This window comes from Erythrolamprus reginae, chromosome 2 (genome assembly GCF_031021105.1).
Source record: "Erythrolamprus reginae isolate rEryReg1 chromosome 2, rEryReg1.hap1, whole genome shotgun sequence".
In the NCBI taxonomy this organism is placed as follows: Eukaryota; Metazoa; Chordata; class Lepidosauria; order Squamata; family Dipsadidae; genus Erythrolamprus; species Erythrolamprus reginae.
This window is the reverse complement of record NC_091951.1, coordinates 203,474,482-203,618,660: the sequence shown is the minus strand read 5'-3', so window position 1 is coordinate 203,618,660 and position 144,179 is coordinate 203,474,482. Positions and strand designations below refer to the sequence as shown.

At 42.0% G+C, this 144,179-nt stretch overlaps 2 protein-coding genes across 3 annotated transcripts in view; one reads left to right on the top strand and one right to left on the bottom strand.

The window, feature by feature from the left end:
* Positions 1–25,354: 25,354 nt before the first annotated feature.
* ATP2B3 (ATPase plasma membrane Ca2+ transporting 3) lies at positions 25,355–128,733 on the top strand. Of its 2 annotated transcripts, XM_070741362.1 has the most exons (21): positions 25,355–25,559; positions 43,532–43,729; positions 47,159–47,416; positions 48,189–48,314; positions 53,263–53,388; positions 63,208–63,249; positions 66,818–66,982; positions 68,753–68,967; positions 70,960–71,202; positions 71,874–72,115; positions 74,999–75,233; positions 77,734–77,913; positions 79,754–79,841; positions 80,059–80,165; positions 88,155–88,346; positions 93,954–94,167; positions 96,993–97,204; positions 101,579–101,686; positions 102,278–102,460; positions 115,164–115,277; positions 125,362–128,733. In XM_070741362.1, exons 1-21 carry the CDS (start codon positions 25,355–25,357, stop codon positions 125,686–125,688), a joined length of 3,780 nt encoding a protein of 1,259 aa, XP_070597463.1. In that variant the 3' UTR covers positions 125,689–128,733. The 2 variants fall into 2 exon arrangements, with proteins under 2 accessions (XP_070597463.1, XP_070597464.1); XM_070741363.1 differs by lacking the exons at positions 63,208–63,249; positions 115,164–115,277.
* Positions 128,734–138,751: 10,018 nt separating this feature from the next.
* The window catches only part of CCNQ (cyclin Q), a 14,414-nt gene continuing 8,986 nt past the window's right edge, over positions 138,752–144,179 (bottom strand). Inside the window, exon 6 of the mRNA XM_070741364.1 lies at positions 138,752–141,175. Coding sequence (XP_070597465.1) covers positions 141,089–141,175 — 87 coding nt within the window. The 3' untranslated portion in view covers positions 138,752–141,088. The remainder of the gene's footprint in view (positions 141,176–144,179) is intronic.

Below are 144,179 nucleotides of genomic sequence, written 5' to 3'. Positions count from 1 at the left end.
TTTGGGGAAGGAGGTCAGTACAGTAAATACTTATTGTAACTTTTGAACCCATTTCCAGTGACTAGATTCAAGGGAGCTTAGAAACATAGAAGACTGACGGCAGAAAAAGACCTCATGGTCCATCTAGTTTGCCCTTATACTATTTTTTGTATTTTACCTACCTGTATTTTAGCTTCCATGTTCATTTCATACAGAGATTTAATAAAGGTGAGTCAAAGGGGTAACGAATGAGGAAGCTCTTCTCTGCCTTGAATCCCCCAAGAGGAGGCAATTAGTGGCCCATCAGATGCTGCCAAAATACCGTTCCTACAGTTCCTACACCAGCCTCGGTGGTGCAGTGGTTAGAGTGCAATGGTGCAAGCTACTTCTGCTGATCACCAGCTGCCAGCAGTTTGGCAGATCGAATCTCAATAGGCTCAAGGTTGACTCATCCTTCCACCCTTCCAAGGTCGGTAAAATGAGGACCCAGATTGATGGGGAGCAATATCCTTACTCTCTGTAAACCGCTTAGAGTGGGCTGTAAAGCACTGTGAAGCAGTATATAAGTCTAAATGCTATTGCTAATTGGTAGAAAGCGTTGCTAATGGTGAAGGCAGCCTCAAGTTGTAACTCAGCAATTGCTAGAATGCCAGAGATCAGCCTGAACCTGAGAAAAGGATGCTATTATCCCTTAGGCCCTGAATTCCAGTAGGCTGCCAGGTAGAGAGCTTTTAGTGGGCGGCATCTCTTCATTTTGTCACTGTCACTGCTGCCACTGCTTTGCCCTTTCTTTTCAACCCAACCCACACAACTTCCAAAAGAAAAAAAGGGTGGGAGAGAGAGAGAGGGAGAGGGAGGGAGGAGGAGAGGGAGAGAGGGAGTACCACTGGTGTGTGTGTATTCCTTACAGCAGTGTTTCCCAAGCTTGGCCACTTATTTATTTTATGTATTTATTTATTGGATTTGTATGCCGCCTCTCTCCGCAGACTCGGGGCGGCTAACAACAGTGATAAAAAAACAGCATGTAACAATCCAATACTAAACAACTAAAAACCCCTTATTATAAAAGCAAACATACATACAAACATACCAGGCATAAATTGTAAGGCCTAGGGGGAAAGAATATCTCAGTTCCCCCATGCCTGATGGCAGAGGTGGGTTTTAAGCTTACGAAAGGCAAGGAGGGTGGGGATAACTCTGATATCTGGGGGGAGTTGGTTCCAAAGGGTTGGGGCCGCCACAGAGAAGGCTCTTCCCCTGGGTCCCGCCAAACGACATTGTTTAGTTGATGGGACCCGGAGAAGGCCCACTCTGTGGGACCTAATTGGTCGCTGGTATTCGTGCAGCAGAAGGCGGTCCCAGAGATATTCTGGTCCGATGCCATGAAGGGCTTTATAGGTCATAACCAACACTTTGAATTGTGACCGGAAACTGATCGGCAACCAATGCATTTGCTGGCTGGGGAATTCTGGGAGTTGAAGTCCAGATTTCTTCAAGTGGCCAAGGTTGGGAAACACTGCCTTACAGACATATCGACCTTAGCTGGTGCCTATTTACTTATTGCACTGCCCCAAGAAAAATATGCATTTGTACTGCTATGGGAGCTCATTTTGTACCAATCTGAATTATATCCATTTTTACTGAGCAGTTGCATGAAAGAGAAGGTTGGATCCGCAGTGCACAGTGTGTCCCTAAATCTCTAGGCAACAGAAGCCCTGGATTGGCTGAGATGTCATATGCTTGTCTAGGGTGGAATCAAATCCTTATTCAGTTCAGAAGCTGCTGGCCATGGGCCAAGCGTTCTCCTTCTACCCTAATCTGAATCACAGGGGTGTTGTGAAGTGGGTGAGAACCCTGCAGGTTGCGTTAGAAGAAAGGCTGGAAGACAAATGAGATGGAGAAAGAGAGAGATTAATAGCTTGATCCTTCAACTAACCTTGCCTTGTTTTAGGCTTCCTTTTCTTCTCAGCTTCCTAGCACAACATTATGCTACCAGACTCTGAGCAGAACTGACCCTCTAGCCCAGTGTTTCCCAACCTTGGCAACTTTTGGACTCAATTGTGTCAACCCCTAACCCCCAACATTTCTCCCTTAGACTCTCCACGATTGACCTCTCCAGGTTCCTAAGAGGCCAGTAAGGGGCATACATAAGTGCACTGGTGTGCCTTTCATCCCCTGTCCAATTGTCTCTCCTTTCTCTCACTTATCATATATATTTTCTTTCTCTCATATATCCTCTCCTCTAAGTTCACGTTTACCCTTATATATATTACTACAGGTCTATTTTTCTTCCTATGTATTTGTGTATTGGACAAATGAATAAATAAAATAAAAAAAATAAAAAATAACTTGAAAATATTTGGACTTCAACACCCAGAATTCCCCAGCCAGCGAATGCTGGCTGGGGAATTCTGGGAGTTGAAGTCCAAATATCTTCAAGTTGCCAAGGTTGGGAAACACTGTTCTAGCCAGCCACACCAGTCGGAACATTTTTAACTCCAAAAGGCAATTTTGAGAGCCCGTCTATAGCCTCTGCTTCACATGGAGCATGCCCTTGGGGTGAATTTGGAGAGTCCTCTGGTCTCAGCTTGAGCCCAAGGTTTTTCTTCTTTGCATAATTCTTTTTTTTTTTTTACAAGCTTCTGAGAAGCAGAGTGCAAAGGAAATTGAGCTCAGCAATAAAACAGAAGAGCGGAATTTCCTGCTGACTGCTGCTAAATCTGGCCAGGACTTCCAGTGTCCACAGTGGGGTGGAGCAGGAGGGACAGCAGGTGAATGATCGGTTGGGGGGGGAGGACTTGCCAGGCTATTTCTGGAGTCCATTTCACCTAGCAGCATCTCATGTATGAGGAACTATGGCTCCTATTGTGCCCGGACATCTTGCACAACTCCTATCACCCACAGCTGACCAGGCGTGATTGGAGTTGTCAAGGACATCTGTGGAATTCAGTCATGGCTGTTATGGACATTTGTATAGCTTTTATATAGCTTTAGCACTTAAGTGATGAGGAAGTGATTGCTGATTGGTTTAGGATTGTTGTTTTTTTTAATGTTTAAAAGTAGCACTCTAGAGCCAAGCAGCTATACCAAACAAAACCACAACAAAAGAATAGAACAATTAAATGTGAAGACAGAGAGGGTTGTAATTGTATGAAATTATGTACAAATCATCAGGGTAAATTAAAATAGTCAAGGGTTTGAAAAACGCATCTTGAAAACTTGCAAAGAAATAGAAAAGCACTATAAAAATAGAAAAGAGGTACGTTTTAGGTGAGGTTTTCCTAAGGGACAGTTCCACAAAGCCCTGAAAAGGGCCTTCTCTTGGGTAGCACCCTGCCCCAAGGTTCCTTCCACCAAGAACATAATGTAATCATGGGCAAAGGCAGAACCTGAGTGTTGTAGGCAAGGCGGCTGATGTTTATAGACCCTTTGCCCAGAGGTGGGCTGCTAGGGTGGAGTCCAGTGCAATTTTGCTGCTGCATCTGGACAGGTAGTGAAATCACGTGCACCCGTGATGCACCTGCATGTCCGCGCACGATTTCGTTACCTGCCCAGGTGCAGTAGCAGAATTGCGCTGGACTCCGCTAGCACTCAGAGCCACAGGGGCGAGCACACGTCACCGTTCCACCTTAGCAGCCCACTTCTGCCTGTGCCACCAGTCACAGCCTGAATCTTTGCTGCAGAAAATAGGGGAAGAGGAGAACGAAAGGGAGAGGGAAGGAGGGATGGAGGGACAGAGGGATGGACAGACAGCAGAGAGCAAAATGCGGAGGAAGAAGGGCAATTTTGACTTTAACAAAAGAGATAAAATATTGTGTTTCGCAGCTTAGAACAGTGTTTCCCAACCTTGGCAACTTGAAGATATCTGGACTTCAACTCCCAGAATTCCCCAGCCAGCATTTGCTGGCTGGGGAATTCTGGGAGTTGAAGTCCAGATATCTTCAAGTTGCCAAGGTTGGGAAACACTGGCTTAGAAGACCAAAGGTAGCCATCATTTTTGCAGATTGAAAGCCCTTTCAAACCAGACAGATTTTCTGTTGTTTTTATCTTTTCCCTCTTTGTGTAGAATAGAACAAGTAAGGGAAAAATGATACAAATATCCTTCTACAAGCTGGACAGGTTGGAATGTTCTGCTGGTTGAGAATTATGGCAATTGTAGTCCTAATATATCTGAGAAGGCAGTTGCTTGGAGAAGCCTATGATTAGGTTTCCATACTCCTCCTCCCCTCCCCTCAGAATTCCCTTTCAATAGGAACACTTAAATATAACCCTATTATTTAGAAAAGGGGCTTTGTAAAGATAGGGTGCCTGAAAGTAATTCTTGACTTCAGTTATTTATGAATTCCAGATCCTGGTGAGTTCCCACCTCCACATATTCTACATATGTCATGTAATCACGTTTTGCATTTTTAGGATTGAACATTTTCGTGCTTTTTAATTTAAATCACTGTACCTTCTCCATGAGGACTGTCTTGTTCAAATTTATGCTAAAAAGTGTTTGCTTTATGTTAAGTCAATTTGGGTAGCATTACGGGGACGATAGCCTGGCTGAAAAGGGTTGAAAGGTATTTATTGATTCCTGTAATCAATGAACGTATCAATTTCCCCTTGATAAAAAGAAATTTACTTGTCATTATAGCTATTCCATCTTATAATGAGAGCTTCTGTTTTAATTCAAATGATCTTAAATACAGATCTGATATATATAATATATAACTTTCTACTTCCCAGGCTCTCCAGTAGAAAGAATAAAAGTTCAGTACAGTATAGTCCTCAAATTATGACCACAACTGAACTCAAAAATGTTGTGTTTAAGTGAGACATTTGTTAAGTGAGTTTTGCTTCATTTTATGACTTTTTGTGCCTCCGTTGTTAAGTGAATCACTACTGTTGATAAGTTAGTAATGTGTTTGTAAAGTGAATCTGGTCTCTCTTGTCAGAAGGTCATAAGTGGATCGCATGACCTTGACACACAGCAATGGTCATAAATATGAACCAGTTGCCAAGCACGTCAATTTTGATCACTTTGCAAAGGTCATAACTCTGAAAAATGCCCATAAGTAACCTTTTTCAATGCTGTTGTAACTTTGAATGGCCACTAAATGAACTGTTGTAAATTGAGGACTACCTCTATACCTTTTCTTAATTAAAGTTTTTGCTATTGAATTTTGCCTGCGTCATGTTCAGCTCATTCAAACTCCCCTCCAGGATCACTAAGCAGACTCATCTACAGGCATGGGCAATTGATGGAGCTTCAGCCTTCCAGGTGTTGCTGAATTATAACTCTTAGTAGCCTGAGCTAATGCTAAGGGATGCTGGGAGTTGTAGTTCAACAGCAAATGGAACATCTCATTCTTCAGACACCAATCCTATTTCATCAGCCTCACTGCATATTATTGAGATTTGACAAACCTGCTCCAGGGCTAAATACAACCCCACCAGCCTCTGTGCAGCATCATATGACAATGTTTCTCCAGCCGATTAACTGTGATCATCTTGGACTATCACACCAACAAAATCTGCATGAACATTTCAATCTTGCAGGACTGCCATGTTACGTTCCAGCAAAAGGCTGGGCATGAGGGGACTATTAGTAACATTTAAATTCATGAATATATTCAAGAATAAAACAGCAAAAATAAAAATTGGATTATTTTAATAAAGTGTGTTTTAGTAACGTTCTGTTCCTATCGAGCCTGCTGAAGCATTGACTTGTTTTATCAAGAATGTCCAGTTGGTCAAGGATAAAGCAGTTCAGATTAGCAGGAGAGCTGTCCAGTATGAAGAATAGTGTGAGAGACGCAATGGCTGGGTTCCAGCTGAGCAGTTGTGTAAGTGACTTTGCTGCCTTATGTCTTTCTTCTCTGCTTTTTCCTGGCTTGGTTGGTCTCAGAGAGGCTCTTTTGTTTTATCTTCATCCTAAGCAAATGGCCAAGGTAGAAACTCTTTTCAAATTCATTTATTGAGGTTTGACATGTTTTGGAAAAGAACAAGGCCTTTCTCAGGGCATTCAGCCAGCTGCAAAAGTAAAATGTATTTGTTTATTTCGTGCCTTTATTATTTTTATAAATAACTTAAAGCAGCAAACATGTACTCCAAGTCCTCGGAGAGGGGCGGCATATAAATCCAATAAAATAAAATAAATAAATGTACAATACTCCTTCCTCTTCCTATTTCCCCCCAATAATAACTGAGCTGAGCTGAGCTGAGTGAGAAAGTGACTGGTTCAAAATCCCCCATCTAGCTTTCATACCTAAAGCGGGATTAGAACTCACAGTCTCCTAGCTTCTAAATCTGTGCCTGAACCACTGGACCACGATGTCGTAAGTCTCATTTTGGGGCTAGATCAACGATATAGGATCTGGAACTCAAGTATGAACTGAAGAAATAGAAAAGTATATTGCAAATTCTCCCCGAGATAGATTCTCCTCTGGCAATGTTGATTGGGGAAAAAATATAAGCCAACAATAGATTTGTCTTTGTTGATCTGAGAACAAAGAAACTCACACAGATCTGGCAGCTTTTGCAATCTTCAAGATGTCATCAGAGATGCTGGCTTACCACAGGATGGTCACTCATCTCTCACCCTGGAAGCTCAATGTTGAACTTCCCTGACACCGAGGAGTCTCCTTCCAGTGTCTCCAATGCATTCTGGGGAAACATTCCACATGGATGGTGTCCCTTAACCTTGAATTATGTCACTCATCTTCCTCAGCCATACACTATGCTGATTGAGGCTGATGGGCATCAAAATTAAAATAGAGAGAAGAAGTTGTGTGGAGAGAAATGATATGGAAGGAACAGGTAAACAAAGGTCTCCAACCTGGCAACTTGAAGACTTGTGGACTTCAACACCCAGAATTCTCCAGCCAGCTAGGCTGACTGGAGAATTCTGGGAGTTGAAGTCCACAAGCCTTAATGTTGCCAAGTTTGAAGACCTCTGAGGTAAAGGGATGCAGAATCAACCAGCCTGCAGTTTAGATGGGGAGAGGTGATTGGATAAAAGGCTACTCTTTGAGGCTCATTTCAGGAGTGCTCTGAGAGAATCTGAAGCAGGGACAGAGGGTGCCTTGCAAGCTGAAAAATTGTTCGATTTCCTCTGCATTTCCTTTTTGCACGTATCTGTAAAACATACGCGCAACTCTGCCCAAAAGCAAATATTATAGAGGCAGCTCAAAGGGAAAGAAGGTAATCTAAATTGCTGCCCAGCTTGGGATAATTTGGAATGAGCACAATACATTTTATAAACTATACATATACTGTACATAAGAACGGATTATGTTAAAGATATACGGCCACTGTAAAAAGAAATTGGAGTGAAGGCCGATCCGAAAGGCAGTAGCTGCCATATTTATTATGACGTAAGCTTTCCTCAGAGGCAGGGAGTGTTGTTTGTTGCTGTGTCAGGGGTGTGTGTGTGTGTGTGAGTATATTTGCCAGTGTAATGAAGGCGAAGGATTGTCCGGCCTTGAAAGCTGAGAGGCCCTTATTACAATCCGTGTCCATCTTGCTAGAAAACCTTGGGGGAATTTCTGTTAAGGTGTGTGTGTGTGTTCGTAAGCTTCCAAGTTGTATTTTGCTGATCACGCAGAGAATGATCAACAATTCAGGCCAACCAATTCTTGTTCCTCAAAGGGCTCTTTCTCATCCTGATTTAGCACAGGCCACCACTGCCACTTATCTCTCCTTGCCTCATGCCTTAATGAGGAACACCAAGGCAGAGATCTGACGTTTCTGAAGAGCTCTGGGCTGTGGTGGAGCTGCCACTCACAAGGGGGAGGAATCTCCTTAAGAACAGGAGCTTTGCTCACGGTCACTCATGCCCTCATCACCTCAAGGTTCGACTACTGCAATGCTCTCTACATGGGGCTACCTCTGAAAAAGAGCATTTGGAAACTGCAAATTGTGCAGAACGCAACCGCGAGGGCAGTCATGGGCTTACCCATACATGTACATATCTCTCCAACACTCCATGAACTGCATTGGCTGCCAATTGGTTTCTGGACGCAAGTCAAAGTGTTGGTTATGACCTATAAAGCCCTACATGGCTTTGGGCCAGAATACCTACGGGACCACCTCCTGCTGCATGAATCCCAGTGACCGGTTAGGTCCCACAGGGTTGGCCTTCTCCAGGTCCCATCAACGAGGACAGAAGGAAAAGGGGGGGGGCATGATCGAAACATTTAAATATGTTAAAGGGTTAAATAAGGTTCAGGAGGGAAGTGTTTTTAATAGGAAAGTGAACACAAGACCAAGGGGACACAATCTGAACTTGGTTGAGGGAAAGATCAGAAGCAACGTGAGAAAATATTATTTCACTGAAAGAGGAGTAGATCCTTGGAACAAACTTCCAGCAGATGTGGTAGATAAATCCACAGCAACTGAATTTAAACATGCCTGGGATAAACATATATCCATCCTAAGATAAAATACAGGAAATAGTATAAGGGCAGACTAGATGGACCATGAGGTCTTTTTCTGCCTTCAGTCTTCTATGTTTCTGTGTTTCTATGTAACTAGACAATATCAGTTGGTGGGGACTAAAGAAAGAGCCTTCTCTGTGGTGGCCCTGGCCCTCTGGAATCAACTCCCCCGGTGATCTGTACTGCCCCTACCGTCTTTGCCTTCTGCTAGAGTCTCAAGACTCACTTATGTCGCCAGGCCTGGCCATTAGATTCTTGCCCCCGGGCCGATGAATGAATTGAGAGAAATTGATTGGAGGGGAATGACTGGTTTATTAGAGTTTTTAGTTTTAGACTATATATTTAATTAATTGGACCCGAAATGTTATGTATTGTTTTATTATAGGTTGTGAGCAGTGGTGGGCTCCTATGGGTACGGTCAGGTACACAGTACCGGTAGCAAAATTTTGATTATTTTTTCTCTTTTTCTCCCTTCTGGGCTCTGGGTATGTTTTTCCTATTACAGTAAATGAGGTTGAATGTGTATAATTTTAGAAGAGCTGTGTGTGTGTATGTGTGTACATACACTTTATATAATCAGGGGTCGGCTACTGCCCGGATGGGGGGGGGAACACAGTGGGCTAGCGAAAATGGAGCTCCACCCCAGAGCACCCAATTTGCACTGAAAGATGTTGAAAGAAAGTGCATAAGCCACACCCACAGTGTGGTAGTAAAACTTTTGGTAGCCCATCACTGTTTGTGAGCCACCCCGAGTCCTCGGAGAGGGGTGGCATACGAGTCCAATTAATAAATACTAAATAATAAACAGCACCTTTAATTAGAGCAGAGGTCTCCAACCTTGGCAACTTTAAGCCTGGCGGACTTCAACTCCCAGAATCCCCCAGCCAGCAAAGCTAGCTGGGGGATTCTGGGAGTTGAAGTCCGCCAGGCTTAAAGTTGCCAAGGTTGGAGACCTCTGAACGAGAGCATTTCTAGTTCTTCAATCATGTTTTATTAGCACACATTGGCTGCCAGATTAAAAGAATGGATGAAGCAATGGTCCAGGATGCAACTATTTGGACGGCTGGTTCATGCTGTCGATACAGACAGTGAGTAACCTTTTTCTCTGTGTCGCAGCTTCAGGCTGCTTGGTGGGACTGCTAATAAAAATAGCGCAAGAGCCTGAAGGCTACAATTCTTCCAGCTTGTTGTTCTCCTGCATGTAATAATATTTTCCCTTGTGAAAGAATGGGAGAGGACGTGGTCTATGTTTTCTGGATAGGAGAATGACAGGGCAGCACCTCGGTGCCCCTGCTCAGCTGAAGCTAGAGCAGACTTCCTTGATTCAGCTCAGGAGCGGGAGCCCCAAGAAGGCCACGCTGGTTGCTCCTTCCACATTCCCGCCGGGGGTTTTTCGTGGTTTTCACTCATGTTATCTCCGAGAGGGAAATGAACTTGAAATCCTAATGCAGTCTGCCAAAAGTAATAAGAACAACAACAACAAAAAAAAAAGGAATAAGCATCACATGATGCACTTCAGTGCAATTTGAAGTTCTCTAATTTAAGCTAATGCATTTTGAATAAAAATAGGAATTGATTGGGATAGGAGAGTCAAGGAGGAAGAAAACAAGGCTGTGGCAGCCAAACACATGCAGCAATAGCTTTTAAAGCCCCTCGGTTGGTTCTCAGAATTACACTAATGCATTGTAAAGCCATCAGCCCAAGATTGACCTCTTAGAAATACAGGCCCTGCACTATGGAGAAAGACCAGGTCTTTTCTGTATCCTGCTTCACTTAAAATTTGGAAGACCCCCTCCAATTTAATAACTAAAGAGTAGAGTAGAGTAGAGTAGAGTAGAGTAGAGTAGAGTAGACAATGGATTGGATTGGATTGGAATAGGATAGAATAGGATATGACCTATAAAGCCCTTCATGGCACTGGACCAGAATATCTCCGGAATCGCCTTCTGCTGCACGAATCCCAGCAACCAATTAGGTCCCACAGAGTTGGCCTTCTCCAGGTCCCGTCAACGAAACAGTGTCATCTGGCGGGACCCAGGGGAAGAGCTTTCTCTGTGGCAGCCCCGACCTTCTGGAATCAACTCTCCCTGAAGATTAGGACTGCCCCCACCTCCTTGCCTTTTGCAAACTCCTAAAAATCCACCTCTGCCGCCAGGCATGGGGAAATTGATTCCTCCTGGCTGTTCCGTTTTATGTATGGTATGTATGGTTTATTTGGGATGTATAACTGATTATAAATCATTGGATTTGTACTGTGCTTTGCTGTTGTGAGCCGCTCTGAGTCTTTGGAGAGGGGCGGCATACAAATTTAATTAATAATAATAATAATAATAATAATAATAATAATAATAATAATAGCATAGCATAGCATAGCATAGCATAGCATAGCATAGCATAGCATAGCATAGCATAGAAGAGAATAGAAGAGAAGAGAATATAATAGAATAGACAGAGCCTGGGAGCAGAGTCAAGAATGGAAGTAGCCTGAAGTCTGCCACAAGCAATCCAACTCTAATCCCCCATCTTTGAATTCCACGGACTCTTAACTAGTGCCAATTTAGTGCTGAACACTAGCTGGTTAGATTCATGTGTATAAGCACGAGCAAGACATTCTCTTAACTGGAACTTAATGTGTGCGATCCCGATTCTTAGCACCTGAGAAGAACAAACAGAACAGAACAGAATGCTCATGGGACACCAATCTTGAAAATCAGAAGCCGAGCAAATCCAGGAAAGGCTTTTAAAAATCCTGTCTGAGAACGGGAGTTTGGCTGCTCCATCTAGGCAATCTATTGTAATACAGAGGAATGCTCTGATTGTGTGGAGCTTTCTCTTATTTGTCCTATATTGGTGATATAGTGGCAATCAAAAGGATCCCTCAATCCATATACTTCGGGTCTTTTTCTTGGGCAAGAGGGGTGTTTTTAAAAGTGTAAATAAATGTTTAAAGTCTGTGCGCTCTAATACAAACATCAAAGTGTCACCCTTGAACTAGGCATTCCTTTTGTCTTCCCTCCCTCTCAGTTGCTCAGTCCAGCTTGAAGGCTGAGAGAAAGGCTTAAGGAATGAAAAATTATTGACTTCTTTGCCTTTGCCTTTCATGCAGGCTGAGACATTAGCATTAGCAGGCCTTAAGACAGGTCAACTTTCCCAAACTGGGTGCCACCCAGATTATATATTTAGGGAAATCAACTGCAGGAAACCTCTAAAAGTTGTTTTAAATTGGGCCACTTAGATAACTCTAGATCAGTGTTTCCCAACTGTGGGAACTTGAAGATATTTGGACTTCAACCCCCAGAATTCCCCAGCCAGCAGTCTTCAAGTTCCCAAGGTTGGGAAACACTGATCTAGAGTGAGCAGAAGTCTTTTAAATTGAAGGTGGTGGAAGGAGAGGCAGCACAAACACCTTTCCCATTCTTGTCTGAACCTGACACAACACTAATATTCTTAAAGGTCAAGGCAGGGTATCATATTTTCCCCTATTTTTAAAATTCCAAACTGCCTTGCATTTGCAAACAGCCCATTCTGTTCGGAAATCCAATAGTGATTTAATCAAATCACTGAATCAAATTAAATTTCTACATCGGATGACTGAATCGAATTCGTCATGTCGCTTTGTGCACAAACAAAAATACCTTTTCCCTGGCAGAATCCACTTTCCAAACAGAATGAAATCAGTTTAGGAGGGCTCACTTAAAAAAAAAATAATCCACACATGACCAATTTAGAAATCAAATCACCATGACTGTGAAATATGCATCCAAATAACTAAATTGAAATGGATCTGATCTCTTCCCCAAACCCTCTCCTGTGTATGGAGGAAAGGTTTGGAGAGAGAAAAATTAAGGAAGGGTATCACTGCTGAATGGAATCTATGCTGCACATTAAAGTGGGGAGGGGCTTTTATATCAGTCTATGTCTATTCTCTAGGGCAGTGTATCCCAAAGTGTGGTACATGTACCCCCAGGGGTACAGGAAGAGTTTGGTGGGGGTACGCAGTCAGAAAAAGTTCTGAAATACATCTTGCGCTTTCCAACTTCAGATTTATGTAAAGTTGCTTTTTCAGCATTTGTAGACATTAAGTCGAAAAAAAGGAACAGACTATTGGACGTGGAACCGCATCTCAGATTAAAATTAACAACCAGGGAACCAAATTATGACAATCTGTCATCTCAGCACAAACAATTTCAGCCTTCCCGTTGATCCAAATAAATGTTATTTATAATATAACTTTTATTTATATTTTATTGTGAATAATTTTATTTTTCGTTTATTATTATTTTGTGTATGTACCAAAAAAATAAAAAATAAAAATATTTTGATTGTTATTAAAATACATCCCTTTTTTTTAAGCATTACAAAAATTATAGAAGGGATACACATATGTCAAATGTTTGGGGAACACTGCTCTAGGTAAAGCTTCATAGACTGGATATGAGAGGCTAAAAATCAGCTTGCAGTAATGAGCTGGCCAAAAGGGACACTGGGAGATTCCCACAATCCCCTTCAATTTTCAGACCCTGTTGTCCTCTTTGGTCTGCTCCTCTTCATTTACAGCCAAGAATGCTGAGATGCCAGAGATAGAAGAGGACAAAACTGACTTTCGTCCCATAGTGTCAAAGCCAACTTTTGACTAAGATGCTTTTAATCTCGAACGGAGCTATTATTAGCAAAACACCTTGCCAGGGTGAAAGAAAATGAGCAGAGTCAGTCTCCCTTAGCCAAGGCACTGTCAGGTTAGAGATGCAACAAAATGATGAGAGGAGAAGCAGCAAGAGGGAAAATTACAGATGCAGTTTACAGAAGGAAATGGATGCTCCTCACCATTGCGATAAGGGTGGTGCATAAGTAGGATAAGCAGGGATGCCAGGTTTAAATTTAGAAAAGCTCAGGAAGAACAAAATCGATTCTGAGATGTGATTTAGTGACGAGACAGAATAGTCCAAAATCCAGAATCAGTTTCCTTGAATTTTGCCTAGTAACTTTATTTCTGAACTTAACCTACTGCAATAGCGTTCTTGTAAGTATATTCTTACGGTGGCAAGGGGACAGGATTTCTGAATGTTCAGTTGACCGAGTTTCATGTTTAATGAATAAATGAATTAATAATAATAATAATAATAATAATAATAATAATAATAATAATAATCTCCATCTGTCAATTGCAAAAGGCCGCTTTACTGGGATCGGCAAACATAATTCGCCGCTACATCACGCAGTCCTAGGTGCTTGGGAAGTGCCCGACTGGTGATGAAATACGAAATCCACCATAGTGATCTCATTTGCTGTGTTGTATTGACATAATAATAATAATAATAATAATAATAATAATAATAATAATAATAATCTCCATCTGTCAATTGCAAAAGGCCGCTTTACTGGGATCGGCAAACATAATTCGCCGCTACATCACGCAGTCCTAGGTGCTTGGGAAGTGCCCGACTGGTGATGAAATACGAAATCCACCATAGTGATCTCGTTTGCTGTGTTGTATTGACATAATAATAACAATTATTATTTATAATAATAATTAATAAATTATGGATCATCGACATCGCAATCCCAGGGGACAGCAGAATTGAGGAGAAGCAGCTAGAGAAATTAGTGAAATACGAAGATCTAAAAATCGAGCTGCAACGACTCTGGCATAAGCCAGTGAACGTGATCCCAGTGGTACTTGGCACGCTGGGCGCAGTGCCAAAGGATCTCAGCGGACATTTGAAAACCATCGGAATTGACAAAATCTCCATCTGTCAATTGCAAAAGGCCGCTTTACTGGGATCGGCAAACATAATTCACTGCTACATCACGCAGTCCTAGGTGCTTGGGAAGCACCCAACTGGTGATGCAATACGAATCCAGCATTGTGATCTCGTTTGCTGTGTTGTATTGACATAATAATAATAATAATAATAATAATAATAATAATAATAACAACAACAACAACAACATACTTTTCATGGCACTTTCAAGGATTATTAAAAGTCATTTTGATATATTTGCCTCCCTTCAAAATATATTTCCTGCAACCTTTTCTCAAATTAAATCTACGTTAAAACAAAACACCATACAATATTTACCAGGAGATCATATGACAGCCAGAGTGCTCCCTCCACATACACACACCCACTTCAATCAATGCTAGCAAATAATATACATTTGGGGGAAAGTATTTTAAGCCAGTCCTTTCAATGATCAATGTGCAGTGATGCTGGGTCAATAGTAGAATATTAACCAGTATTTCTCCTATAATTTTAAAGAAATACAGTCATGGGGCACCTGGGTTGCCCAATATATACCGGGAGGCTCTTTGTTTTGATCTACTGCAGCAGAACACGGGAGTCCAATGTCACTCTATAGACCAATAAATTTAATAGTGTTGCATAAATAGGTTATGTAATGGTGAATACGTTAACCCTAAAGGTGCCAGAAGATTCTGCTGTTTTTGCAAAGAGAAGATATAGAATGAGATGGCTGCTGTTCTCCCCAACAACCTCAAAGCCAAGGTCATGGCCATTAATTCTGATTGCATTTCTTTCTGCTCTCTTAGAGTTTATGATTGATTTTTCTATTCATTGTTTTATTTAACCGCTTTCAGCTGAATATTTTAATCGAACAAAATCATTTTTAAAGGATGCATGTCCTCCATCTTTGATTGCAATTTGTATATCTCTTGTGTCATCCCCAGATCAGATCTGATTCTTTCTTCCCTCTTATTAACATGTGGGGAGCACTGAGCACTCCTAGGAGCCTCTAAAGCAGCTTTGCTGGCTGAGGAATTCTGGGAGTTGAAGTCCACAAGTCTTAAAGTTGCCAAGATTGGAGACCCTTCTAAAGAATTAACTTGTTTCCTTCTAGTGGGGGGTTTCCAAAGATTGTTAACCCTGTTTCCAAGGAAACCAATATGACATTATTATTATTATTATTATTATTATTATTATTATTATTTATTGGATTTGTATGCCGCCCCTCTCCGCAGACATGCATTTATTTTGTTGGTCAGAATTCTACTTGTGCTTAAGTAGACATCAGTTTACCTATTTGTTATTCTGGACACAGCTATTATATGCAAACAGTTTTAAGAATAACTTTCCAACAAATCATATATCCACTTTATAGTTGAGCCTTTAACTTTCCTTGCAGTGGATTATTGTCATGCCTACTATCATCATCATCATCATCATCATTATTATTATTATTAATTAGATTTGTATGCCGCCCCTCTCCGAGGACTCGGAGTGGCTCACAACAAAATAAAATCATGATTACTATTCCAGTTATTATTGATGATACTATGATTATTTCTATATTGAATCGCCGTAGATTCAATAATAGACAAAGAGCATCAGAGGGTGAAAAAAAGGCAAAGGCTTTACTATATACCACAATGAAGCCAAAAGAACCAAAAGAAGCAGTTTATCCTAATTTATTCTAACTAATCCTAAAACATATACGTACGTTAACTTCTTAATCCTAACTGTACGCTAATGTATTTCACACAGCACTCTTTATAATAATCTGTTTTCTATGACCTAATGCAGCTAATACACATGCACAGTTCTAAATGATACTGTAATTCATGAGCCTGCCAACATCATAGATAAGGCTGCAGGTATCGCGATCAATGTTTACAGAAAGCTTGTGAGGAGCTAGATAAAAGAAGGTGCTTATTGGTGCCAGCCAGAACTCCCATCCTTTCTCATGATCTCATTCAAAGCTGTCCGTTTCTGAGAATATGAACTTTCCTAGAACCTTCCAGGCCTACCAGAAATCTGCAATTGCAAAGCCTGAATGAAATAAATGCTAATTTATACTAACAGCATAATGTGAACTTTAAATACTCCGCGCGCGGTTTCCGCCACATCTGGGCGTGCCCAACCATATGACTTCGACCTGCGCAAGGAATACTACATTGCTATATAGCCATTCAATATATATTATTACAATGTGGAAAAATGGAAATAACACACACTGTCCAATGGAATGTATGTCCATGGGATATTCCAGTAGCTGCAAAGATCAAGTACTTTAAATGGCTTTGTTTAATAAATAAAAGGTAGATTTCTTAATGCCTACCTTAATTTTCAGAGACAATATACCTCAAGGGATTATTTTCTGCCTCCAGAATAATATGTAAAAAAAAAACCCTCCCTATATCATCTGTATGGCCGTTCTCATGGCCAAAGAGTGATATAATCAGCCAATTAATTGAACTAAGCATTGAAATTCTGGTGGGTGTAAAAATAGACATTTCTTCATTTATCCATTGTAGGCAACAGGTTCCCCAAATGATTTACAGAGTTTAAAAACTTTGTCAATGTATCCTCTCTTCCTATGGACTCTGATTATCGAGTCTACTTGCAGCATGGTGGAGAGCCAACTTTAAACCATCTGACCACAATTTGGGCTCAGAAATTCTGGGTTTTGTAATTCCCAAGAGGAATGGGAAGGCTGGCTTTATATGTTGCTATAGAACTGCGACATGCCACATTCATATATCAATCTGTTTATCAAGGAGCTTAGTTCTTGATTTGACTATTCAGATAGCAGAATGGCTTTTGCCTTGTTTAAGATATAAAATAACCATATAAGTGCACTGATGTGCCTATCGTCCCCTGTCCAATTGTCTTCCCTTACCTTATCTATCTATCTATCTATCTATCTATCTATCTATCTATCTATCTATCTACATATATCTATCTACATATATATACATACATATATCATATATATTCTCTCCTTATTTCTTATATCATATATATCCTCTTTTTCCTTCTATCTTTATATATATTACTTAATGCCTACTCTCTTCCATATGTATTGTATATTGGACAAAGAATAAAATAAAATAAATAAATAAAATAAATAAACATTGTGCCAGGGGAAATAGTGGCATATGTTATCTCCTTGTCTCCCCTCCTTTCTATCACTCTGTTTACCAGAGGGAGTTCTTTCCTAATGGTAATACTCAGGCTCATCCCATGAAACGAAATTGATAGGTAAGAGATTTGGGATAGTGAGAAGAAGCTTGATTGCTGCTAAGCAAATAGATTTAAAGGGGACTTTAAATAGCTGATAAACCACGACCCCTAAATTAGAAATCTCAGATTTTATGACAGCATTTCTTTGCATGCTTATTCCTGGAAGACAAGCGGAAAAGGCCTATTATTTTCATCTCCTATCCATGGCCTTCTTTTTATTTATTTACACAATTTATTATTTATTTATTACTTTCATTTTAATTCTCATAATATAAAATACAAATGAAAACAAAGATACTAGGGAAATGGGGAAGGTTAAAAAAGAGGAAAGAGAAGTGTGGAGTAAGGGGAAGAGAAGAAGAAAGAAAACACATTAATTTCCAACTTTTTTTCAGTGTAGTAGAATAGAATAATAATAATATAGCCTTAACTGTTTGCTTTTTTATGCTTAGTATATACTAGAGATTTCAATAGCAATACATTCTTGAAGGTATCTCATCTTATAGCAGGTTTCTTATGTTCTCAGTGCTTTGGCCGAATAGACTTGGAAACCACTTCTGGACTTTGTGCTTGTGCTTGAGTTGGAAAAAAATGGAACTTCGATTTTTGCTTTTACCGATTAATAGGTTTGTTGTTATATGAACGGTTAGTTTAATTTACTATGTAAAAGTAAAAAGTTGAGGTTTGATGCTGTTATCTTATTCTACTACACCAAAAGGATTTTTAAAAAAAATTATATTATAATTTAATAAAAAGGTACTTGCAGAATGCCTTATTTCTCTTTGCTCCCACAGTTGCATTTCTCATCACAATAATGATCAACTATGCAAATTGTATATTGATATGGTTGATTTTCTAGACCAAAAGTGCAACTGTTGATGTGAATTCTTAGTAACGATAATATTTAGGAGTGCCCTTTTTAAATGGCAGCTTTGTTAAAGGGATGCAAAGGGATGAAGAATTTTACATTTATCCTTGTAAGAGATTGTAAGAGATTTCAGTTCCAGTGAAAAGGTACTAAAACTCCTTCTGATACTCATACTTGTGCGTGGAGTAGATATGTGTGAAAATATACTGTATGTTTGTATACATAAATGTGTTTGTGTATATGCACCTATGTAGATCTATAAAAATTAGCAGTCAACAAGAAAAAAAATCCTGCACATGTATTTTGTGACATATTATTTTAGGTAGGTTATTTTGTGCTTCCTAAATATTTAAAAATAAAATCCCCTCGCACATTAAGGGAATTGCCTCTTACAGGCATATATGGAACTATATTGTTGCCTGCTTTTAAATATTTATGTCTGGCTCTCAGCAAAAGTTCCAAGTTAACTGACAGGAAACCAATAGCTTTCCTTCTATTCTACTTAGAGTGGATTTGTTTCCATATTTGGGGGATAAAGACTTTCAGGGTATATGTAAAGCATGGATGAAATCCAGTGGCAGAAATTTTGAATAGTTTGGAGAACCGGTAGCGGAAATTTTGAGTAGTTCAGAGAACCGGCAAATACCACCTCTGGTTGGCCTCAGAGTGGGGTGGGAATGGAGATTTTGCAGTATCCTTCCCCTGCCATCCCCAATCAAGCCACAGCACACCCACCAAGCCACACCCAAAGAACTGGTAACAAAAACAAAGCATTTCATCACTGATATAAATTTCACCTCTAGTTGGGCTAAGGTAGGAATAAGAAATTGATTTGAATTATTTTAATCAATATATTTGTATCCCTGTTCCCATATTGCTTGAAGAAAGTTAGAGGGAGGATTTCTGCCAAATGATCATGACAATCATTTCTGGGATGAGCCTTCTCTGTGGTGGCCCCGACCCTCTGGAACCAGCTCCCCCCAGAGACCAGAGTTGCCCCCATCCTCCTTGCCTTTTGCAAGCTCCTTAAAACCCACCTCTGTCGTCAGGCATGGTGGAATTGAAATTTCTCTTCTCCCTAGGCTTATAGAATTTATACATGGTATGCTTGTATGTATGAGTGGTTCTTTAAATTGGGGTTTTTAAGATTGTTTTTAATATTAGATTTGTTTACATTGTCTTTTTATATTGTTGTTAGCCACCCCGAGTCTTCGGAGAGGGGCGGCATACAAATCTAATAAATAAAAAAATAAAAAAATAATCCAATCTTAACCTAGCCTCTCCTACATTTTACTGGGAAATCTGGGAATTGTAATCTGAGTATATCTGCGTCTCACTCTTTAGGCATAGCTTTGAAGTCAATTTATTGGGTCTCCTTGTACATTCGTCTAATTAAGTAGTGAGACCAATAATTCAGGTTCCACTGAGGTGGCTTCAGCTAAGTGACTGTGCTATGCAGATGCATAATGCATACACAGATTCACACTCCTCTTGCTTCCTTATAGCAATTTAAGTATATAAGTAAGGCAAAGGAGATTCTTCATGCATGCATTGGGATGGATCAAATATGTGTTGGATCTAATTTGATCATACTAATTAGGGCTTCCTGACAGCCTCTTGAGTTCTAAAGAAAGTTGTATGAAGCCTTGGTAGTTTCAAACTCTTTTTGGGGGGATTACTTAATTAGTTGCAAAGACCCTGCATGGTGATTTGGCATTCCATTTGTCTAATTCCAGTGGATAAGAAAATTAAGTTGGCAGGGAAGCATCTATTTTGGAAAGAACTTCCTGTCTCAATCGACACAAGTTTTTAGAAACATTTTTTAAAACTACAATTTTGCTGCCTTCGCAAAGCCCAGTGAACCACAAAGTAATCAACTATTTTACTGCTAAAAATCATCTTAATTATCAGTCCTTTCAGAACTATAAATGAATACACAGAGAACAATTTGATAGTTTGTGAAGTCAGAAATTCTCATTGTTGAAATGAAATAAGTCTATGATGACACTATGAGCCAGAGCTATAGAGCCAAAACAACAACAGTTTATACAATTGATAAAATCAAAAACATTACTGACTGCCCCACTTCTAAAAGCAAATAATAAGTTACACATTGGACTACAAAATCAATCTCTTTGGGTCACAAATAAGGGAATGGCTGATGTCTGGTTGTTTTACTGACAGGCTTACTGAACAGTACAATTCAATATGAGAGAGGAATCTATTTAAAAACCTGTATCCCCTAAACTTTTTCGAAAGAATCCTTCGTAAAATAAGAATAAACAGTGCAATTTAGAGATATGGTATTATTTGTTTATTTATTATTTGTATTTATATGCCGCTCTCTCCTAAAAGGACTCAAAGTGGCTAACAATAGTCATAAATACAAAAGCAATAAAACACAACAATAAAATTAACAGTGCAATAAAACGTATAATGTCCTAAAAACCATGCATACTTACAATCAATCCTAATTCCAAGCCTTCTGGAAAAGCTAGGTCTTAACGGCATTCTGGAAGACCGGTAGGGTGGAGATAGTACAGATCTCTGGGGGAAGATGATTCCAAAGGGTCAGAGCTGCCACAGAGAAGGCCCTTCCTCGAGGCCCTGCCAGCCGACATTGTTTGGGGGACGAGACCTGGAGAAGGCCAACACTGTGGGCCCTTGCTGGCCACAGTAAGGTATCAACACAAAATACCTTACAGTAGATTTCACAGCAATGTCAGGAATAACTAAGCAGTGAATTTTCTACTGGACTATGATATGATATTACACATATACCATATTTTTCAGAGTATAAGATGCACCTTACTTTTAGGGGAGTGGAAATAGGGGGAAAAATCTACCTACCAGGTATTCATCTGGCTAGCGTCTTTAGTCTGTTCAACTTCAGTACAGTATTTTATCCATTGGATAGGGCTGAAAAAACCTTTTCCAGGGGGAGCAGGAATGAAAACAAAGCTGCAAAGACTTAGGGTTGGGGGAAAAAGCTTCTTCAGAGGGAGTAGGAAGGTGAGAAGATCATTAGCACCTAGTTAGGTCTGGGGGGAAAAGCTTTTAAAATATTACATTCAGAGTATAAGACACACCCAAATTTCAGCTTCTTTTTGGGAGGAAAAGGGTGCATCTTATACTCTGAAAAATATGGTGAATTGTGGATGCAGAATAGATAATAAATCATGGGGGAAATGTGAGCATGGAAACTATATTAGCCAATTGTCTGAATATCTTGGAATCAATAGTAAACAGAAAATTGGTTGAAAAGTCTTTTTCAAAACCCTGGACAGCTCCTTTGCCTTGTCAATAGCTTGCTGTGCAGTACAATCTGTTTTCTGCCTGTGCTTGGAGGACCACTGGTGGTCCTTGAAGATATTGCAAGTGGTCCTGAGTTTCAATTCCACTACAATTTCCCAAGTGCTACCAAAATTCAAAAGATATTTTTGGTTACACCAGTGTTTTTGAAATGTTGTGAAATATTGGCATTTTGCAAGAGATTAGCATCCTCACTTGAAATTTCACAATATTTCAGAGAGCAGAGTAACTTTCTCCTGAAAGTTGGATATCTTGCAAAATATTGACCATTTTAATTTTTAAAATACATTTCATTTTGAAGTTCCATGGGCACCATCAAGAAGTCACATACATGTAAACATAAAGGAAATAGTTGGGAATCACTATCTCCCTGTTATTATACTGGGTACAGTGCTTATTCTCTTCTAGTAGAAGTTGGCTTGGGAGGAAGAAAAAATAATAATTTGTATAGGAGAAGGAAGGATGGACTTGAAAACTGGTGTTTCATTCCTTGACAACATCCACATTGGGCCAAAGACTTGTTTCTCTGTAATCCTATGAAGAAAATATTCACCCTCAAGGGAGAAAAAGGAGATAATGAGACACAGATATCTTATTTGCATTAGGGGTTTTGTGGTTATATGCTCTTTTGGAAGACAAGAAGACAGCACTGGAAGTCAAACAGTTGATTGCTCAGATATTCCACTCACTAATTCTGACCATAGTCTCAGAATGTTGCAGATTACATAATTGGAATGAATTACATAAAAGCAATTAATAAACAGAGCAGAATTGTGGTGAAACTTGGACATTCTTGAACTTGAGCTATTTAAAAGCCATAATTATAGGGTTACTTGTGGAATCTATATATGTTAGGATTAATTACATTTACTACTTATGAATCATTTAGTATGATCACCATACATCTTAAAACCCATGTACAGGATAGGATAGGATAGGATAGGATAGAATTCTTTATTGGCCAAGTGTGATTGGACACACAAGGAATTTGTCTTTGGTGCATATGCTCTCAGTGTACTTAAAAGAAAATATAGATTTGTCAAGAAACACTTAATGATTCTTATATTATACCTGCCAACTCACCCTGTATGGTATCCTTATATCCATATATGAAGATTTATTCACAGCATTGGCTGATTTGGTTGGGTCCTGGTCTAGATTTAAATCCACTACTCACTGAGAGATGTTGTGTATTTATGTTGGTTTTAGAGTACTTGGGAAACATACTCACACACACTTATATAATTAGGACTGAGGAACACTTCAAATTTGTTTCTAAAAGTCAAATGGAGGACAGACATGTAACCATTGGAAAAGACACAGCCCTTTTTAAGGAATTTGCAAAATGTAAACATCTCCATGTTCCAAAGCACTTTTTAAAATTAGAATATGAAGCACCATAGAGCCCTGAGATAAATTTACCAATTTCATGCTGGTTCCTTAAAAATTAGAACTCTCTTTTTTGGCTGAAACGCACAGATTTATATGAAAACTGTAGGCTTTGCTTGTCTTTCATGTTCAAACACGAGGCCCGTTTCTTTTGTTGGAGATTAATTGACATTACAGCCTGGACTCTGCAGATATCCCATTTTTTTTCTCCAAAAAAATGCACATTTGCCAGTCAGATCTAGAAAAAAGCACTTATTCCCCCTCTTATAATTGAATGGATGAAAATTCCTGTTATCGGTTTTTCAGTTTTGCTCTATAATAAAATCCTGATGAGGGATAGTTATTGGTTTGTGTTTGTGTGTGCGTGTTACATAGTGCATTCTTATATCCTTTAAATGGTATGTTACAAAGAATATTGAGGAATTTCTTTTTATTGCTTGATTCAAATGCTTGATTTATTAATCTCGTAAATTTGCATCCCACTTTTATCAATATATTTAAAAAGACAATGGAAGGTTTGGATGATATGCAAAGTAGTTTATATTTAATCCCTTGATTCTAAACCCTGCTTGTAGTCAAATAACGACCTTGCTTTTTGTAAAAAAATATGTCTTGCTGTCTTTTACAATATATCAACATGTATTCAGGCCCTTGGGATCTGCAGGCTCTTCCTGGGAAAATAAAATTGTAAAGAATATCAACAAATAAAATATGATTAACTAGGAAAGATTAAGGAAGCTGGAGAGACAGCAACATATTTTAAATTGCATATCATACTACACTGTGCTATGTTTTAACCGTAGGTTTGACTGGCAAACATTAATGTTCGAATTCATACAACCAGCTAACTTAAAATTAAATACAATGGTACCTCTACCTAAGGACGCCTCCACTTACAAACTTTTCTAGATAAGAACCGGGTGTTCAAGATTTTTTACCTCTTATCAAGAACCATTTTCCACTTACAAACCCGAGCCTCCTAAACTGTAACCAGAAAAGGTGGGGAGAAGCCTCCGTGGGGCCTCTGTAGGAATCTCCTAGGAGGAAACAGGCCTGGAAAAGGCAGGGAAAAGCCTCCATGGGGCCTCTCTAGGAATCTCTGGGAGGAAACAGGGAGGAATTTCTGGGAGGAAACAGGGCCTCCACCCTCCCTGTGGTTTCCCCAATCACACACATTATTGGCTTTTACATTGATTCCCATGGAAAAAATTGCTTCTTCTTACAAACGTTTCTACTTAAAAACCTGATCACAGAATGAATTAAGTTTGTAAGTAGAGGTACCACTGTATAGCGCATTGGGGCTTAGCAGAAGGGTGCAAAATCCATGGGCCACAAATGCCCTTTTTTGCAGATCTCTGGATTCCCCAAAAACACATTTAGGAAAAGAAAAAGAACATAAAATCTTCAAGATACCTGAAGGCAGCTATTACGCTGCTGCAAACTCCTCCCACACATAGAGGGAGACATGTCCTGGCCAAGCCAATTTGGGGGAATTAGCCCTTAAGACCAGGGGTGGGTTTTTAACTTACCTCACTTCTGGTTTGCTCCCCCCCCCCGCACCACATGGGAATGCTGTGTGGACACACCATGTGGGTGCACTGTATGGGTGCATGTGTTTCATGTGCATGCTCAGTAACAAAAAATCCAGGGAAAACGCCAAGCTGAAAAAAGATCATGACCACATGCACAGAGCTGAAACTTGGCAGGAAGGGGAAAGGGGGGTGGGAGAGAAGGCATAAGAAAAATATAAAAAATTAAATTTTAAAAGATGGACTGGCACCAACAAAACTGGGTTGGTCACATCATTATGACATCACAGCGGTTCACTACCGGTTCGGGCGAACCGGTCTGAACTGGGAGGAACCCACCTCTGGTTAAGACTAGTGTAGCCATCATGCTGGTGGAAGGAATATATTTCTGACTTATTTCTATGTGCCACTGCAGACATTGGTTGACCCGAGAGTTTCGGGCTTTGCTGACATGAATGAGTGTCAGGAGCTTGATTACAGCTGTTGCTTTTCTAACAGGTTTCCTTTGGGCAGCAGGAACACCCGTTGTGCCAAGCTCTAAGAAGGCCTTCGTCTCTGCTTCTTCCATGGCTTGGCCCCCTGGCTGGCTGGCCTCTAGAAAACCTTGCGGACCCACCCCTGAGGCTCTATAGAATGAATCCAGGAGACAGCCGGGACTGAGCAGGTAAGCGAGAAGAATTTGCCACCAGGGATCAATGGGGATGGACAGTCTTTGCAGAGATGGCATTTTCCTTCTAGCCAACGTATACTGTTCTCCGTTCCTCTCCACACAGGTTTCTCATTCTGTCTACCAGACTAACCTAGCTCAAGTCTACTCTTCATCCCCTACACCTTTGCCCGGTGTACCCAGCTGGGCTGCGGCTCAAGTCCAACATGGGAGACATGGCCAACAGCTCTGTGGATTTCTATCCCAAAAACCAGAAGCGAGAAATGAACCATGCAGGGGGGTTTGGCTGCACCCTTATGGAGCTGCGCTCCCTTATGGAGCTGCGCGGGGCTGAAGCTATCCAGAAAGTCCAGGAGACCTACACAGATGTCAACGGGCTCTGCAGGAGACTCAAGACTTCCCCCACTGAAGGTACCAGATAAATGACTTGGGCAGGCTCATAATCAGTGTGATCATCAGGTCAGGACTTGGGAGCAGGAACCAGAGGCACAGGCAGCAGAATAAATAGGTGCTTCCCTAGGGCCCATTGCAGATGGAAAGCAGGGGTGGGATCTGATTTTCTTTGCTGCGGGTTCATTTCCCGATGCGCCATGTGGACATGGGCACACACATGCGCAGTGTTAAAAAACCAGCTTCTGTGCATGCACAGAAGCACAAAGAAAGAAAGCCAGTTTAGGGGCATGGCAGGTGACCCGGTGACCCAGGCCATCAAGTTACTACCGGTTCCATAGAACCGTTCTGAACCAGTCCAAACCCACCTCTGGATGAAAGCAAGGAAAAGCATGCATAATCCTTATCATCTAAGGCAGTGTTTCCCAACCTTGGCCACTTGAAGATATTTGGACTTCAACTCCCAGAAATCCCCAGCCAGCATTTGCTGGCTGGGGAATTCTGGGAATTGAAGTCCAGATATCTTCAAGTGGCTAAGGTTGGGAAACACCGATCTAAGGGGACATCAGTGGCATGAAATAAAGGAAGTAAAATTATTTATTACATAGCAAGAATTGCCAGAGGGTTGCACATTTTAAGGAATGCAAAGCAATAACTTTTATCATCTTTTCAAAATGTTTAAATCCGATTTCTTTTTTATGTACATCACTTTCAATAATCTCAAATTGTTCTTGTTGTTATTTAAGGATGTGTTAACCTCTCCTTATACCCCTAGTCTCAATATCACAGTGGAAAATTCCTAAAATGTAGCCATTCCTTTCTTTTAAAATGCTTATATTAAAATTGTTCTATGAGTTATAACCCACCATCTCAAAATCAACTACACATATCTTAAGAGTGCTACATATTATAACCCGTTAACCCTCTAAGAACTCGCATTAATAATCTAGCCTGCTCCTAAATAGTCTACTATTATTCCAGGAATTAAAACATTATTTTCTTAATAAATTAATCCAACCTATGGATTTTAGTGGCAATATTTATTTAGGAGCATATATATCTTCAGTGATGTTGAGGCACTACGGAAACCGCCTTCAAAATGAAGTCAAAGGGTAAACTGTATTCCCCTTCAAAACAGCACATTGGATTGGCTGCCCAAACAGGAAGTCAAAATGATTGGGGGTGGGCACATATGCTATGCATTCATGCCTCTTCCCTTGATAGCACCTGGTCTCATCAAGTTAGATCACCTCATCAACTTTAACTTTGAGGCATCAATGTGGAATTGCTTGATTTTCCAAAGGAAGGCACCATCTCCAATTAGAATGCTAGGGACGTCTAGAGCGATGTGACACATGAGTTTGAGAAAAGCCATTTCGTGCAGACATAAGAATTAGAATTTTAAAAAAGCGGCGTTCCCTTTCCCTCCCATCTCAAAAATGGGATGTCTTCTCTTTTTCTCATTTCTTTTTCAATTCCCCCCTTTTCTTTTTTCTTTCCCCAAACTTTCTTTTCTACTATAACTTTCCTATCTTCTCACTTTCTTTCTTCTCCCTGTTCTTCTACTTCTGTCGTAATACAACATATATGATTGATATGACATGTGTTATATTTATATTTATCTCTGTTTCATTTTTAACGCATATATTTAATAAAGATATTATTTAAAATAAAAAATACTATATCAATACCTATCTTTCTGTCTGTCTGTCTGTCTGTCTATCTGTCTGTCTATCCTATCTATCCTATCTATCTATCTATCTATCTATCTATCTATCTATCTATCTATCTAATCTATCAATCTATCTATCTATCTATCTATCTAATCTATCTATCTATCTATCTAATCTATCTATCTATCTATCTAATCTATCTATCTATCTATCTAATCTATCTAATCTATCAATCTATCTATCTATCTAATCTATCTATCTATCTATCTAATCTATCTATCTAATCTATCTATCTATCTATCTATCTAATCTATCTAATCTATCTATCTATCTATCTATCTAACCTATCTATCTATCTATCTATCTATCTATCTATCTAACCTATCTATCTAATCTATCTAATCTATCTATCTATCTATCTTATCTATCTATCTATCTATCTATCTATCTATCTATCTATCTAATCTATCTATCTATCTATCTATCTATCTTATCTATCTAATCTATCTAATCTATCTATCTATCTATCTATCTATCTATCTAACCTATCTAACCTATCTAACCTATCTATCTATCTATCTATCTAATCTATCTAATCTATCTAATCTATCTATCTATCTATCTATCTATCTATCTATCTATCTATCTATCTATCTATCTATCTATGTGATTAATTGACTAAGAATTAATAATATTTTCAGTAATTGGAAGCTTGGTCTCCTTAAAATATCTGGTCCTGGCACCTGACAGAGACATATAATTAAATCACTTATTCCCAAGTGGCCAAGGGTGAACTTTGCCCAGATAGTTTGCGTCTGCCTGGATCATTTAGTTGTCATCATTTCTAGCAACAGCCTCCAGAGACTTGGGTGGGAGGGTGAACATGATTAAAAGGAAGCAGTTTGAAGCTTCTGAAAATGTGTGAAGGGTGTGATTACGTATTGCCTAAAACTGCCAAGTGTTTTGTGCAGTCCTGTTCTGGAATAAAATAACCAGAGTGCTAGATATGTGAGGGAGCTGGATATCTGTGTTATGAGCCTTTGTAAGAGAAAGGAACAAAGCCATGTAATTTTCCTTCTTTCCAAAACTACAGTGATAGACCAAGGGAGAAAGTCCAATAAACTGTCTATCCTGTATACTTTCCCAATAGTTTTCATTTAGATCAAGGGTGGGCAATCTGCAACCCTCTGGGTCCTTTTTTCCCCAGCCTCCAAAGCCCACCTCCGCACTTGAGATTACCCTACCAAAGTCTGACAGCAATCACAGATAACAGCAGCAGCACAATTTTGTACAGAATGCCATTTTCTTACTTCTTTTTAAAAGCCCTCCAAGTGACAGCTGAAAAATCTAGTGCCAATCTCCCTAGTGATGACATTGCATCGCTCCCCCAAAGTCCTCAATCATCCATTAAACACCAGAGTGCAGCTCCAAGGCTTAGATGGTTGGCCACAACTCATTTGGACCACGTCCTCCTTGAGTTTTATTTTCTTGCTGTACTCAGATTACTTGGGAAAAACTCCAAATTGCTTTAACAAGTAGCACTCTTGGCAAAGCAAGCCATCTCGCCACTTGAGTGATAATAGCAACAACCACAAAGGGGACTATAGCGGTACAAGACTTTTCCAAGGAAGCTCTTTGGTAAGAGGTAAGAGGTAAACTAAAGCAGGGATCTCCAACCTTGGCAACTTTAAGACTTCTGGACTTCAATTCCCAGAATTCCTCAGCCAGCTTTGCTTTTGCTTTGCTTTGCCTTTGCTTTGCTTTCTGAGGAACTCTGGGAGTTGCAGTCCACACATCTTAAAGTGGCCAAGGTTGGAGACCCCTGAACTAAAGGATGTCCTTCAACACCCAGAACTTGGTTGTGCTGTGGAATCCACCCACCAGAAAAGCTGTAGAGTTTGTCTCCAGATTGGATAGCTTTAAAAGTCATATTGGAAGAATATCAAGCTATAAGTAAACTATCCTTCATTATTGCTATATGTGAGTTCCAGCACGAAAGACAAGGTGTTGTGAGACCCAAGAAGATGGGTTCCAATGTCTTTATGCTCGGTTTAAAGATTGACTGGAAGCATTTGGTTGACCACTGTGGTCCAACATATGGTTACTATATCTGGACTGCTTTTTTGGGAGCAAAGAACTAGCTCCCAACCTCTTTGCTAACCTCATAATGATATTCTGTATTTTTGGACCTCAAATGTGATAGTCCAAACTTGGTCGTATGGATGTAAAAATATGACTTAGTACAGGAAGTTTCTTATATTCCTGACAGGAAAAAATATTCTCTTCTGATGAGAGCTATTGTTAAAGAAAAAGAAAAGGTCAGAATCCGTGACTAACTGTGTCATTCTATACATATTTGCTCATAAGAACAATCTTCTATAGTCAATTTTACTTAATATGTTTACTAACTAAAGGAACTGATGGAAAGATTTACCAAGATAGTCCAATTTCACACCACTGTGAGTAGAGCAGTGGAGACAGATCAATCTATATTAACCTAAATCTCCCAGTTTTGATTCCCTTGACATGGCAAGAATTATGCTGCTTGACTGGAGTTCATACAGACTAAAGCTTGCAAAATTCAGAAAGGCTTGATTTAGTGACCCATGGCAGATAGGCGGCTTAACTCTTCTGGAGGTGGTTTGACCCAGTGCTTTATGTTCTTCCCTGATGGTTGAACAAAACAACTCCCTTTCCTTCCTTCATCCCCAGGGGAAAGTAACAACCCAACACGGGGGATTTGGCTTTGGGCTGCCCTACTGGATCCCCAGGGCCTTTTAAATAGACCATTTCACAGGGCTCTGATACATTCACCCGTTTCAAGGCCCATCCAGTTATAACACTTCCTCAGGTGACTAGAGCAAGAAAATAAAATTATATTTCCAAGCAGTGGTGAATAACCATGACAGCTCTTGAAGTTCCAAGAACCTGCGACATCATTTTCTCAGCAAGGGCAAAAAAAAATGTGTCTAAGGTTTCTCTGAAACCTAACATCACATTAGACATCAGTAAATCCACAGTAACTGAATTTAAACATGCCCGGGATAAACATATATCCATCCTAAGATAAAATACAGGAAATAATATAAGGGCAGACTAGATGGACCATGAGGTCTTTTTCTGCCATCAATCTTCTATGTTTCTATGTTTCTGTTTCTAGACGCCCAGGGAAAATGAATTCCAATTTCCCCCATGAAACAAAAATCTTAGCCTGCTCATTTTTGTAGGATCTCCAATCACATAGGAACCTAAACAAGGTGGCAATCAAGCTGTAGAAGCGAACCTGGTCAATTATATGGTTGATCTGTATTGTAACTCAATTGCCTAAAAACTGTCCATTGGTTTTCTAAAGCTGATTATCACAGGGGCAGAGATTGTAGGACAGTGGTGAGATTCAAATTTTTTTTGCTACCAGTTCTGTGGGCATGGCTTGGTGGGTACGTCCAAATCCCCATTCCCTCCCCACTCCCCATTTCCTCTTGATCAACTGGGACTCAGGAGGCAGAGAATAGATAGGGGTGGGCAGTAATGGGCAGCCAAAATTTTTACTGCCACACTGTGGGGTGTGGCTTATTTGGTGGGTGTGGCTTAATAGTCATGTGACTGGGTAGGAATGGCTTGCTGACCATGTGACCAGGTGGGAGTGGCTTGAACGATCATCAACATTTAAGTGAACTGTTAAGTCCTTGACTTACAACCTTACCAGTGTCGCTCACTGGGGTGACAATTTGCTTTGTGTTTCCCGCGCTCTCCTTCCTGGGTCACCCCCCCACCTCAGGCTGGGTAGCTGCCAGAAGCATAAATGCTGCCAGTGCCGCTTCCACCCACGTCTTCTGCTTGCACCTAAGGCGGGAGGTGGCCGCGGGAGGCTGGAGGGGAGCCGGGCAGGAGAGAGGGAAGCTCGTCCGAGGCCAGGAAGGAGGAAAGAGGAAAAAAGCAAGGAACGCAGATGCAGCAGCAGGGGAAAAAAGAAGAGCTGAGCTGAGACCAGTAATCCAGGAAATGAAGCTGCCGATCAACTGGAGCTGTGCACACATCTTCATTTCCACTGGTGGAACTGTGTTCCACCCCGTCCTGCCTGCTGCCCACCCCTGGGGGTAGGGCCAAGGGGTGGGCTACTGCCCAGATTGGGGGGGGGGGCGAACGCAGTGGAGTAGTGAAAATGGAGCTGCTCCCCAGAGCACCCAATTTGTACTGAAATATGTTGAAAGAAAATGTAGGGTCTCCTGCATACCGGCCACGCCCACAGTGTGGTAGTAAAAATTTTGGTAGCCCTTCACTGGGGCCAGTCAGAGGTGGTATTTACAGGTTCTCCAAACTACTCAAAATTTTTGCTACTGGTTCTCCAGAACTGATCAGAACTTGCTGAAACCCACCTCTGTTGTAGGAGTTCTAAGCTATAAATTTAAGGCGTTCTTGATGCAATTCACAGCAACCTGTCTAAGAGCCAACCCTTTCTCCTTGACGCTATTCCTTTAGTTGTTTTCCAAAAGGGATTGAACTTTTCTTCTCTTGGTAATGGCAGTGATATGCGCAAATTTCTTGCTCAAATGGTGGAAGGGAAAAAAATTCGTACTAGCAAAGAAATTACAAGTGTGGTTTTATATAATGCAACCACATACTGTATTTCCTGGTGTTTGGTGCACGTTTTAAGATATCAGTGCTCTTGTTTGATCTAGAACCAATACTTTCCAAAAGAAAAGAACATCCAATTCAAGTTGAGTTCAACTCTTGATGAATTCATGGGCACATTTTGTAATTGTCTGGACAACAATATAGAAGGGTCTTGCCACTGCCTTCTTCTGGGATGCTTTTCAACTTGCCATTATACTGTTGTCTAGCTTAGCCCAAGAATGGCATACAACAATCTGGCCAAAGTTCAGTTCTTCATTGTCTTAGACATGATAGAAAGAATCTTGCCAGACTAAACTTTTACTACTCTAACCCTACTGGATATCCCTTGGGACGTTCCAGGGAGTGGCCATCCATACTCTCTTCCCTTGATTCTTGTACTTCCCATGGAACTCGGCGACCCAGGCGCCCACCCACATGTATCCGAGCAAGATTTTGCTTCTGTGCATGCGCAAAATCTTGTAAGGAGACGTGCACGCGAGTGAGATTCTGTGATTTTTGTTTGCTACCGTGCATGCACAGAAGCAAAGAAAATCACTGAAATTTCACTCTCACACGAGTTTCCTAATGAGATTTTGCTTCCTGTGCTTGTATAGATGCAAAATATTGCTTGGGTTTGCATGTGTGCGCCAGGAGCGCAGAGCTATGCACGCAGCTCCATTCTCCCTACTGGGGCTGGCTCCCATACTGGTAGGAACCGAATACTGGTATGGTACCATGCCTTCCCCCTGACAATAAGTTACTGCATAGGAGTTGCAACATTTACCAATTGTTTTCACGAGAAATGAGAGGCCGGGCGAAATAACGCCTGGTCGAAAATTGCCAATGGCGGGAACCAACTCGGCTCCCCCATCAGCTGGGGGGCGTTCCCCGCGATAGCGCGGGAACGCCCCAGAGCAATCAGTGGCCGCTCGGGCATTCTGGGAAAGCCGAGGGGTGGGGCGGGTGCCCTTTATCAGGGCTTGCTTGCCCCCCCCCCTGGCTTCTCTTGCCCCCAAGCTCGCCACAAAACGGACACCCACCCACCCTCCGCTCAATCCAGGATGTTTTATAGGTCGCCTGGTTTGGGGCCGAGTAGGAATTTTTGCAGTCATATGGCATTTGCTACGGATTGTTTTTTGCCTACTCCATCCTGGACGAGGGTAAGGATTTGTGGTTACGGGGTGCATCTGTATGTAAATAGGTTCTGATTCAACAATTGGATGTTTATATTCTTGGTCACTATATGGCAGAAACGGGGCGGAAAGGGTATCAGTAGCAACTGTGTGTTCTCCTTTGGGCATCTTTTGTAAGATGATTGGCACCCCCATTGCACAACTCAAGCTTCCTCCACGGACAGAGAGGTGTGAAGGGGGTGCCCTTGAGGCTCACCTACGTCATTTCCGGTTCCGGGTCATGCAAGGCAAGCCCTCCCACATGCTGGGCGTGGCTTTCGGGTCGGGAGTAGGCGGGGCACGCCTCACCCTGACCAAGCATGGAGTAACGCCCATTTGAGTTGCCCAAGTATGTTGTGTTCAGGAAACTCCGCCCCATTTAGCGACTCCTGCAGGTCTTTCTGTTAATATTTAATAAAGTGACCCATTTTACCCAGCTTGGTGTCCGAGTGTTCATTTCCCGTCCAAGGCAATTGTTTCCTCCACATTTTTTTCAGGCTATGTGTGCAGGAGGGCAGGAGGTTGTTGAGTGAGGAATGATGCAGATTCAGAAGGCCTGAGTACGGTGTCGTTTTCACTTTACCTTCCCTACCGGTGTGTAAATGTGAGCGCATGCATGTTTCACAGGCTCCTGGGCATGCTTTTTGATTGCATGTGCAGCTTCCGTCCATGCACCCAGCGACGTGGCTAAATAGGATGGCATTATGTTCAGACAGGCAGGCAGGCCCACCAGCAGTCAGTGCTATCGGTTCGTCTGAACTGGACCGAACCAGGAACATACCAACTCCGGGACTGAGGTTTAGGCAGACTGAAGTCGCGTCCTTCCTAACCATTGTCTGCACCTTGAGATGTGGCTGTTTTCAGTTCCTTCTAAAAGGACAGGCAAACCAAGGGCTTCTTTTCCCTGCTTTGCTCTTCTGCATAAAACAATCTGGGTTTCCGTCTGACTGTAGGAAAGCAACAGAGCTCCGGGAAAGCAACAGAGATTTTGAAGCAGACCCATTCTGTCTGCTTGCCTACCTCCACCTCTCTCCCTTTGCTGCTTTCTCCTTGAATTGTCCTTGAGGTTGCTGCAGCCAAGGCTGGTTTCATTCTCTGCTGCAGGGAGCTGCAGGCTTTTCCCCATTGTACTGAGAAGGGAAGGGAGGAGGGGAACCAAGCAAGGAAGAACAGGGCAGCAGACAAGTGCTACAAGGGAGGGAGAGAGGGAAGGAGGGAGGGAGAAAGGAAGGAGAGGGGAGGGGAGGAGAGAGGAGAGGGGAGGGGAGAGGGGAGGGGAGGGGAGAGGAGAGGGGAGGGGAGAGGGGAGGGGAGAGGGAAGAGGAGAGGGGAGAGGAGAGGGAAGGGGAGAGGTGAGGAGAGGAGAGGAGAGAGGAGGGGGGAGGGGAGGGGAGAGGAGAGGAGCGGAGAGGAGAGGAGAGGAGGTTCATACTGTTTACCTATTTGTTTGGGGGGGATTTGGGACGATGCAGTTGTTGCTCTTGTTTTAAATTTCATGATAAATTTCCTGGACTCTCATTGTTTCATTTTTCTATCTGTTAAATGGCTGGACAAGGGACAATAAACTGGAACTAAATTTTGATCTGGTCTGACCAAGGCCTTTGTAGTTATCTGGTTACCATGAGGTTCAATAAGCTTGGCTGTCTAGTTCCTCAACTATGGCATACATTGGTCGCAGTGGATCATCCTTGAGTCCCTCGTGTTGGATTCCTGTAAGATCTGTTATTGGAAGAAGGATCCTGGAGAAGGATTCTGATTTTGACAGATTACATTGCCTCCCTACTCCCTATTGAGCCCAGATCAATATGCTAGATCAGGCTTCCCCAAACCTTGGGCTGTGCGAATGGTCGGCTGGCTTGCATGAGCAGTGGGGCAGCAGGTGTGCACACATACACACAACTCAACTTGGGCAAGTCAAGTTGTACACACATGCATGTGTGCACCAGCCCACCGCTCACATAAGTTGAGTAGAATGTATGCATGTGTGCATGCTCGGGTGGCCCGATTCCCCTTCCACCTCCCTGGGCTGCCAAGCCATAAAGGTTGGGGACCGCTGTGCTAGTTGCCTGAGGCCATGTCCTCCCTTTTATCTAACACGCCCTGATGACTAGTGTTGGGCAAACCGAACATGCAAATCCCCATCGTGGGATTCCCCACCTCCTTTTGCTTGCGACGCTGCAAGCAAAAGGAGGTGGGAAATCCCACAAGGGGATTCCGGGGGTGGGGCTTTGACATCATGGAGACTACTAGTCTCCGTGATGTCAAAGCCCCGCCCCCGGAATCCCCTTGTGGGGTTTCCCACTCTCCTCCCGGGCAGCGGCGTTTCACGGTGTTCAGCCGAACGCCAAACCCGAACCCAAACTTTACCCGAACTTTACCCGAACCTTTTAAAAAAGTTTTAAAAAGCGCTGCTGCTGTTCGGATTCAGGTTTGGGTAAAGTTCGGGTTCGGGTTTGGCAAACTCACGGCAAAGTTTGGGTGAGTTCGCCAAAGTTCGCCAAGTTCGGGTGAGTTCGCCAAACCTGAACTTCCTGAAGTTCGCCCAACACTACTGATGACATCTTTCTTTTTGTCAGGTCTTTCTGCCACGGCCTTCATTTTATTCCCACTTCATGAGCAAGACAATCAAGTTATTCTTAGCTACACTAATGTTAAAGTGATGTTTTCCCTTATTCTGACCCCATCCAAGGGCGCCCTTGAGTCTTATAAAAATTCGTAGGCTTTGATTTTCTGATTGTACATCATCAGGTAGGGGTCGACTCTTAGAAACCATATAGATAAATCTTCTCCAGAGCGATCTAGCTCCAACGTGCCTCAGATCCTAACAACACAGCCATTACCACTGTAATTTAGTCCATCAACTTTGCTGGTGGTGGTGGGTTTTTCCTCCTTTCTCCCATTTTTCCCAGCATTACAGATTTCTTGGTAGAACTTCGTCTTCGTCCCCATCAATTATCTTGGGAAAGACAGATTGCTAAAGTTATTTGAAACAGTCAATGGAGTAGAATAGAGATTGGCAAGGAAGTCAGCCAACTTCATGCTTCTGTAGATTTCTGCTGACTCAGGGGTGGGCGGAGAACACTAGGACTTGGTGGTGGAAAGGCCTTGAAACTATACCAACCTGCCAAAAAATGAATTCATCATCGTCCCTCCCACCGCTTTTTTCCAATCCTCTTGGAATAAGATGTTAGTCTAAAAGGTAGGGGAGGACCAGAAAAATGACTGAATTTAAGGCAGGAAAGATTCACCTTTTCAAGGAAGAGGAAAATTCGGAAGACTGTTGGAGATCCTTTTGAACCATAACTATACTGCTCAAAAAATAAAGGGAACACTCAAATAGCACATCCTAGACCTGAATGAATGAAATATTCCCATTGAATACTTTGTTCTGTACAAAGTTGAATGTGCACAACAGCATATGAAATTGATTGTCAATCAGTGTTGATGGACAGTTTGATTTCACAAAAGTTTGATTTACTTGAAGTTATATTGTGTTCTTTAAGTGTTCCCTTTATTTTTTTGAGCAATTTATTTAACTACTGCTGTTCTGATCCATGGAAGAAGCTGAGCGTATTCTATAGTGGAAATTAATCAAGGAGAGAAGCAACTTAGAACTAAAGAGAAATTTCTTGAGAGTTAAAACAATTAATCAGTGCAACAACCTGTCTCCAGAAGTTGTAAATGCTCCAATACTGGAAGTTTTAAAGAAGAGATTAGATAACCATTTGTCTGAAGTGGTGTAGGGTTTCCTGCCTAGGCAGGGGGTTGGACTACAAGACCTTCAAGGGTCCTTCCAACTCTTCTCTTCCTATTGGCTCACCCTATAGGAACAGAGTTTTGCAAATGTGTAGACCATATGCTTTGAATCCAATGTAATGTACTGTATACAAAAAGGGTGTTAGAGTAATTATTGCTTTTCATGAATCAATGATATTGCTTGGGTTTTTGTTTCAGAAGAAAATCACATAGTAGAATATTTAACATAAGGGTTTTAAACCTGCATGAAATGTACACGTGGAAGTGGATGTACAGTGTGTGTACCTTTTGGAAAAAATAAAATAAAATGGCCTCATTCCCTTGGAATTGTTACATTTGGTGGACTGTCCAAAAGGTTGCCCATCTCAACTCTGCACAAAGACTTTTTCACTTGTATGGCTTGTCCATTCCCAGGACCTACTCTAATAACTGCTCAAAATGGATTCTTGGTCTCCAGACTAAGCAGCAGTTTTTCTGATTACTGATTTCTTTTCCACTCATTGGAAATTTATGATATTTCTTCTTATATCCATTTCTGAGTTGACAATTGATCAACCACTCTTGATTATAACATCTCCAAGTTCTATGAGCTTTTTAGAGTAAAAGAATAGGAGATCAGTCCATGAAAATGAGTATATGGCCTATAACTGTGATGGCAAAGCTATGGCACACATGCCACAGGTAGCACATGGAGCCATAACTGCTGGCACATGAGATGTTACCCTAGTTCAACTCCAGCGTGCATGTGGGCACCCACCAGCTTATTATTTGGCTCGCACAGAGGCTCTGAGATATTTGGCCTCTGGAGGGTCTCCAGAGGGGGTAGGAAAGGGCATTTTTGCCCTTCCCCAAGCTCCAAAAAAGCCTCTGGAGGGTGAACAATAGGCCTACCGGGCCCACCGGAAGTCAGGAAATAGTTTCATCAAACAAAAGGGGAGAGCAATGTAATGTGAGAAAATGCTGGATTTTGAAAAGTGATATTGGTGAAACCCATAAGCCTGAAGACAATCTTCTTGTACTCGGCCCTCTGATTTAACTCATAATAATAACTTCACAATCTGAAGTTAGTTGGGGGAAAGATCAAAAACAACATGAGAAAATATTATTTTACTGAAAGAGTAGTAGGTGCTTGGAACAAACTTCCAGCAGACGTGGTAGATAAATCCACAGTAACTGAATTTAAACATGCCTGGGATAAACATATATCCATCCTAAGATAAAATACAGAAATAGTATAAGGGCAGACTAGATGGACCATGAGGTCTTTTTCTGCCGTCAGACTTCTATGTTTCTATGTTTCTAATAATGCTAGTTCTCAAAAACATTTCTGCTGGGAAGCACCGACCTTATATGTCCCTTTTATTGCCTGTCCTGTCTCCAGGCTCCAAGAGTAGCAATAGGGGGGTTGAAGTCTTTGGAAGAGTGCCAGAGTTGGAGGAGAAATTTTGCCTGGGCTATATCTATGTTTGCATCTTGTTTCAAAATGCAGTAGGCCATGTGGCGCATGAGTCTGTGTGATGTGGTTGGTTTTTCATCTGCCTTTGGTGTGTGCAGCATGAATGTTTTGTCTGTTTGTATTTGCTAGAGATGATTCATTTCTAACATGTTGGGCCTCTGGGGGCATTACTAGTCCCCGGGCTTCTGAAGTTCAGACCCAGCTTCTGTTTTATATTCTGCCAGGCTTTCTGTATCTCTCTGTGTATCCTCCATTGTCCTTCTGTGGAATGTGTGTTAGAACAGAAAATAACAATCAAAAGAATGGATCTGGACTTTGGCATTTTTATAACCATTGGGGCTCCCTTTGGACAAATACTTTTCTCTCTGTGTTTGGGGAAGTAAATGATTTGTGGCTGGTAAAAAACACACTTACAAATGGATCTACCCATCAAAACATTGGGTAACATTCCACCATATTCTGTATATTTTTTTTCCTGATGATTAACATCTGATCCAAAAAGACTGAATTACTTTAATTCCTTTGAGGATCCTGGCATCCATGGTGCTATTTTTTGTTTGATTGTTTTAATTCTGTGTCTTCTTTAGCAGCTTCTTTACAGAAAGTCACTGTAGTGAACAAAATTATTTATTTTCTTGCCCAATGGACTTTTTGTTGTCTTTTCTCTTGTAAGCTGTCAGGAGTAGAAGCAATTCAGTGTAATTCTCTTTTAATAAAGTATGTTATCATCACCACCACAATGGGAAAAGTGTCTGCTTCATCTTGCTTCACCTGAACAAGATATTATAACCACAGAGGAATAAGGCAGATTTTTTTCTTCTAATCAACTGGTAAACCTAAAAGGCAAAAAGAAATTGCACCTACACATTATAATATCTTATGAAACCTTACTAGTTAATGAGAGATAGCTCCTTTGTGTCTGTGTGCATGCACCACACTGAACCTGGTTAAAAAATTAACCCTCTTTCAGGGTTTGCACAATTCACCTGGCATTAAGCTGATTGATTGATTGAATGAATGAGCCTCACAAGACATTCTCAACCACACACACACATACATAAACTTTTATCAAGGTTAACATTCTCTTAGAGTGACAAGTACAAACAAAATTGATAAATCTCTAACTAATCTAATTGTTTAAATACAGTCTTTAAGTGATAAACGGTGACAAGCGTAATACAAATTATATGTACTATATTCTTATCAGATAGCTTTTCTTTTCTTGTAATAAAAATGTGTATCCTCCTATTTCTATTACTATTAGAGTTCATTTGGGAAGTATTGTCTGCCACCCGGTGTCCAAAATCAAATGATTTTGAACCTATATATCAGATTTAGGAAAGAATTGATCTACACTTAACAATTTATATTTAATATAATTGCTTAACTAGGGTGTTAACAGATGAAAATACTCTATTATTACTCTTATATATTCAAAAATATAACTTCATACCTTCCAGCTCTTAGCTAGGATTGGCTTCCCAAGTACCTAGAAAGTTGTAATATATCGATATAATATACCTGTAGATTCAAGCATTGTGTCCTTTGTAATTGACAAATGGAATTTTTGACAATGCATGATTTCTAAGTGTCATCCAAGATTTTTTTGACTCTGACACCCAATATGCTGATAGCCATTGTGACCAGCAGTTCCAGTTTATGCCATAATCTTTCAACTTTATAAAAATCTTCATACTTCAGGATCTTCTTCAGCTTTTTGCTTTCAATTCTACAATGCTCTGGTATTGCCATATCAGTTATCCCCATATTCTTCCACAGTTAAACCTGGTGTGTTATGAGCAAAGATTTTATCAATTTGTTACTCAGAAATCTCACAACATTTTAATTTGCCTATTTTCAACTACTTTTTCAAGTGTGTATGCCCACCAATTTTTCATTATTGGCACATGATACCCTGTTTTCCCCAAAATAAGACATCCCCTTATAATAAGCCCAATCAGGCTTTTGAGTACATGGCAATAAGGCCAAGCATTTATTTCAGGGTTCAAAAAAATATATAAGACAGGCTCTTATTTTTGGGAAAACACAGGTAATTTTACAGATGTTCCAGTAAATCATTTTGACAACACTGATATGTTATTGTTTATGAGCAGTTTGTGCAATCTACCTGCACTATTTCTACTGCTCTTTTGCACCATCTGCATTTTGAATCTTTTGATGATTTTTACCCCCAATTCTGACATTGGCTGCATTAATTTGAACAGCTTCCACTTGTGTAGCTGACATCAAGCCTTCACTTTCTTTTTTTAATGTTCCAGTTGTAAGCCATTGCCAGTTGTCAAGCCTTCAGTTTCTTTTTTTTAAACATCCAGTTGTAAGCTATTCCCAGGTTGTATTTTTATCCACTTCATTATTATTATTCCTTTCAGATACTAGAGCAGTGATGGCAAACCTTTTTTTTCCTCGAGTGCCGAAAGAGTATGGGTGTGCACTATCACACATGCGTGAGTGCCCACACCCATAATTCAATGCCTGGGGAGGATGAAAACAGCTTCTCCCATCCCTTGTCCCTCTGGAGTCTGGAAACTACCTGTTTCCCAACTTCTGGTGGGCCCAGTAGGCTCCTGTTTCATCCTCCCCAGGCTCCAAAGGTTTCCCTGGAGCCTGGGGCGGGTAAAAATGCCCTCCCCCATAACCTCGGAGGCTCTCTGGAAGCCAAAAATGCCCTCCCAGAGCCTCTGTGCGAGCCAAAAATCAGCTGGCTGACACACACATGCACATTGGAGCTGAGCTAGGGCAACCGCTTGCGTGCCAACAGATATGGCTCCGTGTGCCATTGGTTTGCCATCACTGTACTAGAGGGTTTATTGGGCTGAGCAAACACACAGAGGCTCACCCAAATCAATTTTCCAGGCTAACTAAAACAACACCTTAGTTTCTTCTATTAATCAATATATATATTTCTTAATATCCAGAGTACCCAGCCCCTGTAATTTGAACTGTTGCTCTCTTGCCTCCTTGTGTTGAAAAGCAGAGGTACTACTCTGGCATCCCAGGGCCAGCTTTGGAGGGCATTTGAGAGCAAACTCTGGGTTGTCGTTCCTGCTGCTTGCCTGGCTCTCTGGCATTTTTAATATTTAACGAGGACCTAACAAAGCTAAGGAAAGGCGAGCAAAGGAAGAGAAGACAACTGCAGTGCTACTCAGTTGGCCCTTTCATCACCCAGGAGATGAAATTCCACCTGGAGTGAAGTCCTCCTCCTTCACCGCAGGTCCAAAGTCTTTGAAGTACCATCCTATAGCCATTGGCTTCTGCCTTGACATTCACAGCTTCCAGAAGAGGCTGGGGGTGAGCTAGTGCCCTAACACTGCAGAGAGGGACTCTAAGGGGACAGCAGCCCAATCTGGGACAAGTCTGCCCTGCCTTAGTATGGCGCTCCTGCTTTTTTGATTGGCAGTCTCTGAAATCCCACGTTTACTTGACCAGGCATGATCAGGATGACTGTGCTGTGACTGAGAAGTTTTTCAGTTCCCTTCTGGACGTCTCCTCACAAAGTGAGGAAGGGTCCTTTCTATAGATTTGATTTGGTGAAAAGAGTACACTCAACCAAGCAGCACGCCTGGCGAGAAAGGAGCTGGAAAACAAAGAAGGAATATTTAGGTGGGAATACTGGGGACTACTTCAGCTTCAACCACAACAACACAAGAGCACACAACAGATTTAAACTTAATATTAACCGCTCCAAAGTTGACTGTAAAAAATATGACTTCAGTAACCGAGTTGTCGAAGCTTGGAACTCATTATCGGACTCCATAGTGTCATCCCCAAACCCCCAACACTTTACCCTTAGATTATCCACGGTTGACCTATCCAGATTCCTAAGAGGTCAGTAAGGGGCGAGTACAAGTGCACTAGAGTGCCTTCCGTCCCCTGTCCTATTGCTCTCCTATATCTCCTATTCCTTTCTTCTATTCCTCTATCTCTTCTTCTATTCTTTCATTGATATGTTCTATTACTATATCTTCTTTGCTATTCTTTCTTAGATATATTTTACGATGAGTATCTCCTCTATAACTGTCATCATGTATTTTACTATGTGTATACCTACTAAAACCCTCATTGTGTATTGGACAAAATCAATCAATCAATCAATAGAAATAAATAAATAGTAAGCATGTATTAGTCAAATGCTAAAGCAGGGATGATGAACCTTTTTTGGTTTGTGTGCCAAAAGGATGTATGTGGATATGCTAGCACCCACAAACATCCCCACCCCCATTCCTTCCCTCCATGTATGAAAGCATACCCCACCCACACTGCCACTGCACATGTGCACAATCACACACACACCCATCTCTGCACGTGTGCACAGGCCTCACTGAAGCCTGGGACGGTGAAAATATGGGCAAACAGGCAAACCGGAAGTTTGGGGGTCGGGACCCCTTTGGGGTGTCTCAAATGACTGTTTCACAGGGGTCGCCTATGGGAAAAGGCAAATTTCCCATGGTGTTAGGAACTAAAGCTTCTATTCTGGCGCCTTGGAAGATATTTTTACAATCCGACCAATCAGGTGTTTACAGTGAAGTTGTCCTTCTGACCTTCCTGCCAATCAGCTTAAAGCTCTGTTGGGAGAATTGGCGCTAGACTTATGATTGGGAGTCATCACAACATAAGGAGCTGTATTAAGGGGTCGCGGCATTAGAAAGGTTGAGGACTACCTGAGTTGGTGAGCGCATACCGTAAAACTTTCCCTTCATCTGCAGAACTCCACTTAAAACATTAAAAGCGTAAACCTGGGTCATTGTAGAACATCTGGAGAATGATAGAATATCAGGGACAGAACAGCCTTCTCTTCCTGGTAACTCATGGCTGGGGACAATGGATATTGTAGTAGAGCTCCTGAAGTAACCAGTTGGGAAAGCTGATTAACACATTCTTCTCCTGGTGCCTTTAGATTCTCTCTCTCTCTTTTTTAAATTAATTTTTCATAAAAAGACAAACAAAACAAACAAACATTGAACATATACAGGGGGTACAGTTGCCCCGCTCAAAATAGAAGTCTTTCTAATACAGAAAAGAAAACACTAAAATTTGTAAGATCAATACAGAAAATATTTTTAAAAAGGGAGAATTTTTTTAAATTTTTTTTTCATATATTAAAACTTTTGTAAGAGAATCAATTCATATTTCTTTCTATTCCATTCATTTAGTATTCTTTTTATTCAACCATATATAAATCCTTTCCCAAATTTTAAAAAAATCTGATTTTCTTGATTATTTAACCTTTACATTCTCTAGCTTCTCACAAGAGGCCAAGCAGGTTTGCTGCTTCGTTCTTACCACGCTCTTTTTTGACCCCAGGTCTCTCTGATAACCCAGCTGATCTGGAAAAGAGAAGACAGATCTACGGACAGAACTTTATCCCTCCAAAGAAGCCCAAGACTTTCCTGCAGTTAGTGTGGGAGGCACTTCAGGATGTGACCCTGATCATTCTGGAAATTGCTGCCATCATCTCCTTGGGACTGTCTTTTTATGCTCCGCCGGGTGAAGAAAGTGAAGGTAAGGTTGGACCCCTGTCATCTCGGCCATGACATCCTCACATGGATGGAGCTCCCCATTTCAAGAAATTGCAGAACACTCCTCTGGAGCATGATGGGAAAATATAACTGAGTGCCACCCGAGGTGGGTTCTTCCCAGTCCGCACCGGTTCTATAGAACCAGCAGTAAACCGGTGGTGATGTCACGGAGCCAATTTTGTCAGTCCATGGACGCCATGGAATTTTTAAAAAATGCTGGTTTTTGCTTCTGCGCATGCACAGAGGGTGAGTTTACGTCACTGCGCATGCGCCGCCTTCTTGGTTTTGGCTCTCTTGTTTTGCTTTGTTTTTTGGCACATGTGAAATGCACACATGCTCACATGGCCCAGCCACATGGCATGGGAGGAAGCGAACCGGCAGCAAGGTAGGTTAGAACCCACTCCTAAGTGCCACCATTGAAACCTCCCACAATGCCCCATGGCCACCCAGGGCCAGAAATTGTTTGATTGATTAGGGCAGGGGTAGGCAAAGTTGGCTCTTCTAGGACCTGTGGACTTCAACTCCCAGAATTCCTGAGCCAATGATGCTAGCTCAGGAATTCTGGGAGTTGAAGTCCACAGGTCCTAGAAGAGCCAACTTTGCCTACCCCTGGATTAGGGTATTTATACACCATTCTTGTCACACAACCAAGGGCAATTCACAAGACAGATCCCTAAAATAAATCATGCAAGCTCCTATTCAAAGCCATATAAAGGTCATAACAACAACAGTAGAATTTGACACATCATCTAAAGCAGTGATGGCGAACCTTTTTTTTGCTTGGGTGCCGAAAGAGTGTCCACACGAGTGCCCACACCCATAATTCAATGCTTGGGGAGGGCGAAAAAAGCTTTCCCTGCCCCCTGGAGGCCAGAAATGGTCTGTTTCCCAACTTCTGGTGGGCCCAGTAGGCTCCTGTTTCAACCTCCCCAGACTCCAAAGCCTTTCCTGGAGCCAGGGGAGGGTAAAAATGCCTTCCCCCATCACTCTGGAGACTCTCTGGAAGCCAAAAACCCCATCCCAGAGGCTCTGTGTGAGCCAAAAATCAGGTGGTCAGCACACACATGCACGTTGGAGCTGAGCTAGGGCAGCAGCTGGCATGCCAGCAGACATGGCTACGCATGCCACCTGTGACACCCATGCCATAGGTTCGCCATCACTGATCTACAGGTAAGACAATAATAGAACAGGTAGTACTTGGATTCTGAATGCCCAAAGGAACAACATTCTTTTGACCATTCTCTAAAAACAATCCAAAATGGAGGCTGTCCCAACCTCAGCAGTGGGGAAGAAACTGTTCCAAAGGGACATGGCAGACAATGGGAAGGCTTGGTCTCTTATTCTTCTCAACTCTTAAAGCAGGAAACCTGAAGGAAGCTGGCAAACTCTCTTCAGAGGAGATACTCTCTAATATAAGATCCTCAGTGGTGCAGTGATTAGAGTGCAGCTACTTCTGCTGATCACCAGCTGCCAGTAGTTTGGCAGATCGAATCTCAGTAGGCTCAAGGCTGACTCAGCCTCCCATTCTTCCGAGGTGGGTAAAATGAGGACCCAGATTGTTGGGGGCGATAGGCTGACTCTGTAAACTGCTTAGAGAGGGCTGTAAAGCACTGTGAAGAGGTATATAAGTCTACATGCTATTGCTAATGCTGTTGCTAATACAATTTATAGATGAACCATTGAACCATGGAAGGTCCTTGATGGAGCTAGATAGGTCAATTCCCTGAAACTGACTAGCACCTCCATGGAGATGGCAGCCCAGGGATACAAAACTTTCCTTGCTGCCACCTAGTGATCCATGGGTCAACCAGGCAGTCCATAGTTTCAAAGACTTTTAGTCTTTAAGCCCACAGTATTAATCAACAGTATAATAGGATGGAGGGGGAAGCACTGTAATCTATGGGATAAATCAGGACATTATATGTACTAATTGGAGGATGTACAGTAGATATATGACATTGGGCAGGGCTGCAATTTACATCAAGGAAACCACTGCCATTAGAATACAGTTTGTAAGGGCAGCAAGAGTTAGACTAGCATGGTTTCTCACTAGCTTCACTATGGAAGGGGAACAATTGTAATTATATGGGTATGACATCAAAGCTCTGTCCTAAGATGGTGGAGCCATCTGCCTTTGCAGATCAATTGGGTGAGCCAAGAGACTTTCATTCTGCATATTGGCCTGCCCAACTTTATCAGATTTCTTCATGCTGACTCGTCCCTATGTCTGCTATGTATTATGCTACTTGTTTTATGCAAAAGGAATAATCATGTGCACAACCACGCTCCGAAATTGAGACTTATTTTAGCAGTTTTACCCAGGCAAGATCAGGGTGTTCCGGTTAGTTTAATTCTGTCACCATCCATTTACTAATCTATTAAGGTAAATCTTAAACTCCAACTTCTCCCACAATCCATTTGGAATAGATAGGAGAAATATCCAATTCTATGCAATTTTGCAATGGTATATATGCATCAACAGACCAAACAAGGAGTTTAATAACATGTATATTGTTATATAGAGAGCTGAGGTGGCGCAGTGGTTAAAGTGCAGCACTGCGGGCTACTTCAACTAACTGCTAGCTTATTTATTTATTTATTTGTTTGTTCGTTTGTTTGTTTATTCAATTTTTATGCCATCTTTCTCCTTAGACTCTGGATGGCTGACAACATGTTAGCAATAGCACTTTTGAACAGAGCCAGCCTATTGCCCCCACAATCCGGGTCCTCATTTTACCCACCTCGGAAGGATGGAAGGCTGAGTCAACCTTGAGCCGGTGATGAGATTTGAACCGCTGACCTTCAGATCTATAGACAGCTTCAATGGCCTGCAGTACTGCACTCTACCTGCTGCGCCACCCCGGCTCCTAGTTAGCTTAGTTCAGCAGTTCAAATCTCACCACCGGCTCAAGGTTGACTCAGCCACCCATCCTCCCGAGGTGGATAAAATGAGGACCCAGATTGTTGGAAACAATATGCTGATTCTGTAAACCACTTAGAGAGGGCTGTAAAAGCACTATGAAGCAGATATAGGACTAAATGCTGTTGCTATTGCTATATTTATGGGACCTCATCTTGACATTTGTATGAGGCTTAGGACTATTCATATTGGAAAACTGAGTGGTAAAGTCAGCAACCTTTATAGCTGTTGCCTCACTCCTAGGAAATCTCAGGTCTGTCGCTATTTGAGAAGGAGAGTGGAGTGTAAGAAGGTGGTAGGGACCCTGTCGCTCACTACACCAAGATGTGTGGATTCAACTCCCAGAATTCCCCAGCTGACATGATGCCTAGGGAATCCTGAGATTGATGTCCATACACCTTAAAGTTCCTGATTGAAGAAGAAGTGATGTGTGATCAGAGGAACCTTCCTGTAACCAACACTTTTCTTATCTCTCTCTCTCTCTCCTTCCAGCCTGTGGGAATGTGTCGGGGGCTGTAGAGGATGAGGGTGAGTCAGAAGCTGGCTGGATTGAAGGTGCTGCTATCCTACTGTCCGTGATCTGCGTAGTGCTGGTCACAGCATTCAATGACTGGAGCAAGGAGAAGCAGTTCCGAGGTCTGCAAAGCCGCATAGAACAGGAACAGAAATTCACCGTCATCCGCAATGGCCAACAGGTCCAAATTCCCGTGGCTGAGCTGGTGGTGGGAGACATCGCCCAGATCAAATATGGTAAGAGGGAAGGCAGGAGCTGGACGGTCACTCAGCTTAGACCAGTCCTGCAAAGGCAAATTCAGCTGCATGGAGATACCCCAGGGACTGGGTTTAAAGCAACTCAGCTATCTAGTTTCTGTCTCTGGGAACAACAAACAGTACTTTGGTAAACAAAGAACTCCATGGTGCCCCAGAGGAGGCTGGTGGTTCAACTTTATCGAGCTTCTTTTACAGTTGTAATGCAGAGATGCTTAATCTCAAAGCTTACAATGGGGCATCAGGGATGAAAACTTTGGATTATCTAAAGACTATGTCTAGACAAAAGCTTTTTTTCTCATTATGCCACTGCTCTTTCATTTCTTGTTTCTCCAGGAATGCAGTGAATTGACCACAGAACTCTGTTCATTCGAACAAGCTACACAACAGACACTTACACTCTTTTGTCCATCCATCCAGGATTTAGATAAACTGTTCCTTCCCCCATTCCCTTCCCAATGAAAAGGGCAGTGGCAAATATATGCACAGCTGTCTTCACATCTATTTTGTTCTACTTCTTTAATTTAAGAAATGTAATTATTGCAAATAGGCATATCCTTTTTTTTTTTAAATTCCCACTGAAATTCTGGAAGCACTAAAAAGCAGGATTATCACTGTTTATTGAATATCAAACATGCTTAGTAATTAAGGAAGCAAAATCAGTATCTCTGTGTGGCAAAATGGGTGTAAGATTGTAGGTCACCAATATTTGTTGACAGGGTTAATTGCTTAACCCGTTTCTCTTTCCTCCTAGGTGACCTGCTTCCTGCAGATGGAGTTCTTATTCAGGGGAATGATCTCAAGATAGACGAGAGCTCTTTAACAGGGGAGTCAGATCATGTGCGCAAATCAGTGGACAAAGATCCCATGTTGCTATCAGGTGAGGGACATCTGACAGTGCTCCCAGACAAGAAACATGACAGGATGAACTAATTCTACACTGTTGTAAAGCTACATTAACATTGACAGAATCTTACAAGTCTAAGGGCACATACTTTTAATTAAGGCAGGTCTTTCTCTAACGTTATGCAACTGCAGGCTCCTACCTCTCTTATCCGATTGTTTCCTAAGCAGCATCTCTTCCCCTCTTTTCCCCAAGGTCATTCATATATTCCATTGCAACTCTGGCTTCAGGGGTGGGCTGCTGGGGGTTCCCAGGGGTTCGGGAGAACCTCTAGCTAAGATTCTCATGCAGTTCAAAGAACCCCCAAATCTCACTCCTGGCTGGCCCAATCCACCCCATCCCTCCCTGGAGTCCCCCGTGACCAGCTCTCTGACGACCGACAGGCACGACCAGTGAAGGGATACCAATTTTTTTACTACCACACTGTGGCCGTGGCTTATGCAGGATGCCCTGCATTTTCTTTCAACATCTTTCAATGCAAATTGGGTGTTCTGGGGTGGAGCTCCATTTTCACTACCCCACTGTGTCCCCCCCCCCCTGGGTCCAGGCAGTAGTCCACCCCTTCCATCTCTGCTTCAGAGGCTTCTGGGCCTCTTCTAAGAGTTAAATATATCTTTAATACCTGCATTTGGGTTCTTTGGACAGATGTAACAGCAGAAAAGTCACAATGTATTCGCCTTACATTCTTCAACTCCAAGTCTACTTTTCCCCAGAAAAATCCAAAGGTTGGGGTTTTTCTAAGTCACAAAAGGTCCCACATGCCACAGGCGTGGAATAGCCAAAAGCCCATTCATCTTTTTGTTTTCTGCTCACCACCAGACCACATAATGATTTGGACGAATCACTGGCATGAATCATACAAGATACTGACACTGAAATATGGAGCTTTTAAAAGCAAGATGCCAAAAGAAAAGTTTAAGCCAAGATGTACATCTTCCTATTGAATATCTTAAGCCTGGAGGAAGTATTGCTTGCTAAGGAACAGACTGAGTCAGCTTCATAAGAGTAGGGGGCCACGGGAGATAGATGAGCTGTATGGTGATGAGACTCAGTGCATTTCAGGTGATGCCCACAAGCTACATTCCTTTGTCGTCAAAAAGGACTACCTCTTTCTGGTGCTAAGGCTTTCCCTGTATTTTTGGAAGTGCTTTAAATTTTACCACTATTTTATAGCTTTGGGGGCTGAGCCTTAATTAGTAATATCTACACTGAATGGCACTGTACTTCATTATATGGCCAAGATGATCTCAGTGAATGATCTAATGGGGCAAATCTGTTTCAGATACACTAAATATTAAATCCCAGCCTAAGAATGTGTAATTGCTGTGGCTTAAATGTGATGGTCTGTTTCAAATGATATGACTGAGCAGTTGCTAAGATCTTTCAAGATACTGAAACACAAACCTCCTAACACAATTTTAGCCCCTCTAGTGATTTGTCTCAGGTTTCATTGCCATTCCTCTCGAACTAAAACCATGTACTTAACAGCAATAGCACTTTGACTTACAGTATGTAGCACTTAGTCCACAGTGCTTTACGGCACTCTCTAAGCAGTTTACAGAGTTAGGATATTGCCCCCAACAACCTGGGTCATCGTTTTACTGACCTTGGAAGGGATAGAAGGTTGAGTCAACCTTTAGCTGGTCAAGATCAAGTTCCTGGCAGTGGGCAGAGTTAGCTGCAACATTGCATATGAACCAAAGTGGTGCAGTGGTTAGAGTGCAGGCTACTTCCACTGACTGCTGGCTGCCTGCAATTTGAGAGTTCAAATTTCGCCAGGCTCAAAGTTAACTCAGCCTTCCATCCTGATTCTGTAAACCGCTTAGAGAGGGCTGTAAAAGCATTGTAAAGCGGTATATACATCTAAGTACTATTGCTATTCTAAACAATGCACCACCAAGACTGCTAAATAACTTTAAAACTCATCCAATAGTTCTCTGTGGCGGCATAGAAAGTTGCAATGTTTTGTTGTGGCCCATTCGCGTTCTGCACAACTAGCAATGAATCCAGAGGACCCAGAGGCAGGGGTGACATGGTACAAGCGGCCTGTGTTCCTGATACCTGAGAACAAAGAGCATGTGGTGTTAGGGGCTGAAGAGAAACCAGAGCTTTCTGCACTTCCTGAGATGACTGACTCAGGAGAAGAGGAGGAGCCTCTTCTTGATGCTAGGACTCGCAGAGCCTATAGGAGGCAAGAGTAGTTACTCAGGAGGAGACTTCCTCATGAGTAGCACTGCTGGCTACTGGGCCACACCCTCAGGTTATTGAAGGCTGCATCACGCAACGCTTCGGTGCAGAGGACAACGCCATTTCATTACAGACTCTTGCTGCATCTCTTGTCTTCGGCTTGTGATTTTAAAAGAACCACATTCTTGTCTGCATTCATTAGCTCCGGGCTTTCAGCCAACCTCTGTAAGTCTGTGATAAGGAACTCTGCTACAGTCTAGTAATTACTGTTGTGTTTGCCTATTCCTGGGACTCAGGCCAGCTGTTAAAACATTATTACCAGTTATTACCATTACCAGTTACCATTATTACCATTACCTAAGACCTTATTAGATTCTACTTTATTTTAGTTTATTCAAAACTGCTAAGACTTTTATTTGTAGTAAACTTTTAGTACTAAATCCAGTGGTGTGCATCTTATTTTGGGGGGTCAACGCTGGGACAGAACAGTTTTTTGAGAGGAATTAGTCTTACATTATGGTTAACTCTTCAGGTTCAGCTTCTGATCTCTTTAAGGCAGGGGGTCAAACTTGCGGTCTGTGGGCCAGATGCATCACACACTAACCACACCCACACCCAGTTTAGCAAAGAGGGGGAAAACACAATACATTATGTGATGACAACATGATGCCGTGACTTTGACCCCCTTGCATTAAGGCCTGGACTGACAACCAGTCAGCAGATTTCAAATTTGCAAAAATCAACACTAATGTAATTACTGTCACTTGCTAGAGGATTGAGATCTATCAACTGCAGCATATTGGTTTTGGTGAGCCTCTGAACACAGGCATAGCACCCATCAATAATTCCTTCATCCAAATGCTTCTTTTCCCATGATGTTGCTGCAGCCAAGCAATTCAGTTTGGTCTAGGGGTTAAAGCACCAGGCTAGAAACTAGGAGACTGTGAGTTCTAGTCCTCCTTTAGGCATGATTTTGGACCAGTCACTCTGTTTCTATCTATCTATCTATCTATCTATCTATCTATCTATCTATCTATCTATCTATCTATCTATCTATCTATCTATCTATCTATTCGATTTTTATGCCGCCCTTCTCCTTAGACTCAGGGTGGTTTACAACATGTTAGCAATGACACTTTTTAACAGAGCTAGGCTATTGCCCCCGGGCAATCCGGGTCCTCATTTTACCCACCTCGGAAGGATGGAAGGCTGAGTCAACCTTGAGCCGGTGATGAGATTTGAACTGCTGACCTTCAGATCTACAGTCAGCTTCAGTGGCCTGCAGTACAGCACTCTACCTGCTGCGCCACCCCGGCTCATTTTCTTGTATTTTATCTTAGGATGGATATATGTTTATCCCAGGCATGTTTAAATTCAGTTACTATGGATTTACCGACCACGTCTGCTGGAAGTTTGTTCCAAGCATCTACTACTCTTTCAGTAAAATAATATTTTCTCACATTACTTCTAATCTTTCCCCCAACTAACCTCAGGTTGTGCCCCCTTGTTCTTGTGTTCATAATACCTTACAGCCCTACTGAGTCAGCCTATTGTCGCCAACAATCTGGGTCGTCATTTTATCCACTTCAGAAGGATAAAAGGCTGAGCCAACCTTGAGCCTGGTGGGATTTGAACTGCCAAATTGCAGGCAGCCAATAGTCAGCAGAAGTGGCCTGCAGTACAGCACTCTAACCACTGGGCCACCAAGGCTCATTTGTAAAAATAATAAACTAAACAAATAATGGATAGAAACTGTTCTGTCGGGCTCTCTGGTAGACTCCTCCCAAAAATTCACAGGTACAAATTTCAGACACACACACGTTTGAAAATTCAAAACAATGTTCTTTATAATGAAAATTCACTTAAACCAAGCCCTCTTTTGGTATAGCAAAGAGCACTCGTCTCCAACCAAACTGGTAATTTGTACAAGTCCCTTATCAGTTCTGTGATACTTAGCTTGCAGCTGTGAGGCAATTCACAGTCCTTCTTCTTTCACAAAGTGAAACACACTTTGCTCTGCTTTAATTTCAAAGCAGGGAAAAATCAGCACACAAAAAGTCAAAGTCAGTAAAGCAGTCACGAAACACAACAATCAGATAATCCTCCACAATGGCCAAACCCACAGGCTGCTATTTATAGCAGCCTCACTAATTACCACAGCCCCACCCAACCACAGGTGGCCTCATTTTCTTTGATAATAATCTCTCAGTTGTTGCTGCCTATGCATCGCTCTCCGCATGCGTGGCTGTATCATTAACTCTTGTTCTGAATCCAAGGAGGAGCTAGATAATTGATCTCCTTCTGAGCTGTCTGCCACACTCTCCTCCTCCCTGTCACTCATGTCTTCTTGGTCAGAGGAGCCTTCATCTTCAGATTCCACCAGGGGCAAAACAGGCCTGCAGCATGTGGATGTCTCCCCCACATCCACTGTCCTTGGGGCAGGAGCTGGGCCAGAGCTAACCACAACAGAAACAAGGAAACAGTCGAAACAAGATTTCTGGAAGAAATCACATGTGCTTTTAAGAGTTACAACAGGGGCTCCAAAATCTATCTTTCCCTTCAGGTCCCAAGTACCCTATGAGAACCTTTTGCTAAAGTTTTCCTAATCATGCCCTCAGTAGATGTCAAATGAAGCTATATCTTTTCCGGAATAGCTCAGCTTGCAACGAATCCAGATCTATTTCTTGAGCTCCTAACATTTCCATTTAGTATTCTTTTGACTTTTCTCTCGATTTAGGCACCCACGTCATGGAAGGCTCTGGGCGGATGGTTATCTCTGCTGTTGGCGTCAACTCGCAGACTGGGATCATCTTTACTTTGCTGGGTGCTGGCGGGGAAGAGGAGGAAAAGAAAGAGAAAAAAGGTAAGGTCTCGCTCTGGTCCAGGTAAGCACTTCCCTGGTGTCCCTCTGGATCCATTGTACTGCATGCCGGTCTTCATGCTCACATCAGCTCTCTTGTTGGCTGAACCCAGGGCATCAAGATGCATTTCAGAGCTGCTCCACATAAATGTCTTCAAAAACATCCAGCATTTGCAGAAGGCATCTATAGTTTCTGCATAACTGGCACAAAGATGACCTCAGGTTGATGGAACCTTACTGTAATTTGTTCCTTTTCTGATCACGACATTTATTTATACTCCCTCCTCTTGAGCATTGCTTGCTCCCCCTTGTTATCTACCAAGGCTACTGATATGCCCAGGACGCAACTGTGCATGCGCAAACCGGTAGTAAAAGGCTTTATAACTCACTACTGCTTTAGATCCCTTCTGAACCTTGTGGTTATTTTACTCCCCAGCCTAACCATCATTCCCGAATAGCACTGTCTGGGTGGGTTGGCTGGTTGGTTGGTGTTCTGCCGGCGTGTCCCAACCGCCCGTAATTACAGGGTAATTAGTCCCAAAAGACACACACCACACGATAGAAGGAAAACCAAAAGTCTTTATCAACAGAAAAACAGGAAAAAAATCCATTTTAAATGTCAAATGGATTTTCTGGTACAGGTTCAAGGCACAGGTTAAATGCAATCCAATTTCTTACCCAGTAACTGGGAAATTGAGTCCAATTCCAAAGTCCAGAAAATCCACACACAGTCTTGAACAGGGAAACAGCAAAACCACGATCTTGACGAAACCATGAATCAGATAAACTTCCACAAGGCTAAACCAGCACACTGCTCTTTTTATCTGTAGCACTAATTACAGCAGCCCTACCCAACCACAGGTGGCCTCACTTATCTCCTGTAATAATCCTTCAGTTGTTCTCTCCTATGCATCACTCTACGCATGCGTGGGTCTATCATAAGTTCTTGTTCAGAATCCAGGGATGATAAGGAAGAGATGTTTATGGGGGATGTTTTCACAGAGTAGGTTGGTCATATTCTGGAGCAGTATTTCTTAATCTTAGCATTGTTAAGGTGTTTGGACTTCATTTCCCCCAGTTTCCTAGCCAACATGTTCACGCACATTGACGCTGTCAAGGTTGAAAAACAACCATTCTGGACAGGTGGGGGTTGCCGCTCCCAGCACTGTTGTGCAGCTTCAAGTCGTGCATGCACAGCTTCGTGTCTCCAGTGTGCATGCATGCACACCCGAGTGAGATTTTGCTTCTGCGCATGTGCAGGAAGAAAAATCTCGCAAGGGGATGTGTGTGAGAGAGATTTTGCTGATTTTTTTTGCACCCGCATATGCGCAGAAGCAAAAAACCTCCAAAACCTCACGCATGCGTCCCTTTGCAAGATTTTGCTTCCTATGCATGCACAGAAGCAAAATCTCGCTCGGATGTGCGTGTACGCACGCCGGAGACACGAAGCTATGCGCGCAGCTCATTTTTCACTACCGGTGTGGCATCCTTATCTGTACCAGTAGCAATCCATTACTGATTCTAGGCTATCTAAGAATTGAGGTAGGAAAAATATTCTGGAACTATTGCTCAATGATGACTCAGTAGAACTGTTCCATATAAGTACAGTGATAATTCGTCTTACAAACCCCTCGTCATACAAACTTTTCGAGATACAAACCCGGGGTTTAAGATTTTTTTGCCTCTTCTTCCAAACTATTTTCACCTTACAAACCCAAGCCGCTGCCACTGGGATGCCCCACCTCCGGACTTCTGTTGCCAGCAAAGTGCCCGTTTTTGCACTGCTGGGATTCCCCTGAGGCTCCCCTCCATGGGAAACACCACCTCCGGACTTCCATGTTTTTGCGATGCTGCAGGGGAATCCCAGCAGTGCAAAAACGGGCACTTCACTGGCAACAGAAGTCCAGAGGTGGGGTTTCCCAGCAAGGGGAGCCTCAGCGAAATCGCAGCATCACAAAAACATGGTGGTCTGGAGGTGGGGTTTCGAGGCCGTGTTTTTGCGATGCTGCAATTTCGCTGAGGCTCCCCTCACAGGGAAACCCCACCTCCGGATTTCCGTTGCCAGCGAAGCACCCATTTTTGTGCTGCTGGGATTCCCCTGCAGCATCACAAAAACACAGAAGTCCGAAGGTGGGGTTTCCCATGGAGGGGAGCCTCAGGGGAATCCCAGCAGTGCAAAAATGGGCGCTTCAGCTGGCAAAAGGGGTGAGTTTTGGGCTTGCATGCATTAATCACTTTTCCATTGATTCCTATGGGAAACATTGTTTTGTCTTACAAACTTTTCACCTTACAAACCTTGTCCCGGAACCAATTAAGTTCGTAAGATGAGGTATCACTGTATTTTCCTAGTATAATGCTCCCTTAATTTGTTCCGCAACCAGGTTCTTAAGTAGAAAAGTTTGTAAGTAGAAGGAATTTTTCCCATAGGAATCAATGGAAAAGCAAATAATGTGCACAAACCCATTAGGAAAGAAATAAAAGCTCGGAATTTGGGTGGGAGGAGGAGGAGGTTTATTTCCTCTCCAAGTGCCCAGAGAAAGGAAAACGCTCCGTTCACTCTGGGCTACCAAAACCTTCTTAAGCGCCACCGAAAGGCTCCTCTGGCAGCCCAAAAAAGCCCGAGATGGCCGGGATTAAAGGAGGAATGGCAGGAAATAGGCCGGGCCTTCGTGCCGCTCTCAAATTTCCTGGGAATTTTTTCTGGGCTCAGGTTCTTAAGTAGAACATCCGGTTCTTATCTAGGAAACTTCTTTAAGTAGAGGCATTCTTAGGTAGAGGTAAATTCTCAAAAGAATCCTGGCTGGACACTTTTGGAGCTATGGCTTCAAAGGCACTAGGTTGGGAAAGACTGTTTTGGTAAAGCTGTTTTCTCACCTCACTCTACTTTACCTTCTTTTAATTGGATCCCATTCTTTCCCAAAGATGTCTCATTCGGTGTTAGGAACCCAGTCATCTTTTCTGCTCTTCCTTCCTTGGCTTCAGAAGCCTTCCTTCCTACCTTGCCAGCGAAGTCCCTTGGCCGTCCTTCGCTGCTTTTTCCTCTTCATCTCCCTGTGCGACTGGGAGAACGTATAAAGAATCCAACCCAACCAATCACAGGCATTGCTCAGGCAAGCCATTCACCCATGTGATCAGTTTATTTGGAATATTCTCCCAGCAATAGAGAGAAAAGTGTCTCCCACACAGTTGGGAGAACACTGAAAGGGCACCACTTGTGCAATAACACTTGAGTCAGTACATTTGGATGAATAGCGCTGAGTTCTGACTCAGCATGCTTGAATTATGGTTCATCATTTTTGGAATCTGCCTAAGCAAGGAACTGGGCACAACTCAAAGGTTTGGCATTTGCTTCATTGTTGTTGCATCTTCCATTATAGCAAGACTAATTAACCCTGATTACTCTGTAAGAAATTAGAAAAATTGCTGCAGCCTCTTTCCCTATCCGTATAAAACAAATAGCCATGTTCAAAAAAAAAAAACAGTGCAAGAGAAAAGTGTTCCATTCTGCCTAAATTCCTTTTCTTTATTCCATCTGGATAATAAGCAACCTATTTCTGTGTTAGCTTTTTAATTATGCTCAGAATTGTATTGATTTAGTCATTGGCCCTTAAACATATACTACAACACAATTAATCCCAATTCAAAGAACAATGGAGCTAAGAGGATAGTAGCACTGAATCCCTTGTAGCAAAGGGATTTTAAATAAATTTACCTTATTACCTTATTTTGTTATTATTAGTATTATTATTAATTATTAATTATTATTATTATTATTATTATTGTTGTTGTTGTTATTATTTATTAGATTTGTATGCCGCCCCTCTCTGAGGACTCGGGGCAGCTCACAAAAAGACAATACACAATATACAAATCTAATAGTGAAAAACAATTTTAAAAACCCTTATAAAATAGTCATACAGCTCAAACAGACCATACATAAATTATAGTAGCTAAGGGGTATATTAATTTCCCCATGCCTGGCGACATAGATGAGTTTTTAAAAGTTTACGAAAGGCAAGGAGGTTGGGGGCGGTCCTGATCTCTGGGGGGAGTTGGTTCCAGAGGAGTGGGGCCGCCACAGAGAAGGCTCTTTCCCTGGGCACCACCAGACAATATTGTTTAGTCGACGGGACCCAGAGAAGGTCAACTCTGTGGGGCCTAATCGGTCGCTGGGATTTGTGTGGCAGAAGGCGATCCCAGAGGTATTCTGCTCCAATGCCTTGTAGGGTTTTATAGGTCATAACCAACACTTTGAATTGAGACTGGAAACTGATCGGCAGCCAATGCAAGCCGCGAAGTGTTGACGAGACATGGGCATATCTGGGAAAGCCCATGATTGCTCTCGTGGCTGCATTCTGCACGACCTGAAGTTTCCGAACACTTTTCAAAGGTAGCCCCATGTAGAGAGCGTTGTAGTAGTCGAACCTTGAGGTGATGAGGGCATGAGTGACTGTGAGCAATTACTCCCTGTCCAAATAGGGCCACAACTGGTGCACAGGCGAACCTGGGCAAATGCTCTCCTTGCCACAGCCGAAAAATGGTACTCTAATGTCAGCTGTGGATCAAGGAGGATACCCAAGTTGCGGACCCTCTCCAAGGAGGTCAATAATTCCCCTCCCCCCAGCGTAATGGATGGACAGATGGAATTGTCCTTGGGAGGCAAAACCCACAGCCACTCCGTCTTGTCAGGGTTGAGTTTGAGCCTATTGACACACATCCAGACCTCAACAGCCTCCAGGCACTGGCACATCACTTCCACTGCTTCGCTGACTGGACTTGTCTTAACTTGTCTAGTGAGGAGTTTAGGGGTTTTATATTGTGGATTTTTCATGTAGTAAGCCTCTTGGAGTTGTGTGTGAGTTGGGTAGCCAAGTAAATTTGTTTAATTAATAATAAAGTAATTTGTTCATAGTCCCTGATGGTTTTTACAGCACATCCATTTTTTTGGGACAAAATAATATTTATGTCAATCTGAAACTTCTGCTGGCTGAACCATTGCAAAGTCTCAGTTGAAAACTATGTTAGCCAATCACTGTCAAGCAATCTTCCTCACCCAATAAAACTCATAATAGTTATTTAACCATCTCTCTCCATAATAAGTTGGCTTCCTGTTTTATCCATTTCCCACTTGCATGTCTTCCAAATATTTCCTGTTCCCAGGTCACTGTCAGAAGATGCATGTTATACTGTGATGACTGTATTCTAGTTAGTTATTTGTAAATTAGCAGACACAACTCTAGTCAGAATCTGTACATGAAATCATTTGTGATTCCCTTCCTACACTTTGGCCATCACAGTCAATTTAAATGCAATGGTAAATTGGCCCACTGTCATAATGCATTAATAATTAGCATAATGCATTAATTCAAGTGCTAAGTGATGGCATCCAAAATGATGCACTACCATCCATCATTAACATCAGCCATGATGAGTGTTTAGTGCCACAATAATTATCTATTGTTTAGCTAATATAAAATATAGTTGATTGTTAGCAAATTTGGACTGAAGACTGATTTATTGGCTGTTTGTCTTGGAGGGCTGTGGTGTTGAAACTAAAATATCATATATCAGGCAGAGAAGAAATCTGAATCCTGTTTTTCTCTGCCTCTTTGATGGAAAAGGGAAATTATTTATAATAGCATAATCTTAAGCAAAAGTAGATTTGGAGAGCATCAACACACTGCTCACTTCAAAACTTTCATTTAGTTGTAAACAATATAGGAGGGAAGTTTTTCCCCATGACCATTCTGGGCAAGAAAGATCACAAATATTTTTAAAAGATACCGTTCAAACTTAGTTTGGTATCAAAAATTGGCAAGAAATCCATGAGAACTGTCTGTTTCCAGTTAAGATAATCTCTAAAACAGCAAAATTTTAGCAGTTATTAGCCGAAGATGGCCATCAGTTTTGTCACTGTTTGGCACCATTCTTCTTACATGGTGGCCTACAAATTATCTATTAGCAACTCAGCATCAGAAAAAATAAGTAAAAATTAGCAATTAGCCTAACCAGTTGGTTCTGTCTTTACTAATAGTCTTGTCTCTTTTTCTTATTATCTCCCACCTCTCTTCAAATTTTTTATTTTATTTTTCTATGCACTATGCATATCTCAACAGAAAAAAATTAAAAGATGAGTGAACAATTTTCCTACCCACTCCTCTGTCTCCCAGATCTAGCTTTTCAATGAAGACAGGCATCAGAAATAGTGGAGATGTTTGATAGCATCTCCGCAATCTGTATAGAAACATATAAAGGTGCAGTGTTCTCCACCGTCACCAAATCCTTGTCCTCTTCCTTCCTCCTTCCCCATTCTTTCTTCTTCTTTTTCTTTTTCTTCTTCTTCTTCTTCTTCTTCTTCTTCTTCTTCTTCTTCTTCTTCCTCTTCCTCCTCCTCCTCTTCCTCTTCCTCCTCCTCTTCTTCTTGAAAAAAAGTAGTCTTTCAGCTTGAAGGATGATACCTGTCTCATCTCAGAAACATCTGATCAAGAAAATCAAACAAAGAAAATGAGAATTTTGGACTTTTTCTGAACATCAAAAAGACCAAGCTCATGACCCCTGCAATGAATGGAAACCTGAAAATAAAAATTAATGGTAGAAGAGAATGATTATGGAAAAGCAAGGACATCAGCCCAGCAATGAAATGTAGGTTAGCGTGCTTTAATGTGTCCCCCGCAGCTAACTATAGATGTGGGGAAAAAAGCAAGAGGAAGAAAATGGATTCATTTGAGCTGGGGTGCTGGAGAAGGCTCCTGCATATTCCTTGGATGGCAAAGATGACCAACACGCAAGTACTAGAGCAGTGTTTCCCAACCTTGGCAACTTGAAGATATTTGGACTTCAACTCCCAGAATTCCCCAGCCAGCGAATGCTGGCTGGGGAATTCTGGGAGTTGAAGTCCAGATATCTTCAAGTTGCCAAGGTTGGGAAACACTGTACTAGAGTACATAACATCAGACATATCACTGGAAGGCAAAAATCACAAAACTCTGCCTCACTTATTTTGGTTGTGCCATGCAGCCAGGGGGGGATTCATTGGAGAAAGCAGTTGTGTTTGGAAGAGTTAATGGCAAAAGGAAACTGGGCTGCCAAAGAATACGGTGGCTGAACATCAAAGCTGATACCAGCCAGGGCATAAAACGACTCAGAGAAGTAGAGCTAGATCAGAAGAAGATGTAGAGAGAGCTGGTCCATAGAATCTAAATGGATAATATCAGTAGCAGGGGGAAAAGTAGAGCAGTGATGGTGAACCTTTTCAGCACCGAGTGCCCAATTGGAACGCGCGTGCATGCACAAGTGCACGCTGGCACACCGGAAACCTGGAAAACCAGCTGACTGGTGCACACTTGTGCACAAGCCGGCTGGTCTTCAGGTTTCCCCCATGCATGTCAGCCAGCTGGTCTTCTCCTGAGCCAGAGCACTGAAAACCTGAAGACCAGCTGGCCAGTGCATGCATGCCTATTTTTTCCTGGTTTGGGGCCATTTTAGCCCATTTTTCAGGCCTGAAAATGCCCCCCAAACTGCCTTGAAAACACCCTCCAAAATGCCCCCCAAACAGCCTGAAAATGGCCAGAAAAAAGCCTGAAAACACACTGTAAAATGACCCGAGATTGTTGGTTCATATCAAATGCCCATGTAGTCTCACAGTATTCCAGGGAAATGATAAGCAGGAGCTGAAATAAACTCCTGAAGACATAATTGCAAGCACAAGGTTCCATCCCTGGTAGAAATCTATGCATGTTCTTGCACGTTCTTTAATTCTTGTCTGTTAACTGAATATTATTAAAGAACATACAGAATATCTATATAGAAAGAGATGCTTTCATCAGGCATCGCATATTTCAGTTAAGTCTACAGCCAGTGACATACTTCGGTTGGGCAGCTGATGAATTTTAGTATAACTGTGGTTGAAAAGAAGAAAGCGGATAATTGATCTTGCAATACCAGGGGGTGCAGAACAGAAGACAAAGAATTGAAGAAGATCCTCAAGTATCAAGATCTGAAAATCAAAACTGAAAGTTTATGACATAAACCAGCCATGATGGGACAATGGTTATCAGCACGCTGGATCCATGCAAAATAAAAAATAAAAAAATTGGACGGCACTTAGAAAATTGGCACGTTGACAACATTTTCATCTTTTCATAGCAAAAAAGCCACACTGTTGAGATTCACGCATAGGCGATGCTAATACATTATGACACCCTGGGTTCTTGGGAAGAGCCTGTTACCTATGAAGGCCAATACCAGCTAAAGAACTAGCAGCTGTGACTTTAAATTGTTGTGAGCAGATAGGCAAGTCTGAATATGTGGGAAAAAATGTCAAATTGAGTCTAAATATCTCACTACAGTTTTGTGGACTACCATAATAATGTAATTTGAACTCAATCCAGCTCCTGATGTTCCTCTTAGTAGTTCTCTGCACTTGTCTACTCATTCTAAAGGTTGTTTTTATAGTCTTCCCTGACTCTTAACTCCAACCATCACAATAAATTACAGGGGCTACTTACATAACACTAAAAAGAGAGAAAGAGTTTCACTTCTTCTGGATAAAAAGAAAATATTGTAAATGTATAATTTATCTGGCCTTCCAACAGTTGATGAAGAACTCTAAGAAGTGTATCCATTCTTCTTTTTTTAGCCTATCTTGTCAAAATAAACTCAGGCTGGACAGCTTTTGTAGCAAAGGATCCATTCCAATAAACAACCATTTTTTAAGAAAGTAGAACATCTGGTACCTTAGAGCAGGAAGCCAATAAGTGTATTAAGAATGAGGAGACCAGGCCTTCTCTTGTTCCAGGCAAAAAGAGGTCAAACAAGAGAGGGAGGCAAAAAAGCAGAGAGATGGAAACAATAAGATGTTTTGCCTAAAGGATCCACAAGAAGTGATGCTGTCACTACCAGCATCAACCAAAATTATCACATGGTCAGTTGTGATTTATGAAAAAGACTTCTATTTTCATTTTAAAAGTCATGCTGGGACAACCTTGCTGGGTTTAGTTTCTTCAAGGAGAACATTATTTGGTTAGAAAAGGTGTTTCCTTTTTTTAATACATTCCACTTAAAACATTAATAGATCTCTCTATGTTCACTGCTATACTCACATTTCTCCCAGTTCTGCAAATTCCATACTATGTTTTCAGTTAGCCTGTTTGAGCATTTTATCCTTGAAAGTGACTGAAGTTCCACCCCTTCTCTTTCTTTCTTTCTTTCTTTCCTTCTTTCTTTCTTTCTTTCTTTCTTTTTGCAGGAACCTAAAACTATCTCCATTCTTTTCTTCTTTTTCTAACCTATATTTGTTTCAATACATACAATTGATTCCAATATAGTGGTAGATTAAAGCCACCAAATATGATCATGTACTATTTATTCAATTTTTATGCCGCCTTTCTCCTTAGACTCTGGATGGCTTACAGCATGTTAGCAATAGCACTTTTTAACAGAGCCAGCCTATTGCCCCCACAATCCGGGTCCTCACTTTACCCACCTCGGAAGGATGGAAGGCTGAGTCAACCTTGAGCCGGTGATGAGATTTGAACCACTGACCTACAGATCTACAGTCAGCTTCAGTGGCCTGCAGTACAGAACTCTACCTGCTGCGCCACCTCGGCTCTTAATTGGTGGAGATCAGATTGGAAAAGATGAACTATAGCCCACAGACCATATTGGGAGGAGTTTTATCACAATCCAGGCTCACCGTGTGTGCGTATGTGTGCTTGTGTGTGCGTGTGCATGTTTATGTGTGTGCCTGCGTGCATGCTGCACTGGTGCTGTGTCGTCTGTTCTCAAGCGTCCTGTGTTTGTCGTTCCCTTTTTCTGTTGTAGGGAAGCAGCAAGATGGGGCAGTGGAGAATAATCAAAACAAAGGTAAATGTTTCCCCATCCTATCTCTTGAGTGCCTATATTTAGTTGGAATGCCAGCTATATCAGAAAGACAGAATGTTCTCCAGATCTTGATAGTCTAGTTCAGCGGTCTTCAAACTTGGCGACTTTAAGACTTGTGGAGCTCAACTCCCAGAATTCTACAACCAGCTATGCTGACTGGAGAATTGTAGAAGTTGAAGTCCACAAGTGTTAAAGTTGCCAAGTTTGGGAGCCTCTGGTGTAATTTAATATTTTTTTAGTTATACCATAAGGTTCTTTTTAACAACTGTTTTTTCCAACCGTAACAAGTCCAGATATGATGATCTAAGGTCAAGATATTTAAAGCTTGTCTATTTATTTATTTATTTTATTTATATTTCCTATTTTTTATTTTGCAAATGTTTCATGGACTATTACACAACTATATATTCCACAACCAACCCTATTTCTTCAAGATCATAGTGCTGAAGATATTAGCTAGATGGTTTATAAAAGTCTGAACATGAAAAATGAAACTTGGAGAAACTCTACAACCTATTTACCAGTAGTTAATTAAGTACTATCAAATTCAATTCATCTCCTAGTCATTGTAAGAATAAATATGTCTCGTTTTGACCTCTTCCTGGAACATGTCAATCATCCAGTACTAGGACCAGTCAGAAATACAGCAAACTAGCTGTATTTAGGGTCATAATATATACAGTAGTTAGCCTCAGATGTTTGAATTACATCTTTAGAGGTGCTGTTGAACCTTAGGATTCTAGGATATAGTAGCAATTGATATTTGAATGACTGTGAATTTAATCTTCAGGTGTTCTGGTTAAGCAAAGGACAGAAATTTTTTTTACCAAAGAAAGAAAGGTGGTGGATGTTGAGGTTTTTAAGTGGAAATTGTCCATTGGATAATGCACTTATGTTAGATTGGTAGAGAGGAGTTCAGTGCATCCCATTCTTTACAGCCACTGGCCATGGCCACCATAGCTGATAAAGGTTGGATTTTAACATCTGGATGTCCACATTCTCACCTTGATCTAACATACAGAGTTTAAAAGGAGTCTATGGCCTTACCTAATCCTGGATTTTCTACCCGTTTGCAATCTAGTACTAGAGGCATGCAAATATATTTTACTCAAATTCTATTTTCTCTTCAAATCTAAGCTAAAAGAAACATGGTTCTATCTGCAAGACGTCAGAGTTGCATTGACTAATCAACATTCTCTGTAATATTACCAAAAAAGGAAAATTATATATATGATACTAAAATGCTATACTAGATGTTTCTATTGATGGAATTTTAATTGAATGTAGAAGTTTTTGAACACTGAACCTTTTTGGCAGTAGGCCTGTCAAATGAACTTCTTTCCAAGGAAGAATAAAATGTGATAGGACTGTTTAAAAAATTAAGCATCTTGTGCAAATGACAATGTTACAAAACTCCTGTTAAAGCATTGGAAAGTAATGGCTCTTCAACCTTAAAAGAGATAAGCACCTTCTTCAATGAATATATTGTATTTCTCTAGGTTCAATATGCATTGAATGAATCAGAGAAAATTATATCCCACCTGAGATGCAAAATTTCTGAGCCTATCATGAAAATAATTTTTATTCATCCATGGCAGTTGAATAGCGTTTCTATAAGGAATCCTAATGTTTGTTGAGAATCTCTTTCTCTCTCTGGAACTTACATTTCTAGGCCTCGCTGGGAAACTCTTTGCAGTTAAAACAGTCTAAGTTGGTTGTGAAGATGCCTTCTATACATTGGAAGAACGTCCATGAAAAGATTGCATGGGAATGATGTCCCAAAGGTGCTTTTGCAAGAGGCAATTGGACTTCCTTTGTTTTTCCTTGAAAACATTTCATTTTCCAGCCAAGAATCTTCTTCAGGTGTGACTTTGATGAGAAGCAAAATGTATTCAAGGAAAAATAAAGGAAGCCCAGTTGCCTCTTGAAAAAGCACCTTTGGGACAACCATGAGCTGGGAGAATCATGAGAATGACGGTACTTTTGTTTAGATAACTGGTGGGCATGGATGTAAGTGAGAAAGCTTAGAGGAAGAGCAATGATTTAATCATTTATGATTAAATAAGCCATAGTGACTAAGTCCACAGGTTATGATAAGTGTCAACCAAGCAAAGTCATAATTCATTTGTAGTGTATAAATCCAGATCACTCTTAATGTTAGTAATCAAAATATATTTTACAACACCACCACATTTCCCTTAAACAAGTTGCTACATTCAGAACAGAAATACAGAATAGAAAAGTAGAGGACTTATTATAATGATCTATGATGTTGCCTGGGAACACACTTTATAAAATTCCAGGAATGAATCATGCAACCTGCGATAAAAAGTGATTTTGAAAAACCACAACAGCTTTAGCTGACATTGGGCAAATTCTGCTTTACCCAATATATCCGTTTTGATTATGGCAACAGTTGCACAATTGCAAAAAGCACGGCAACTTATTATGGTCTTGCTTTTATGCCATTAACAGAAGTTCAAACCTCTTGCCAAGACCTAAGATTATTTTTAAAGTACTTTCTCCACTACAATTGGCTGGATTTATATTTCACTTTAAACCGTTAAACCATGGTTTATAAACTGCTATGTCTGGCTTCACATATCTTGCTAACCCAGAACTGAATATCATAGTGGATTAATATCAAACATAATTTCAGTTACAGGCAATAAATAACTTTTTTTTAATGGAGATCAATACTTTAGAAAATATCTGTTTTATTTTTTGTAGCATACCAGGATATTGCTTATAAACAACTGGATCAAGGAACGTACACTGGTGATTAAGGAGAAAGAACAAACTGAATATTATATGATATGGGAATTATTTTATCAATGGTTAGAGAATTAAAATGGAAGTTGGAAATAAAAGGAGTTTAAAGAAGAGTAGAAAATATGTTACGAAAGAGATGTAAACAATACCATAACTGTTTGTAGAAAGACAATGATTATCATGCTTAAAGTTATTACTATATTTTTATTGGAAGATGCACTAAGATGAAAAAATGAACAGGTTTATTTTATTCAACTGTTTAATAAATTATAATTTATAATATATTATATATTATAATATAATATATATTATAATTTATGTTATTGTTAGTTGCTAACTCATGTCCGATGCATCACAACCCCAATTCTAAGATTAGAGAATTAATATTAATGTGAATAATGTTGTAAATTTTAATGGTTATTGCACAGATATGTTTCTACTCAGATGGCACATTGTTTAAGGCAGTGTTTCCCAACCTTGGCAACTTGAAGATATCTGGACTTCAACTCCCAGAATTCCCCAGCCAACATTCGTTGGCTGGGGAATTCTGGGAGTTGAAGTCCAAATATCTTCAAGTTGCCAAGGTTGGGAAACACTGGTTTAAGGAAAAAGATGGAATGTTCATATTTAGTGGGGGGAACTTGAATTAAAAAAAGAAAAGTAAAGTAAAATACACACTCACGCACACGAACAAACAGAAGGGCAAGCATAGTAGCAGAATTGTAATAAAGAGTCAGCAATTCTGGGTGAAACCATATTTGCTCCTTTCTCTCGGCAGCCAAAAAACAAGATGGGGCAGTTGCCATGGAGATGCAACCCTTGAAAAGTGCCGAGGGTGGCGAGATGGAAGAGCGGGAGAAGAAGAAATCCAGTGTACCCAAAAAAGAGAAATCTGTCTTGCAGGGGAAGCTCACCAAACTGGCCGTTCAAATTGGGAAAGCAGGTACGGGTTGGGCGGTGAGTAGGGACAGCTGCATTGTAGCAAAGGTGGCGACTTCCCTTTGGGAAAGGAAGCGAGCGTGGATACACCATTGTTAATAAACAAGTGAATAATATCCTTGGCTGAGAGAAGGTCAGTTGTGCAGTATGTATGAATCAGGCCAGGATTTGTCTTTTCATTGATTCCACATTAATTAATTTATCCATTGTTTTCCTTTGTTAATGTTCAAATCCTGTTTTAATAGTTTTAGAAGGAATAATGAACTGACCTTGACACTGAAACCACATTCAGAGTCAGAGAGAAGTGTAATTCACCCTTTTCTTTGCCTTCTGAGATACATGCACCGTCCATGAAGACTCAGGCCTGCCTTTTGTTCTTATGAAAGGCAACACTGCAAAGTTATAGTTAAGGCGACTCAGTGAGAAGCCATAACATCGAACAAATTGGGGTATCCTGTAAAAGCAATGTATTTGTCCGAATGCTGATTCTTTGAATGTACTACAGTGTTTTGTTGCTGCATCTAATCTATTTACTTGTTTGTAGAGTATTTCATCCTGTCTTATTTTGTTTATTTGGTAAGACTGTAACACTAATGAATTAATGAACTACTTATTAAAGCTAACTCTTTGCACTCAGGAGGATGGGGTGTATAAATGCATAGTATCTGGTAGATCATTTGCCACCAATTACATTGGAATTCCCGATCTGCAAAGGCCTTGCACCCAGTTTCCCATTACTTACGATATTAAAATCCATCCATTCTTAAAATGATCTGTTCCCTTTAGTATGGAGAAAATCCCCTTAAGAATAGAATAGAATGAATAGAATAGAATTTTATTGGCCAAGTGTGATTGGACACACAAGGAATTTGTCCTGGTGCATATGCTCTCAGTGTACATAAAAGAAAAATATACATTTGTCAAGAATCATGTGGTACGACACTTAATGATTGTCATAGGGGTCAAATAAGCAATGAAGAAGAAATATTAATAAAAATCTTAGGATATAAGCAACAAGTTACAGTCATATAGTCAACATGGGAGGAAATGGGTGATAGGAATGATGAGAAAAACTAGTAAAAAGCTGCTTCTTTGTTGGAATCAACTTTCCCCAGGTACCCGGCAGAGGCTGCTGAGAAGCTGAATTTACCTTCTCTCTGAGATGGAAAAAGAGGCATTATTATAACGTTACCATAAATCTCCAGTACTCCCTTAGGTTCATATTGCAAATATAGTAGAAAGGGAGTGAGATTACTCTTCTTTTTCTCCTGTTTTGTTTCCTTGACCAGCCTCCCTCAATCGATTGTCCGACAGATGTTTTGAACTCCTTTAATAGCTCTCATCCCCATTCTAGAGTTATATGTGGCTGAACAGAGATATAATCCTGAGGCCATCAGCCTGGAGAAGGCTGCGTAGACAGCAACAGGTCCCATCAGTTCTCATTTTAAGAATGGAAATTTGTGGAATTGACTGGGCCTGGTGCCAAGAAGCCCTTTGGGGACTTTTTTTCTCACATTCTGGCTTTTAATACAAAATGTTCTCAAGATGCAATCTTATTTGCGGGGTGTGTGATTTCACAGTTTCAGATCTTGCTATTGTATCTGACTGTCTTCTTCTTCCTCTTCCTCTTCTTCTTTTTCTTCTCCCTCCTCCTCCTCTTCTTTTTCTTCTTTTTCTTCTTCATCTTCCTCCTCCTCCTCCTCCTCTTCTTCTTCTTCTACCTCCTCCTCCTCCTCTTTTTCTTCTTCTTCTTTCTTTTCTCCAATCCTACTAGGGCTGGTGATGTCAGCTATCACAGTCATCATCCTCGTCCTGTACTTCATCATTCAAACCTTCGTTATTGATCGGAGGGTGTGGTTGGCTGAGTGCACTCCTGTTTACGTGCAATACTTTGTCAAGTTCTTTATTATTGGGGTCACTGTCCTGGTGGTGGCTGTACCCGAAGGCTTGCCACTGGCTGTCACGATCTCTTTAGCCTACTCTGTCAAGGTGAGCATTATAACCTTAGTGCCCTCACTGGTTTTCACTAAAATACATGGCTGGATCCTTGGCTACACTCCTGAGTCATCTACTCCTTTAAATCAGAGGTGGGTTCCTACCGGTTCTAACCAGTTCTTTAGAACTGTTAGTAAATTAGTGATGACATCACAGAGCCGGTTCTGTTGGTGCTGGTCTGTGGGCACTGCCATCTTGGATTTTGCTTCTGCGCAAAATTGCATTATTTTCCCAGAAGGGACGTGTGCACTTCCATTGCGATGAGAACTGGTGGGGAAGGTAAGTAGAATCCACCCCTGCCATAAATGCTCTCTGATGGCCATCTCCCTTTGAAGCTGTGGTGCAAGTTAGCCTAACAGGAATGACTGAGAAGATAGTGGATTAGATCACAAGGGAGATCATCCTCAATCACCTTGAAAATTATACAGCCATTATTAGGAATCAGCATGTGTTTGTCAAGACCTATTTTTCACCAAATTACCAGTTAATTCATTTTTTAAATCAGTAACTTCCTTAATAAATTATAGGAATACCAACTTTTGAAGAAGTGTCCATGATACACTGATTAGCAAGCTACTTTAAGCATTGGTGAACCAGCACTATTAGGCAGATTGTCATTAATGGTTAGCTCTCCAATGATTGATTGAATGATTGAATGATTGAATGATTGAATGATTGAATGATTGAATGATTGAATGATTGATTGAATGATTGAATGATTGAATGATTGAATGAATGATTGAATGATTGAATGATTGAATGATTGAATGATTGAATGATTGAATGATTGAATGATTGAATGATTGAATGATTGAATGATTGAATGATTGAATGATTGAATGATTGAATGATTGAATGATGTATGTATGTATGTATGTATGTATGTGTGTATGTATGTATTTATTTATTTATTTAATTTGTATGCCGCCCCTCTCTGTAGACTCGGGGCGGCTCACAACAGTAATAGAAAAAAACAATGTACAATATAAATCTAATAATTAAAACTAAAAACCCATAATTTAAGAAAACATACACACAACATACCATACATAAACAGTATAGGCCTGGGGACATTATCTCAGTTCCCCCATGCCTGACGGCAGAGGTGGGTTTTAAGGAGCTTATGAAAGGCCAGGAGGGTGGGGGGGAGTTCTAATCTCAGGGGGGAGCTGGTTCCAGAGGGTCGGGGCTGCCACAGAGAAGGCTCTTCCCCTGGGCCCCGCCAAACGACATTGTTTAGTTGACGGGACCCGGAGAAGGCCAACTCTGTGTGTGGGACCTAATTGGTCGCTGGGATTCGTGCGGCAGAAGGCAGTCTCGGAGATCCTCATCCAGGAGGAGTAAGGTATCATTCCTGGATCTTATGATCTTTAAGTACTGGATTAACAAATGGGGTGGAAAGACTAAAAGGATGCTTATCAAACGTGCAGAGGAAACAACAATTTGTGGGATGCCCATCGTTGAGATTAGAAAACAGAAATAATATTCAAATAAAACAAAAGTATCATGATAGAAATGAAAGGAATAGCATGACGTGCAACAGAGCAAATGCAAAATTGTTTAGGTAGCAAACAATAATCAGGCACCCAGATACATAATGGACTGTGAAAAAGATCTTGGAGGAATTTCATTTTATTTATTTTTTATTTCTTGTATAGCATCTACAGAGGTCAAGCTTCTTAGAAGAGTTGATTACCAGCTGAATATAACCCCACAGCGTAATGTGGTTGCATAAAAATATACATGTATATTTTGGCACTTTGGGAGGCTCAGGATTTTCAAGAAGTGTTCTGGATACACTGGGCATCTGGAATCCAACCCACCCCCCCCAAAAAAAAACCCCCACCAAGGACTCAAAACTTGCCATTTGTCTATTATTGGAACACTGTAGGATTGCAAGTGGGTGGGATGATGGGCCCCAATTTGCTCGTTCTTCTCCTTTGGAAAAAAAATACTTATAATTTTAATCTCTTTTCCTGATTATAGAAAATGATGAAAGATAACAACTTGGTCCGGCATTTGGATGCCTGTGAGACTATGGGCAATGCCACAGCCATCTGCTCAGACAAGACAGGGACTCTTACCACCAATCGCATGACAGTTGTGCAGTCCTACCTGGGTGACACTCACTACAAGGAGACACCTGAGCCCAGTAACCTGACATCTAAGACACTGGATCTGCTGGTGCATGCTATTGCTATCAACAGTGCCTATACCACCAAGATACTAGTGAGTAGTAGTAGCCCCTTTTTGAAAACACTCCTTCTTAAGGCTACATTGGTCCATAAATGCAGTACTACTATGCAAATAGAGAACATGGAGAAAAGTGACTAGATTAGAGTGATAAATCTCTGATCCTCCAGATACTGCTGAATTAAAACTTTCATAATCCCTTATGACTCATGGTATTGGCAGAAGTGGATGAAACTGTAAACCAGCAACATCTGGGGATCAATTTCTAGGGTCTAGACTAGAGAGAAGGTTCCTGATACTGTTACTTTTTTATACCTTCAGAAAGGGTAACTCTCCAGAATCACATTCCAAATACTTACCTTGATAGGCTCTCAAACAGCCATTTTAATTGCTTGTTCTTTCTTTAAAAATCCTGGTGCTTTTGCAAAAAAAACACCATTGGAAGCTTGACACCTGGGTAAGAACACTAAACACCTTTAAAGAGATCTAGACTTCCAAAAAAAATATATTACATCCATTCTTCTATAGCCTAGAGATGCCTTGGATACCAAGCCTAGTTACAAACCTGAATTCTAGCAGCCAAGGATTTGATTCAACTGACCCACCAACCTGGTTCCCTCCTGCATACATTGTTTGGCAGAGAGAAGTGCTGAAGTTAGAAGAATTGAACTGGGTGCCTCTCCTTTCTAACCTTCCGTTTCCTTCAGCCTCCAGAAAAAGAAGGGGGTCTCCCACGCCAGGTGGGCAACAAGACCGAATGTTCACTGCTGGGCTTTGTGGTGGATCTGCGACGTGACTACCAGCCTGTCCGTGAGCACATCCCAGAGGAGAAGCTCTACAAGGTTTACACCTTCAATTCTGTCCGAAAATCTATGAGCACCGTCATTTGCATGCCTGATGGCGGCTATCGCCTCTTCAGCAAAGGCGCTTCCGAAATTGTCCTCAAAAAGTGAGTCTACTCTGCATTATGAATGGGGAAAGGGGCCTTCATACAGCCAAAGGCTACCATCTTACAAGGCTATCTCATATTGTGAAACTCGCCCAGGGGTGGGCTTCAAAAATTTCAGCAAAGGGTTCTCTGCCCAGTTCTGGGTGGGCATGGCCATGGTGGCATTCTGCACTGTGGGGGGCATTTTTGTCCTACCCAGGCTCTGGAGGCTTGAGTCAAGCCTCTGGGAGGGCGAAAATAGCCTCCCCATTGTAGGTCTATTTTTCGCCTTTCCCGAGCCTCCATGTGAACCTTGAACTTCCTGCACCCAAAACGGGCCGTGTGCTGACTCTTGGGAAGGGAGGAGTGGGTATGGCCAGCAAGGAGTGGGATTTGGGGGTTCTAGCGAGAGGTTCTCCTGATCTCCTGCGAACCCCCAGCAGCTCACTCCTGAACTTGCCCCAGCATGATCAATATAACTGCACTTAGTTCTCTGTGTTAACCTTGAAACATTCCTATAAAGTATTCCAGGAATTCTTCCAACTGTGAAAAGCAAGCATTGTTTATCTGCATGCTATTGGAATCCAAACAAAGAGTTTATTTTAGATTGAGAAGCAGGCTAAAGAATCTCAAATAAATATATGGTGATGAGCTAAGACTAAAACTTGTCTAAGGCTACCTGTGTACCTCATTTGAGGATACATTTGCAATGGAGACAATCAACAATGAATAAAACAGCCAATTGTCAGGGACAGACACCCCCCCCCCAAAAAAAATCAGGCAAGAAACAAAGAGAACCACGAACTTATAAATAAGTTCCACCCCTCTCTTCAACCCCTAGGCTTATAGTTAATAATGCGATTAAGTCCACATCTAGAAGAGTGCATGTTACACCTTTGTTCTTAGAGTTGGGTTTTGTTGCCAGTTTGCTTTTGAGTCTAGCTCAAGGTTCTGTTTTTGACGTATAAAGCTTTTCATGGCATGGAACCAGGGTATCTGAGGGACCGCCTCTCTCTAGTGAAGTCTGCCTGCTCCATTAGATTTGCCTGAAAAGGCATGCTGTGCATACCATCATCTAGAGCAGTGATTTTCAACCTTTTTTGAGCCGCGGCACATTTTTTACATTTATGAAACCCTGGGGCACATTGAGCGGGGGGGGGGGGGGACTAAAAAAGTTTGGACAAAAAAATTATCTCTCTCTCTTCCTCCCCTTCACTCTATTTCTTTCTCCCTCCCTCTTTCTCTCCCTTCCTTCCTCTTTCTCTCTCTCTCTCTATCCCTCTTTCTTTCTCTTCCTTCCTCTCTTTTTTGCTCTCTTTCTCTCTCCCTCCCTTTCTCTCTCTCTCCTTCCTTCCCTCCCTCCCTCTCTCTCTCTCTTGCTTTCTTTCCCTCTCTTGCTCTCTCTTTCTTTCTCTTGTTTTCTCTCTCTCTTGCTTTATTTCGCTCTTGCTTTCTCTCTCTCTTGCTTTCTCTCTCTCTCTCTTTCTTTCTCTCTCTCTCGCTTTCTTTCTCTCTGAGCTTCGCAGCACACCTGACCATGTCTCGTGGCACACTAGTGTGCCACGGCACACTGGTTGAAAAACACTGATCTAGAGCAGTGTTTCCCAACCTTGGCAACTTGAAGATATTTGGACTTCAACTCCCAGAATTCCGTGGGGAATTCTGGGAGTTGAAGTCCAGATATCTTCAAGTTGCCAAGGTTGGGAAACACTGATCTAGAGACCTACATTTGATAGGGTCCACAGATGTGCCTTCCCTGCTGTGGCAGTCTCACTTATGAAATATTCTCTTCCCCCTGCAACCCCCCCCCCCCCATTAGATTAGTTCCATCCTTTTTGCTATTCTGGAAGGCCCTCCAGACCTGGTTATATTATCAGGCCTGGGGCTCCCGTGGAACCAGAGACGTGCTTAGATGGCTCAATTACTAAGCTGGCTATTTTTATTTCCTCTTTGCCTAGGGCTTGCGTCTTCATTTTTTATAATATTTACTGTCAATGTGATTTTTATACTTTATATATATATATAGTATTGGTTTTTATAAATGGCTCCACCCGCCTTTGGCATGATGGGCTACTGTATACATTTGATTAATAAATAAACACACCAAAAGAAAGACTGTGCCACCGACCATAATCATTAAATCACTACAATGTCAATTGCAGAAGGCAGCTTTACTTGGAACACCTTACATCCTGCGACGATGCATTTAACGCCATCAATCAAAGACATCTACCTATGTCAGATCCTTGGGGGGGATTCTAAATCCAGTCTAAACATCTGTCTGACTAGGGGACAAACCATCATAAATTAAAGCAGCATTTCATGAAAACAAGAAAGCAGCAGGGTAGTATGAAATTAACAAGGGCAATGCCGACTTAATTAAATCTTTCAGGATGATGGTCATTGGAGAAACTCTGGTGAGGCTCAGAAGTCAGAATTCCTCAATGCGAGATTTCCTTTCCTTTCACCTGCCTTCAGCTACCATTACAGCCTTTCGTAGAGGCTTCTTTATCAAGGAGTAAATTTGATAGGGTGGGTAAGGCCTCACACTAGAAACTGGGAGTTCTACCCCTACCTTAGATGCAAAGACAACTGGGTGATCTTGGGCCAGTCACCCTTTCTGAGCCCTAGGAAGGGAGCAAGGGCAAACCACTAAAGAAAATCTTGCCCAAAAAACTGCAGGGATTATTCCAGGCAGTCGCCAGGAATCAATAATGGCTCAAAGGAGCAACATTTTTTTCCCTTTATCAAAATGAGCCAATTTTGAAAAGTTACTTTCTTTAATAAACATCCTGGATAAATGAGTCATTGTATACATTTTATGGCAGAACTGATACCTAAAGTGAAAGGATTCTGTATAAAGTCCTTTTGGTGTGTGAGTGTGTGTGTGTGTCCCTCTTACAGGTGCACAAACATCCTAAATAGCAATGGAGAGCTCCGCGTCTTCCGGCCGAGGGACCGGGATGAAATGGTAAAGAAAGTGATTGAGCCCATGGCCTGCGACGGGCTGCGAACTATCTGCATAGCCTACCGTGACTTTCCAGCAGGGAAGGAGCCTGACTGGGACAATGAGAACGATATTGTGATAGATTTGACCTGCATTGCTGTGGTGGGAATTGAGGATCCTGTGCGACCAGAGGTAATGTAGAGGGGGATTTTCTCTGAACAAACCTGTGTTTTGTGTTCTGTGGTTTTGTTTTGTTTTGTTTGGTTTGGTTTGGTTTGGTTTGTGAGTCAGGGCAAATCAACTCTTAAGTTTCCAATCTCCCATTTCTTCCCAATAGCTGATCAAAGCTGAAGCAGGACATGGCTATAGGTTCTGTTGGCTAGTCAAAACAAATTGAGATGGTTGGACCTCCAAGGCCTCTTCAAACTCTTTTAATATGTTATTCTGCTTTCAGAAGCCACTATGGCCTAGTGGACAGCGTGGTGGATTTAGATCCTAGGAGAATTTTGCCAAAAACAAAGCACAGTTGCTTCAATTCTGTAATACAGAAAAAGTCAGAGTTGTCTAGAAATAACCCAGAATTAGGTTTCATAATAATGGTTTCATTTTCATTGCGAAAAATAGCAATAGCAACAGCATTTAGACTTATATACAACTTCATAGTGCTTTTACAGCCTCTCTAAGCTATTTACCAAGTCAGTCTATTTTCCCCACCAACCCGTGTCCTCGTTTTACTGACTTCAGAAAGAGGGAAGGCTGAATCAACCTTGAATTCCTAGCAGGTGGGCAGAATTAGCCTGCAATACTGCATTCTAACCACTGAACCATCACATGGGGGAATCCTGTTTTTAATCTTTGGTTACAAAGACAAGTTTGGAAAAGCTTAATACATTTTTGGAAGCCAGAGAGAATCTTGGGAAGTTGATAAAGGAGATTTCTATTGGTCAAGTCTATTCTGTGCCAAATAACAGCTCTCTCCCTTTTGCTAGCACTCATAAAATCAGCATAATGGCTTCAACTTTTTCAAAGACACGAAGCACTTTGCATGATAAAGTATTTGGATGTTAGTGCAGAGAACAAAGAACTAAGACATACATTTTAATTATCCTGTGCAAGGAAGCATTTTTGTTATTTTGTGCGAAAATAAGATAGAGCTTTGCATGGTGGATGGAGAACATGGTTAAATAGTGTGAAGTTAATGAACAGTTTTCTCTCACTATATACATATATAGATGGATTGTTTTCATCTTCAGTCTAATGACAATGAATCTCAACAGGAGATTCAGGAGAAAGTTTTTAAGATGGATAATATGTCTCCTATGCAGGATTGTGTCCTTCTGACATTAACCATCTATTTTAGTTCAGCATTGTGACTGTGACACAAGATCAGGATGTACAGTATGTGTAGATCTATCTTAGCAGCCTGAATGAGAAAAAAACAAAAATATGCGGAAGGTGGCCACTTTTACTTTAAAGAAAGACTTGGGTTATGAATTGGGGTTATCCCCCCTCCCCCGGCTTCTACTTTCCCCAAATTTGCTAGATGCTTCAGAGGTGAAATAGTAATTAACTTATTGTTCTGCCGGGCTCTCTGCTGGAGCCTCCCGAAAATTCAAGGGTACAAATTTCAGACACACACACGTTTGAAAATTCAAAACAATGTTCTTTATCCCAAAATTCAAAATAAACTAAGCACTCTTGTTATATTGCAAAGAGCACTCGTCCCAAAACAACGGGGTAGTCTGTACAATTTCCCTTAAGAAATCATTAAGTACTTAGCTAGCAGCTGTGAAGAAACTTCACACCCCTTCTTCTTCCAAAGAAGTGACACACACACACACACACACACACACACACACACGTTGCTCTGCTTTGTTTTCAAAGGCATGAAAAATCAACAAAGTCCAGAAATCAGCAACACAGGATTCCTGACGAACTGCGATCAGATACTCTTCCACAACAGCCAAACCCACATGCTGCTATTTATAGCAGCAGCCCTAATTACTGGAGCCCCACCCAAACACAGGTGACCGCTCTTATATCCTGTAATACGTCCTTATTTGGTCTCTTCTACGCATAATTCTGCGCTTGCCTGGGTCCAAAACGTCTTCATCTGAATCAATGGAAGATGAGGGAGATTGACTGCCTGGGCTGTATGCCAAGCCCCCTTCTTCCAAGTCACTCCCACCTTCTTCTTCGAGGAATCTAAACTCTGAACTGACTCTGTCGGCAATAACACAGGCCTGTGACATGTTGAAGTTTCCCCTGCATTCACCTCCACATTCCCTGGGGCAGGAGCTGGGCCAGAGCCAACCACAACACTGATGATAAGCAAATAACTATCTATGTGCATCTATTGAACATCACTGAAACTGAACACTCTATAAGTTCTATAGGTTTATAAGCTGATTTGTCTATCTACTTTCCTTCACTTTTCTTTCTTTTTTTCTTTGTATGTTTTGTTTGCTTAGATTGTTTTTTACATGTAGAAACTTAATAAAGATTTTTTTAAAGTCTAATGACTTTGGATATGAATCCAGCAAAAAAAAAAAAAAAATCTGAATATGTTTTGGAAATATAAAGCTGAGATTCCCAATCTGAATATCAGATTCAATAGACAATCTAGAAGTGTGTGTTACATCATAAGCAATCAATGCCTTTAATTTGAATATACCGCGTGTTGATTTTCCAGGTGCCGGAGGCCATCCGCAAGTGCCAGCGTGCTGGCATCACTGTCCGTATGGTGACAGGAGACAACATCAATACAGCTCGGGCCATTGCTGCCAAATGTGGCATCATCCAACCAGGGGAGGACTTCTTGTGTCTGGAGGGAAAGGACTTCAACCGAAGGATCCGCAATGAGAAGGGAGAGGTATCTAAGAAGCTTTTGCTTTTATTTTTATTTTTTTAAAGGTGCTACTCCAAAGTCAGGGAGATAAGTTCTGAAAAAGCAGCTTTCCTCCTCAAAGGGCTTGCTCGAATGGAAATTCATTTGGAGATCAGGAAGAGAATTCCCCCTTAAAAAAACCATGAGGCCTTCAATTTGAACAAATCTCAGTTTTTCATGAACTCCAGTCATCGGGAAGATTCCCTTCACCTTTAAAAAAAGAAAATCCCCACAAACAAAAAATTCTCATACCAGAGAGACAAGCTCTGCTCCTTTCTGTTGATTGCCATGCTATTTCTAGACCAGTGTTTCCCAACCTTGGCCACTTGAAGATATTTGAACTTCAACTCCCAGAATTCCCCAGCCAGCGAATGCTGGCTGGGGAATTCTGGGAGTTGAAGTCCAAATATCTTCAAGTGACCAGGGTTGGGAAACACTGGTCTAGACTACCAATCTCAGGGTTGGCATGCCGGAAGCCAGAAAATCTTCCTGTTTCCAACCTGGTCTTCCGGTTTCTGGCGTGCATGTTTATGCAAAGACCAATTGGTCAGCAAACATGCATGTGCTGGAAACCAGAAGATCATCTTCTCAACGTGCACATGCACATTGGGTAGTTACTCTTCTGGTTTCCGGCACTTCTGTGCATGTGAAGACCAGCTGGCCGGTGCACCAGAACCCTGATAAGCAATGGCTCACATGCCTAGAGAGAGGGCTCTACATGCCACTTCCGGCATATGTGCCATAGGTTTACCAACATGGACCTATCTCATTCTACAACATAGGAGAAAGGATGTCACTCTGTTTACCTTTGATGGCCCAACCATTTGATATTGCAATTAGCAAAAGATGGCGATGAGTGTCAGGCTTGGGAAAAACTGTCCCAGCACCATTTGGAGAAAGGCTTTATCCCCTGTACCACCTATCGGCTGAGACAATTGTAAGCAATGGCCAGATTCAGAATTTCCATACTAAGGTTTTATAGCACCTCCTGAGTATCATCCAGCCATCCTAGAAATGTTATAAAACCTGAGTGCATTATTCTGGCCAATGATGGTTGGATGGCTCCAGAAGATGCTATAAATCAATGGTGCAGAAATGAGCTAAGGCAACATATTATTATTATTTATTATTTATTGGATTTGTATGCCACCCCTCTCCGTAGCCCCGTCCCTCTCGGGGCGGCTAACAACAATGATAAAAAACAACATGTAACAATCCAATCAATAAAACAACTAAAAACCCTTATTATAAAACCAAACATACACACAAACATACCATGCATAACTTGTAATGGCCTAGGGCTAGGCGGAAGGAATATCTTAACTCCCCCATGCCTGGCGGCATAAGTGAGTCTTGAGTAGTTTACGAAAGACAGGGAGGGTGGGGGCAGTTCTAATCTCCAGGGGGAGTTGGTTCCAGAGGGCCGGGGCCGCCACAGAGAAGGCTCTTCCCCTGGGGCCCGCCAAACAACATTGTTTAGTCGACGGGACCCGGAGAAGGCCAACTCTGTGGGATCTTATCGGTCGCTGGGATTCGTGCGGTAGCAGGCGGTTCCGGAAGTAATCTGGTCCAATGCCATGTAGGGCTTTAAAGGTCATGACCAACACTTTAAATTGTGACTGGAAACTGATCGGCAGCCAATGCAAGCCACAGAGTGTTGAAGAAACGTGGGCGAATCTTGGAAGCCCCAAGACGACTCTCGCGGCCGCGTTCTGCACGATCTGAAGTTTCCGAACACTTTTCAAAGGTAGCCCCATGTAGAGAGCATTGCTATGTTCTTCCTATGTTCTCTTGTACTACACATACTACTTATCTATATTTATAGATAGAACAAGAACGTATTGATAGAATCTGGCCAAAGCTGCGAGTTCTGGCTCGATCATCACCTACCGATAAGCACACCCTGGTGAAAGGTAAGGTCCCACCAATCTCTTCGTCCTCAGTCAAAACGGGGTGGTGGGAACTAGGATTCCCGGGATTTGGATTTATTTCCTGTTCCAAATCAAACTCCAGATATGCGGGCCAGAATTTTCTCTGAAAGCATGTCCACCTAACGATGCAAACAGCCCTGGGATGTATTTGGACGGTAGCCCACTCGCCACTAGCTAACTCACATTCTTGACCTTCAAGGCATCATTGACAGCACTATTGGGGACCAGCGCCAGGTAGTCGCTGTCACTGGGGATGGAACGAACGATGGACCCGCGCTCAAGAAGGCCGATGTGGGCTTTGCCATGGTAAGAGGAGTTGAACTGAATTCCCTCCCCTGTGTCCACAGGGACATCCACTTCACAGGGAACTAGGGTGAAGACAAACATAATATAAAAAGAGAGCTCACAGCATGTCCTTCATCTGTGGGATGAGCCCAGCATCCTCCTGGCGTCGCAGCTGCAGTGACAGATGTACGTACTAGTTAACTCAATACTGGCCCAGCAGCCATCAGTCCTTCCTTTCCCCCTATGCGTGGTACAGGCGGTCTCCCTTCTCAGAAGGCAAGCAAGTGCTGTATGTATGACTATCTGCTTATTGCCATTTTCCGTGGAAATGAACACAAATTGCATGAGGGGCCTGGTGGGGAGGGAGGGGCCAGGGAGACATCATAGGCATCATTCAACGCTGCGTGCATAAGCAATTTCTGCAGATTTACCAAGGGTTTTTTTCAGGATTTGACCTTGCAGATGAGCAGGTGACCTTGAACTGAAAAAGAGAGGGCCCAGGACCAAGGTAGCCTGCTACTCTGTATCAACGTTTGATGCCAAAGTTATAAATTAAATGGATTGCATCCAACTTAAAGAGCTCAGCCATGGGAAACCATTAGCTAATTTAAATGTCAATCAAATGCTTGGAGCTGGAACTTTTAAAAAAAGATTAATGACTACAAGCTCAATAAGCACCATCCAGCCCATTCCTACTGACCATCAATAAAGTTCTGGGTAAGCAGGAGCCAGTCTATAATATGAGAGCGGAGGAAATATTGGAAAGTGTGGCTCTGTGGTTGTTGTTTTTTCCCAGATCAGGAGCAGTGATGTCATTTCCATCACTGCGCCTTCCTTTCTCTGGCAAGTAAGCAATTTGATAACAAGCATTTAAAAATTTCTTATTCTTTCTGCCAGATATTCATACAGGAAGTCAAAGGAATAAACAGAACAAGTGCTGATTAGATGTTTCCTTTCTTGCGTGGGATTTCTACTTCAAACTGGATCCTTGGCAAATTACTTAGAAATCTAGCTTAAAACCCTAAAGATTTATTTCAAAGAGCTGACGAACTTTAGGTTGGTTTGTTTTTTTTAGTCAGAATATGTTATCAATTGAACCAATTCAATGCAAAATGAGCACGACTGCTCATTTCAATTGAGCTTAGTCTGAGGTAAATATGCATAGAATTACATACCTACTTCATTGGATATAAAGTTGTTGATATCTGTGTATATTTATGGTCAATATGGTTTTATGTAGTTCCAAATTACCACTTTACCTGTGAGTGCTGAGTGAATATTTATTTATTTTTATTATTTTTATTTGTTTTGTCCAATACACAATGAGGGTTTTAGTGGATATGTGTGTGTGTGTGTGTGTGTGTGTAGATTGTTCTGAGTTCGGGTTTTGCCCCGTGTAATATTTTGATATAATATATAATGTAATATATACCCACTAAAACCGTCATTGTGTATTGGACAATCCAGATTCCTAAGTATACCCATGCAATTAAATCCATGTGACCCTCATCATGTATTTTACTATGTATGTATATAGTAAAATACATGATGAGGGTTATAGAGGAGATACTCATAGTAAAATATATCTAAGAAAGAATAGAAAAGAAGATATAGTAATAGAACATATCAATGAAAGAATAGAAGAAGAGATATAGGAATAGAAGAAAGGTATAGGAGATATAGGAGAGCAATAGGACAGGGGACGGAAGGCACTCTAGTGCACTTGTACTCGCCCCTTACTGACCTCTTAGGAATCTGGATAAGTCAACCATAGATAATCTAAGGGTAAATTGTTGGGGGTTTGGGGATGACACTATGGGGTCCGGTAATGAGTTCCACACTTCGACAACTATGTTTATAATTGACAAGATTCCAGTGATAAATATGTTTATAATTGACAAGATTCCAATGCTCTCTGAGGTCTTTTTGGTCTTTTTTTCATTGGTTGATTAATGATATTGGATGGTTGGATGGTTCAGGTGGGAAATTGTGGCAGGTTGAGCATGTTCTTTTGGATTGTTATGTAGGTTGAGTTTGGTCTTTGGCGTCACACGAATTTCATTGCATGGGTATACTGTGTATATACATACAATGAAAATAAAGTATGTATGTATGTATGTATGTATGTATGTATGTATGTATGTATGTATGTATGTATGTATGCATTTAATTATTTATTTGTAGAAAGTGGGATAATGGAGATTGCAGGAGAATTGAAGCTTGCAAGATTCTGTTAAGGTAGCCTTAAAGTAAAGTAAGACTGGCTGCATCACAATTTTGTACAGTGTATGCTAACAATGCTTTAGGGTAGCTTCAGTTAGGGTTGGGTTGAAAACAGTTGCCTCATTTGTATAAAACAACAAAACCTCAACATCTGGTCACCTTGATTCCTCATTCTGATTTCGCTTTATGTTATCATGGCCTGTTGACTATACATTGATGCTGTGATACCATCATGTAAGTTCTAGGAATCCTGATTGAAATCTCTAAGCTAAAAAGGTAGAAACATGTTTGTTTGTTTGTTTGTTTGTTTGTTTGTTTGTTTGTTTGTTTGTTTAAGATTCCAAAAAGCCTGCTGACTGAGAAATATGAGAAATAGGACTTATTTTTTGGTTGTTATATATTTATAACTCACTCCTATCAAGGTCAGCACTAAACACATAGAAATCTTCTGAACACCTGGTCACAAACTGGTATACCAAAATAACAATGATGACACTATTTCTTCCCCTTTTATGAAAGTGGGGTGATGATAGTATTTTAGAAGGGGTCAAGATTGGAATTTTATTTATTTATTAGATTTGTATGCCGCCCTTCTCCGAGGATTTTAGCAGACATTTATTTTTGTTGGGGATTTTTTTTAAACGTGAAATTGAAATTATCAGTGGAAAATATTGTGACAAAGGCCAGCAATACTTGTAACCTAGTTTATTTTCCTGGCCTTTAGAAGAACCTCTTTAAATAGGGTTCAGTATATTTTGTACATGAAAAAGAATTCCTGGTAAAAATGCCAGGAATAACTTTAATTTTTATTAGTTTTATTAATGCCACCGTTATAAGTGCCTCAAGGTGGCAAATATGCATACAACTCCTTCCTGCCCCTATTTACTCCACCAGGGCAACCCTATGGTGGACTTGGGCTGAGAGAATATGACTAGCCTAAAGTCACCTAGCCAGCTTTCATGCCTAAGGCCGTATAGTAAAGTATATATTATGAAGTTTGCTGTGTGATTGTTCTTTGGGGAGGTGGAATAGTTTGATACACTTTATTTTCCAGTCCACTGAACAATTGTACCTTTTCACTTGATAAATAGGCTCCAGGAAATTAAGCCCTGAGGAGATCATAAGATGAATGATGGAGAATTTGTGTAGCTGCCAAGCAGTTCCTTCTTCTCCACCTCTTTTTCTCATATCGCTTAGCCCGATAAAAATGTTCTGGGAAATTCAAAAGCTTGCATACTTTTTTGTGCTGATTTGGTCTTGATTTCTTTAGTGACTAGAAATTCTCTAAAATGCCAATGGGTGTTTTCTTCCCTTTGCAGAATTGTTTGAATTTACAATTCAATAATACAAAACATGTCTGATTGGGAAGAAAAGGTGACATGGAAATATTTCAGGTGGGGGACTATGAAAAACATTTTTGAAGTGTTTTCCTGGCAATTGTTGAAACAAAGCTTGTATGTCATACTTTGTAAAAGTATGGTATTGATAAACAAGAGAAGTTTTGTAATTATAATACAGCTGGCTAGCAACTGTAAACATTGCCCTTGAGATTCAGATGCCTTGTAGCTGCAGAGCACTTGGAACAAAGGGAATGGAGAATTGGAGGAGAGGAGATGAGAGGGAAGGCAGGGGTAGATACGTTAGGAGGGGACTATACTTATAGATGCTGTGAATGCTGATCTCTTAGCACTTTTAATACCATCAACCATGGCATTCTTCTGGACTGGCTGTGCAGGTTGGGAGTGGGAGGCACTGTGCTACAGTTGCTCCCTTCCTTTCTCAGTGGTCATTCCTAATTATTGCTAAGAGTGGGGAAGTCATATCTGCAGCTCTCACCTATGGGGTGCCTCAAGGTTCAACCATCTTATCCCTTCTCTTTAACATCTACATGAAACCATTGGTGAAGTCTGGTTAGTTGGTTGGTTGGTTGGTTGATTGATTGATTGATTGATTGATTGATTGGAATTGAAGGGGACCTTGCAGGTCATCAAGTCCAACCCCCTGCTCAAGTAGGAAACCCTACACCACCCCAACCAGATGGCAGTCTAATTTTCTTTTGAATGTGTCAAGTGATGGGGCGTTCACAACCTCTGCTGGCAGGCTGTTCCACTGGTTGATCACTCTCACTGTCAGAAAGTTCTTCCTTATTTCCAGGTTGAATCTCTCCTTGGTCAGTTTCCATCCATTGCTCCTGGTCTGGCCCTCTGGTGCCCTGGAAAATAGTGTGACCCCCTCTTCTCTGTGGCAACCCCTCAAATATCTGCATACTGCTATTATGTCCCCTCTGGCCCCCCTTTTTGCTAAACTATCCATGCCCAGTTCCAGCAACATCTCTTCATATGTCTTGGTTTCCAGTCCCCTTATCATTATAGTTGCTATTTTCTGTACTTTCTGTAGAGTTTCAATGTCCTTTTTGTAGTGGAGTGACCAAAATTGAATGCAGTACTCTAGATGTGGTCAGACTAGGGCATTATAGAGTGGTATTAATATGTCAGTTCAGGGTTCAGTATTATCACTAAGATAGAACAGAACTCTATTTTAGTAATTAACTAATAACAGTGTTATCATCGCTATGCTGATTCATACCCAATTGTACATCTCAACTTGAGTGGTGCAGTTGACGCTGCCAATGTAGTGGCCCTGTATCTAGAGGCATTCAGCTCTGGATGGGGAGGAACAGACTCAACCCTGACAAGAGTGAATGACTAAGGCTGAGTTGATTTCATCTTAAGTCTTGCTTGGTGTTACACCTCACCATCCAAGAGTATTGGACAATTTGAGGGGGGCCTGTTCTCATGGAGTTGTAGCCTTTCTGGTCACCTTGCAATTGAACTATTGCAATGAACTCTACATGGGTTTCCTGAAGCCTAACTAGTCCAAAATGCAGTGGTGCAAGTAGAAATGGGTGCCTCCATTACACCTCTGTATCATCACTACTTTAAGGAGCTGCATTGGTTACCAGCTGGTTTCCAGTTGCAATTCAAGTGTTGCACATCAGCTATAAACCCTTTCATGAGACAAGGCCTGGTTATTTGCGTGAGCAGCTATCTCTGATAGTTTCTTGCCTGTCTGGAACAATTGGACAGAGTGAATGTGTTCCAGTTCTTTCAGTTAAATGTTATCATTTTGTGGGATTTAAAACGTATGCCTTCTCTGTTGTGGTGCTTTCCCTTTGGGACATCATAACCCCATAAGTACATGTGGATCCCACCTTTAAATGTTCTATAAATTTCTAACAACCTGATTCTCTTCCTAGATTTGGGATTAGAGAGTTTGTGGAATCCCTGGCATTCTTTGGTTACGTGTGTGGTTTTGTCTAGGCCCGTGATGGCAAAACTATGGCACGCATCCCACAGGTGGCACTCAGAGCCATATCTGAGGATACGTGAGGTGTTGCCCTATGTCAGCTCCAGCACACATGGTTTTCATGTGGACAGCAGTGGGAGGCCGTTTTTGCCCTCCCCAGGCTTCAGGAAAGCCTCCAGAGCCTGTGGATGGTGAAAATCAGACCCAACAGGCCTACCGGAACTTCAGAAATGAACTTCCAGTAGTCCCGTTGGGCCATTTTTCACCGTCCATATGTTTCAAGAAAGCCTGAAGTATGGGGAAGGCAAAAAATAACCCAATGGGCCTACCAGAAGTCCAAAGGTTTCAGTGAGGCCTGCCTGTATGGCATTATCTTGTGAATGTGTGCACCCTTTTGGCACCCAAGAAAAAAAAAAAAGGTTCGCCATCACTGGTCTAGGGTTTCTTGTTTTTCTTTTATATTATGCATTATTTTAAAACTGCAAATCACCCAGAGTCATTTTGGAGTTGCTATTCTAGAATACAGAATTGGGTTCCTTGTTCTTGATGCATTCAAATGTGTGTGTATGCATGACTCTGTATTTGTATCAAAGATTCTGTTTCTCTTCTTATTCAAGTTTTCCTGGCTGGCTGGTTGGCTAGCTAATTATCTTTCTTAGCTTTGTAGAATACAATGCAGTTTTATCTCTCTTTTTTTTCTTTAATGTGTGATTCTAACTCTGGTAGCATCTTTTCCAGCTAACACATTTTTTAAAAATCAGCTTTCGTAAATGATAGTTCACTTCATCAGAATAATGGAGTAGCTAAACTGATGTAGTACTTAAATTGAGGGGGAGGAAGGAAAAGAAGCACCACCCCAATTTAAATGCTGCATCTATTTAACCACTCCACACTTCTGATGAAATAGTTCACAAAAACCTATGCTTTTTAATAAAGTGTCTTAGTTGGAAAAGGTGCTACCAAACTTTTTAAATTTTGGCTACCATAGATTAACATGGTTCTCCTCCTACAGTGTTTACTGGAGAACGTAAGGAAAGAAATGCAGCAAATAAATCAGGAGCTGGTGCTTATTTCGTTGCATGGATATACTGTGTATATACATACAATGACAATGAAGTATTTATTTTATTTTATTTATTTATTTCTCCTAAATAAGAGGTGATGTTGGTAGAGAGAGAGCAGAGGAGAGAAAAGGGAACGACTAGTGGGTGGGGAGAAGAATGAGGGATACCCAGCAACACCTGTGGGAAATCTCTAGCAGGTATATTTTATAGGACCAATCAAACCTAGCTGTCTTCTTGAAGGGAAGGAGTATACAACCAATAATAATATGTCACGCTGTCTCAACCCACACATCTTGGTCCAGAAAAAGCTCTGCCCAAATTTCAGCAGACAGTATTTGATTTAGATGTACAAAACAAGTCAAAACCTTTCTACCACAACTCTAGAGACTTTGACCTCTAAACATTGTGGTCATCCTGTCCCTAGTCCTCATTAGAATAGAATTGAACAGAACAGAATAGAATTCTTTATTGGCCAAATGTGATTGGACACACAAGGAATTTGTCTTTGTTGCATATGCTCTCAGTGTACATAAAGGAAAATACATTTGTAAAGAACCATGAGGTGCAACACTGAATGATTGTCATAGGAGTCAAGTAAGCAATCAGGAAACAATATTAATAAAAATCTTAAGGATACAAGCAACATGTTACCATCATACAGTCATAAGTGGGAGGAGGTGGGTGATAGGAATGATGAGAAAAAACTAATAGTAATAGTAGTGCAGACTTAGTAAATAGTTCGATAGTGGCGAGGGAATTGTTTGTTTAGCAAAGTGATGGCGTTTGGGGAAAAATGTTGTTGTTTCTAGTTAAAAGGGAGTTCACATTGGCAAGATCACTTATTAAGAATGCCTACCCATGTGTTGAGTGATGGAGGTTAAGGCACTTGTACATGTTTCATTGATTTGCCCTTTATACCTGACCTAGTGTGCAGACTTAATTTATCCCACTACTTAGCCAATGCTTGGGCTGGTCCTAATCAGAGATTGCAAGTGTTTTAATTAAACAAACAGTCTCTAGTGAAATCTCCAGGAACATTGCCATTTTCTCCCCATTTACTGTTAGGAGGAACTGGGTTTGAGCTCTGTCAAGGAAATAATAGATTTTGATCAACATGCTAGCTAATAGAGTTTGATTCTATTATGATTTCTGTCCTGGTTTTATTGCTTTCAGGAATATTGTTACGTTATAATGTAGATTTCCAGTCTACAACCATACAGCAAATCAATAAGTAAACCTAAATAAATGCACGGTTTTTAATTGGCATAGGGTTAGCAGTGGATGAATTGGATCACTGAAAATACTATTAGAACACACAACTGCTGGCATCATTAGAGTCCTTATGAGAACAGGGAGGGGGAGTTGCCCATCGCGAAAAGAAGAATGCACCAACACTCTACTTTTGTGTCATCCTCAGGGCATAGCAGGCACCGATGTGGCGAAAGAGGCCTCTGACATCATCCTGACTGATGACAATTTCTCCAGCATCGTCAAGGCGGTGATGTGGGGTCGCAATGTTTACGACAGCATCTCCAAATTCCTGCAGTTCCAGCTCACTGTCAATGTGGTGGCCGTCATCGTAGCCTTCACCGGGGCCTGCATCACCCAGGTGGGCTGCGTTGCAAAGTGGAGCAGTAAATGGAAGATGGAGGCCTGGACGGTCTAGAAATTGGGAAAATACACAATGGGGATACACAATGGAATGATCTGTTCCAGCTGTTTCTCACATCCCAGGTGGAAAAGTATGTGAGTGTGTGTCTTAGATGACTGTATAGAAAATGAATATTCAAAGATGAGAGAGATTAAGAGAAGGAGAGGTAATCCTTCATCAAATCATGATAACATATTTAGAACCGTAAATTTAGAAAGAGGCACTAAGCCAACAAATCCATATCCACGCAAGAATGCAAAAAGATTCCCAACCGAGGGCTGTTCAATGCAAGTCCCATTGCCTCCCTGAGTAATTAGTTTCACCACTGAATTTCTCTTACTGCTAAGAAGTCTTTCCAATTCTTCAGTTGAAATTTCCCTTTGTGTAATTTAAATGATCCATTAATCTTCCCTCTGGGATGATAGAGAACAGGTTTTAGTATTCTTCTGTGCAACATCATCTTGGAGTGTTCCAATTAATGAGAACACAATACATTTCATGGAACACATTTCATGGAGAAACCCTTGTAGTTGATATGGCAAGAGTTAGTACATTCCAACAACTCTCTGACCTCTGCCTAACCTAATTTTTTACCTTTTGACTGAAGAAGTTACTTGGATGAGTAACAAAAACGTCTCAGTTTAAGAAACTTTGGCCCTGTTGCCATGATTTAACATTTTGTTTTTGACCTGGATGATTGTGTCTTCATTTACATAGTAAAACTACATTCTCATATTTGGCTGGGGGCCAAATATGTGATCCACATTTGTGATCCACATTCTGGTAAGCTTGCTGGGAAAATTCTGGGAGTTGAAATCCACCCACCCTAATATTGCTAAGGTTAAGAAACATTGCTCTATGGTAAAATTCCCTGATGTCAAGGACCATACACGGCCTGAACAACAGTCAATGGACAATGAAGTTAGCTTAAAATTGTCCCAAGATCTGACCAGGTCTTGGTTCAAGCCACACAACTGGTGATAGATACGTGGCATTATTAGGTGGAGGGGAGGGTTGCTCCCACACAATCTGTCATTTTCTGCAAATGATAATTTTGAGTAAAGCATTTCTAGCTAACAAATATGCATGCAGGCACATAAAAGCCAGCTACTTCTCACTCTTTTTTAAATGGATTTTTTTCTTTAAATTTAATAATAATAATAACAGGGTTGGAAGGGACCTTGGAGGTCTTCTAGTTCAACCCCCTGATTGGGCAGGAAACCCTACACCACTTCAGACCAATGATTATCCAATATCTTCTTTAAAACTTCCAGTATTGGAGCATTCACAACTTCTGGAGGCAAGCTGTTCCATGGATCAATTGTTCTAACTGTCAGGAAATTTCTCTTCAGTTCTAAGTGGCTTCTCTCCTTGATTAGTGTCCACAGATTGCTTTTTGTCCTGCCCTCAGGTGTTTTGGAGAATAGTTTGACTCCCCCTTCTTTCTGGCAGCCCCTGAGATATTGGAACACTGCTATCATGTCTCCCCTAGTCCTTCTTTTCATTAAACTAGACATACCCAGTTCCCGCAACCATTCTTCATATGTTTTAGCCTCCAGTCCCCTGATCATCTAAACCTAAAATAATTTAGGCTACACCTACAGTCAAACATGCTTCAGCTTCAATTAATGTGTGTTTATTGGGTCAGTCCATTTAAAGATTACATACTGGGTTGAGGAATACAAAACAGTATAGAGTCAAATAACCCTCGTGGATTTTAAAGCACAGATGCAAAGGATTTTTTAAAATGGCTTCATCATTCCCTTCTTTCATTAGACCTAGGATGAAGCTTGACTCTATTTTTTTTTGTATTTATTCCATTTTCTTTCCATTCTACCCTTCAATACTACTTCCAGGGCAATTTATAAAACCTATTTAAAATGCTAATAAAACTGAAAAGAAAGCCTTGGAAAATTAAAAAAAAACCTTAACACATCCCCTTCAGGTTGCCCTCTATGGGGTCTCAGATGATGAGGGCAAAATATGCTGTAGAAAATAGAAAGAAATAGGATACACTTAGTCCTTGACTTACAACAATTTGTTTGGTGACTGTTCAAAGTAATAACGGAACTGAAAAAAGTTTTTTATATGTATGACCCTTGGTCACATGATCAAAAATCAGATGCTTGATCTATATTTATGACAGTTTCAGTGGCCAGTGGTCATGTGATCACATTTGGGGCCTTCTGACGAGCAAAGTGAAATAGAGAAGCTAGATTCTTTTAAGAACTGTGTTACTAACTTAATAATTGCAGTGATTAACTTAACAACTGTGGCAAGCAAGGTCAAAATATAATGCAAAATTCACTTAACAAATGATTCACTTAGCAACAGAAATTTTGGGCTCAATTGTGGTCGTAAACTGAGCACAAGTACCTATATACTATATCCTAAATTGAACTTATAGAATGTAGAGTCTTTGCTTTTTAGTAATCCAAGAAACATTTTGAAACCTAAAGAATTAATAATTATCCTCTTGGTTGCAATGAGACAGATAGTAGCAAGTTCCTAGAAATCAGGAAAGGATCTGAATAACTATAAGATGACAGAGATGTTAGAAAATTACTCTAATAGCAAATCCAAATTTAAAAGATGGTAGTACTGTATGATGAAATACAAGATAATGATGAAATACAAGATGATTTTTAAAAGTATTTCATCTGGTTTAAACACAGACATAATGATTGTCTACTACCCATGTCCAGAATTCTAAATAATTTAATTAAATAAGGCTATTTATATTTTGCCTGTATACATACTCCACTGTATTATCATTTGTTCCCTGTTAATAAATTTAAATTTTAACACATTTTAAACAAACAGATGGTGAGGGCAGATGGATGAGACCTTCCAACATTATCATGACTATACAGGCAGTAAAGCAGAATTTTTTTTCAAGATATTTGATTCCTAAATTTCCTGCACTGGTCATAGCTTTCTCCAATGGAGTATCGGTCCAGGTGTGTGGCAAATCCCAGAATTCTGTCCCTAGAATAAGCCTTCAGAAAGAGGCATCTCCCAACTCCTTCCTTATCAGTGAAAATATGTAGCTGAGAGAGAGAGGGCGGGGAGAGGGAGAGAGAGAGAGGAAGAAGGAGAGGGAGAGAGAATGAATGTATTTGTTTTCAAAACAGTGTTGATTCCTGGTGAAAGCCTGGATAAGTCCCTGCTGTTTTCTTGATAAGATTTTCACAAGTAGCTTGGCCTTGTCACCTTCTTAAGAGACAAGAGTGAGTGGACTGACCTAAGATCACCCAGCCAGATTTGTACCTAGGGCAGGTCTAGAATTTATGCTCCAGCCTGGTGTGTTAACCACCACATCAAACTGTCTCTTTCCATAATATCTATTGGGCTATAAAGTGGTTGGATGTTGGGAAATAGTTGAATTACCGGAATGCTTCCAACACTGTCCATTTCATCTCAGCGCATCTTACCAAAGAGACTGTGAGAATCAAGCTTGGAGAGAAAATTAATTTGGGGTTAATCAGAAACCAGGAACTTGACACCAACCAGCATGTAGTTCTAATACATCTGGAAGGCACTGAGCTCAGACAATTCTTAACATTTTGATATGTATTTAACAGAATGGAAAATGACTTTTGAAAGATACCATCCGTCATGTGTAAGATTTTGCTCTGTGTGTGTATATACATACATACATACATACATACATACATACATACATACATAACACACACATACAGACATTCATACAGTGTCCTCTGGAGCAGGGGTCTCCAACCTTGGCAACTTTAAGACTTGTGGACTTCAACTCCCAGAACTCCCAGGATTACCCACTTACCTCCCAGTTAGTAGTACCTCTCATAATTTTAATCTCTGTACTAAATGCGCTTATCACCTTTTCATTCCCGAAAAGACAAGTGTGTGTTTGTTTGTATGTGTGTGTGTAAAAATAATTAGATGAACATCTGTAAATGTAAACTATTAATCTGACTATAAAGCATTCTTTTTTAAAATGATGAAAAATTATGCTATATTAAAATGAGCAGAATGAGCTCCAGCAGCCCTCAATATTAATAGTGGGTGGGTTGGCCGCTCTTCCCGATCATCTGCCACACTCTAAGTAGCCATCTAAAAGGTAGAATCATGGCAACCGAACCAACATTTGTTAGTCTGAGACGTTTCCCTTCCCATCCAGGAAGCTTCATCAGTCAAAATTTTAAAAAAATTAAAAATCCCTACCTAACTAATTTTTTTTTATTTTTTGACTGATGAAGTTTTCTGGATGGTAAGCAAAACGTTTCAGATTAACAAATTTTGGTCTGGTTGCCATGATTCAGCCTTCTAGATACCTCTGTGCCTGGGCTATTAAATCTTCATTGACATATCTAAGTAGCTTCCTTCTTCTCCCTGCCCTTCCCCTGCCACCCTCACCAAGCATCCTTAGTCCTTCTGCTCTACCACCCAAGGAAAGGAGCACAAGGATTGTGCTAACAACGATAGGGGCTGCACCCAATCCTCCTGTTCTTCCCATTAAAAATGGAAAGAATCTGCTTATTACTTCCATGAAAGAAACATGCTGCAATTATTGAAGTAAATACATTCTCGTTTGCATTATTGTTGTACTGGATCACTCTTTTAATCCAGATTATTACAGACCAGATCCTTATGAGGCTGTGAAAAGCAGTTTGAATCAATAGACATTTGAAGTCTGCACGCCAGGTCGTGGTTCTGACTAATCTAACCCAATTATTTATACTCTGGTATCAGTATATCTCACAGATCTCCAGAGTAGAGTCAGAGTGACTTAGTTCAAGGCAGATACTGTACTTGGTCCCCAACTCCTTGTTAATTTTCACAATACTGCAGAGATTTCCAGAGAGAAATAACAGGCAAGAGATATCACAAGTGAAAGAGTTAACTTTCTCCCTAACTCTCAATTGTACCTTGCAAGTTGCTCCCAAACTGTACAATACAGTACTCTGTTCACTGTCATCTTCTATTTAAAGGACTATTCAATCCAGTTTAAAATAAAAGAATAAAAATGGTGGAGCACAAGGACGAGTCTTTGGAGCTGTCCATCAACAGGTAAATTCAGGAAAGCAAGACTTGTCTTGTTTTGTCCTTTCATTCTTGATGGATTCCTTCTCCTTCTCCATTTCCTCCTCCTTTTGATTTTGAGGCAGCTACTCATAAGCTCAGCTCTTAGTTGAAGCACCAGCCCCAAACTGAAATTCAAAAGTATTCTGATAGCAGCTTTTTTGCCTAACAAAGCTGCTACCAGATACCGTCTGAATTTTGATTACCATAGAGTACCATGGCTGCTCTCCCACAAGGCCTCAATCTCCCTTGAGATCTTCTGCCTGGAAATGCCCCTTGTGGTGATACATAGATCCATATATTGATGACATTCACCTAATATGCCCCAAGTACCAGCTTTGAGTAGTACTGATTGTGTTACAAGAACGTTTGCTCATTTCTAAGCAAAGTCCATGCATATCTTAAGGTGGGTAGAGTATGCTTAGTGTGCCTAGAGGTGGATGGGTACATGTTTCCTTCACTTCCTGGAGATGTTACAATTTCCCTTCTCAATTTCTCCTAAAGGATTCTCCTCTCAAGGCAGTACAGATGCTGTGGGTCAACCTCATTATGGATACATTTGCTTCCTTGGCACTTGCCACCGAGCCTCCAACTGAGGCCCTGCTGATGCGCAGGCCCTATGGACGCAACAAACCCCTCATATCCCGGACCATGATGAAGAATATTTTGGGCCATGCTGTGTACCAGCTCATTATCATCTTCACCCTCCTCTTTGTGGGTGAGTTTCTAAGTGAACTATAGAAGGGCAGAGGGTACAAGGTTAGAGAACTCCATTTACTGTCCCAGGAAATTTTCTGGGTTTCTATCACCTAGTTTTGCCTCATCAAGGCCATTCAGTAGTGATGATTATCGCATCTCTCTTCCAGGGGTATCTTATTAATCTCTGGCATGTGTGACAAGAGTTTATAACCTGTGCTACTTTGTTTTTCAAAATTAAAGGGACGAAATGAGAGAAATGGGACAAAAATAATTCCATGGCGCCATTGTCAGGCCTAGAAGCCATCTTTTACACTGGGCCTTCAGGCCTCCCACATTTTCTACTGTGGGAAAATGGAAGTGGCGATTATATGGAGCAAGGGAGATATATAGTCAAAATAACATTCCTTTCTGAGAGGGTCAAGGAAATCTTGCCCTGGCACCTGGATGACTGATGACTAAGAGGCATCCCCAATTGGGACAGTGTCTAATTGGGCCATTTGATGGACATGTGGGTGCTGAGCAGGGACTTGAACTTTCATTTGGGTGGGGAAAACCTGGAAACCTTCAAATTCGGGTTTTCCCAAATGTGCCAATATGACATCTCTAATAAAATGGAACTTTTAGGAAGTTTGAGCCTCAGATTCTTATTTCATTGGGGCTTTATTACTTGGAAACGTCGCATTAACTAGAATATCCTACTTGTTGTGGCCTAGCCCCCAGGGCCATCTGTTTATCCTGTATCATTAGGGCATTTACATGGGGGCAGGAGAAAGATCAACTTCACAAAATATAAATACAAAGATATCTCTACCTAAGAACGTATCTACTTATGAACTTTTCTAGATAAGAACCGGGTGTTCAAGATTTTTCTGCTTCTTCTCAAGAACCATTCTCCAAAACTGGAACTGGAAAAGGCAGGGAGAAGCCTCCATGGGGCCTCTCTAGGAATCTCCTGGGAGGAAGCAGGGCATTATTTGCTTTTACATTGATTCCTATGGGGAAAATGGCTTCTTCTTACAAACCTTTCTACTTAAGAACCTGGTCATGGAACGAATTAAGTTCTTAAGTAGAGGTACCACTGTAGAATCAAACTTTTGTTGGAAGTGGGGGGATGCAAGAAATGAAATTTCAACTTGAAACAGACACTTTTAACACAATTAGCGATGGGAGGGGATGAAAACATAATTTCTAAAACCACAGTCAACATTTTGAAAGAGCTACTGGGAAGTTCTGATGAAGAGGCTGCTCCTCTAAATTAGGAAGCAGCAAAGTTATAAAGTTGAAATAAAGAGTTTCCAAGTTACAAAGCCCCAACTGACTGCGCTTGTACAGAAACAACAGATACCAGAAACAATGAAAAGGCAGTAAAACTAATCTTAGCAGAATTATTAGGTAACCTTTTTTTCTCATTACTCTAAAGCAGGGGTGTCAAACTCGCATCAGGGTTGTGTTTGACCTTGTGGGTGTCAGGTTGGGCATGGCTGGTTTGACATCACTCGTGTCAGGAGCACATATGGCAGCCCGAGTGCTCTGACAGTGAAAACAGGAACAGGAAGCTCTGTTTTAGCTGGCAATGCAGGCCGGTCCTTCCCTGTTTCCAGGGCAACCGCGTGGGCCAGATCTAAGCACCCTGCAGGCCAGGGCCTTGAGTTTGACACCCTTGCTAGTACAGTGATCCCCCGATCATTGCGAGGGTTCCGTTCCAGGACCCCCCACAATGAGCGGGTTTTCGCGAAGTAGCGCTGCGGAAGTAAAAACACCATCTGCGCATGCGCAGATGGTGTTTTTACTTCCCAGCAGCGAGGAGCTGAAGATTGGGGTTTCCCCGCCGCCCACGCGAACTCCTCGCTGCTGCCGCGCCCGCCGCTCGCCCGCCCTGAAAGGGAAAGCCCCCCCAGGCCGGCTCCGATCCCCCCAGGCCGGCTCCGATCCCCCAGGCTGGCTCCGATCGTTTTAAAACAGGCGCGCCGCTTCTCCGCTGACTCCTGGCGAACTTCCCCGCTTTAGGAGTCAGCGGAGAAGCGGCGCGCCTGTTTTAAAAGATCAGAGCCGGCCTGGGGGGGCTTTCCAGCAACCCACGAGCCCCCAACCCGGGCTCATGGGTTGCTGGAAAGCCCCCCCAGGCCGGCTCCGATCTTTTAAAACAGGCGCGCCGCTTCTCCGCTGACTCCTGGCGAACTTCCCCGCTTTAGGAGTCAGGAGAAGACTCAGGGAAGCCGCCCAGCAGCTGATCTGCCCGGCGCCATCTACGCATGCGTGCCCATAGAAAAAAGGGCACGCATGTGCAGATGGTGTTTTGACTTCCGGGTTGAAAAATCGCAAATTAGCCTGTTCGCAATGGTCGGGAACGCAATAACCGGGGGATCACTGTATAAGGAAAAGATGGGGCTTGGATCAAATTCCTTTAGATTCAGCTATTAACTGAAAATTCCACTCTAATCAGAGCTGGAGGAGACTCTTTTCTCCCACCCACCATAACCCACATCTATGTATTCCTTTTCTCTTGGCACTTCCAAGAGAACAAAGCTCTCCCCCCTGGAAAGGGAGGGTTTGAGGGAGAGGGGGCCCCCTTTTTTAGTAAGATGCCTCCTAACAAGAAGTCTTGCATCTCTCAAGAAGATCTAGGATTCCAATCCCAACATGTTGATTTGAATATCTGGGCTGGCAGCTTGTCCTCTGTCATGAGGGGCTGATAGGTAAGCAGCAAGAGTGAATCTGGGGTGGGAGCTCACTGGTCCATTACAACAACAAGCTGGAACTTCAGTGGAGGGATGGATTTGACTGATTGGAACTGGCATTGTCAGTTCACGATGCATTGCTTTACTTCCTTTCCTTACCCCGCAGGAGAAGTTATATTTGACATCGACTGTGGCCGCAACGCTCCCCTGCATTCTCCACCCTCGGAGCATTACACCATCATCTTTAACACCTTTGTTATGATGCAGCTGTTCAATGAGATCAATGCCCGCAAAATCCATGGAGAGCGCAATGTCTTTGATGGCATTTTTGGCAACCCCATCTTCTGCAGCATTGTTTTGGGCACTTTTGGCATACAGGTATAAACTTGCTGCAAAGGTTTATGTGAAAAGCTATGTGGCATTAGAAAAAGACAGAAGAGAGGCATGTATTTCCTCTTTCTGTGGGCTTTAGCAATACCAATAGCACTTAGCCTTATATAACTCTTTGCAGTGCTTTACAGCCCTCTCTAAGAGGTTTACAGAATCAACATACTGCCCCCAACAATCTGTGTCCTCATTTTACCCACTTCAGAATGATGGAAAACTGAGTCAACCTTGAGTCACTCAGGATCAAACTCCTGGAGTGAGCAGTGAGTTAGACCTGTAGTACAATACTGCATTTTAACCAGCAGTGGGCTATGAGCCGTAACACTAAATTGTGCTCGCCGCCATGGCTCATAAGTTCTTGCGGGACCAGCGCAATGTTGCTGCTGCACCTGTGGAGGTAGCAAAATTGTGCTCGTGTTTTGGCAAGGTTTTACCTTCGGCTCCATGTGCAATCTTGCTACCTCCACAGGTGCAGCAGCAAAATCGTGCTGGTCCCGCAAGAACTTACGAGCCATGGCGGCAAGCACAATTTAGCATTCCGGCTCGTAGCCCACTGCTGATTGTAACCATTGTGCCACCACAACCTGGTGCTCTCTAGATGTGTTGACATGCAACTCTCAGATTCTTAGTCAGTATGGTCAGTGCTCCCATCCTAGTTAATCCCAACACATTTAAGGATAGCTAGTCCGGAAAGTTGATGTATGAATAGTTCTCTGTGTGTGTTGTGCCTCTATCTGTGTCTGCATGAAATGTAAATGTTTATGCATGCTATTGTAAACATAGTAATTAAAGGTCCGTGACACTTCACAAATAGGCAAGGTAGACATGTTATAAGAGCCTCGGTGGTGCAGTGGTTAAAGTGCAGTACTGCAAACTACTTTTACTGATTACCAGCTGCCAGCCGTTTGGTAGATCGAATCTCAGTAGGTTCAAGAGTGACTCAGCCTTCCATCCTTCCAAGGTCAGTAAAATAAGGACCCAGATTGTTGGGGGAAATATAACTCTCTGTAAATCGCTTGGAGAGGACTGTAAAGCACTGTGAAGCGTTATGCAAGTCTAAATGCTATTGCTATTGCTAGATGTACTGTAGAACTGCCCTAAGCCTGTATCCTGATGGTGAGGACCGCAACTGGAAAGAAAGATTCGGAAGACAGGGAGAAGCAAGGTTGACAGTATATACATTCATTAAAATACAAATCGTGTAAACACAGGCGGATAGTATGTGCATCATGGAAATAATAGACAAATAGACATTGAGACATTTTTAAGCCAGTTTTTAAGATAACACTGGGAAGTGGGTCAATCAGATGCTTTCCTGACTCACAGGAAATAAAAGAAGGGGGAGGAGGAGCAGCACAAGCAGGCTTGCAAGATTCTGTTTCTATAGCCAATCCCCATTAAAGTAGCTATAGCCTTCTAGTGGCGTTGATTTCATGGTCTAGTCCATCTAGTGAGGGGGGGTGAGTGGAGGGGGGGAGATGCATGTATGGATGGATTATTTGCATTTAGACAGACTCTGATATTTTACTTGCTTTGATCTTTTACCTTAGACCTCTGGTACTTTCTGCCCTGCAATACGTAATATACTGCTCAAAAAGATAAAGGGAACACCCAAATAACACATCCTAGATCTGAATGAATGAAATATTCTCATTGAATACTTTGTTCTGTACAAAGTTGAATGTGCTGACAACAGCCTGTGTTGCTTCCTAAGTGGACAGTTTGATTTCACAGAAGTTTGATTTACTTGGAATTATACTGTGTTGTTTAAGTATTGTTGTGATTCAGCCTGAGGCTGCTCAGGGGCCGGCTGGGTCTCTGCTGGATCCAGGCCCGGAGGAGGAGGACAGTGAACAGGAGGGGGAGGACCAGGCAGACAGGGGAGAGGAAAGTCAGGAAGAGGATGAGGGGGAGCAGCCTGAGAGCCCCGGGGGGGGGGGGGGGTCTCTCCCCAGCCAGTAGCCTGGCCTCATTGGATGAGGAAGCACAGGCTATAATTGACATGAGACAGCGACGTGCAGCTCAGAGACGGGACCAATTAGAAAGGTATTGGCATCACTGAATTGGCAACAGCTGGGTTTGGGTGTGGTTCTCCTCAGCAGGGTTTAAAAGGCAGGCAAGCCTTTTCAGCCATGTGGAGCGTTATCAACTGGAAGTTCTGTGACCCTGCTTTGCTTTTCGGCGTCTCTGATCTTGGCTTGTGGCCTAGAACAGCGTTTCCCAACCGGTGTGCCGCGGCACACTGGTGTGCCGCGAGACATCGCCAGGTGTGCCGCCTGGGCGGGGCGCTGCGGTGCCTCTGAACTCTCCGCTCCTGCCCGATGCCGCGGTTTCTGGCGCTCTCCTGCTGGGCCCCAAAGAAGGAAGGCAGGAAGGAGAGCTCCATTCTTCGCGCAGGCAGTCGCGGGGAGATGGCGGGGGGGGGCGGCTAAAGCGGCCCCGGGCACCGTTCCCTGTAGGCTTTTCCAGGGGCGCGCAGGAGAGCGCCAGAAACCGCGGCATCGGGCAGGAGCGGAGAGTTCAGAGGCACCGCAGCGCCCCGCCCAGGCGACAGGGAAGCTTCAGCTGGGCCGCGGCATCGAGCAGGAACCGGGAGGTCGGAGGCACCGGCACGGCAGCGCCCGCCCAGCTGAAGCTTCCCTGTCGTCATCGGCAAGTGTCCTTTGGGGCCCGGCGGGAGGGCACTGGCGGTGGGAGCGGGGGGGGGGGGCGCGGCTGCAGCGGCGCAGGCAGTCGCGGGGAGATGGCGGGGGGGGCGGCTAAAGCGGCCCCGGGCACCGTTCCCTGTAGGTGGCCCTGTAGGCTTTTCCAGGGGCGCGCAGGGAGCCGCGGCCCCCCCCGCCTACCGGATTTCCCTCCGCGCGGTTGGGGAGGTGGATTCGCCGCCCCCCGCCAGCCCAATCTCCCTCCGTGGGGGGGGGAGGGGGCGACGAACCGACGACCGGGGTCTGTCCGTCCATGTTGGGTGGTGCAGGGCAGGCACAGGCAGCCCCAGGGGAGAACAAGGGAGGGAGAGAAAGGAAAGAGAGAGTAAGGGAGGGAGAGAAAATTGAATGAAGGAGGGAGAGAAAGAAAGAGTAAGAAGTAGAAAGGATAGAGATAAAGGAAGAGAAAGAGGGGGAGAAAGGAAAGAGGGAGGGAGGTGGGAGAGAAAATTGAATGAAGGAGGGAGAGAAAGAAAGAGTAAGAAGTAGAAAGGATAGAGAAAAAGGAAGAGAAAGGGAGGGAGAGAAAGGAAAGAGGGAGGAAGGGGGGGAGAGAAAATTGAATGAAGGAGGGAGAGAAAGAAAGAGTAAGAAGTAGAAAGGATAGAGAAAAAGGAAGAGAAAGGGAGGGAGAGAAAGGAAAGAGGGAGGACGGGAGGGAGAGAAAATTGAATGAAGGAGGGAGAGAAAGAAAGAGTAAGAAGTAGAAAGGATAGAGAAAAAGGAAGAGAAAGGGAGGGGGAAAAGGGAAAGAGGGAGGAAGGGGGAGAGAAAGAAGATATGAAGGAGGGAGAAAAAGAAAGAGAGATAGGAAGGAAAGAGGGAGAGAAAGGAATGAGAGAGAAAGGGAGGGAGAGAAAGGGAATGAAAGAGGGAGAAGGGGTGAGAGATAGAAAGGATAGACAGAAAGGGAGAGAAAGGAAAGAGAGAAAGGGAGGGAGAGGAAGGAAAGAGATGAGAGAGGAAGGAGGAGACAGAAAGAGAGGAAGGAAGGAAGAGAGAAAGAAAGAGGGATGGAGAGAGAAAGGAAGGAAGAGAGAGAAAGAGGGAGAGAGAGAGAAATAGAGCGAAAGGGAGGAAGAGAGATTTTTTTTCTCCAAACTTTTTTTTAGCGCCCCCCCCCCCCCATGTTCCCCAGGATTTTGAAAATATGAAAAATGTGCCGCGGCTCCAAAAAGGTTGGGAAACACTGGCCTAGAAGACTGGAAGACTTGGGGGAGGCGTATGTTTGTTATCTCCAGCGTTGTTTTTGACAGCAAGAATCCTGTTTTACTTCATGGCCTTCGTGAAACATCTTTGAAGTTTCAGCGTGTTCCTGTTTGTAAGGACATTTTCTGTTACCTGTGTTTGCTTTGAATTCTATAAACTGCCTTTGATTTTTACCAGTTGGGTTGGTGTTTGCCTCTGGAGGGACCCAGACAGAATAAGTATTCCCTTTATTTTTTTGAGCAGTGTATTTTGGTCCTTTTTTCCTTTCTTTTTTAAATGCTTTTCTTACATTTAACTGAGGATCTGGTTCTTCAGATCCTGGATCTGTTCCTATCTGTTCTTTGTCCTGCATCTGACCCAGATTTTCCCTCTGTCCTGTTCAGACAAGCCCCTTCTAGTACTAAAAGGTTGACTGTCAACTTACCATCCCTCTCCCCCCCCCCCCCTACAGATCGTCATTGTGCAGTTTGGGGGGAAACCATTCAGCTGTTCTCCACTGAATGCACAGCAATGGTTGTGGTGTCTTTTCGTGGGCTTCGGGGAACTCGTTTGGGGACAGGTAAGGAAATCATTTCCATTTACACCAGTATATGCTCTATCTTACTTCTCCATCTGTATTGGAATTTCCTTCCAGGGTTTGTTATCAGTTTTATGCCCCCCCCCCCCAAAAAATATGAAATAGAAGAGAATAAAAGCTTCTCTTAGTCATTTTTGCCGCACCCTTTATAGAATTATATCTCTCTCTCTTTCTTCCCATACTTATCTACCCCACTTTCCTTCTTATTTTTCAATTGAAAGTTCTTCATTTGCCCATAGATAAGATGCTCCAGACCTAAAAAACTGTTGCTATCTTTTTCACCCATTGCCCTATATATTTATATAACATTATTATTCTACTTTTATAGTACAATTGTATATTGTTGCAATGTAGTATAATCTAGAGTACTTCCTAATCACCTCTAGCATGGAATATGTCTTTTTCACCTCCATAGCCTACTGAGCTACTGTTTTCATTAAGCGATCTATGGTTGCCCCATGTTCTATCACTATTATTTATTTTTTTCCCCCTGAAAATTATTAAAACTGAGCAAAGGTATTTTCTTCAGAGAAAAGACTGAAAAGTAGCCTAGGTATTTGCTCCCCGCTGCAGGTCATTGCCACCATCCCTACCAGCCATCTTAAATGCCTGAAGGAAGCAGGACATGGCCCTGGTAAGGATGAGATGACAGATGAGGAAATGGCTGAGGATGAGGAGGAAATTGACCACGCTGAGCGGGAGCTACGCCGTGGCCAGATCTTGTGGTTCCGTGGCCTCAACCGCATCCAGACCCAGGTATGAGACAGGGAGTAGAATCCTCCTGACCTCTGACTCCGACTAGTGCTTTCCTCCCCACCCCCCTTCCCCAATCCTTCCTTTGCTTTAGCGGTGACTTGAAGACAAACCTTTCATCTGGTTATCTCCTACCCCTTCCCAGGACATGGTAGTTTCACCCTGATGCTCATGCCTGGTGGAGAGAGAGAGAGAGAGACCTTTAATGCCAGGCATTTCCACACTGCCTTGTTTCAAGAGAACAAACTAATGAATGCCGCGCTTGGGTGCATGAACAGGAGCAGCTGATAGAAGCAGAAATGGGATGGTGAATTTTTTGGGGGGTGGGTGGGATGTTGTTGTTGGGCTATTTAAAAATTGTCCAAGAAAAAGCCAGCAAACCTATAACTAAGACAATGACAGCAATGGTAACAGCAGGGCCTTAGTCATTGTAATACCAGTCCCAATAAGGAAAATTGTAGTAGAGTTAACGGTAGTAATTTATACAGCATTAGGTCATGCTAGATCATTGGTTCTCAACCTTTCTAATGCCGCGACCCCTTAATATAGTTTTTCATGCTTTGGTGACCCTCAACCATAAGTCTAGTGCCAATTCTCCCAACAGAACTTTAAGCTGATTGGCAGAAAGGTCAGAGGGACACTCCCACTGTATACGCCTGATTGGTCGGATTGTAAAAGTATGTCCCAAGGTGCTAGAATAGAAGCTTTAGTTCCTAACACCATGGGAAATTTGTCTTTCTCCATGGTCTTAGGCGACCCCTGTGAAACTGCCAGGTTGAGAACCACTGTGCTAAATGCTCATAAGATAAAGGAGCTGAAACAGGATGTCCAATATGATTATGGCAACAAATTGACTCATCTCTGACCACACGGTTATTAAACCCCACCATGTGGCTTGTGCATTTCTATAGAGAAAGATGATAATGGTAAGAGCTACCTAACATGTACTGTCCAAAGCAGCCCAAATATAATACTAGCTATGGCGTGTTGTATCTGCTTTTTGGTGGCGGTGGGGGGGTGAGGGGGGGCTTGATCCAAATGTCCATGACAGTACTAGAGCTGGGGCCTCACACATGGATCTTTATTCTATTACTTTGCTCCTCATTCATGTGCAGGGTCAGGTTGTCACAAACAGAAGGCTTCTGTATTAGTTCACAAGGAAACACCCCCAGTTTGTAACCTGTATTACTATAAGCACCTAAGACATAATTGAGGGTATTCCTTGCATAAGTATTATAGTGAGATAAAAACAATGTGAAATGAGTTTAAGCTCTTTCAAAGCCGTTCTTTCTTTGGCTGAAATGGATTTTAGGAAATAAATATTTGCATATGAAAGACAAAACTGTATTTATCAGTTGAAAAATGAAAAATATTGGGGAAGATAAAACATTATAGCTATATTTTGACTGCCTTCTAGGTTAAAAAAAATGTCCAATTAATTTTTGGATGAATCCTTGAGCATCAAATGAGAAGCAGGAGAAATCTCATTGCATACACAACAGTATTTTCTTTTGTGATGGAGAGCTAGATAGAATACAATATAATGCATTAACGTGTAAGCAGGGTCTTTGCTTTATTAGTAAGACAAACTCCACAAAGCTAGAGTTCCCAAGTTTTCCACAAGAAATTTAGATTAGATGCATGTTCCATCTGGCATTTGTAACTTGTCTGGTACACTCAATTTAAGAGAAAATGGCATTTTGACAGAAAGGAAAAAAGTGGGGAAGTTTAGAAAGAAATAGGTCTGTAAAATGTAAAAGATAACACTTCCACCGCAATGGAAATCCGTATGTTCAGGATGTTTCCCTACTGATATTGGAATTCAAATAGTCAAAACTTTACTACCTAGGATGGAGATGGGGCAGTTATCAAACATCTATCTCAAATTCCTACTCTCATATATTTTTCTTGTGCCTCTTTTATTTTTTTCATTTTATAAGGCAGTGATGGTGAACCTGTGGCACGGGTCCCACAGGTGGCACGTGGAGCCATTTCTGCTGGCACACGAGATGTTGCCCTAGCTCAGCTCCAATGTGCATTTGTGTTCTGGCCAGCTGATTTTTGGCTTGTGCAGAGGCTCCAGGAGGGCATTTTTGGCTTCCGGAGAGCCTCAGAGGGGGATGAGGGCGGGTGTTTTTACTCTCCCCTGGTTCCAGAAAGCCTTTGGAGCATGGGGAAGGTGAAAAACGAGCTTACTGGGGCCACCAGAAGTTGGGAAACAGGCTGTTTTCAGCCTTCAGAAGGCCTCTAAGAGTTGAGGGAAGCTGTTTTTGCCCTCCTCAGACATTGAATTATGGGTATGGGCACTCTTGCATGTGCGATAGCACACACGTGCATTCTTTTGGCACCTGAGGAAAACAAGGGTCGCCATCACTGTTATAAGGGGTGGAACAACAGTCCAATTTCTCAAATTCCCCACTTGTTTTTAAAGAGGTGTGCTTTTGATGAGCGCAGAGATCTTTTGAAGAGTTAATGCTCCTCTTTTCTTAGTAAAATATTTCATTATTATCTTTTCAAGAAACTGTTTTGGCACTATTTTTAGTAGGCTTTTATATTTGGACTAAAATCCATTTCAACTTTTCTTTTTTTAAAAAAAATACCATTCAATAAATCTGAAACATTGGCCAGTCAGCATGCTAAATTTATAAATACATGACTTAAATTACCTATTACTCACACAGTTAAATTACATCTTCTAGTAGATTGGGGTGGGTGGTGGGTCAGGAAATGAAATATCTCCCCACATAAGCATTGTACAGCCTAAAAGTGAAAAATCAATTACCAATCAGCATATAATTTATTGCAGGAAAAAATAATGACTGAAAAAGTTTAGAATCCTGCAGTTTGGGAACAACCCAAAATCATTCTGATTAATAATTCATTGGATTTACCTGGGCTTACCAAAGATCTGCATTGATTTACCTGGGCTTATAAAGAACTGTTCCTTTTAAACAAAAATTAAAGCAAGGATTACCAAGCACATAAAAGTTGCACTTGTGAATTTGCGAGCAATGTCAATGCAATCATAACCCGACAAGAAGTTAAGGTCCCTGGAGGGTGGGTGGGACACAGAACTCATCGGCAGGTAGGCGGTTCCCCCTCTGGTATTTCTAGCATTTGTACACAGGTACGAGTGGTCGCCAGTGGTCCATGTGAGCGGCATGATTCCAAAGACACCCATGTCTGGCTTCTATGTTCTAATTACATGCTTTCTGGTTGCAGCCTTTCCCCACCCATCCCTTCCCACTGCCTCCCACTGCCTCAAAGAGGGGGCGGGACATGTGCCTTGTTGCAACTCTTTTTTTTCCCCTTTTAGCATGTTAAAAAAAAATGTTCCTGCCTTAAGAGTTGATGCTCTTGGATCAAGGAGGTTCCCTGGCCAGGAGCATGATGAGAAATGACCAATAGCATGTGACGTATTGAAATTGCTATTGAATGGTTCAAATGAAATGACTGCCACCCGAGCATCATGTCCTCCAACCCTTCCCCAACAACAGCTCTTAATCAACTTACACTGGTGAAGGGTGCCCCGTGTTCCCCTCCCAATCTTTCATGACAGAACCCAGGAATCTGGCTCCCCTCCCAATCTTTCCCCATCATGGGTAAGAACCAGGGCTTCCAGGATGGAATGTAGAGGTTTCAGGCACGCTTAACCCCCAGTTCCTTTCATTCAGCGCAGACCCCTCATCTCAGCCTACTAAAGCAACTTCATCCCTTTGAGATGTAAGTTGTAGTGCCATGCCCATCTGAGTCAAAACAAGAACAGCTTCTACAAGGCTGATTAACCAAAGGAGAGGGGAGCAGGGAGGTTCCTGTAGTTCAAAATGCCTTGCACCAAAACCTACTGGTGTCCAATTGGAAATTCTCCTGCTTCTGCCTGCTCATACCATTTGCACCAGCAGGAGATCAAGTATTGAAAACTGGGTTGTACCGAGATTGTGTCTCCAAGCTGACTGATTTATCTGGATCTGTGTGTCTAATTTAACCATCTTGTGGACCTCATAAAGATGTTTTAGTACATGATGACAGTATAAGTGACATGTTTCCTATTGCAAAAGTAGGGAAGTAAAGCTCAAAGTGGGATTTGGCAAAACCCATCCTGGTAAGTTCATGGGTCTTTCCCCATTTCTGATGTGCTATTCAGCCATCTACCAGTCAGCAGATAACAATACTGGCATGATATTTGCTGAGCCCTTTGTTAATCCCTATCTTATCTCTGTCCCCAGTCTCTGCCGTTACCTCACTTTCCTCCAAGGTAAGAAGTGAGAAAGCTTACTAAATTTTAGACACCTTCAGGCTATCTGTGTCAGAATAAATATAAGAAAAATACCTTAATCCTACTAGGAACAGGATGAGCAACATGGGAACACAGTGGAATAAAAAGAAGCTGTCAATGTATGTTTGTACCATGGATAGATGCAGGCCATATCTTACAGTGGGAACATGCATTCCATTCTCTGCTGGGCTCCCTTTGGGCTATACTGATTTTGTGATACTGTCCAAATACTACCGGTAGTCATGAATTATATGGAATGAGGAGAATGCAATACTCCTCAAACACAATTATATTTGTAACAGGATGCATCATGTAAGCTTTCCTTTTTTTTGAGAACTTCTATGATCTTGGATTAAGAATAACATGTAAACAACAATAACAATGATTTCTCACCAAGCATGGTTCCCGAAGAAAAGACTTTCCCCCTTGCCAGCTATATCTTCCTTTGTGACATACCTGACTACTCTTAAAAATAGTAAGTTGAGGTTCCTTGATATAATACATCCCATTTATAAATTCAGTAGAATTCATATGAACAAGCTTTTCTATGAATGTCCCACTGAAAGTGATATCTACATATTCACATTTCATGTGAAACATTACCAAAATTTCCCCATACATAGAAAATGGTTCTGAACTTCTAATTTGTTTATTTGGAGTGGAAGGCACATGGACACATATCACATCCTTCCAGTCTAAAAGTGTCAAGGATAGTGTTATGGTCTGATTCCACTAATATCCTTCCTTCCTTCCTTCCCTCCCTCCCTGTTTCTTTCTCTTGGCTTGTTTCAAAGTGACAAAGGTGGATCCTAAATTCCTTCTTCCCTTTCACATTTCCTTTTCACACAGATACAAACTTATCCATACATGCGACTTTGCTGTCATTTACGGAGACACACACACTATCTTTCCAAGCAATCTAGTTCATGTGTGGGAATAAAAAGATTTACTTATCCTTTCTTAGCATGCCGAAATCTCATACTTTCCTTTGTCTTGTTAAGTGAAAACTAAGAAGCCCACCCGTTCAGTATCCTCTTCAGTTGTTCCCAGTTTAAACAGATTGTGCATTCAGTGGCTGGAACTTTGCATCATACTAAGCCATCATCTGGTTTCCTTGATTTTGGCTTAGAACAAGAACCTGACCTACAGACATAAATAAGGAACATCTCCAAAAGAATTGATCCGTTCATTTTTCACAGTAGATATTACAACATAAGAGATGTTTAACTCAGTATTTGTATACATAAACTATCACCAATAATACCATGCAATAATTCACGGTATGGTGGAGCCCAAACTTCAATTACACACTTCATGAATATATTACCACCAACACATCTCCATGGACTAGAAATAATAGCTATGTGGGGTTTCTTTTTTAAAAAACTACACAAAATGCATGATGGATTTCTGAAACATGATGGTTTATTTTCCTTTAATCTCTTATTGAAATCTTTGCAGGTTTTTCTTGTGCACTGTCTGATGTAATGTGGCCATGCCCCTCTGTCACACTTTAGATAAGTTGGGCTTCACCAGAATTTCCAGCCAATATGGTCTTCCTGGATTAGGGAAAGATGAGGCAGACTTCCTGCTTGTAGGGGATGTCTAGGTCACTATTATGCTATGTCATAAGACATGGCTTACTAACCAGGTTGCCTAGTTTCATATTTCCCAGTTTCATGTTTCATGCTAAGCCTAAACCAAACATTTTGGCTTAGTGAGCCAAAGAGTGTATATAATCAAATATAAGCCAAGAATTTGTGGTGCCAAAATACACCCCCAAAATTGCGTTCAGTTTATCTACAGATGGGCTTATCTGCAAGTATATACAGTAGACTTTCCCTTAAACTTTTAAAAAGAACTGTGTATATGTTGTTTATATTCACAGATATGTCCATCTGTTGATAAAACTGACCCTCAAAATTTGTGGGTTTAATATTCACAATAGGTTTATCCAGAGTGGCAATTTTCAAAATGAGACAATTTTTTTAAAAGAGTCTTGGTTTATCCATGAATGGTTTATCCACATGAATATATAGGAATCCCTTTAGAATTGTTTCTGGGATTAAGGAGTAATTTCTTAAACTAAGAGGAGGGAATAAAACTTTTCCCAGTTCTGTGATTGTATTAATAATCCTTTACTCTTTCTCCAAGGTTCATACTTACATAACCTAATTTTGAGCCAAGATTGATTTTTTTAAAAACTGCATCAACACCGTGGCCCATTATTTCCTCATCTTTTCTCTTATTTATTTTCTAAGTGACTGTATAACTGTATACAGTCATACCTCGTCTTACGAACCTAATTGGTTCCCGGGGGAGGTTCGTAAGACGAAAAGTTCATAAGACGAAACATTGTTTCCCATAGGAAACAATGTAAAGTCAATTAATCCGTGCAACAACAACAAAAAAACCGCAAAAAACGCTGCCGCCCGGCTGTCACCTTTTAAAACAGCCCGGGGGCTTCTCATCGGCCTCCCGAACGCCAAACCCGAACTTCCGGGTTTGGCGGTCGGGAGGCCGCCGAGAAGCCCCCCGGCTGTTTTAAAAGGTGACAGCTGGGCTGCGGGGCTTCTCAGCAGCCTCCCGAACCCCGAACCCGGAAGTTCAGCAAAAGTTTGGGGTTCAGGAGGCTGCTGGGAAGCCGTGCAGCCCGGCTGTCACCTTTTAAAACAGCCGGGGGACTTCCCAGCAGCCTCCCGAAGCCGAACGCCAAACCCGAACTTCCGCATTCGGCTTCGGGAGGCTGCTGGGAACCCCCCCCCCCCCGGCTGTTTTAAAAGGTGACAGCCGGGCTGCGCGGCTTCCCAGCAGCCTCCCGAACCCCGAACCCGGAAGTTCGGCAAAAGTTTGGGGTTCAGGAGGCTGCTGGGAAGCCGTGCAGCCCGGCTGTCACCTTTTAAAACAGCCGGGGGACTTCCCAGCAGCCTCCCGAAGCCGAACGCCAAACCCGAACTTCCGCATTCGGCTTCGGGAGGCTGCTGGGAACCCCCCCCCCCGGCTGTTTTAAAAGGTGACAGCCGGGCTGCGCGGCTTCCCAGCAGCCTCCCGAACCCCGAACCCGGAAGTTCGGCAAAAGTTTGGGGTTCAGGAGGCTGCTGGGAAGCCGCGCAGCCCGGCTGTCACCTTTTAAAACAGCCGGGGGACTTCCCAGCAGCCTCCCGAAGCCAAACGCCAAACCCGAACTTCCGCGTTCGGCTTCGGGAGGCTGCTGGGAAACCCCCCGGCTGTTTTAAAAGGTGACAGCCGGGCAGCGCGGCTTCCCAGCGGCCTCCCGAACGCCGAACCCGGAAGTTCGGGTTTGGCGTTCGTAAGACGAAAAAAGTTCGCAAGAAGAGGCAAAATTTTTCTGAACCCCAGGTTCGTATCTCGGGTTGTTCGTAAGACGAGGGGTTCGTATCTTGTACTATATAAAGCTTGCACTGCAGCAAGTTATGGATTCCCAAAAGGTTCATACTATTTGCCAAGTAGTGTATTTAGTAGGTCTTCTGAGTAGTGTTGGGCGAACCAAACTTGCATAGTTTGGGTCCGTCTGAACTTTGCGGGGTGCGGCATACCAAACCCGAACTTTTCCAGAAGTCCGTGTTCAGGTTCGGCGTTCTCTTGAACGCCGCGGTGGGTGGGAGGGGGAGGCAGGGAGGGCTCTGAGGCTCAAGCCGCCGACTCGGCTGGGGCAGGAGGGGCGACTCCAGACCCGGAGCCTGACCTCCCCCCCAGCACTTCGCCTCCCACCGGGCAAGAGGGACCGGGAGGCAGGTTCTGCCGGCCGGCTATTTAGGATCCCAGCCGGCAGCTTCAAGCAGGCGGTGGGCGGGAGAGGGAGGTGGGGAGGGCTCTGACAGAGGTTGGTTACGGGATTTATTTCATCTCTTCCCCTTCTCCTCTTCCTTTCCTCTCTTCCTTTCTTTTTCTTCCTTCTCCACCCAGCTCTGCCCACCCTACCCGAGTGTCCTTCTAATTCCTCACGTGGACCAGGAGTGCTCCGAGCTCTGGTCCCGTGCCAAGCACAGCTGCCAGTGGGGTTTCCCCTCAGCCTGACTTCCACATAGGCCGGGTGGGACTGGGAGGGACTGAAAAATCCTTCTATTAACGTGCCTCTAAAGCCAAGGGAGGGGGAAAATAGAGACTTGGCTATGCAGTTTGGAAGGGGGGGATGTTGCACTGCAGAACTTGGCCTGGGGGGCAGTGCTGTGGTCCCGAGCTGCGCAGCGTTCATTCCACCTCCTCCTCCTTCTCTCCACCCGCTCACGCATATCCTCATCCCCAACATCTGCATGCTCTCCCGCCGATCGAGAAGCCTTTTCACTTTTTTTTGGCCTCTTATTTGTTCCGTGAGGAGCAGGATCAATAGGAGGTAGTGGTGGAGGGGGCACATCTCTCCTCCTTGCTCACCCTCCCACCCACCACCCGCTTGAAGCTCCCAGCTGGGATCCTGAAGTGGCCATTGCCCGCTTGAAGCTGCCCGCCAGGATTCTCAAAAGCCGGCCCGGCCTCCCAAGCCCTTTTGCCCGGTGGGAGACGAAGCGCTGGGGGGGGGGGGAAGGTGTCAGGCTCCATCAAGCAGGCGATGGCCCGGAGCCGCCAAAATGAGAGAGAACTGGGGCAGGGATTTTCGGCGGCTCCCAATCATCGCCCGTTTGATGGAGCCTGACCCCACGCCTTTCCAGTGCTTTGCCTCCCGCCGGGCCAGAGGTGTTGGGGTTTGGGTTCAGCGAACTTACCCGAACTCCGATGGCAAGTTCGTCTGAACCCGAACTTCAATGGGTTCACCCAACACTACTTCTGAGTTATCATGCTTATTTGGGTTTATGTCAGGTCATTTTGAAATTAAACGTTTATTTGAAAACACTATGTAAACACCAGAAAAGAGAAGAATTAGAAATTTCTCTCCTATCCGTGTGAAATAGATTTCAATGTTCTGTTATAGGGTTAGTCCTATAATTAGGCAGAGTAAATTGATGCTTTGAGGGCAGAAGTGAAGGGATAGTGTGCAGAGAAACTTTAAGTCTGGAGAACTTCAACTCCCAGAACTCAGAGAATTTAAGTCCACTAGACTTAAAGTTGCCAAGGTTGGAGACCCCTGTTCTAAGCTACTTAGGACAAGTAGAGCTACTAGACCCCGTAGAGCTCCATGGTTCAACGAGGAGCTCCGGGAGTTGAAACGCCAGAAGAGACGTCTAGAGAAGCGATGGAGGAAGAGTAAGTCCGAATCCGATCGAACACTTGTAAGAGCACATGTTAAGACTTACAAAGTGGCGCTCAAGGCGGCAAGATGCGCGTATCATTCCGCCTTGATTGCATCAGCGGAATCCCGCCCGGCCGCTCTGTGTAGGGTGACCCGCTCTCTTCTTAATCAGGGGGGAGTTGGGGAGCCCTTGCAGAGTAGTGCCGAGGATTTTAACACGTTTTTCGCTGATAAAATCGCTCGGATCCGAGCGGACCTCGACTCTAACTGGAATACAGAGTCGACTGACAACGAGTGAGTTGAGGTGACTGGGGCACGTACTTGTCCACCTGTCTGGGAAGAGTTTGATCTGGTGACACCTGATGAAGTGGACAAGGCCATTGGAGCTGTGAGTTCCGCCACCTGTTTACTGGATCCGTGTCCCTCCTGGCTGGTTTTGGCCAGCAGGGAGGTGACACAGAGCTGGGTCCAGGAGATTGTCAACGCTTCTTTGGGGAGGGGGTCCTTCCCGGATCCCTACAAGGAGGCACTTGTGCGCCCCCTCCTCAAGAAGCCTTCCCTGGACCCAGCCATTCTCAATAACTATCGACCAGTCTCCAACCTTCCCTTTATGGGGAAGGTTGTTGAGAAGGTGGTGGCGCTCCAGCTCCAGCGGTCCTTGGAAGAAGCCGATTATCTAGGTCCTCAGCAGTCAGGATTCAGGCCTGGCTACAGCACGGAAACTGCTTTGGTCGCGCTGATGGATGATCTCTGGCGGGCCCGGGACAGGGGTTTATCCTCTGTCCTGGTGCTTCTTGACCTCTCAGCGGCTTTCGATACCATCGACCATGGTATCCTTCTGCGCCGGCTGGAGGGGTTGGGAGTGGGAGGCACTGTCCTTCAGTGGTTCTCTTCCTACCTCTCTGGTCGGTCACAGTCGGTGTTAGTGGGGGGTCAGAGGTCGACCTCTAGGTTAGTGGGGGGTCAGAGGTCGACCTCTAGGTTACTCCCTTGTGGGGTGCCTCAGGGGTCGGTCCTCTCCCCCCTACTATTTAATATCTACATGAAACCGCATGGGGTGAGGTATCATCAGTATGCAGATGATACCCAGCTTTACATCTCCACCCCTTGTCCAGTCGGCGAAGCAGTGGAAGTGATGTGCTGGTGCCTGGAGGCTGTTGGGGTCTGAATTGGTGTCAACAGACTCAAGCTCAACCCGGATAAGACGGAGTGGCTGTGGGTTTTGCCTCCCAAGGACAATTCCATCTGTCCGTCCATCACCCTGGGGGAGGAGTCACTAACCCCCTCAGAGAGGGTTCGCAACTTGGGCGTCCTCCTCGATCCACAGCTCACATTAGAGAAACATCTTTCAGCTGTGGCAAGGGGGGCGTTTGCCCAGGTTCACCTGGTGCACCAGTTGCGGCCCTATTTGGACCGGGACTCACTGCTCACAGTCACTCATGCCCTCATCACCTCGAGGCTTGACTACTGTAATGCTCTCTACATGGGGCTACCTTTGAAAAGTGTTCGGAAACTTCAGATTGTGCAGAATGCAGCTGCAAGAGCTATCATGGGCTTTCCTAAATTTGCCCATGTCACACCAACACTCCGCAGTCTGCATTGGTTGCCGATCAGTTTCCGATCACAATTCAAAGTGTTGGTTATGACCTATAAAGCCCTTCATGGCACTGGACCAGAATATCTCTGGGACCGCCTTCTGCCGCACGAATCCCAGTGACCAGTTAGGTCCCACAGAGTTGGCCTTCTCCGGGTCCCGTCAACTAAACAATGTCGTTTGGCGGGACCCAGGGGAAGAGCCTTCTCTGTGGCGGCCCCGACTCTTTGGAACCAACTCCCCCCAGATATCAGAGTTGCCCCCACCCTCCTAGCCTTTCGTAAGCTCCTTAAAACCCACCTCTGTCATCAGGCATGGGGGAATTGACATGTTCCCTCCCCCTAGGCTTATAAAATTTATGCATGGTACGCTAGTGTGTATGATTGGTTTTAATTTGTGGTGTTTTTTTAAATTAATTTAAATATTGGATTTGTCTTACATTGTATTGCTATTGCTGTGAGCCGCCCCGAGTCTGCGGAGAGGGGCGGCATACAAATCTGATTAAACTTAAACTTAAACTTAAACTTGTTTTATTTCCAAGCTCAAACTAGAATTCAAATGCCAGCTCAATCCATTTCTGTACTTGGAAGAAGGTGCAGGATGGCGTTCTTGGCCTGAGGGGAAATTTCAGCCATGTTTAGGTCAAAGTATGTACTTGATTCAGCAAGTATAGATTTTTATAAGTAAGAAAATTTAGAGTGTTGTGCACTTTGTAACTGTAACCTTTTATATACTGTAGTAATCACTGTGAATGAAGAAATTGTAAAATTCTAGGATTGCTAGAAGTTGGATCTTTCTCAATCATTACGGAACAGCATTATGACTGGAACCCTGGGTACAGATGTGCCTTGACAGCAATAGTTTGCTTTTCGTTTTTCTTTTGAATTTGAAAACAGGAAGGATATTTGAAAACATTAATATAGGATAAATTGAAATCCTCTGAGATACAATCAGACTGATGCTCAAACTTCTTTCTATGCTTGGCCGTCCCTAAAGCCTGATATTATTTGAATTTATCTTTACCTCTTCTGTACTGTTCACTCTTTGATATGCAACTCCTTAGTCACGCTAAAAAAAAGATACTGGTGAGAAGGGAGGAATGGGTTTTTGAAGGCCAAAATTATAAAGTAATTCAAACACAGCAATTTGAGATTTTTGGAAATGTTTTATAACCCCTTTCTCCTGGTCCAAGGCTGTCTGGTGATGCTTAAAAGTGAAATTATGTGTCTTTATGATTCATCTTAAAGCGTAGCCCTTCAGCATATCTTCCAGCAATGAATTTGACACTTCAGGTGTGCCTTGTATTCTGCTCTTAACAGGAGGGTTGGCATCTATTTATCCAGTGATTGGTTTTCCCTGAACAATTCTGAGGTAACAATACTGTGGGTTTGTGCTTTGTGTCAATGATCCAGAAACGGAGCCTTCAGGTGACCAGTTTCCTTGATCTTCTGCTGGTGCAACTTGCTTTCTCCATCAAAGAACATCAGGGTGGTGCCAACTCCCACCAGCTGGTCTCTGGCACATAATGCTTCACAGTCTTTGGCAGGAGGCCCAATACCCAGCATGGCCAATTTTGGCTGGCACGGGCTGTTCCTTTTGCAGCCACTGTCCGCTGCCACCCAAATTTTCTATCTCATTTTCTCTCCTGCAGATGGAGGTAGTTAGCACCTTCAAGAGAAGCGGCTCCTTTCAGGGGGCTGTCCGACGCCGCTCTTCCGTCCTCAGCCAACTGCACGATGTAACCAATATTTCTACCCCCACTCACGTAATTCTCTCCGCCGCAAATGCCAGCGCCGGTACCGGGAGTGAGTCTTGATTTCCTCTTACTGCTTGTGATATAAAACAAAAAGCAAAACAAGACCAAAAAACCCCCACCCACCCCATTCTATTTCTGCCCCTCCTACAATATCCCTTTCCTTCTCTCTATCCACCCACCCACCCCTCATCCCTCAGTCCCTCGTTGCTGCAGCCACCGTTGCAATATTATTTCTTTCCGTTTTTTAAACTCTGTCCGGTCTCAGGCAGGCTGGATTTCCAACTTCTATAAAAGCCATACAATTTCTGCGCTTTGCCTCTCCTTCTTTAACCACCTGCACCCCCTTCTCTCCTTGGTTTGCTCGTCTGGTTCACTTTCTCTCTCCGTGGCTGCTGGTTTTTAATGGACCGGAATCAGATCCCCAGCTGGTGAGATGGGCCGGGTCAGGGTGGGGCTGAGAGCTCAGCTGAGAGGGAGCAAGGGAAAACAACACCAGCTGGGGATCCAGCCTCATTTCTTGATCTAGCCACGCATTTTGACAGTGATTGGTGTTTATTGTGTTGTTTGATGTGTGTCACTTGCTGTTGCATGTAAGAGATGGGGAAGGAGGCACAGAGAGAGCAAAGGGGCAAATTCCAGATCAGGGCACAAAACATTTGGAGTAGATTTTTATATTCCTGCCTCAATGACTAATAGGAAGATGAAGGCAATTCTGGTCTGGATTAAATTTGGAGGCAACCAGAACACCCTTTAGAATAATCCGAAATCACTCCAAAACAGATTCCCATGGAGACAACTCCACAAGTTCAAGTATAGTTTTCTATGCACACTTCACTAAATTACCATAAAAAAGAGGTTTAGAGGTACGCCTGCCTCCAAAGAATCTTCGGAGTTATATAATTTTGCTCCAAATGTTTTTCCCCGTGGGGGTGGGGAGGAAAATAGAGCTGTCATAAATCTTATGCTTCTGGGCACATCTTCGCTAGAGACAACTGAAACAGCATTCTCCCACATTCCGATGGACCAGATGAGACTAAAGTAATGAAGGTTAGTAGTAGAAAGTGCAGAACTCTAAAAGAACCCTGGTCTGAAGCCATGACAATTCAAATAACATTAATACAAACTTAGAGTGAAAATATGTCCTAAGGTCCCTGATGGATGCTTGATAGTGAAATGGATTAAAAACTGGCTCAGATATATAATCTAGATAGCAGATAGGATGGAAGAAATTGGAAAGGAGGTATTAGTCATCTATCATTAACAATGTAGCTTCATTGTAGGAAGTCTCTGAAGAAAGAAAGATGCCTATGGAGAAGACTGACTCTGAGAAAAAGAATGGCTGCTCTGTAGACGGAGATGCTGCCTTGGGTGGGACATCTAAGGGTTTTAAAAGGTGTCCGTGAAAAAGACTAAGATGTTGATAGAAGTGCAGGGAAGAATTCTGGGGATGGGCAGCCAAGAAAGTGGGCCTATTAAGTGAAAGACAAGAATGTGTTTCTTGAAGGCACCTCTGTGATGTCATGGATCAGTTCCCTCTGTATGTTGGTGAAAAGAAATGGTTCCCTTGCTCCTTTTATCCCCCTTTTCTGTTCCCTCAACCACCCCATCGCCCATCAGAAACTGTACCAATTCTTCCTTGCCTACTTGAAAAGTTATTTCTCATTTTTTTGGCACAACAATGAAAGATCCACAAAGGTAAGCCACCTGTTCTCCAGCTGCTGGTCCCAGGTATTCTTGGCAAGTTGGTTTGTTTAGAATATTTCAATGATTTCCTTTCGTTTTGGTTTTTCTTTTAACCAGTCAAAGCCATGCTGGTGGTCATGCCGGCATTGTGGTGTGGTGTGGTAGATTCATGGTGCCTTTTGGTATGACATGCACTGATCTTGCTTTTCAATGGGGCATAACCTACAACGTAAACCTTCGAGTATGGCCTTATCATCTTTGCTGCACTTTTAGCAGCGCTCTCTCTCTCTCTCTCTCTCTCTCTCTCTTTCTGTCTCTCTAAAGGCTGCTTTTATATTAAACTCTTTTCCTCCCTTCCAGCGAGCTGCTGTCGCTCTTTGGGCAATTGATATCCATCTCTTTAATGTCCTTGGGAATCTTTTCCCACCTTCTGCATCTTGGAAATGCTGTTGTCTGTTTTTGTTCCTTTTTCTTTTTGTTTCTGATGATTATATTTCTTTTTTTAGGAATCATGTTATGGATGGCAAATGGGTTTCTCCTCCCTAAATTTTCCACAGGGGAATCTTTGTCTTTTCAGGCTCACAGAATAGATTGAAACATTTTTGGTCTGTGAAACAAAAAAGGCCAATTAGCAGCTTCCACTGCCCTAATACAGTCTATTAACATGTTCTCCCAAGAAAACCCTCTGAGGTCAAATTCCCCCATATAATACTTTATTTCAGTGAAGTTTCAGTAAAAAAGAGAGAGAGAGAGAGAGAGAGAGAAAGGAAGCTTTTCAGCAAGCCTATGTGGTAACACTATTTTGGCACACATATCAGAGTTTACCATTCAGTGCCCTCTACCCCCACCCAGCTCCATTTATGTTGGCAAGGAGCTGGAAAAACAAACTAAAAGCAAAACAAGACAAAAGGAGAAATGTTTCCCCTTTTACATTTGAGCATCCAAGAAGGGATGGGAAAGGAGAAAGGGAAAGAGGAAAGACAAAGAAAAATAAGGGAAGATGGGAAGAGAGCAAGGAAGGGGAAATAAAGAAAGAGAAGGAAGCAGAAAGGAAAATGAAAGAGAAGAGGAAGGAAGGAAGGAAGGAAGGAAGGAAGGAAGGAAGGAAGGAAGGAAGGAAGGAAGGAAGGGGCGGAGAAGGGCGGCATATGTCTAAATAATAATAATAATAATAATAATAATAATAATAATAATAATAATAATAATAATAATAATAGACAAATTATAATGAGAATGAGGGAGGGTCTGTGGGAAGTCCTGCCTTAGCACTTGGCCACCATAGATGCCCCTGACAGGAGTGATATCGAGCTGGCCATGCCCAGCCTGACCACCACTGCCCCCAGGTCAGACACAACCCTGATGTGGCCCTAAATGAAATTGAGTTTGACACCTTTGATCTAAGCAGAATCTGGTCTGATTTCCAGCTATTTCCTTTTCTCCTTCTCCCCCTTCTTTTTTTTCTGATATGCTCCATGGGCCTTAAATACCAATAGCCAAGAATTTGATGAATTAATGTTTCCTCAGTTTCTGCTAAAATTTTGTTTAATGCATTCTTTAAAGACAGAGTCTGCTTTGAGAGTACAGACAAAATGAGTACAGGTGAAGCCCAGTTTTCTTTGCTGAAAGAATCAGGCAGTGCTTCTCAAATCAGAACTTTTTTTGCAAAAAGCCTCATCCTTGATAACCTTACAGATTTTGGTAATGCTAGATGCTTATACTAGATTCTAGCAGGTGTTGAATATTTTAGACTTTGTTTACTTCAAGCCTTTATAGATTTTAACACACAAGCCTGAATTATTGCAGTTGGGAACTTTCAGAGGTCATGATTTTAAGAGGCAATGGTCGGATACGTCTATTCATTGCAGAGTAAATCTCTCTTTTAAATCCTATATAGATTGTGGACTGTAATAGGAGTGGCACCAACACAGTGAATGAAGTCACTATTATAAGAGGGGAAGCTATATAAATCAGTCAAATGAATAAATATGTCTTTCATTAGAGACATTTCATTTGTTAATTGAGTTATGACACATTTTGAGTATACATAGGTGAAATAACTTAGCTCTCCCATTACATTCACTTTACCAGCAAGATCAAAGAATGATTCAAACATAAATCCCCTATCTATTCAAAAGTGTATTTTTTAAAAAACAGGAATTATAATTTGTTTATTGTTCAGAGAATAGTTCAATTTCATTTAATCCATAAGCAATATCAAGGTATTATAAATTGAAGGAATTACATAGGAAGGCTAGTGGAAGACTGCAAATTGCAACATATTGCAAACATAAACCTATTCTGAGAAATAAAAAAGGCAGCCATAAGATCTATAGACTTGGCTTATAGCTTCGTCAAATTAAGGTGCTGCTTTGGCCTGACACAACAGCTGCTGTCCTAATAGGAACCGGAATTTTAAAATCTTTTCCCTCTGGAGCCTGAAATGAATCTCCTGCCTTAGTCCCTGACCCTCCCCTTATGAAGTCCCCCTCCCTCTTTGCTTTTCAGCTTCCAAGATGTCATGGATGGAACCACCTCTATACCAGCTGGAAATTTCCTTTCATGTTTAATAAAAAAGGAAACAAAACACTCCCTCCCTCCCACAATTCCTTTATTTTTTCTTCTTCTTCTCCTAAAATCATCCCATCACTGCGGCTTTTTGCACATTCATGGGAATTTTGATGCACCACATGCACCAACAGGATCTAGCCCTGGCAGAGTTTCCCCAAATTCCTATTAAAGGAGAATCCCTAATTTATGATATGTGAAATCTCTCTACACAAGGCCAGGTTTTCCACAGCCGGGACTCATTTGGAGTCGCATACCAAAGAGCGTGATCTAATTTATTTCCCTTGCCCCTCCACCAACACTTTTTTTTTTTGCAGTACCAGAAGTTTCAGAAACTTTTCAGCCGAACTGCTAAGAAATTAAGACGAGAAATTAAGATGAAACTGCCCAATAGTTTCCAGTACCATCGTGAAAATGGTGCTTGAGTTTTTATTTCACCTTAATATGTTGCCCCAAAGGAGCAGCTCTTTAAAAAAAAAAAACCCAGACAAACAAAAGGCACAACTATATGAACCACTTGGAAATCCTATTCTCACCCCCTTGGTGTTTTTGAAGTATAGGTAGTCCTCGACTTACAGCAGTTCATTTAGTGACCATTCAAAGTAACAACAACAGTGAAAAATGTGACCCGTAACCTTATGACCTTTGCAGCATCCCCATGATCATGTGACCAAAATCCCGACGCTTGACAACAGGTTCATACTTATGACTGTTGCTATGTCCCAGGCTCATGTGATTCTTTTGTGGCTCTCTGACAAGAAAAGTCAATGGGGAAGCCACGTTCATTGACAACTGGGTTACTGATTTATCAACTACCAACTTATCGCTCAACAATTGTGGCAAGGAAAGTCATAAAATGAAGCAAAACTCACTTAATAAATGCTTCACTTAACAACAGAAATGTTGGCCTCCATTGTGTAAATCGAGGACTACCTGTATAGCTGCTGTCACTCCATCTCCTGTCACTGAAAAACTGCCCACTCAATCTTTTGATAATTTTATTAACCACTGATAATTATTATCCACGGATAATTTTATGAGTGTGGTAATAAAATCCTAATGAGAATTTAAGCAATAACATGCCAGATTCCCATACTTAAGTAGCTTTATTTACCTTTCATTTTTCAAGTGTTTAAACGCGCAAATATTGTAGCACTGTAATAATGTCTGTTTTCTGAAATCTATGTCCCATATACTGTATACCTCCTGTAAAATTTGGCTCAGTTTATCTCCATTCCCGAGATTTGCTAGATCCAGTCGTTACAACCTAGTTATCATTTTAAAATAGCAAAAGCTGTATCATTTAGGGATCTTTGCCTATAATTTAGGGATTTTAAGGAAGAGCTGGACACGTTCAGGTTATGCTTTATTCCTGAAGAGTGGTAGCTGTTTTCAAATCTGGCCTAAAAGAGAAATATGAACTCATGCCATTGGAGTCCGGCAAAAATTGCTTGCAAAAATTGTTATTTCAGATATGATTATGCTCATGGGTTCAGGAATTCAAAATCATCCTGTTTGCAAGTAGTCCTGTTCTTTAATCTGCCCACAGTTCTACATCTGGATCATGTTAGATCCTAGCAGCTAAAATATGGCAGATTGATTGACCTTTGGCTTTTAATGAGAGCTGCAAACAAGCTGCTTACCCTGGTTAAGAAAAGTCCCATCATTGTTTAAACCTAGATCTGAAAGATCTAGTTGACAACACAGACGCTGATAGGCCTTTTAGCACATGTCACTTTCCCTTTGGGAATATTAAGCAAAGCTAAGTGGCTCTGAACTAAAGTCTTCCTGGGAAGGAATGCTTATTAAACCAGTTTACCTCTGTAGCGTAGACACTCAATTGTTCCACATGCATCGGTGCAGGGTAATAATAAAGAAACAAATGCCAATTGCAGAGTGTGCCTGAAGACTGGATGTCCTGGAAGGGTTCTCATCACCACCTTGTGCTTTTTCACCTCAACTTGTTGGCTCATCTTTTCTCTTGTGTCCTACCACTCGCTTCTGGCCACTGCAGGGGCAGGAGGGAAGCCTGTGAGGCATGGACAGAGGGCCCGATGGCCAAGCATGAACTCATTATCCCCTCTTCCCTTGTCTCCTCCCCCAAACAGCAAGGATGGGCCTCAATACTCGAACGTTTACTGTACTGTTGCAACAATGCATGGGTCTTTCTCTTCTCTTCCTCTCCTGCGGCTGTAACTGGAGGCGTTTTCACTGTGTGTCTGTGCCGTTCCGCTTTTCTGAAGTCTCTCTGGGACTTCCTGCCCTGACTTTCTTGCAGCATGAAAGCCATCTCTTCCCGCCATCTCCGCTTTTGCCACATGCACCTTGAAGTCTCCCACAGGGCTTTTTGCTGTATGTGTCAGCAGCTGCCAACCATCATGCACTTCCATTTGCCCAGCACCGTGTGCTTCTTTCCAAGAGGTCAGCTTGCCCACGGGTCCATGGCTTGATTTAGGGATCAAGCCTGATGATGTCAACAACAAAAATGAACAGATACTTGGGGAATGATGGTTTTGGTTGGTTTCTCTTCCCTCCCCAGAATAACAATTATTTCATGTTTTCAGTCATTTTAAGGGTGAAAAGGGGGCATTGTTTCATTTTTCCTTCAGTTCAACTTAACTTCTAGCCTATCCGCTGAAACCTTTAGCCCAATTGGGTAGCCTATCAACCATCTGTTGAGTTTGGTGAGGCATAAGAACATACTGAAGCCACTCCCAAATGGAGAAAGGCCTAGATGAGGTTGCATATATGCAGGTAGGCAAGTCAAAACACCTCTGCAAAATAAATAGGGTGCACTTGTCCTTCCCATTTTGCAAATGAAGAATTGTAAAAGCATATCATTAATAACTGACAGATGCTTCTCTCTCCATTTGCCCTAGTTGTAGATATAAATACATTTGTAGCTATTTTTTTCCCTTTTTTACTTAAAATTATCCCCTTCCTAAAATGTTATCCACCATTCTCAAAGTGGTTGTATGATCCAAGGAGCTGTCAGCAGATCTGAAAACAAGAAATATTAAGGAAACAAAACAATAATGTTTAGCTTAAATAAAATTAACAGAAGCCATTTTGAATTTAAGCAGAAAATCAAAATGGCTCCCCTTACAGAAGTTAACAGTGGGTGCTTCATACCAATCTTCTTGAAATGAACAAATTAATAATCAATGTCCTAATTTATTTTGAAGATATCTGTACAAAAACTAGGATTAGATCACAGAGCAAATTATTTCCAATTTCACAATATGAAACATAAAATTTTCCTGGTCAAGGCACTGAACTGAATTAAAGCAAATAGGGTTTACCAGATATTGTCAGAGGAAACCATTAAGGAATTACGAAGTTAGCAAAATACTTAGAATTCAATCCTGACATGATTTTGGTGTTAAAATAATTTTCTGATTAATTTAAGGCTTGGATTAATAGCCAATTATTTATTCAGTTGTGCCATTGAGTAACAACTGACTCTTTGTGATTGCCTAGATAAGTCCCTTCAATTTTCCTGGAAAGATTTTGTACATGGTTTGCCCCTGCTGAACACCCTAAAGCAGGATTAGAACTCGCCATCTTTTGGTGTCTAATCTGGTGCCTTAACTACTACCTCTAAACTGGCAATAAAGGCCAAAACAGTGATTCCAAATATGGTGCAAAGTAAACTAAATAACTTTCCATTTCCTGAGATCCTTTGGCTAAAGCTGAGGGAATTTTAGTTTTGAGATCCAAAGCCTCTGTTGAATTCCGGCTTGAAGGTAATGTCTCTCCCGTTTACAGGATTGCACAACAATCTGCCTGCCTGCCTCTCTGCAATAGCCCCCCTCCTGCACACATACATGCATACATAAAGACACGTCAACCAACTGAAAACTTTTAGAATTAAATGTTTTATATATTCCCTTCTCTTCTCTCATCTTTCCCCCCTCCCTCCCTCCCTCTCACACACACTCCTGCACATATTTCTCTCCAAGATTAGGAAAGATAATTAAGGAAATTCCCAACATCATGTTCCTTCTGCTCCATTATTTATCTTAGAAATTGCCTTTGGGAATCTGACCCCACATTTCTGCCATCACTGCATGCTTCCAAATTGTTTTAGTTTGGGAGCTTTGTTTTTCATTCGGTTTTGCTTGCAATTTGTTTTCTTTTCCTAATTTTGGAGGGCTTTGCCTTTCTCTTTTAGACTTCTCAGGTTGATTCTCCCCAACTCATCGTTTTGATAAAAGAGCTGGATCCTGGTCCCCAAGCATGATGTGGCAAGAAGACAGTCAAACGCATGCAATTGCCTAGGATTGCCTCAGTCTTTCTCCTCCCCATTAAGCATGCAACCCTATCAATATTTACGTATCTCCTCTGCATCACCAACCTTCTGGGCATTCATCAAATGGGCAAGTCCTATCCAAGAAGCATGACAGAAGTCCCTCCTTCTCCACACCAAAATCCACCACAAATTATAAGACACTGACCTCCATGCTGTATGCAAAGTACCCAGATATTTATTAACAAAGCAATGTTTTGAGATATAAGCTGGCAGTCAGGTTCACTAGGATGGAGATGGGGCGAAATTTCCCCAGTGCTTCTTTAAAAGAAGCAGCAAGTACATTTCTGTTGCTCAAACGAGCAAGAGAAAGTCAGGGTCAACTGTCAGTGACCATTTGGTTAGATTTTTCTCCATGTTTTGAAATGCTGGCATCCATTTTAGAGCAAGATTCAGGTCACAGGGGAAAAGCCAGCATGGAGGAATTAAGACGAATTTACAATAAGCCACAAGCAAGTATGAAATACCATTCCCAATCCTTCAATCAGAACATGGACATTTCCTGAATGAGGTTAAATCCTTCATTTTCCATTCCCATTACTTTAGATTGAACTTATGTCTAATATCACCACCACATAGCACACACATATAAACACTGGATTGCTGGATTGTAACTAAGCATAATATTTAGTTGCCCACATATTCCTCTCATTTCCTATGCTTGTGTTGTTGGGTTTTTTTAACTATTCATGTCTCCTTCATTTACGTTCTGCACCCATTTTTGTTTTATTCCTTGTGACCAACGAAGGCTCCTCTCTCCTCAGCTACATGTTAAGCAATCTGTCACAGGACCAGTTCTGATTAACCCAAGTCTAACTATGGACAATAAAAAGGGGGCACTGAACAAACACCAAGAATAAGGAGAGGACCCAGAGGGGCTGGGTAGCAATACAGTACTGAGAATCTGGCATGGCAGCATTAAATCAATGTCACCCATGGCCCAGCTGCTGTTTCACAAGCTTATCTTACTAGTTTTAGATTCTGCTCATAATAATCTTTGGAAGGTGGGTAACCATAGAGCTTTCAAATATTCTTTCAGTTGCTGGCATCCTTAGTAAAAAAAATTCCACACATGGTGACATGATATTTATATTGGCTTAATAGTCATTCCTTATCCCAAGGGAATTGCAATATTTTAAATGGGGAATGGAAGGCAATTCTAACAAATTTTTAGTCTCATCACTAAAGTACAGTCCCGCAGGATTATATCAGAGAAGTCACAATTACAACGATGTGGATTTAACACACATTTGTAGTGTCAACTTGCCTTCAGAGCAGAGAACCCCTTTACTAAGATATTTGCAATAAAGTTGAGAAACACTTGGTCAGCACTGCCTTATGTCCAGTGGCTGGAATGAGGTGGAAATTATATTTAAGATTAATGGTTCCTATCCCATCTCTTCAGCCTTCTCCTAGATCAAGCTGAGATGGCAAAGGATGACAGTTAGCAAGATCCACAAATGTGGCCTGGCATTGGGCAGCTCTAAGTGAACTTTTCATTGACTCTCTCTTCCTTCCTTTTGGCCTTCTCTGCAGATCCGCGTAGTGAAAGCGTTCCGTAGTTCACTCTATGAAGGGCTGGAGAAGCCAGACACCAAGACCTCCATCCATAATTTCATGACAACGCCTGAGTTCTTGATCAACGACTACATCCACAACATTCCTCTCATTGACGATACCGACGTGGAGGAGAGCGAGGGTCCCCTAAGACAGCAGCACTTCAGGGCCAGTCCCCCACCATCTCCCAACAAGAACAACAATGCCATTGACAGTGGCATCTACCTTAGCACCGATGTCAGCAAGACACCTACCTCCTCATGCAGCCCAGTTAGCCCACTCCACAGCATGGAAACCTCCCTCTAACACACAACCCTACCATGCAACCAGTTGAATTGACTTTGTTCACAACAAGAGGTGTCCAGTTCCTCCTGGGAGGTAGGCTAGCTAAGGAAGGATGGGAAGCCGACAGGAGATGACACTTCACCTCTTGACTCAGTGGAGTGGGAAAGGACCAGGTTTTCTGCCATTGGATGGCTCAGGCAACCAGAGACATGCTGACTTGATGCAAGGAAAGCAAATCGTAGAGAGGGAGAAAAGTTTTCTTCAATCACTCGAAAGGTTGGGGCTGAGTCCCAGAGAGTGTACAGGAAAACCACCCATTTCTCTAATCTGTTCTTTGGGGTATTTTTGGACACAACCACACTCACCAAACCCACAACAATCCTGCAATTGGGGGAGGTTGCTTTGATTTTTCTTGTGGGACCTCTTTTTTCTCCTCTTCCCCCCCTCCCAATGTTTAAAAAAAGAAACTATATTTGCACCAGAAAAAGGAAGAAAAACAAAACAAAAAAAAGGAAAAAAAGAGGAATAATCTAGACAACTATTATCCTAAAATATATATATATATATATGATACCAACCGACAGATGTATTAACGGATTTTTCTGACCATAACGCATGCCTGTTATCAAACTCTCCTTTCTTCTTCCCCCTCCCCCAATGGAATTTCAGTCTGGGGCAATTTTGCTTTTTTTAAAGAAAAAGAAAAAAGAAAAAAAAACATTGTTTGCTGGAGCTTGTATTTTATATCAGGATTTGCCAGGGAAAAAAAGAAAAAAAAACCCTTTCTATTGGGAGGGGAATTGACAGTGGAACAATGGGTAACCAAAATGGATTTTATTTTTTATTGTTTTGGTTGGATAGTGCAGATATAGTGTGACTGAAAGTAAGGTGTGATTGCAGTGACGCAAATTTGGGCCTTTTCAGCAATTTCACAAAAAGTGACCAAAAGTGAGGTCCAATTTGAGAGGGACGCTTCTCTCCCCACCACCACCTGTGTTCACAATCCATATGCTTCCTTTAGGTAGTGATTTAACTGATTTAACCAAACATTCAATAACTGAACAATGCAGAAAATGTAGGGTGGAAAAAGAAGATAAAGTGTACACTTTGTAAGAAAGAACAGAACATCTTTCCTGTTGCATAAGATCACTAAATTAGAGCATGCCTTATTTGTTAGATTTGTCAGAAAATTGTTTTTCTGAGAATCGTTTAATTTTCAAAACACCAACTACCACCACAAAGATGTATACCTTCATGGTTGTGAGAAAACCTAGAAAAATATACATGCAGTGATTGCACAAGACAGCATGGCCTATTATGGCTACTCGGCTCCATGCTGCGGGTTGGATTTATCACTTTAAAATTATTTTTATATTCTATCTTATTCCAGAGACTAATTAAGTTACTATGATTTCGAAATGCCCACTTTGCATTGATTGGGAGGATATTTCTCTTCGACCAGTTATGTGCTAATTCTGAGATGCTAAACGGATTCTAAACTTTCATGACAAACTTGCCTTGGGTCCAATTCTTTTACACATGAGAAACTGAGCTCAGACTTAGCAATTCTCTCAATCAAGCAAATTCAAACTGCATCTTGGAAGGGGGGAAAGGAAACCCCGCCAATAAGACAAAATACAACAGTCAATGAACACAGACAGTATGGAGGAACATTATGGAAAACAGATGTAGTAATCTGTAGGCAACCCTGAAATGAACTCTATTTTAGGGAAGCTGCCTTGGAAAATTTCCAGTGCTGATAATAATTTGCATACTGTAAGTCCTTGGTATCTCCTATATCAAATGCTCAAGACAACAGAACAGAAATAGCTCCTGAATATTCTTGATTTGTTTTATTTATTTGTTTGTTTGTTTGTTCATTTATATTTCTATGCCACCCTTCTCAACTGACTCAGGGTGGTATACTACTCCTCTGAGTAGACTAACCCTTCCCTTATATCCTCTCAGGAGCAATGAGGAGGCTGCTATGGATTATTTCATGTTAACTTTACAATAATCCTGTGCTGGCTGAGGGGAAACGGGGAAGTTCTCTAAGGCACTTCTGGCTGAATGAAGGCCACCACATTTAAAAGTTTCAGTAATATAAGTTAAGCCAGTTAAGGAGGGACATACTGAAAATAATTGCACAGCATCAACTAGGCCATATGCTGATCAAAATTCAAGAGAGTACCAGTATATTAGATTTTTGTCACATATGACTATAAAATTATTTTTTTATCACTAAAAGGTCACTGGGTTAAACATGATTTGAGCATGTGTCCCCCCCCCCAAAAAAACCCAATGAAAATTTAAAATATCTACATTAACAGTAAAAGCTGATGTCATGGTTGGTAATAGAATGTGCACGAGAGGTAAAGATTGCTCTAGCCAGGGACAAAAATTATGTATATTCAAATCCTTTCAATCTGAAAGTTTGCTAAAGCTTCGATTCTAATAGTTTTCAAACATGGGGTAGCACCAGTTGCCACCTGAAAGGCATTCCTGGTTCTCAGTCAGATATGATAACCAAGTAATACTTGGTGGTTAAAAGTGGATTGGGCAGAAATCAAGAAGCAGAGGGATGAATGGCACACATCCTCATACTGTCTGACTTAGGCTGAAGAGATGAGACCCTCTAGAACTCTGACAGTGTCATTTTCCTCCACCCACCCATGACATTACAGCTGACCATTCATCATGATTCAATATGTTACATGTTTTGTATTTTCTAGGGCAAGCCTGCTTGAAAATACCAGCTACAGCACTATCAGAAAAGCCATCCCTCCTTCGGAAGGGCAAATGCCAAACCCATCTGTAAATCTCTTTGTTGCCGCCTTTTCTTTCTAAGAACAAAATAACAAAAAGCAAGCTTTTTTTCTTCCTCATCTGAATGTTTTTTTAAAAAATCCAAAATCTTAAAATAATTTAGTTTTCAGGGAAGGGGAATGGAGCCAAGGAATACTTTTGTCTCAACCTGGGCTTCTTTTCATTCAATATTGTAGATATTATTGATAGAAACAATTATAAATATTTTAAAAGAAATATTCAAACAAAGAAAAGGTCACTTTGTCGCTGTAAATTTGCCAGCCATTTACAAGTGAGTTTTGTTCACAACTTGGGAAGGGAAAGGATATTCACTCCAAGGGGGAAGAGGGGAGAAGAATCCATACTTGTTGGGGACATTTCTTTTCTAAACCATATTCTAATGGGAAGAGGATGAAGGGTTTTTTAAAAAAAAGAATAATAAATAAGTTTAAAAAACAGTGCTTGTACATTTGTCCTAATGAAAGAGATTGCAAAAAATCCACAAGCATAAAGCTGGAAGTAGCCAGGAAGTGGCTTTATTAAAATTGACCTGGTTATTACAAAAGCCATTAGGTTATTGGGGGAAATTAAGTCTCATTCGGTAAAAGAGCCTCACATGAACAAAACCTATCACTTGTTATAGTAGCTTTTAAAACACTCTTTTGTTGTACTTCACTCCATCCTATACTTATTTCCGTATAGCAATCCTTATGCTAATTCAATACCAGAGTCAAGCTTTAGAAACTGAAAATCTCGGTCTTACTCCTTGGCATAGGTATAATAGGAAGGGCTAAGAAAGATCACTACCAGGAATTCTGGAGCATAATGAACTGCCAAACAATCAGGTGAAATCAGTGAAGGGCTACCAAAATGTTTACTATCACACTGTGGGTGTGACTTATGCAGGACGCCCTGCATTTTCTTTCAACATCTTTCAGTGCAAATTAGGTGCTCTGGGGTGGAGCTCCATTTTTGCTACCCCACTGCACACACACACACACACGGTCCGGGCAGTAACCCACCCCTGGGTAAAATCCAGCAAGTCCTGACAGGTTCTAGAGAACTGGTAGCAGAAATTGTGAGTAGTTCAGAGAGCCAGCAAATACTACCTCTGGGTGGCCCCAGAGTGGGGTGGGAATGGAGACTTTGCAATATCCACCACGCTCACCAAGCCACACTGCACCCATCAAGCCACACCCACAGAACTGGTAATAAAAACAATTGAATTTCACCACTGCAAACAATGAACTAGTAGGTATCACCAATCTATCTGAATCTGTTCCTATCACACCCATTAATCACTGTTCCCTCCTTTCCAAGCATGATGTATTTGTGTACAGCTCCTTAGATCCAGAAAGAAGACTGTTTAGGATCTGCTGGTAAATTTCTGGATAATCCAGAGTAGATAACTAAGCATTTCTGATTTCCAGCTGCTTAAGAGAACCATTACAGAATCTGGGGCAATATATTTTTTCCATGGAAAGACTGAAAAGATCCCTTTAAGTTCTTCTGTCCTGTATCTGGAGCAAATTCCCAACTCTATTTTTAAATTCCACACCAAATTCTAATTGGTGGCTTGAACAGAAGTATGGATATGGTGTGTGTGCTTGCATTTATGCACATGCTTGTATATTGCAAATGCCTGGCAAACGTACGTCAGTTTAGAAAGAGCTGAAACAAAGGGCTTCAGAATTCATGAATGGCCAACTGGCACAGATAAGCAAGCATGGAAACAGTGGGCCCTGTTTAAAGAACAGCTGATGCTCCAGGGAGACTAGCTGCAGTCTAATTAGGATTGTATTAATATCTATTTGTAATTTATTTACTTACTAGATTGATTTGTTGCCCGTGTCGCTTCAAGGTGACTGGACGGCTTGCATTAATGCAATGTTGCTCAATTCCTAGAGAGAAGGTAAAAGTCAAGAGTTGCTGACTTGTATTTTCTTTAAAAGTTGAGTCACCTTTACTCAGATTGCCAGTACAACGTTCTTTGCTTCCTTGCAGCAGAATGGTATTTGTAGTATCTATATCTACCTAGTCTGTTAAGAGAAGAAATATGCAGCAACATGAGGTACAAGATCTGTGGCTCTATAAATATGGATGGATGTTTGGAGGGTTGGGGGAGGGCAATCAGGTGTACACAAGAACCGCCTTGCAGGATATGACTGAAGATGGGTCTCCTGCAAAATTCTTTCGGCAACACAAATTAGGCAAATATTAAGGGAATTTCATCATAAAGTATGTGCAACACGATGGCTCAGCGGTTAAGACGCTGGGCTTATCAACTGGAAAGGCAACAGCATGGGTTTGAGATCCAAGCTTTGTGTGATGGGGTGAGCTCCTGTCTTTGCCTAGCTCCTGCCCACCCAACAGTTTGGAAGTATGCAAATGCTAATAGATAAATAGGTATCACTTCAGTGGGAAGTGCTTGGTGATGTCATGTTGCTGACATGACAGCAGAAATGTCTTCAGCCAGTGCTGGTTCAATGGCCCTTGAAACGGAGATAAGCATTGCCCCCTGTAGTCATTAGAACTACCAGATTAAAATCCACAGGGACTCCTTTGCTTTGCTTTCCATAGTAAGACACGAGTTAGACAGAAACCCCATTGGGTATTGCCAAGAAATAGTGCTCAAATGGGATCCATTTACCATCCTTACTAAAAACTGAAATAATTGGCCTCTAAGAATTTACCTAGTTATGTTTAAAGGTTGCATTGTCTTGCACTAGAAAGTGTGGTAACTACCCTAAATCCACTACTAGTCAGTATTACTAGATCAAACTGAGCTTCAGTGTTTCAAAAGTATAACTCATTGTTTCTCTATTTAAGCTTGTCTCTCCTTTTTTCTAAAGTTCTAATCGTGCTACTATTTTTCCAAACTAACCGTGCAATCCTAAACAGATCTATCTGAAATCCATTCCAATGAAAGCGGGACTGAAACAACACCTACAAGATTGTACTATAAAAATGCTAAATTCTTAAACCTCTGTTGAAAACTATCACAGCAACAGACTGTTTTTTCTCTCTCCAAGTGAGAAAAACGCCAGAAAGAAACTATGAAAGGGGGCTCAGAAATCTGTCCATATGTCTCTCTGTCCATCAGCCAATTCTTTGAAAACCGAACAGAAGGAAGCCAAATGTGGCATGACAGAAAAAGCCAGCAAAAAACCCCCTTGAGTTTGAAAATAGACTGAACCTGGCCAGGGGGTAAGAGACAAAATATTCTAGGGGGAAAAATGATGGATGAGAGAGTTGGGCAGAAATCCAGAATTTGCTCCTCTCTCTTGTCACAGATTATTTATTTATTTCTATTCCTGCCATACCACAGTTTACAGTAATTTCAAGCAACCCAAACGTTTATATAAAATGTCCATGGCAGGAACTAAAATATGTAAAATTCTAAAACCTCAAAACTGTAAACATTACAATCAAACTGAGTATCCTTTTACACAGGCCCTCCAAAAAAACCTTAAAAGACATAAATTTATAAAGCAAAACAACAATATAAACCGAGAAATTCAAAAAGCAGGAGTATTTTGGGGGGGAGGGGGAGGGATGCCGAAACATTCTTCTTGTGTTAAAAAAAATTAAAACTTTATTTGGGAAATTCCAAATTTAGCTGCAGGAAAGTATTGCTAATGTGTTTTGTTCTATTAAAGGAAATCTGGAGCTGCTTTGAACTACTTTCAGTCAGAAGGAAGTGACAACCTGAGTGAGAAAGGAAGTGATGGAGAAGTATCATAGTCTAAAAACTGGAGGCATGTCTTGTGGGAAAGAAATAAAAGTATTTCTGAGGAGAAAAAGATACCAAATTGGCAGCATCTCCTTTGACAGTCCCCCAATCACATGACCCACAATGGCACATGCTTCCTCATCCATCCAAACAAACAAACAAACAAACAAACAAACAAACAAACAAACAGGGAGAGAGAGGTAACATGAGGGGCAGCTGAAACACAAACACACACAAGTATAGAAGTGACCGAAAAGAAATGAGATTCTCCTAGAACAGGGGTAGGCAAAGTTGGCTCTTCTATGACATGTGGACTTCAACTCCCAGAATTCCTGAGCTAGCATGATTGGCTCGGGAATTCTGGGAGTTGAAGTCCATATTGAAGAGCCAACTTTGCCAACTCCTGTCCTAGAGAGTTAAAAAGAATTCCAGTCATGCTTGCTTCCATTATCTCAAAAATACCATAGATAGAGAAACCTATTTCATCATCTCGTTTATAAACTTCAGACACTATTTGGAAGCTCCTGGTTAAAAGAAAGGCCAAGTCTGCAAAGGGAAAGACCAAGATTATATTTACTACCAAGTGATATTATTCACACAATACAAAACCTCCATAATCCCTTGTCCCAGTCAAGCTTCATCCACCAGCAAATCTACCAGCAATTTTTACACTCTTCTCAGCTGCTACCAAAGAAAAAAAAAAGTTGAGAAGTTGCCATCTATTTTCTGGTTTGGTTATTTTTCCCCTTGAGTTGAGGATATTTTTAAAAATTCATGACTATGAGTAGTGTCCCCATGATAGATCCGATTCCTTTTCTCAGAAGACTGACAACTGCAGCAAGAAATCGTACACACCCACTTGAAACATATTACTATTACGTAAATGAAAACTGTAATCAGAGTGAGTGTTTCTAGACAAATTCCCATTTGTGGGGTGTCTTTGTAAAATGCTATTTTAATCTTGAAGAGATTAAATAGAGATCAGAGATGTCCAACCTTGGCCATTTGAGCGTCAACTCCAGAATTTCCCAGGGAGCACAGCTGACCAGATAAAATTTGGGGGTTAAAGTCCACAGGTCTTAAATTGGCTAAGGTTGAACAATCCTAATCTAGATGATGCAGTTGATTTGCAAGAATTATTTTACTTTAAACAAGCTCCGCCTGTCTGATGTTAAATCTAAGGTCCTGGCATTAAAATGGTCAATTAAACAAAATATTCTGCTCATATGATGTCAAATATTTCCAAACTCCTGCTCCTAGGCCAAAATTCTATTTTATGGTCTTTAATGTCTCACTAATATTTTCAAGATACCCCTAAGCCAAAACTGTGAATTATCTCAAGCTATTAGTTGCAGTGTCCAGTAGATGTTGCACATCGCTGATTTCTCAAATATTTAAAATATCCCATAGCCCTCTGAATTTGCTGCGGCACCTTAGGGTATTGCAACACAATTTGGGAACCACAGTGCCTTATAAGTGTATCACACATGTTCTACAAATACAGTATTTATACTGAGAGGTGCAATCAGCTGTCCAGATATTCGCCTGTCTATGCCCACACTTATCCAGATCACTTACTTCAATAATACACTGTATTTTAGATATGCTTAAAAAACATGAACGTGAAAATCCCCCCAGATGTTGCAGTTACAATTTTGTGATTGCATTGCTTTTAATTAATAGAGCCAGGATACAGCCTAAATGATTGGGACAGCTGTCCTTGGAAGGACAAAATTATGTTGCATAGAAAAAGTCAAATCTCTCCTTGCTTTTTTGTGAGGTTTTTCTTGCTTATCTCTGCTTTGGTCTCTCAAAAGTGAACAGCTACAGAATTCCAGGTTTTACACTGAATTCCTAACAGTCTAAAAGTAAAATGAGATATAAATTTGGGGAGATTCAATGTTATTATTTGTTTGTTTGTTTTATTCGTTAATTCCATTTCTATAGTAGGGCATCTCAGCTTACAATTATATAATTGTATATATTACAATTAAAATACTAAAATCATTTGAAAAAGAATAAAAATACTGAAAATATCCAGATTAAGAACAAAACACTTGACCAGTTAGCAATGTAGGGTGGATATGAGGACCTTAACAACCCAGGCATGGGAGCTTAGTCAGGTTTTTAGAGCCTTACGAAAATCTAACAGACCAACAGATCACCTCGCGCAGTGAATCATGTAAATGTTAAATTGCAAAAAAAGAGAACCCTGAGGCAATCCCAAGGGGGTATTGTCTGGATCTCTTCCCCTTTATCAACACCAATTGGAACTGGTCCTGGAACAAGAAAGAGAACCAACACAATACTGTGTCGCCCACCCCCAATTCCCAGAGATGGCCCAGAAGGATACTATCATCAAATAACACTGAAAGGTCAAGAAGAGATGGATGCTCCTATTGGAGCCCACCCATGAGCATGATCAATGCTGTTTCAATCCCAAAACCAGGTCTTCATCCTGACTGAAAGGATCTAGATCAGGGGTGTCAAACTGGATTTCTTTGCGGGTTGTATCAGCCTTGTAGTTCTCCTCTGCGGGCTGGAGGGGGTCCCTGGGAGCAGGGGGTAGATGGGACAGATGCCTCCTGTAACACCGGCCAAAAGGGGGTGCACGTGGGGCCATATGTGCCCCCCACCGCATAGCCCATTTTCAGCCTTCCCTGTCTCCAGCAGCACTCTGCACAGCCAAAAATGGGCCACACGGATTCCCCACGAGGCACAGCCCGTTGACCATGGGGGATACACAAGTGGCTCGTTTTGGGCATCGTGGGCTGTTCCTTTGATATTTCCAAGCCGGTCCCATGAGCCAGATTTAAGCACCCCATGGGCAGGATCTGGCCTGCTGGCCTTGAGTTTGACACTCCTGATCTAGATAATCAGTCTCATCCATGGTTCTCTGAAGCTGCCGGGGAACTATTCTCTCCACCATCTCTTAGGGAAAGGGGAAACTGGATACTGGATGGAAGCTGACCAGCCTATCTGGGTCAAGAGGTGTGTACAAGTATATCTTCAAGAGCCAGTAGGACCAGTCCATCTCAAAGAGTTAATTATTGCCCAGAACTACTCACACATTCCTTCTGTGAGGCCTTAATTAGTCAGGAGAGGCACAGATCTAAGAACTGGCCAAAGCAGCAGGTGAGAGAGCCCTTTCCACTTCTTCAAGTTCCACAGGCTCGAATGCTTTCCAGATCACTTGCAAGACATAGCCCCCACCACCTCCATTGGCTCTGACAGCATACAGTGACTGAATGTGACCAATTTTGTCTGCCAGATTTCTTCACAGCAACCCTTTAGGTGGACTTTGGTGGAGAAGTACCGTAATTTTCAGAGTATAAGACGCACCGGAGTATAAGACACGCCTTAGTTTTGGGGGAGGAAAACAGGGGAAAGAATCTGCTTACCAGGTATTCATCTGGCTAGCATCCTTAGCCAGCACATTATTTTATCCCCTGGTTAGGGCTTTAAAAAAAACTTTATTTAGAGAGAGAGTAACAATGGAAGAGCTTGCAAAGCAGTAAGAGCTGGGAACATCATTAGTACCTGAAAAGAAACATTCGGAGCAAGTAGATCAATGGAAAAAAAAAACCTGCAAAGACTTATGGCTTGGAAAACATTCTTCGCAGAGAGAAACAATGAAAGAGCTTGCAAGCCGGTAAGAGCTGGGAACATCATTAGCACCTGGTTAGGGCTGGAAAGAAACTTATTCAGAGTAAGTTAGAGCAATGAAAAAAACCCTGCAAAGACTTAGGGCTTGGAAAACATTCTTTGCAGAGAGAAACAATGAAAGAGCCTGCAAGGTAACAGCTGGGAAAAATGTTAGCAGCTAGTTAGGGCTGGGGGGGGGGGGGAAGCTACATTCAGAGTATAAGACGCACCGAAATTATCAGCCTCTTTTAGGGAGGAAAAAAGATGTGTCTTATGCCCCGAAAAATACGGTAGTTATATTTCGCCACCCTTATTGCTGTAAGGTAGGCCATAATAGTGGCTCTTTGTCCAATTGTCTTTGCTCCCTGTCTTTTGTCAGCAACTCTTTAGGCATCTCTTAGCCTTCTTAAATTCCACGGAAAGTGGTGGAAACCCTGGGCAGGAGTGATCCGATCTTAAGCCACCAATTCTTTGGTATTCCATGCAACCAAGGCTACAATCAAACCAAGTAGCAGGTTTTCCAGAATAACCATAAGCTCCCTCTAGAAACCAAGGGGTTCCATTAGTCCTGTGGGGCTGATCCAATAATTATTCCAATCACAGCACTAATTCTGTAGGATTGTCTCTATACTCTATAGTAGTTCCCATAAAACCATATACTTATATAGGCCTTATCATTGGAGAGAAAAGCATAAAAATGGACAAAGACAATTTCTGCTCAACACTTTAAAAACACCAGATGGCATTATCAGCCTTTCTCTAAATTAGGAAATAAGATTAATGGACCTCCACAAGTCTTCCCTTCCAGAAGATATTAAATTATTCCTTACAAAGCATATAGACTAAGTTTATTCCAATCACACTACAATGGGAGTCCATTTATAATCAGAAAGAGGCCTTTAACACAAATCAAAAAATTGGAGAACCAAAAATTAAGACAGAATTGGAATGAATTATATCTCCTCTGCACAATTAGCTAGAAAAATTAGAAATTATGGTTATCTTCAATTTCTCACTCCAATTCCTTCTTTCAGTATTTCTATTATCAAAAGGAACTTGAATTCCGAAGATTACAAACTTACAGACTTCTTTTGGACATGCAGTATCCAAAAACCCAGAGACACAAAAATACAGCAGTCTAATGAACATTTTTTAAGAAAAAAATAATCTACAATTGAAAAAAAATGCAACAATGAAATCAAACTGCCCTTCATCCACCCACTGCATCCACACATGAGGTTTACCTATTTTTTTTAATATGCCACACATTTCTTTTAATATGCCACACACATTGAAAATATCCCTTTAAGGATTGTACAGTGTGACGATCAAGGACTGCTAGCAGAAGATGAAAGACGTTGGAACTAAACTAGATTTGACACCAGCGTGGGACTTAAATATTTTAAGTTGGTTGCTTGGGTGGCTTAAATCTGTTAAATAAAATAAGTAATAAGCTAGTGGTGTTCTTACACTCAGAGGGGAAAACCTGAGGTTTAGCTGCTGCTGGTAAATGCAGGGTCAGTCAATAATAAACTCTCCTTTCATCCAAGACCTTATTGAAGAAGAGCATGCCGATTTGGCTTGCATCACTAAGCTCCGGCTGACTCTGAAGAGGCTGGTGTTCCCCTCTTGGAAATGTGCCCAGGGCTTTAGGGTTTGGCACAAGGCAAGACCCCAGGGTAGGGAAGGATCCTTTTTGGCCTTCAAGGGACTTGTTCTTCACATTTCTGGCTTTGAGATAGTGTTCCTGAAGCTGGGCTCACAGGATCGAATGTTGCTACTGTACCCGCCTGCTGGAGGCCCTCTCAATGAAGATAGAGGAATTCCTTGAGGCGCAGGGTCCTGGAGGACTTTAATTTACCATCCCTGGGCTTGGCTTCACAAGCAGTCCAGCTCAACGACTACCACAGCAGATCATCCTAGGTCCGACTCAGGACAGTAGAGCGGCCACGTGCCAATCACGATTTTCTTGTCAGAGCAATGGCAACATGACCCAGTGGGCCAGTTGATTTCCCTTGTCATGTTCAGATCACACCATACTGTTCTTCAGATTTATTTATTTATTTATTTATTTACTTATTTATTTATTCATTCATTCATTCATTCAATTTTTACACCACCCTTCTCCTTAGACTCAGGGCCATTTACAACATGTCAGCAATAGCACTTTTTTAACAGAGCCAGCATATTGCCCCCACAATCCGGGCCCTCATTTTATCCACCTCGGAAGGATGGAAGGCTGAGTCAACCTTGAGCCGGTGATGAGATCTGAACCGCTGACCTACAGATCTACAGTCAGCTTCAGTGGCCTGCAGTACTGCACTCTACCTGCTGCGCCACCCCCGGCTCTTATGCCATTCCCCTCCACAAGGAGGCGGAACTCAAGCCATCTGCCTCTCGCAACTAATTGGTCTGAATGGGTTCGAGAGGGATATAGTGATGGCTTTGTTGCATAGTCTTCCTGCCAAAGATCTGGTAACATTCTGGAATCAAGGGTGGCTGAAGCTTTGGACAAGATTGTGCTTGTGCTGCCTCTCGCTCCCAATCCTCCCTGTGGTTCAAAGGAATTGCAGATTCTGAAAAGGACTAAGAGATGCCCCGAGCACCACTGGTGGAAAATGAGTTTACTGTGAACAGACACAATTTAGAGCTGCTATTAAGGCCTAACTTGTGGCAGTTAGAGTGGTAAAACATCATTTCCCCACCCTTATTACATCTGTAGGGTTGACCTGCAGCCCTGTTCAGGATTACTCAGTCCCTCCTGGGGCAGGAGGCCTAAGGGTGAGTGGGAGGCATCTCTAAGACCTCAGAGAGAAATTTGTTCCATACTTGACAGATAAAATTGCTCGGACTTGTTCCCAGTTGGAACCTCTGCTTGGTGCTGGGGAAAGGTCTTGCCCATTTATTTGTTTTTCTTTATTTGATTGATTGATTGATTGATTGATTGATTGATTGATTGATTTTTATGCCGCCCTTCTCCTTAGACTCAGGGCAGCTTACAACATGTTAGCACTTTTTAACAGAGCCAGCATATTGCCCCCACAATCTGGGTCCTCATTTTACCCACCTCAGAAGGATGAAAGGCTGAGTCCACCTTGAGCCGGTGATGAGATTTGAACTGCTGACCTACAGATCTACAGTCAACTTCAGTGGCCTGCAGTACAACACTCTACCTGCTGCGCCACCCTGGCTCTTTATCTGGGGACAGTTTGATCATGTTGGACATGACGAAGTAGACTGGGTCCTTGATGTTGTCAGTGCAACCACCTGTCACTTATATCCTTGTCCGTCCCAATTGGTGAAAGCCTCCAGGATGATAACTGCCAAGTAAGTTTAAGCACTGATAAATTCCTCACTGGGAACATTCCTGAGATCTTTTAAGGAGGTCCTGGTTTGCTTTCTCCTTTAAAAAAATCACCTCTTGATCCCACCTCTGGACAATTTTGATCCACTTTCCCAAAAACTGGTTGCTTGGCAGCTTCAGAGGGTCTTGGATAAAATGGATTCGGGCCACTATGGGATAGAAACAGCACTGGTCTCATTTGTTGATGACCTCTGACAAGAGCAGAATGTGGTAGTGCAATCATCGTTACTCTCCTTGACCTCTCAATGGCCTTGGATACCATTGTTATCCTTTTGAGCCAGCTGCAGGATATGGGGTTGGGCAGCAATGTCCAAGTGGTTTGGCTTCTTTATCCAAGGCCAGTCCCAATCAGTTTTGATAGGAAGAGATCCAGCCCATGACCGCTCCTTTGTGGGATGCCACAGGGCTTGGTATTCTGTCCACTCCTTTTTAACATCCAAATGAAGCCATGGGTGAGGGCATCCCTCACCATGGGTTGAAGTATCATCAGTACATGGATGATACTCAACTCTGTATCTCCATCCTGGTAACCGAAGTGATGCTGTTGCTCCCTATCACGGTGCCTGGAGGCTGTGGGGGTCTTGAATGAGACTAACCCCGGTGGGGGACTCAATGACTTTGGGTGCATGGAGCTTCAACATCTGGGACTTTAGTTCTTCGTGGGGCTTCAACTCCCACAGATTGACCCAATGCACGGTTTGGGGGTTCTCCTGGACCTGCGACTCCTGCTCAAAGAGGAGCTGGCAATTGTTGCTAGGAGAGCCTCTGCCTGCACAACTCTGGTGTTGTGCCAAAATTACAACCTTCCCCACATCAGGAGTCCTCAGTCATTCAAACTATGGTCAGCTCATGCCTAGACTATTGCAATATGCTCTACATGGGGGTGCCCTTGACAAGGTATTCAGAAGCTGCAACTGGTGCAGAATTCTGTGGCATGGAAATTTTGGTGGTTCTTAAGATAGCCACATTATGCCACTGTTACATGAGCTACATCGGCTGCTGGCTGGTTTTGGGAAACAATTCAGGTTGGTTATCACCTTTAAAGCCCTTCATGGCACAGGTCTGGGGTATCTGAGGATCCTTCTCACTCCAATGGGTTTAACCCACCCCAGTTACGCTAGCATATGGGGCATGCTGCAGACCTTGTCGGTTAAGGAATTTCTGCTGGCAATGTCCAGGGGAAGAGACTTTGCAGCTCCTGCTTTTTGGGACTCATAGAGGTGATATCTATTGTCCTTCCAAAAGGGCCTGAAGACCTGGCTCTGCCAGTTGGAGCGCACCATTTGGGAGATGGCTATCAGGTTAAGAGAAGATCCCACCTCTCCCCATGTACTTCATGCTCTCCTCCTCCCATCTTTTAATTGTAATTTTTATTGTTGTTATATATTGTTTTATCATTTTAATGTTTACTGTTTTTGAATGTTTGTAAGCCGTCTGGAGTGGCATCTAGCTGAGATGGGCAACACGCAAATCTAATAAACAAATAATTTCACAAGAATCAGCACAAGGCAATAACTGCACTGAGGCTTGGGAAACACAAGTTAAATATCTTCCCAACACATTTTACTTGAAATAGATGAAGAATCTTTTTTTTACTCATTCCCTCATTCCACAAACTTCAATTCAAAACATTGTTCCTTTTTGTGAGCGATGGAAAATTAGTTCCAGACAAACTCTCCACTGGAAAGTGATTCTATCAGGAGATCCTCAAGGTGCTTCGCTTGTTCAACTCCAGTGCTGTTCAGTGGGATGTCTCAAAAGAACCGGATACATTTCTGGTTTCAATCCCTTCAAGTATCAGTAATACTTCCACCATTATCCCAGCCTGAAACATGATAATTCAGTACAGACCCTCGGCTGGAAGTACTGTATACTTAGATCGCTGCATCCAAAGTGTAGACCCGTATCAGTTCCAAGATTATCTGGTCCATAACAGGTTTGGAAAGATCTTCACTGAACACCTGAAAGGTAAATTAAATTGAAACGATTTAGCAAAGGGGTGGGGGGAGATCCTAGGAGGATCAAATAGGCAAAATTATCCTCCAGAATATAAAATGCCCTTTAGCCAACTGGGATGCATATTTTTTCCATACTTTCCCTCACCGAGAGAGATTTGAAGAATGCAAAAATTCAACCTCACCAAGGCTGGCAAAAGGATAAAAGATATGGGAGTAAATGTTTATGTTTATGTTTATGTTTATTTAGATTTGTTATGCCGCCCCTCTCCGCAGACTCGGGGCGGCTCACAACAAAGTGGAAAAAACAGTTTACAACAAATCTAAATTCCTACTAAAAACATTTAAAAGAAACCCCATTTTCTAAACACACATACATACACACATACCATTCATAAATTGTATATGCCCGGGGGAGATGTCTCAGTTCCCCCATGCCTGACGACACAGGTGGGTCTTAAGGAGCTTACGAAAGGCAAGGAGAGTAGGGGCAGTTCTAATCTCCGGGGGGAGTTGGTTCCAGAGGGCCGGGGCCGCCACAGAGAAGGCTCTTCCCCTGGGGCCCGCCAACCGACATTGTTTAGTTGACGGGACCCGGAGAAGGCCCACTCTGTGGGACCTAATCGGTTGCTGGGATTCGTGCGGAAGCAGGCGGTCTCGGAGATATTCTGGTCCAGTGCCATGAAGGGCTTTAAAGGTCATAACCAACACTTTGAATTGTGACCGGAAGTTGATCGGCAACCAATGCAGACTGCGGAGTGTTGGTGAAACATGGGCATACCTAGGTAGGCCCATGACTGCTCTCGCAGCTGCATCAAATAAAATGATGCTTCTCTCAATTATTGCTCATTCCCTTAACAACTGCTATCCTATTTCCAACTTCCCTGTTGAGCATCACAGCACTGGCTTTTATTCTTATCCTGGGGTTTTTTAATATTATGATTCCCATAATTTCTCTGTTTTACAATTTAGCATACTCTTATCTGTGAGATTCCACAGTTTTGGTAGCCAAGTGTTATTCTAATCAAGGATACAGCCTAACTGTCTCAAATTAAAGCAGATCTGTGATTGATTCTCTCATCTTTTTGCAAACAAATGGATTAGGATCACTGAACTGGGTGAAGATTAGGTTTCCTACCCAATGCTATTTATCTAGCTGAAATTGCTCTGTGTTATGATATAGATGTCATTTGCTCCATAGAGTACATGTTTTAATGCAGTTCAAAGGAACCATAGCTCTATTAGTCACTTAAAAACAAAAAACATGTAACCCAGCTATGGATTCCTCAACTCATTTCACAACTCGAAATTTTATTATTCAGTTAACAGCATGTCCAGCTGTGAATATGGGCCTAATGGGCATTTTTTTAAAAAAGTTTTGACTTAGCACAGGGGTTGGCAACCTTAAACACTCAAAGAGCCATTTGGACCCATTTCCCAAAGAAAAGAAAGCACCAGGAGCCACAAAAACCCTTTAAAAATGAAGATAACACTGCATATATCATGGTTTTTACCTTTATGCTATGTATAAAAAAACTATAGTGTGTTGCATTTATGAAATCAATGACCTGCTACAGAGAAAACAATAAATCCTGTGTCGGCAGGTATTGCACATGCCGGCAGGTTTTGACACATATTTTGAGCGACAGGAAGCAATAGCAGAGGGATGAAAGAGCCACATGCCGCTCCAGAGCCGCAGGTTGCAGACCCCTGACTTAGCATATAGTGTGTACACTTAGTGATTTGTTAACTATAGATTATGTCTTATTGACTTATGGGTGTTTATATTTCACACACTTCAACAACATTGTTGGCTGACATAAGGTTAAAACTTCCATATTTCAAAACATTATGAAAAATAACCATCATCTTCAGCTAACATCGCCTGCCTCAAATGCTTAACAGAAAAACCAGATTTTCTTTTTTTTTAAATAATTTTTATTAAATATAAACATTTTTTAAAATACTGAAGTAAAAAACAAACATATAGACGAAAAAACTAAACAAACACATTTAGAAATATACATTCAACCTCTATAATCTTTCTACGTTAAGTAGCTTTGATGTTAAGTTTTCATCTCTATGTCCTTTATCTAAACTGTATTATTATTTTTTATTTATTCGATTTTTATGCCGCCCTTCTCCTTAGACTCAGGGTGGCTTACAACATGTTAGCAATAGCACTTTTTAACAGAGCCAGCCTATTGCCCCCACAATCCGGGTCCTCATTTTACCCACCTCGGAAGGATGGAAAGCTGAGTCAACCTTGAGCTGGTGATAAGATTTGAACTGCTGACTTTCAGATCTACAGTCAGCTTCAGTGGCCTGCAGTACAGCACTCTACCTGCTGCGCCACCCCGGCTCTTTTTTCTTTTTCCTTTACAGTTTTTATCAGTTCATCTATTGATCAATACATCTATTCTTTACAATCAAACTTATAAAATCCTATTTTCATTCTTTAACTATGTATCATCATTTATATGTGTCACTATATACATCATTATTTGTACATCAATTCTCTTCTTTTTATTTTTTCTTTCCAACCAATTATAAAACAAATCCCAAACTTCAAAATAATCTGAATCCGCTTTCTGGTTTAATTCCATTAATTTATCCAATTTTGCACTTTCCAAAATTTTCCTAATAATTACATTATCTGTTGGTACATCTTCCTGTTTCCAATATTGTGCCAGTGATAGTCTGACTGCTGTTGGTATATGTACTATAATATACCAGGGTTTTCTCCCCCACATTTTTGTTCAAGAAGGCCTATTAGAAATACCTCTGGCTTCATATTAATTTTCTGTTCTGTCATTTCTTCAAGACAGATGTTGTCTTTTTCTAGAATTTTATGATTATTGGGCAGGTCCACCTCAAATGCTCAACAGAAAAACCAGATTTTCACTGGTTTTCCTGAAATATGTAGACCTGGGAAAGACCACCAAGCAACCCCAGTCCCATCCAAGAACCTGTCTCCTCAGCCTCCCAAGGAGCAGGGACCAGAGCATCT

Bases quoted from the DNA above. Each gene is read 5' to 3' on its own strand.
- ATP2B3 (XM_070741362.1), top strand. From the start codon at position 25,355: ATGGGAGACATGGCCAACAGCTCTGTGGATTTCTATCCCAAAAACCAG. The intron at 43,730-47,158 runs GTAAGGTTGGAC...CTCTCCTTCCAG, and splicing joins GCCGGGTGAAGAAAGTGAAG to CCTGTGGGAATGTGTCGGGG. The intron at 88,347-93,953 runs GTGGGCTGCGTT...TTTCTCCTAAAG, and splicing joins CCGGGGCCTGCATCACCCAG to GATTCTCCTCTCAAGGCAGT.